Source organism: Scatophagus argus, chromosome 23, assembly GCF_020382885.2.
Source record: "Scatophagus argus isolate fScaArg1 chromosome 23, fScaArg1.pri, whole genome shotgun sequence".
Lineage (NCBI taxonomy): Eukaryota > Metazoa > Chordata > Actinopteri > Scatophagidae > Scatophagus > Scatophagus argus.
Window position 1 is genome coordinate 4,949,631 of NC_058515.1, and position 116,153 is coordinate 5,065,783.

The 116,153-nt window shown below is 40.6% G+C and overlaps 2 long non-coding RNA genes across 3 annotated transcripts; both read left to right on the forward strand.

Annotated features, from left to right (window-relative positions):
- The first annotated feature begins 11,247 nt into the window (after positions 1-11,247).
- Positions 11,248-76,756, forward strand: LOC124055055. 2 transcript variants are annotated; one of them, XR_006842528.1, is made up of 16 exons: positions 11,248-11,390; positions 13,058-13,153; positions 14,421-14,538; positions 14,718-14,785; positions 16,820-16,938; positions 17,982-18,101; positions 21,273-21,360; positions 21,581-21,664; positions 25,504-25,601; positions 29,797-29,954; positions 31,808-31,876; positions 32,274-32,428; positions 33,702-33,839; positions 41,782-41,912; positions 74,321-74,377; positions 76,398-76,756. It is a non-coding gene; the product is annotated as an uncharacterized LOC124055055 (long non-coding RNA). The 2 variants fall into 2 exon arrangements; XR_006842529.1 differs by lacking the exon at positions 21,581-21,664.
- Positions 76,757-91,162: 14,406 nt separating this feature from the next.
- LOC124054614 lies at positions 91,163-115,227 on the forward strand. The gene is made up of 5 exons (XR_006842425.1): positions 91,163-91,350; positions 97,735-97,828; positions 99,339-99,477; positions 114,552-114,706; positions 115,137-115,227. It is a non-coding gene; the product is annotated as an uncharacterized LOC124054614 (long non-coding RNA).
- Positions 115,228-116,153: the final 926 nt, after the last annotated feature.

A 116,153-nucleotide genomic window follows, 5' to 3' on the forward strand; every position in this document is an offset into this window, starting at 1 on the left:
TTGACTGAGCTATTTCGTTCCAGCTAATACCAAAGTGAGGGGAGAGAAAATAATAACCCCAGTGGTTGATAATAGCTGCAGTGATCATTCTACAGTCATTTGCCTCTGGTGCTCTGTAGCTGCAGCTGATGTTGTCTTTGTTTTGTTACTCTCCGCTACATGGAGCTACACCACTATTACAAGCTGTCCGACACCCTTCGTCTCCTCCACGTCCATCTGAGATATATTCAACACCATCTGGTTGTTTTTACGGAGAGAAAAACATGAGAGATCGGAAGAGAGGGGAGAACAAAAAGTTCAGTGGATTTATACTTTAAAAGTCAGGACTGGCCTGTTGTAATGCTTTTTGAAGCAGTCCAGATTCTGAGGAAACTGATTATACAAGAGCTTAAGGGAAAAATCTCTGGAGAGTTAAGATTCAGGGACATATGTTGTCTTCATCTCTGCCCTCCTTCCTCTCCTACCCATCCTTTTTTTTTTGTTTTGAGAGAGAGGGAGGGAGTCTGACTGAGAAGGAAAGGAGAGGGAGGAAAAAAATCATTATTAACTCATAAGCTGGTTAATGCTGTAGCACTCTCAACCTTCAGCTCAAATGAGAATTTCCGTCATTTACATATCAATTTAATTTCCTGTGTTTCCCTCTCCTCTCTCCCCCTCCTTCATTAAAAGCAGCATTTGCTTGCCACTGCAATCAGCCTGTACAACACATTTTCCTGGACGATGAGCACTCTCACACACGCAGACACTAAGGCATCCTGCACGTGTGCACACACGTACACATACATAAACAGAAAAACTCACAGGCACACACACACACACAAAAACATGTTTTGGCACAAGCAAATGCAGAGATGCACACACCTACGTTTACTGTCGCATGCACACACACAGATGTGCAAGAATACACACACTCACACACACACACACACACACTGATATAGAGGCAGTGTGTTGGAGCTCATGCAGACAGAGCAGCTCCGTGGCCCGCTGTAGCTCTGTCAGGATTAAACCAGTGATCAGAGAAATGAAAGGGAAGCTGTCATTCCACATAGGCCTCTATACACATCATCCTCAATAATTACACCCTCTCCTTCCTCCGCCTTGCTTCCTCCTCTCTTCCTACCTGTGTGTGTGTATGTGTGTGTGTGTGTGTGTCACAGACTGCATGCTTGACTGACACCCAGCACATCAAATAGGGGCTTTTATGAAATGTGCGCCTGCTTGAATTACACTCACTTTAAACCTTACCTTTTTTTTCCTCTGTGTTTTAAAGCCACACCTGTACATGTGAGTGTCTGTGTGTGTCTGAGATCTGTGTTTTTATGTGATATGCACGCGTATGTGTGTGCGTGCGTGGCCACATGAGCACGCATGTGTGAGCGTCCCCTTTTGAATCAATACAGATGTGCCTAACCCTGCTTGGCTCACATCTGGTGGTTAGACTGAACCTGCAGGGGATATATGCAGCTAACTACTTCAATCTGGAGTTTTAAGCTTATGAATGTGATCACATATTCAGTTCAAGCAAAGTGTTACACAGCAAGGCCTCAAGTGTAAAGTAAGTTTAAGGTCTGTCAATTTAAGTCAATCCCACATGTGACCTTTGGTGTGAAAGTCGAGAGGTACCACATCCAAGCTGTCATAGAGTGATCCCTTTCAGTTTTTCAGACTATTTTTATAGAATTTACATTTTCAGTGGAATTACAGAGAATACACAGAGGCTGAAGGCTGGATTAGACCTATGTCACATCTCAAACATGGTTCCATGACTCTTCCAGCCAGCAGTGAGAATTATTTGATTTCATTTATTTGTTTTTTTATTTTATTCAGATGTTTGTTTTTAATTTTCACTAGATAGAGGAGACTTAATTTAATTATCTTTCATGTGCCCCGTGGAGTTTTGTTGTACACAAAAGAAGAGTTGCATTTTCATTCAAAGTTTCTCTCCGAAATGCTTTGTGTGTAACTCTGAGGCATGAGAAACGGGTTTATTGCATTTCCTTCATTATAAAACATTTGCACAGCCAACCTTTGGAAGAATTTGAAACCTTAATTGTTTACCTCTGTGTTTCCTAGCTTGCAGAGTTTTTCTGTCCAGCCCTTGATAGCATATTGCTACCTTTCTTTGCGCTTTAGCTTCAATAATCGATCATGAAATAGCATGATACTTTCATCAGAAGTGTGTATTGTGTGCTTGTGTGTCTTTTTGCGGGTCTCTAGATACAAACACAACTGTGAGCCACTCATAAACACAATAATAACATTGTGTATCCATACCTACTGGTGATGAGAAACTTCACGGGGCAATCTTCAAGTTAATTATTCGTTTTTATTTTGGTTTGCCTTTCATATGTTAGTTTTAGTCATTGTAGCAACATTTAGGAACTCTAATCACTTATGAAGTAAACTGAGCCTCTCAGTGGACCCAACTGGACCCAGACCCCAAATTCACACCGATCCAATCCACTCCAACCAGTATAATATTTCTGTCTCTTTAGCCGAGCTTTATAAAAACCAAATGTGTGCTCTGGAGTGAGTAATGAATAAGCTAATACCTTGGTTTTGCTTGCTCTTTGTCCCCTTTTTGTGGTTAATGACTTTGTACTGTAAGAAGACTTTGTATCCAGGGTTTTGTATAACAGTGACTTGTTATTATAGCTCAGCACTTGAGCGTGTAATAAATGTAAATCTCAGTGTCTGTAACTTGGTCCCCCGAAGCTCATTATTTGTGACAAGTGTGTGAGACAGTGTTTGTTTTCTGCTGCGTTGCAGATGAGTAATGAGATCATTCGCCTGTGCTTCCAAAGCATCTCTCTGGACAAGATCTTTAAGGACTATGTGTTATTCAGCAAGCAGAGCTCCAGCGACTGTATCCAGTGCTGCTTGGCCTGGAAAGAAATTGACCTGCATGCCTCTCATATACACCAAAAGTAAGAAGAATCTCCCATGTAGGGACTTAATGCACTGAGAGTCCTTTAAAAGTCTGTAAAATGTAATTAAACTACATGCATTTAAAGCCATATAGAAATAATAAGTAATTAGAGGTCTTAATTTTTCACTGTGCAGATTTATCTTTAATTAAAATTAATTTTCAGATAACTGTAAAATTAAATAGATAGTCGAGGCAGAGTTGGGAATAAGCCAAAAATAAACTCAGTTAAAGCCATGGTAAATCAATTGGACTGACTGTAGTGTGGATTTATTATTATCTTATCGTCTAGTACAGTTTATTAGGCTGGAAATACACAAGAAAACCTAATCAAAACCCTAATCAACTGTGAGCATCACTTTTGCTGACTGACCTTTGCAAATTTTAGTCGTGGTCAAACAGATTTCCGAACAAATTACACAGTCACATCCAAATAGTCTATTTTCAGCTAATTAAAATCTAAAACTTTTTTTGTTTATGTATGAAGACTTAGACTGATTTGATCCTGAGTTTATATCAGAAGCTGTTCATCAGCAGCAGCATGTAGACTGTCCATCTAATTCATTTAGACTCTGACAAAGTTATGAGTTACGATGCTACCTGAATTCCAGTAGCCTTTATTTAGAAGTAACGCTCTTTGCAGTCTTGGAAATATCAAAAGTAGGCTTATCAGTGGATTCTTGTCAGAGTAAAGAGTAAAATGGTCCTCTACTGAAGGATGAGGTGAGTCATAATGAATTATTCCAGTTGTACAAATGAAAGCGTATCCACTCATGGGATAGACCTCTACAACGCTTCAATAAATTGGGATGGGGGCGTTGGGGGTGGTGGACCTCATTTGGAAGGTTTCCCTAAGGAGATTTGTCAGAGTTAATGTGTGCCGACTGTCCTTGGCCCTGTTTTTAATAGTGTGTCCCCAGCTGCACTGCATTTTCAGTTCTTCGTGTTAAGTTTTACATGCTCCTCCAGTACACAAGACCAGTATAATCTCAGATCAGTTCAGACAGGTCAAATGCCATGTGCAGAACTAGTTTTGTACATGCTGTACAATACTATCATCAAATGTGGGGGGGGGGGGGGATTTCCTAAGTAATTTGATTTTGCTGGATTTCTTTTTTTTTTGTTGTTGTTGTTGTTGTTATATTCTCTAAAAATTTGGAACCAATCAGATCACCCACAAGATCAGTTTGCCATTAGTACACAAGGTGCCACAGGGAGTGAACTTGTGTGTCGGATTAGCCTGCTTCAGTTGGTTCTCTAGTTTTAATTGAATTTTCTTCATGAGACACAGTCATGTTTTCCTTATTTTGGAAAAAAATACTTTGCCTGTCCTGGTAAGCTTTGTTACAACAAGCTTGTGTCAGCAACATGTGTCAGTCAAAACACTGGGTCTTTAATCTGCCTTTAAAAATGATGAGGAATGCTGCAGCCTCAGAATAATTACTGAGTGAGCCACTTTCATTACAAGTGCTTAATACAAAAGCAGATGCGATTGCTCTTGTTTCCTTGTTACGTTGTTAACTACATCACCTCTGTGGAAAATGTGAAGGCTGTGCTGATGCTATTGATAGTAATGACACATTCTTCTCACTCAGTGATGGCATAATAGAACATTTGTGTATAATGACAAAAGAAGCGAGTCTCTGCTTACTTCAAAGAGATGATGATGTACTGCATTGACAGCAGATCACTGCAAACATCTGCTTTTCCTGTCAGATAGTTGTCTTCCTCCCTCTGTCTTTGTATGAATTTACATGCACCCACTATTAGTGCTCAAAGTGTATACCTAAAAACTAAGATTTATTTTTTATTTTTACCGAGCAGAGCAAGAAACTACTTCAAGTTGTTTCCTTCAGTTGTCAGTTAATCAGTGGGTCAATGGTTTTCTGAACCGTAGATTTTCACTTCATTACGATGATTGCCCTGAGAGGGAGTCTGAAGGGATCCCAGTGTTTTCACTAGCTAGCCCACACACACACACACACACACACATACATATACACATAGCCCATGCTCTCTGATACCCCTTCAGGCCTCTCCCTGTCTGCACGGGCAATCGACCTCGTCCAACCAATTAAAGACGGCGCTTAGTTCCTGATCGATGGCTGAGGCTGAGGTGCGGCAGGATGAGACAGCAGGAGCGGAGGGAAGCTATTCAGAAAATCCACTTCATGACCCAGAGCTTCATCTGGGCTGGTAAGGTGGCCCAGAATTGTCAAGCCAAATGCAAAAGCCACAACAAGAATGCAAATGCTGCAACACATGATGACGTTAGTCCGATTGACAAACATTAGTTAAATCTCTAGCTTCATAACAGCGTAGTGTCAGATGCTGAGAGTACATAAACATGAACAATATTACTATTCCAGTGTGAGAATCACATAGCAATAGTAATCGTAGTTAGCCAGCGAACACCATTTTCGCTTTCTTCTCGAACAACCAGTAACTTTCCTCTCTCACGTGTGTAGGTCATTAGCATAATACATTCATGGCTAATAGTCAGCTGTGCCAACATGTATTGTTGCTCACTTCTGTTATTACATTACAGCTTTTGCGTTTGGTTTCTCACTTTTGGACCACTGCACTTCACCCTGAGATAACACCTAAGTTGCTCTCTCCAGTGGAATTCATTTAAATAATTTGAATTATCACAAAGATTATTATAATTATAATTTCAATTTATCAGACATTGTGGCACCACTTTGTTGTAGGTCCATCATGTTTGATTAAGCTGTTGGGAATTACTCCACTTGTTTAGATAATCACTAATATTCACCTTGCTAATTCACCATGCTCTGAAATGCTTTTGTAATAACATATTTTTTTCCAATGCATAAACATGCAATACTACAGCTCTGACTGAACTAAGTTGTCTAAAGTGTTTGAGTTATTGAACTCAACTTAATGTAAATGTGTTGCTGAGTAAGAGTGACCGAGGTTAGGTTTTTTTGTACTTGTATGCAGAGGAAAGAGAGTAGATCATCCTATATCACTGTCTTTGGTTTGAAAGAAGGAGAAAAAGTCGCAATTTCCAAACATTCAGAAACTGAATTATTTCCTTTTCCGTCACTTTACTTTATTTATGGAATTTCCAAGAGACCTTGAACTCAAAAAGACCTTTGAAGAAAGATAGCTACCTTTTGAAAAATAAATGAATAACAGTTCCTGCTACGGTATCTCTAGTCATCCTTTCTTCATCAGCAGCTGGCGAAGGAGGGAGGGTGTTAAGTAAAGAGACGCTGATCTGTTTTCCTCCCCTTCAGATATCACACCAGCGAGCCTGTCACCCACACAACCAATATCACAGTCAGTCCACACACTGGGTTCAGTCACAGGGCAGGGAAGAGAAAGCAGAAGGGAGGGAGGATAAAATGAGGATGAAGAAGGGAGAAGTCAACAAGGGTAAAAATGTGACTGTGGCATATCCTGGTGGCTCAGAGCAACAGGGCACATGCCATATGCTTACAATGTAGTGTGTTTTTTTAGCCCCCCCTTTCACCACATATAATGTTGTAAAAGCATGTACAGTAAATAAATGGAGAAAAGTATTTCACACCAAGCTGCCAACAGAACAGCGTAAAGAGTTATGAGATACAAAAGAGAGGAGTGACATAAAAAAGGAAGCGAGATGAAAAGGACCAGTAGAGTAGTGTTGCATAGGCTGGAGAAGGGATGCAGTATGAATAAGCAAAGGAGGACTTTTACATCAGAATACACCTCACTAGCTTTGACACTGGTGAACTCGTACATATTTGCGGGAGTGAAATGCACGATCCAGGGAAATTGGTGAAGTGCTGTGAGATGCAATGTCAACACAACAATACTGACAGCTTGGAAACCTATTTATTAGTCCCCCAAGGATCCTACCACCATCTCTGAATTTGTCACAGAATTAGGTATCAGCCAGGGAATGCAGCCTCTGTGGCAAATGGAATGAGCTGCAGAAGGAAGTGATAAATTGAAAGTCTACTGGCAAATTTTTACCACAGTAGCCAGACTGTAGCATTTGCGTCCTTCTCACCTTCCTGCTCTTAAAGCTCAGCTCAGACGCATACGCGCATCATTTTTCACATGGTCACTCCCACGCAGTATTAAGTGAAATGAAGTGATTCAAGGACACATTAACACCACAGACCAGGCTGTAATTGCAGTTAAGTAAATCTTTTTGATGTGTGAATGCCCATTTCTTAAGAGCTGACATTTTAAGTCACTTCAGTCAGCTTTCTTTCAGCTACTAAGCAGTCAAGAAGTTCTTGTCTGTAATCACAGTTACAATATTAAATAACTTCCAGGAAATGCACACTAATATGTGTTTTGTCCCCCCACCGTCATGTCGATGTTTCACTGTCCAGTTGGGCTCCTGTAATTCTGGCTGTCAGTGCAGCTTTCGGCCTCATCAAACAGCACCTCACCTTTTTAAGGTAATAAACCAGGGGTTGAGTCCTCCGTCTGGCTCAAACTATTCCTTCTGTTCATTTCCCCGCTCAGCCTCACTTCTGTCACTTTTTTTTTTTGTTTCATTTGCCTTCACCACCTCCTCTCCTTCACCTCCCTTCCTCTCTGCACGCTCTCCTGTCCTCTGTGTCTCACTCAGCAGCCAATTTGCGACTCGGGAGACGATGGAGTGCTGAACACAATTCACAGATTGATCAAAGTTGAAAGTTGTCGCCGTGAAAACAGCAATGAATCACAGTTTGCGTCTCCATTCTCTTGCAGCTTCTCCTTTGCTGTATGTTTGTATTAGGCTATATAGTATGTGCGTGCAGCCACACCGAACAGTTTGGTTTATGTAACCCTAAGGGGTGTTAGTTGATATGGTTTGTGTCTGTGCACTGTATGTGTGTGTATATGAGATATTGGTTCTATCTTGTATGTGAATGTAAGTGGTGTGTGAGCGTGGCGTTGTGACACATGATAAATTTGAGGTTGGCCGCAGTCTGCCCTCCATCCTCTCTGTCCTCCCGGTGGCCTCTCTGCTGCTTTCCCTTCGTTTCTCTCTCTCTCTCTGTCTTTTGTTCTCCTCATCACTGCATCTCTCATTTCCAACCTTTTTCATCACATCCCCCTCCTCTCGCTCCCCTTTCTTCACGACCACTTCCAAACACCGTCTTCTTCGCATATGCATCATTGCAAAGACGTGCACGCAAATGCAGCCCACGTGCATACACACGCACCTCCTGGTCTTTATTTAATCACTGGCTCTATTATAGGAGATATTTTCCAAAGGCGGCGAGCAAGGCAGGCCGAATAAGAGGGGGAGATCTCTCTATCCCTCATCACATGGAAGCCGCGGTACTGGCACTCCCACTGACTGAGATGAATGAATTTAATATATCTCCCTTTTTGAAGCACAGATGACCTCCCGATACGACTCTCTGTCTCTCTATCGCAGGAGGCCTCTTTATTTATTTATTTATTTCCTCTGCCCGTGCAGTCTGAAAATGCACAGGAAGACATCTGAAGGGATTCTGACAGAGACTAATTTGTTTTGTGGCCTCACATGACTTTGTCCATACAGGAGCAGACACATATTTTCCCACCACCACTTTTATGATCATGAGATAGCTCTTATCATAGCAGTTTATGTTTACGTGCAGCTTTAGCTGTTTGTAACGGGAGCAACAAGCTGTGCTTTTATGTCTATGGGAAATAATGTATTAAAGGCAGTTTAATAGCTGCTGTAACTTTGATGTAATAATGTTGGGTGATATAAAAGTGAGAGGGATGGTGTGTTTCTCAACATAAAAGAACATATATTTTTTTGATCTTTTAATTCTTAAAGGGGATATTATAATATCATCTTCTATGAAAGGTTAAGGGCCAGCAAGCTGTGGTGATGCCTTAAGAGTGGGTCAAAAAACACTGAGTGCACTTTTAACCCTGCACCTTTGACCCACTCCAAGATCTGTCAGCATTTCTCTTTCATTTGCCATATGGCATCATGTCTGGCTTTGTGCTAGAGCGTGTCCACGCTTTACTGTATGTGTGTATGTTTGCATCAGTCTATTCTGATGATGTGATTCCATCCTAAAGTAAGCCACAGTGACCCCTCTTTTATTTCCATCCTTATTGGATCTGGAGCTCTCCTGAGACAGCAGAGACGTCTATGCCTCCGGTCATTTTTCTGTCTCTTATAACCGACTGTCCCAGTGTGCTATGTAAGTCCCACTTAATTAGACCCCAAATTGGATGGATTTACGCTTATCCAGACACCAGAATGTCTTTTACTGGGTATTTATCCCATGAGGTTAGGGCCACACTGATCAAATTACACTGATTCAGACTTCAGCGTGGCCTACTACTCTGCTAAGTACTGTGTGTTCTACATGCATGGGCGAATTCATAGTGCGCACACACACACACACACACTGATCATAAATACTGACCCCACACTGGCCTGTCATTTGGTAGAAATGGAAATATGTTATTTAATTCTTAAACAAGAGTAATGACCCTAAAATGTCCATAGAGACCCCTAGAGGCTGGAACCTAAACTGTAGTTTGTTTTTCTTTTGCTACTTTTATCTTGCATATGATGGTTAAAGTGTAACCGAAGATAAACTGAATTCCCAGTTTATTTATTTTTTTAATTTTTCCCTGCAGTTTCCCTCCTGCTCACAAAGACAAGTCAAGATTTAGACCCTTATGATCAAAGTTCTGGTAAGGAAGATTAACATTTTTCACAAGCATCATCTGTCATTTAAATTATAATCAACCTGGTAAATGAATGATTCATCACAATGTTTTAATGGCATAATTTAATAGTCTCAAACTCCTCCGGTGAATGAGTCTGATGAGTTAAAAGAGGCCACAGTTTAAAAAAAGCATTGTGTGTGGGGAAAAAAGTTATCAAAGCATTGAAAAACAAACCCTTTACATACCCAAAACACCTGCATGTCTTTGTAGAGCAGAAATGGGGATTTGTCTGTGCACATGTGTATATGTGTGTAAGTGTGAGCAAGCAGGATTTGCGCACACACAGGGCACCGGAGTGCTGTTAATTTCCGCCTGAGCAGCGGAACGGCCACTAAAAGTATCATTGAAGTGATGAATGTGCTGCAAGGCACAGGCATCAGTGTTTAATCTGAGTCATTGGAGAAATAGCACCACATCAACTTCAAACGACTTCCTTTCATCTGCAGTTAGAGACGGATAGTCACAGATGTGGACCCTCTCCCCTTCTCCTTGTTTCATTTCTCCTGCACATTTTTTGAATACTTCATGTATTCCATATTGCTAAAATGAATGTAAAACCCCATCACTCATACCTGGACCTTAAATATGCGCAGCACACCGAGTATGTGCCCACACGTCTGTGTGTGTGTCAGTATATACTGTAAGGAATGGACTAGTATGAAATTTCTATCATTTCTTTGTGAATAAAATGCTTCAGTAGGAATACCACTCTTTAGTTAATCTAAAGTGAATCATACAACGCTGCTGTGCAAGTTAAACATAACAGCTTAAATTGCCTGTTTTATTACACTTATTGATTATATTACTGAAGTCATCTGTTTCTTGCTGGTAGATGTATGGTGTTTTAGTGTAGCATCCACTGCGAGTCAACAATGTGTATGTTGTAGTTCTTGTTTTATTTTCCTTTTTAACATAAGCATTTACTAAACAAAATTAAGATTAATTAGTAGAATCATCCAATAGGAAGCCGCATGGGAAAACACTAGCTGTTGGGCTGCCTGTGCACAAGTCATTGCACACATCGCATATGTACCCTACCTAGTCCAAATGCCCATCCACTACAGCACCGCAAACACAGCACATCACATATGGCAACTTTGATATATTCTGCCAATACACTCTGAAAAAAACTGCAAATGCATTCCAGTCTGGCTCCAAACTGCTGTCTGTCAGGTTGTGGTCATTTCATTAAAATCAAATTTATTTAGGAGTATGCAGGGATAGATTTAGATTTATATGTGGCTGGTAGCTATTAATTTGATTTCCCTTGTACTTTTGTGCTAGGCCTTTCCACATTTAGATGTGCTTTATTGCTCTTTTTCTTTTTTTTCATGAAGGTCAAAGAGAGAAAATAATTTAGTTATACCTGAGCACAAGTAGACAGCTCCACCCCTCAGCAGTAATTGCTTATTAGAAGAGAGCGTGTAGAACAGTGAGATAGACACGAGAGAATCAGCCAGTGGACTGTGGCGACTCCCCTCCATGTAGGCGATTAATGGAAAAGATCCCAACAATAATGAAGAGGATGGCAACCAAACACTATAAATAAAGGATGAGAAAGAGGGAATGCACGCACGACATACAAGGTGGGAAAGGAAGGAGTAGTCACATGACCACAGCAGTCTCAGAGGCGGGAAGTGTTGTGATGACAGGATTGCCAGAATAGCAATATGTCAATATGCTTTTCAACAGCTAATGGGGACCGATGACCTGCCAAATGGACCAGGCAAGCGTGACGCTAAGGAGACCACTGTGACGCAACGAGGTGTGTTAAGGCGTTTCTAAATGATGTTATGTACTTGAGATTTTCAGAACAGTTGGCATGTGCATTGGTGACCCTCTCAGGTCCCCTCATATCGTTGTTCAGTGGTGGAGCAGTAGTGGAGAAGCAACTTCGCAATCTGTGTGGTGGAATTTTAACACCAGGAACAGAGTTAAACAATCTGCTCTAGTCTTTGTAAACTTTGGTTTTGGGGACATTTTAACCTCTGTGTTATCGCTATAAACTTATTTTATTTCCTGCTCTTAGATCTGTGAATTTTTGTTTTGTTATTTTTTTGGTTCTGTTGTTTTAAATACCTTATTTTGCCTCCAAACCCACAGAATTTCTTTTTAGCCATAGAAAACTTGTTATGCATTAACAGTATTTTAAAAGAACCTACACAAGGACAATGACTTTGAATAAGCAAAACATCAATCAAGGTAATGTGGATCTTTAAAGTAGATATGTACACAGGACCACAGAAGTTTAGAATTAATAAAACTGTCATAAATCAATTAGCACAGATTAAAATTGTGTGCTTTTGCAGCCCCTTGCAGGTTGTGGCAGTTTGCTGCTTTACAGTTTTGGCTATCCAGTCTCGCTAGCAAATTCAGTACATGCTGTATATGTGTCATATGTATGCTGAGCCTTGTGGCTATACATATTGGTACAATCATGAAACAGCATGTCTTTACTTTAGTCAGCCTTAGAATATGGTGTTTCTCCCTTGGTGTGGAGTTAAAACACAGGAGTTTATGGACGCTGGGCTGCCAGGCATTTTGGGGTTCTTGTGTTTTATGCAAAGACAGAATAGTGAAGAGATGCCCTCTTTCCTTGTATGCCATCTTGTTTTGCTTGGAGTAGCTGCTGTCGAGCTACAAAGGAACTTTAAAATCTGGGCTCATGTCTCCCAGGTTGAACACATAACATAAAAGATGTCATGAATTCTTCACTATTGGCTACACAAGCACTCCGGGCTTGTTAAGAGAAAGTATGGGAGCAAAAGGTCATCGTCGAGATTGCATTTCCAATGTTTCAGCACATTGTTTGGTTGCATGAGTTACTGTAAGCTTGGCTTCTTTTTTCCTGATGTATTTGGCAAGTCACATCTTTGAGTATTAACTTACTGGGGTCACATGCCCATGCCAGTCTACCTGGTGTCACCTCATTCCACCTGAAGTCCATCTCTCCCTCTTTCCCACCTTCCCCATTTCCCCTGTGAGCAGCAAATATAAACTTTTTGTCTTCAGGTCTACCTTTCTATCAAGAGAAGAATGAAGTGTGAAAAGCAATCTGAGAAACGCCACGCCACCGATGCACAACTTCAGCGGATGCAATTATGCCAATGACAGATCATTTCCTGACCTTTATCCCTCAGCCTGTATGGATGGCGGTGTGCCACTGTGACAGGCTGCTTTTTGTTTTCGTGCACTTTACAGTTTTGTGACAGCTGGAGAACCAGCTCTAAAATGCTGAGGTGCTCATCTGTTTGAAAGACAGCTTGACTTTTTGCGCTGCTCTTTCTCCCTCACTCTCTATTTACTTTTGTTGTGTATGTCCCCGTCAGTGTAACATTCTCATTATTTCTTTATCGTTTCTCAGCTCCCACGTCCCTTCTCTCTCCTCCCTCTTCATCTTTTGTTCTCTCTCACTCTCTCTGTCATCTGTAGTTCCATCAAGCATTCTCCAAAGCCCTTGTCCTGGACCAAAGCAGCATTTTTGTTCTGGCTGATGCCTTCGTTCAAAGGTTCAGAGACCAGCTTGAGGTGAATTGCTCTCTCACACAACTAGAGCCCTGAATACATACACAGACACACACACCTGCACACACAGAATTGGAGTCCATATTTTCAACTGTGCTGCTGGAGAAATAGGTGTTAGACATGTCCAGTACCATCAGCTCATGTCTTCATGCTGCTGCTACTACCACTGGTGTTCCTTGTACTCCTCAATATATCTGAAACACTGTCTGAATGCTAGATGTTTCTTTCTTATCTCCTCCACAGTTTACTCATGCCCATACCTTTTTTTTTGTCATGCAACCCTTTGGCTATCTATATTTTTGTCCTCCTGCTCTCCTTTTGTTATCCATCACATTGCTATGTGGCTCTGAATGCTGTCCTGCAGTACTTCCCTTATAGGTCTTCACTGCATAAATAAGCTAAAAAAAAATAACAATATCCTTTATTTCCATAAATTTTATGGAAGCATCAAAATACATAAATGGGTGTTTGCCATGTGCAAAAAATAAATAAATAAATATAATATTTAATTTAATGTATGGTGCATCTTTATTCATCACTGCCCTCACAAACTGAATTATCTATGACCTTTTCTTGTTTTAGCTTAACCTGCGGTTGCTTTTGCCCATTTTGTTTTCCCATTCTCTTCATATAGTCCACATCTTCCTGATATCCCTGCTGTTGTTGACCAAGCCTCCCTTTGGACTTTGGCTGAAGACATTCTTGAATGCAAATATTTTCTTTCACAAATTCACGGGATGTGACCTTGAATACAGTAGCAGTCTTGAGTATTTTCTCTTCTTCTTGTGTTACATACATAAAAACATAACAAGGGCTGTGTGTTGAGAACAATCTGATAGTTGACACGATATGATTCATTCGAATTTTAAAAATCTCATAGTATAAAGAACATACTACCATATGTAGAAGTACAATCAGAATAGTGGGGTCTGCATTCGTATTAATCACAGCCCATGTAACAGCAAACATCATTTGACCAAAGGAATTAATGATTGCCAGGTAAAATAAAGCAATAAATCAGTACAGTATCATAGTACTATCTATCACAATACTCAATATATTTTTTTACAGCCCTACACAAAACACATACTCCTCCTGCAGGATGCATGTGTTCATTCCTCCCTACCCTTTTCCCTCCTCTATTTATTCTCTATAATTCACCTGCATCTATGTTACATAGCTTAAACTACATTATGCCATGCAGAGCAGCTTTTCTGCCTAACATCTTATTCATACTTGTCCTTATCTTAAACCCATCTCTTCATAACAGCTTTGCCATGTGGGATGTCATTTTCTCTTGGCCAAGTTACTGCCAGTCGCAGCTTGCCCATTGGGAGGAAGGTCAGCTGAGGGTCCTGCCGCGCTTCGGTGGGCGCCGGGGACCAGAGGTCAGCCACTGCCTGTTGGAGATACAGAGCAACTTCCACCACTGCCTACAGATTCTGAACTTTGTTGGCACAGGCATCCTGGATGTCGAAACACCACCTGGCACAATGATTACAGCAGGTAATGCTGTTTATCTTTAAAGGACAATAACATTTTTTTCCCCCCGTTTTCTCTTTTTTAGTTGTTTCCTCACATATGGGGCCCAGTGACCTTCTTGGCCCGGTGGGTGTCAGTACTATTATTAGACTGGTAAGACTTGTTTATATAGAGGTTTTTTGGATCAAAGCAATGGTATTTGATGTAATTAAAGCTAACATGTGACACTAATACTTTTCTGCTGGAGCCAATGCTAATGTAATTGCATGTGTGAGTGGAGTCGTGACGTGTCTTCAGGAGAGTGAGACTGGTTTCTTTACAGACTAATGCAGCTGAAGCTATTTATGCATTACAGCATAAATAGCATACAGGCAGTTGCACTCATGTACTATAGTTGCTGTGTGTCTAGATGTTACTGACTTGTAAAGGATATATGTTTATTATTGTAAGCATATGCTTACAATATGGTGTGATCTCTTAAAAGTACAAGGTCAGTTTGTTAGATTGCCAAATATCATTACAAGATTTGTAATGTAAGGAGCCGTAGTGTTGTTGTTTCTTTGTGTCGTTTTAAATAGAAGTGAGCTGGACGGTCTCAGAGTAATCTGACATTGGTGACTGTTTCAAACACAGAGGTATAGTTGTAGTCCTTCAGAAGGTCACAGTGTTAGATGAAACTGAGACTGGCTTCAGTGGGATTTATTGAGGCCTAGTTCAAAACCACCCTCTTGTTAAGTGCTTGATTTTTGAGGTTTTCAGTCTGAGGTGTTCAGGTGTTCAGTCATTGAGAATACTAAGCTCAAGTGGAACGGGACTTGAACTCACATCGCTACTAAATTTCTGAGTAAATAAGGCCGTCTCACTCTCAATTTCAAAAGAGCAGCTTGGAAGACCATCTTCTCATTTCTGTTTATTCTGCTGAAAAAAATAACCAACTTTGAGCAAAAAGAGCATTCAACATTTGATATGAGAGGATCATGCTGATAACTGGTATAAAATGCCTGGGCTGTCATCAGTAGAATTTAGATGCCTGGTGTTGCTGGAAATAATGGAGATAAATGTGCCGTGGCTGAGAATCTATCTTGTTTCTTCCCTCTGAGTCAGTGCCTTGTCCTGTGAGCCGGGATAAAATATCTCCTCCATTATGCTAGTTCACACACACATATCCAGACAAGGGTGTTTTGTCATCTTTTTGTAATTTTTCAACTAATAATGGGAGGCTGTACACAGAAACCAGCTTCCTACCCTTTCAGGTATGCACATGCACATCCCACCCACCAGATTTCAGTTACAGCAGTGTTGTCCATTATCATTTTGTTCACATAAAATTAAAATTGATTGTGCATAAATTGGTTTAAATTAATTGCTTTCATAGATCTGCAGCCATTTCTCATGTACGCTGCAGCGTCTAAATTTGTTGTCAAATTATAGTTAGCACAGTTAATTCAAGAAGGCTAGAAAACATAGCAAACGTGAGTATGTGTTTTTCATTGTTAAAAAGAGTAGAACAAAGTGTCTTGAAATTGCGAACACAAGTATCAGTCTATGAGAACATTGTTAATAAGCTGCAAAACATTCCCCAAGCCCTACACAGCACACACATAATTCATGCTGCACACAATCACGTAGCACAGAAATGTTTCAGTCCAGAGCTTCTCCATCTGAACTAATGGCTGCTGTCCATAGCTTGAAACTAAAGTGCGCCGAATTTCTGTTGTGTCTAGACAGCCTGTCCTTGCAGATGTGTGTGTTCATAAATTTGACATTAAATGCATAGTTATTAGGTGTCTGCCAGATAAATGAGCATGCAGTGCTGTGTGTGTGCCTTACACATTACATTACATATGTGTGTATGTGCACTTTCACGCGAGCGTGCACACACACACATATGTAATTTATCTGTGCTGGGGCTTTTGCTCTTGCAATGACACGCAACTGAGACGCCCCTTCATTGTCATTCAGTGCAGAAAGGGGCAGCAGGTCATTTCACATCCTGTCTGAATAACATGATCAGAGGTGGATGCCTGTGTGACATGCATGTGTGTGGATCTGCTATGTGTGTTTGTGTGTATATTTTCAGACATGTGTCTCCCTTATGTTTCGGTACATACAGTATGTGTGGATGTATACATATGCATTCAGTATATGATTATAACTGTGTGTGTGTGTGTGTGCGTACTTTTCCAGAATTAAAGCCATGAAGGTGAAGACCCAACCCTCCAGGGACTCAAGCTCACACTGTCCCTCTCCCGCTCATCTGACACATCACTAAGGGTCTTGGGAAAACGGGTCTGCTGGCAGCATGTGTATGTATGTGTGTGTGTGTTTTGTGCTTGTGTGAGGGCAATGTGGATGATGGATTGGGGTCATGGGGGGTTGCAGGGTTGCAATGTTGTTGCCAAGACAAACAGCTGCGCTTGTGTGTGGGGCAGGTGTTTCATAGCGACTCAGCACATTGAAATTAGTCAAATCAATACGACCCTTTCACTTTTTTTGCATATGTGTGCGTGTGTGTGTGTGTGTGGATGTAATTGTGGCGAGACAAAAGTGTGTTTACAAGTCCCCACAATGTAAATCATTAAATATTAGGGTGAAGAGTTGCTGTAAGGTTAGGTTGAGTTCAGGGTTTGGTTAAGGTAAGGGTTGGGATTAGGCAACTAATGTTTATTGTTATGATTAGGTGGTTAAACCTCTAGGAAATTGATGCAAGTCTGTGTAATGTCCCCAGAAGTGATGGAAGCAAGACTGTGTGTGCGCATTTCTGTTTTAAGTGTCGTATTGATCTATTTAATCACTTCCTCTGTTCAGCTAATCACTGCGTGTCTTTTTCTATGGATGTATGTGGGTTTTGTGAATTACTAAAAGGTTTGGAGATGTTTTTATACTTGCATCACTTACAGCTACTCTCCCCTTATTGTTATATTGTATTTACAGTTACCTGTCTGTAAACTGCAGACAGCCTATTGCCTCTGTAGTTGGCTGCTTCCCACACCCACCAAAGTCCATTTTCCTTCCCTAAATGGACCATAGAGAACTGCCCATTCTATCACTTTAATACACAGAGAGCAAAGGCACATTTCCCACAATAGTCTTGGTGTGTAGATTATCCACCCTCTGTTGATTTCTGAGCTTTCTGAGAGCCCTGGGGTCTGTCTCAGCTTCCCAGTGTGTAGCGCGTTCACTGCAAGCTTCTTTCTCACGCTCAGCCAACTTTATGTATTCACCCATAGATATAAACACCACTCCAATACTCTTTTTCCATTGTTTTGCTCCTTTTCCACTGCGTTGCTCCTTTTTCTCTCTGTTTTTCCTTAGCCAACACTCTCTCATACTCCTCTCTTATTTTCAGATTTTTGTCCTAGACTTTTGTGTGTATTGGAGGGAGAGATCTTCAGGTTCGAGATAAGAGGTCCACTGTCCACTGGTTAGGGCCTTTAGACATTGTTTGGAATAGGAGAGAACCATGAAGGTGAGGTCTGTACAGTAATCTGATCTTCTTTTTCTCACCACTTTTTTTATGCCAACATCACAACAGTAGTCTGGTAACTGCTGATTTGCATCCTCACTGCTTGCGATGTCAGGTCTGCTGGAGACAGTGTTTTGTGTAATCAAGCTAAAGTGACTGACATGAAGTTTAGTATTTTTAGACCTTTCCGCAAATCTCCTTTTTACACTTGTGTATTTTTCTGCCAACCGAAAGTACTCCACTAACGCAATCAGCGACAATATCTGTATTATGTGATTGCCTATTGAAAAAACAAATTAAACTGTCACAGAAGCTATCAGAGTGGACAGACAGATGGTTTCATAGCCTGCCAAGAGCAAACAGAAGTACTCCAGCCACATTTGTATCTGCCTCACGTCTGAATGTAAATGGAGCAAATTTATGACAGAAGACAAAAGGGCACAGGTTAGTAATCTGTTCATAAACTTTCCAGAGCTACAGTAGATGTGCATCAAATCGCAAATTATCACAGTTTATCCTGGCTTTGTTGTCACAGATGTTAACAGAGGAATTCCTCAGACATAAGCAGAATTCCAAATGAACTTTGTATATTTATGAACTTTAACCAAATTATACATCACAGACATGTCCACATTGTAATTAGCATATCTGTCTGTCCAAAGATATATTTTTTTAAAATTAAAGTTGTTCAGTCAATTCACAAATAATTTGGAAAAATGTATTCAGTTGCAGAAAAGTTCAACAATTGAATAATGTTTTTTTTTGTTTGTTTGTTTTGGTATGCAGTTGTGGCTGAAATGTGCACTGCATATAAATATTGTTTTTCCTCCTTGCTGTGAATAACTTCTTTGGTATTTTCACGGTGAAATCCATTCATATTAACATGTTTCTCCTTCAATATTCTTTGCACTTCTCAGCACTACCTAGAGGTCAACAAGTCACTTTGTCTCAACTCTAACAAGCTAATTAGACTAATTACCTGTCAGTCATGCATTAAAGACGTAACACAGGATAGACCGCTAATTCACGCTTTGAAGATTTTCTGTCTGTGACGAAACAATTCAGAACTCTTCAAAATCCAGTGTTTGAACCAGGGAATGGGGATCATAAAATACAAGTAATAAACAGCTATCACAATGATATTAGTTACACACTCACAATTTTGGAGTTTCCTGTACCTTTAAATCGTTCATTGCTTGTTGGTGCTTAGAGCTTTGTCTTTAAAACAAGAAATATAACGGGCAAAGAAAACAACAAAACTCTAGCACTGCAGTCTTCTCTTGAACCAAAACTGGAAAAAATCATAATGGACTCCTGCCCAAAAGTTAAAACTGGTGGATGCACATGCACTCTGCTCCTCACCCTTCCCTTCCTTCCCTCTGTTCTCCTTGTCTCTCTCTCACATGCTGACTGTTGCTTGTAAACTGTTCAAATTGTGAGCAAACAGTGAGAAATATTTCATTGTAAGACAGTCACAGCCCTTTCTCCATCTCCTAAAAAATGAACTTTCAACCCGAAGAGAACATGAAAATCACATCTCCATACTTTAGAAAGGAAAGAAAAAAGCCTTTGACTCTCACATAACAGAATGCGGTTATTGTTCAGTCATTATTCAGGGGGTGGAATGCACTGGTAGTTCAAAGGTTCAAAGAGCCAATGGAGGCCAACGAAGGCCAACTCACGCTACTCCTTGTGAACCAGATCAGCACTTAGACCATCGCCCCTTTTGGGTCTGAAACATTGGGCCTGGCCTGACTTAGTAGACTTCTCGAGGCCAGACCAAACCCCCCCCCCCCCCCCCTAGCCCCCACCCCAACCAGCAAAGTTCTGTATCTGTGGCTTTGGTCCAGCTGTGGCCTTGGTGGCTCGGTCACTATTAAACACAGCTGTTGCTGCTTGCCTCTGGAAATATGCACACAAATGTACTTGAGTCTAAAAGCAGTGAGAGCTTAGACTCTGTGTAACATTATTATCTCCATCCAGATTCACAAAGAATAAAAATTAACAGTGGTAGGGGAGCTTTAATTGCACTCAGATTTGGTTGTGTTTCCCTTCATTTTACTCATAAATCCTCTTTGGAATAAGGCATTCTTCTATTAAGGTTGAAATATGAGACAGGAGTGCAATACAATCCTCGCAACAGTCTCCTGTGAACAATGAAATAGATAATATATGTGCACTGCTGTGTCTGTGAATCTAGAATGCACTACATTTTCTTGTGCTCTGGTGAGGGGGGTAACCTAAAACTACCTTCTTTATGATTAAGAGATAAAACACCAGGTACTGATCCTCTCTGGTGTGGTACTGTACAACTCTGAAGGTGATGATACTATATTTAGTAGGTAGCATTTTAAAGGCAGAATGAGTTAGATTTGTTGTAGCTTGAAAACACAACATTCAAAGCAGACCCCTCATCCCCTTTTCATTGTCTCCTCTTGGATGCGTACTTGCAATCTGGCACCTGTGTAGCCTGCGGGCATTAACACCTTGCCTCCATCGGTGGCTGCAGGCTACACATCTACTGCCCAACGGTTGAAACCCAGAACATGTCCCGAACTTGGCAAAATAAGAAAAATAATAAAATAGAGGCAGAGGGCAGGGTCCTTGCAGATACAGACACTGTCACTCACTTTTTTTTTAAGCACATGTTTGTAAATGGAGCTTTTGACAAGTCACAGAAATTAACATTTTGATAAACAGCATGTCACACATAGTGCTCGGAAGGCCAGGCTGGCAGATTGATGATGTTATTGCAGGGCCTCGTTTCATGTGCTCCTATTTAGGGAAGAAAGAATAACGCGAATCCAAACTAGATCAAGCCTGTGGCATTTATACTAAGATGGAGTCCAGTCATGCATGTACTCTTGGCATTGGGTCAGGCCCAATCAGTTGTTGGCTACAAATCAAAGCTCTGGTGTGCCCTGCTAAAACGATAAACTAAACTTGAAAGCACCGTGTTCCGCTCAAAAAGAAGCCAGGCAGTGTTTGTTCTGAAATTCTGCTTTTCATTTGCTTTGTGGCTTCTTCTGTGTTTACTTTGATGTAATAGACAACAGTTTTATGAAAACATGATACTGTGAACTTGCTTTGTTGGAACAGTTGCTGTGTGTGGTATGCTTATGGCTTAGCTGTATCCCTCCTTCCTTTGACCTCCGCTCTTTCCTTGTCCTCCAGGTGCTACAGAAGCTTCATTTCGTTCCTGAGACATACAACATGGAACATCCTCCGGCAGTCAGAGAGAAAGTGCTGCTACTGCTAACAGGTCTGACACATACCCTTGTGACACTGAACTGAATATCATTGTAATACTTCAGAATTATATTATCAGTCCAGAGAATATTTGTGATATTGAGTGTCGTGTCGTTTCTTTTTAGGCATCAGAATTAGCAGCATCAGTTGCATTATCACTAAAGCCATACAAGCATTAATATCACTTGAGCAATTCATATGATCTGAAAACTTCATCCTTTGTTGGCTTGCAGTGAAGGTATCACAAAGGATGCTGTGGAAGACTGCATGCACACTGATACCCCAGCGCTTCACTCAACCCCTGTTTATAATTACAGGTATTTTATAAAGATTTGACCAAAACAAGACTGGAGAGCAGAAGAGCTCATGATAATCCTTGAGTAAACAATAAAAAAAGCAAACCCTACACATCACTAACAACCTCATCATGTGAAGGTAATAGTGTTATCTCACAGCACACAGTGCAAATGGTAGCAGAGAGCTCATATGTAATACAGAGCTGGGACTCTTCTAAGCTCTGCACACACTCATCTGAAAATTAGACCTCCATGTAGAAAGTGAACGTGCATTTCAGTATGTGTGCGAGTGAGCGAGCACAAATCTAGCAAGCCATGCATGCCGTGAATGTTCATAACCCAAAACGAGTGCCAGTCTAAGGTCAAGTAGATGCACAAACACAGCTAATGCCAGCAGGCTTTTGCATGATATTTCTCCATAAGTGAAACAGTGATAGCTTTTGAGGCATTTTTTGATTATATTTGTCCATGCAGAGGGAAAAAGGATAATCTTTTTAATGGTTTGTTGGAATTCCCGGTCTGTCAAACATTTCCCTTACATGCTATTTTTGCGAAATGAAGCCACACGTGTACACACAAATGGACAGACACAGGCACACACTTGCCGTCTCAGCAGTTATGAGATCATCTTGCCTGCTCTAATAATATAGAGGTGTCCAGTAATGCTGTCTATTGTTTTTAGTATCTTTTGCCTTTTAGATTGAGGGCTAATAAAACATATAGGTTGAGAAAAGGAATTAAATTCTTATTCCTGTGTGGTGGATCTGCTTAAGAGGACAGAAATGATGTTTGTCTGGCTGTGTTCAACAGCTGCCAGGCAAATATGTGTGCAGCAATGTCCATGTGAACAAGGTGAAAATTGAAAAAGTGGTCAAAGTTAACCTACCATAGATACATAAATTTAAAAACGAATTCTGTAAAATTGTTTTCCCTTACTCACCATAAAGAACAAGGTTTGGATAAAGTCTGCAGGCTGGTGGAAATTTACAGCGGTCTACTTAAGAAGAGCAAAACAAAGCCATGTGTGTGGCAGCGTCTGTTTGTTCTTGTCTTCGATAAACAAGTGGGACAACTTGATTAAGTCTCGTTTAGTGTGAAGACGTGGTTCTGAAGAGGGATATTGGTTTCAGTGTGCTAAACAAAAGCAATGACATTTAAAAATGGGAGCCAAGTGTTTTGTAGAAGGAAAGCTCATCAGACGACGATCACACTGAATTATACATTAAGCATCTTACATTATGTATTTATCATCTTAGTTGTCGAGTTTTGTCTTCAGGTGCTGTAAAAATGCCCATATACGAAACAGATTCAATCCCAGCAGATTGTAAAGTGGAGGATAAGGAGCTGATGAATTCAGGTCAAGTCATGCACTGAACTGTATGCAGGTTATGGATTTATCAAGAAATGTGTACAAGCCCCCTGACCTTGCCACTGTGTTTCTGAGCACAGCTGTTCCTCTGACTCTGTGGTAACATAATTAGGATAGAGTTACACTTTCCCCTCCATTACTTTATTTCATAAAATATTTCTAGCCTCCCCATATGTATTTACATTCCTGTTCTACTCTTAACATGGTCCCTTTCCCGTCTCCTCTTTTCTAATTACATCTTTCATTCAGTCAGCCACTCACCCACACACTCCTGCGTTTTTCTGGCTGCTCAGTTGTCATCATTCTGTCATCTGCATTTTCAAGCCTATGTTGGAAGTAAATGCAGCCGAGCAGCAGTGGAGGCAGACTGGCCGCAGTCCAGAACGTGATGCATAGACTGTTTGGGGGGGGGGGGGGGGGGGGGGTTGTGATGTCAGACCCTGCAAAGGTCATAACATGGAAAGACGGATGCAGTGCTGACTTGTAGCACAGCACTCAGTTATGACCACGGGGGGTGTGTGTGTGTATACAGCATGTGAATGTTTGTCTTTTCATCTGCACTTGTTTAATGGTTCATTAGGGAGCGATATGCATAACTGTGAGAATGGAAAATTTATTGAAGATAATGGACACGTAAACATATATACATACGGTACACACACACACACACACACACACACTCTGTGGGGCTTCCATACACAAGTTGGCCCACAGTTCAAAAACAATAATAAAAGCCTTGGGATGAGTTGCCAGAGGGCAGCTGGAGCGGCGGCAGGTTGAGCATGCCTAATGAAAACTTAATGCTCATTGGCAGGGATTGCCACTGCGCTCCTCTCCGAGGATTTAAGATCAGGCCCGACATCAAGCCAATGTCAAGATCTGTGAAGCCCAAAGTCAGAAGCCTGGCAGCCTGTCTGTGCATTTCTAGGTACGCAGACAGAGAGCGTGAGAGGGACGAGGAATCTGCAGAAAAGATCTAAACTCGCTCAGAATAGCCCCCCTCCTTCCCTACCAGCAAAATTCCTCTCAGAGGCTTATTCTGCACGCCGTGCCTTATCCCCATGCAAGCCATAAAATCCGGAGATTGGTGCTTGGATCTGGAATTTTGAGTGAGAGCAAAATTACTCTCCTTAGGAATTAGTCCAGCAGTGCAGTCAGCAAGTCAGAGAGAGCGAGGGGCGATACGTACTGTTTAAAGACAAACGCATACAGGAAGAGTCGGGAATCTCGGTGGGAACATGCTCTCTGCTCCCCCAGTTTGAATGAGAAAGTGTTTGATGTAATGTTGGCCTGATGCGGTCTGGATAAGGCCTGTCTTCAGTAATTCAAACCAGAGAGTGAGCGAGAGTACATGAGGCACTGTTCTGTATTTGAGACGTTAGAGCCATGATATCCCCATGTAATGAGCTCCCTTCTGATCTGTAGAGCTGCAGAAAGAGCCAGGGAGGAAAGGAATGAGGGACTGGGAAAGGGATATTGGAAGAATGGGAACTAGGCCTTTGAGGGATGGAAGAAAAGATGCAGCGCTGTCACAGTCAGTGGAATTCTCAATATCTCCCTTCCCTGTATTTCACACACATTGTTACAGTAGGTTCCTTTGGTGAATGTCTATCCCTTACTTACTGATGTGATGTCCTTCTCACCATGCCTAAAATGGCAAATAGACCAAATAAATACCCTTTGTGATTATGTCGGTTTTATATTTTGTCTTATAGTTTTTATCTTTTATCTTTTAAATCATTTATTTAAATTTAAATATGGTTTATGCAATTTTGCATACTTTTGCAAAGGTGTGTATCAAAGTGAAGTGGTTACCAAACAGGTACGAGTAACACAAGATTTTTAAGAAAATGCTTTATTTTTTGAAGTGCTTGGTATATTGAATTAAACAGTCGAGCAGTTTTTTCTTCACCTGTGTGGCTTTCTCTTCTTGTCTATTTATCTTGCTTTCTTGCAGTTTTGTTTTGAGAGGTTGCATCATGGGATTTTTTTTTTCCTGTTGGTATTCCAGGGGAGATGGAGCTTGAAGACCACCAAGAGGCTTGCCAACAGAACGGTTTCCAAACAGTGTGCTCAGCATTGTTGTTGTTGTTGCTCTGACAACAACAGTGCTTCCTTCTTGCCCTGCTGCCTGTGAAACTTTTACAGCAAACACTGTTCTCTCTGTGTGTGTGTGCATGTGTGTGTGTGTGTTCCTGTGTGTATATGGTAGATATAACAGTTAGACTCTGCAGAACAATCTGACTGTTCTGAAGAATGATATAGTAGAGCTGTGCCACACATGTATGCCAACAGCAAGGTCTCTACCAGCTGTTTAGAGTCCCGTCCAAAAAAAACAAGATAATGCCGATAATACGTTTTCCTTGTATCATTAAGGTTTGTGCGTCCTTTCTCTGCCAGTCCAAGAAGACTGTAAGAGGTTTAGCCAGCTAAGTCTGTGGCTGTATCTAATGAGTTGGCGCTCTCTCCATTCCCTCCCTCTGTGTCTAAGCTCCAGGAGCAGTGGGTGAGCGTCACAGAGACAGTGGACTGCGTGTCTTTAGGGTCCTTGTAGAACTGCAACAGAGAGTCCCCCAGACCCCAGCAAAGGTAACTCTCTTTGCAGCTGGAACACACTGGTTTAGTATGCAGAAGCAACATATTAAATGTGTTGTTTACACAATGAGTTGCAGAGACACGCAGCCCACATGAGCAGCGTTTTTCACAGGAGCCTGCAGCAGCAACTTGTTTTTTTTTCCACACCATGACAAGTATGACAAATTTTATACAGGCACTAGACAGGACTACTTTCACAAACTCCAAGTGGTGCAGAATTACTCCTGTTTGTATTATTATTATTATTGTTATTATCATTATTATCATTATTATTATTATTAGTCGTAGTAGTATTATGCACCTAGATTGTCGGGTCTTGTCATCATGTGCATGGTTCTCAGCAAAAATAGACAATGAAAATGGGCTGTTTGAACGTCTGTAGATGTAGAACATGTTACAGACATGACCATGTAGACAGATAGGGCTGACAGTAAACATGCCAAAGCAGCAACACACTGTCTGTGAGTCCTGGGCATAAGCCAACTTAACAGAAACAGTATGTAGTAGTAGTACACACAGTATGTTTCGCAATCACTCTTTTCATCTACCTCCTCCTACTACTTTGTGTTTTCAAATGACTTGTTTTGTTGTTGTCAGCAGTGATTTGTCTGCCCATCATGAAATATTACTTTTTCTACCTTTCTGTTATTTGTCAAAAAGTAATTTTCCAAAGCAGCAGTTTCTCATCCGACACATTGCTTCACTATATTAACTTGATGAAAGCATTATAGCGTTTGGAAAATGCAGAATAATGTGAACTTGGCCTAAGACACACAAATCTGTCCACAGACCAAGGTTCATTAAGCAGTAACCCATAATAAGCATTGCTCTCTATTGATTCTGGAACAGTTAAGATAAGCAGCGTTGTAAACCTTACTAGGTCCTAGAATTGCTCTATAGCTTTATTAGCTTTGACACATGGCCTTGCATTTGATAAGATTATACAGCTGTTGAATGAGTCTCATTTAACTGATAATTGGATGTTATTTTCCACAAAAAAGGCCACGCATTAATGAGACATTTCATCTCCCCAGACATCAGTTTGGACTATCTTTCCTCCAGGAAACGTTTTGAGTCAAAGAAAATATTAGACCCTTTGGTTCTAGCTTTGTCAGATCATAGTATAGACAGACATGTTAGAGGGCATACGCATGTAGAGAAGCTTATACAACCCGCGCAGTGTTGTACTGTGGAGAGAAAATATGATGCCAGGACATGCTGACACATTATCATACACATAGTCCCCGCAGCAGGAAAGTTTTGCATAAGGAATGCAAAATAACAATAGGCAATAACGGCATGTGGAGAGATCTTTATTTATCTTGCTCTGACATTTACTTCAGACGTGGGAGTTCTACCAATATTATTCTTTCTCAGACTCAAATACGCACACATATGCAAAGGGAAGATTTTCATATTTTGGGGCTGAACAAAGTCATCCGTCTTCCCTGTGTGATGCCCTAGCTTTGTTGCAGTTCCAAGGTCTAAGTCACATTGAGAATCCCGTGCAGACAGGGTAACACCTTGTAGACACCATGATAGGATGGGGGAATAGTCATTTGTCCTTGTCAAACAGCTTAGAACACACACAGACCATGCTAGCATTCATATGGAAAATATCTAGTAAGTAAACATGCAGACAGTCACCCACACAGTAATACAAAGTGAGGCAGCATTATAGATCACAGAAGACACTCATGTCTAAGCCGCTGTTGTGTATAAATTAGGAGTGACATGTGAGTCTTGCCTTATGCATGTTGTTTGACTGTAAACTGCATTAACGAGACAAGCCATAGCACATATCACAACATATTAGCTCAGCCTGGTGTTCAGCGTTTTGGACAGTTTGGAGCTGATAGAACAATACTGGCTAAGAAAAAAATCTTTATGTCACAAAAATCAATGATATTGTCAGAGATAGGAGCCAGACTTTGGATTTGAATTTTCCTTTTATGTTCTCTCACATAGAGAAAAGGAAGCAGGCTTGATCGACTAGTCCTGCCTCAAGGCTGAAAATATTGATCCCATGGAAGTTAATATTAATACGGATGGGTCAGGTCGGGTAGTTGTGTTTGATAGATAACAGTATGGGTACAGATGTGTTTGCTTGTCCATACGTTCAGTTCTGCTTCAACATGCCGGCTCATCTTCTCACACACCTTTTTCCAGAGAGAAGTGGCGTGCAGGCTCTTCTGGCAGGGATCTGGTTAAAAACAGACGCACGGAAGCTTGAATGGCAAAAATGAATTTGCAAATATGTTTATTTTGATTGCAATCAACACACGAAGATGGTTTTCTACTGATTCGAAACTCATTTTTACTCTGGTGTTAAAAACTAACTCACAGTCATAAAAAAATGGCTTTCATATGGAGATCTGCATGGTCTGCATTTAAAAACCTCAGAGCTGTCAGGACCGTTCTTCCTAAAATGACTTGGGGATCTGTTAACATTCTTTCTAAACATTTGAATTTAATCCAAAAAGAGAACAGGCAGTTTGTTTTATTATACCAATTGCTTTATACAACCACTTCCAAAATGGGTTTTGTTAGGAGTGAGATTTTTTTTTTTCAATGAGACAACAACAACAACAAGACAAACAAGCAAAGAAGAAAAAAAACAGGAGAAAAATGAATAATTGCCAAATGTAGTCAGCATTAAAGAAATGTGTGGAGCACATACTTGACCAATCATTCACTGTAATCCCTTTTCCAGTGGCCAAACTGTTTCTCCTGTTCCATTTCATCACTCCCCAGAGTGCCCTTAACGCTCCTTTTCACATTTTCCATATCATTCTTTCTTTATTTTGTTTTCTGTATATTTAACAGATTCTTTCAATGACCTTTTCTCAAAGAGCCAGTGAATGTTCTGTTTAGTTCACCTAATTTTTCAAATCCCAGCCTCTATGAAAATAACTTCTTTTTTTTTATTTCTGGTTAAACAGCCCTTCTGTCCACATCTTCACTCCGTCAAGTATCTCTGTCCTCCTCATCTTTTGCTCTTTCAAACTATCCCTCCTCATTGCCATTCAGCCTTTTTTATCCTTTTAATACAGGAAAATTTCAGAATAACACCTGAGTGACTGTAAAATTTATTTTATACAAGCTGCGTTCTACATTTACTGGGTAAAAAGTACTTAAAATGAAGTAAAATTTAACGAAGGTTAAAGTCATTCTGTTTCAGTGGAACATTGGTATTCCTTCTACATCTGCTGCTGACATCAATTATTTATATTGCACTTGTGCTTGTCCACTTTAGCTCATTTATTTATTTATTTATTTTTAACTACACACATTTAAGTTAAACAATTATTTTCTACTGTCACAGAATAGGAATCGAGTTTAAATCATGTCTTATTTAATATCCGGTGAATATAAGAGAGCGTGCAAATGCTCCAGACACAGAAATCACAAAGTTAGAATGAGTGAAGTACAAATTCATGAGGCTTCATAGATCCAGACGCTCTCATCTTAAGCCTCTTCAGTCAGTTCTCCTTCCCCTGTCCTCCAAAAAGTTTCACTCAGTGACCTCTGTGACCTCATCTGGATGTTTTTTTCTCCCCTTGATCCACTTCTCTTTATCTCCCTCATCTTAAAACTCGGGCTTTACCCCCTTCTCCGTGCCTCTTTTCTCATTTCTGTTCTGTCCAGCCACTTGTCCTCCTTAACCAGGGCAACACATGTGTCTGACAAGGTGTCTGACTTTGTGTGAGAGTGGATGCGTATATCATCTTGCACAATTCTACTTAGTGAAACTGGGAGATGTTTGAGCTGCAAGTGGCTTAAACTGCCTATTTTGTGTTGATATCCACTTAATTTTCAGTTGTTTAAAAGTATATAAGATAAACACGTTCTTATGAATGTGGCCTGGGTTCTTAGCACTCTACCTGTTTTCTCAAGGTTGCATCCTCAGGGCGCTCTGAAGTCTTTCCAGTGTCCAAAGTTAAAGCGAGTGGCCGATTACACTGAAAGAAGACGTGTGATTGCTATGCTCTTGTATCATTGAGCTTCTGATCAGCTGGCAGTATATGCCATATATCCTGTTACATTACAGAGCCACAATGGCTTTAAAACTGCAAAATGAGTTATAAGCATTGCATTTATGTTCTCTTCTGGCATGTTGTTTCTCTCTGTGCTTCCATTTTATAACTTTTTGAACCTGTTTTCACCCCATTCCACTTTAATCCTTCAGAGCAAGATGAGGAGATGAAAGTCTGCAGTAGCCACAGGGGTGACAGCCAGTGCTGGATACTCGCAGGTATAACTGAAGACCTAAGATCCTGGCTGGGAAAAGACGTGGGAGATCAACAAGCACCCCTCTTTTTCATCCACTGGTGCATGTATACACAGGTAACTTGTGATAAATATTATCTGACATTCATTCTTCCTGTCATTTTTTTTGGAGAAAAGGTTAGACAAGAGCATTCATCGGTTAGATGTTGAAGATGGGATTTTGTAACAACTTGGGAGAAAATTCCTTTAGGCTTCCGTTGAATGGAGTGTCAACTAAATAAGAAAGTGTTGGGGTAAGTTATCTGATGGTATCACAAGCACAAAGTCATCAAAGGTGACTGATGATCAGACGGCATTGGTTTAGCATTAATACACCAGCTGTTGTTTCCCAGATGTAACAATACTGACGGGGTAGGGAAGGCAACAGCATTAGCCTGTTCCTTAAGTGGTCTAATTTTTAGACTAAACATGTCATAAGAGGATAAAGATCTGTCCTTCTTCACCCCCCCACACACACACGAAATCCAAGTAATTGTAATTGTGTTCGGATGATCCTTGTCAGGTTGTGCTATCATGTGTCAATGTGTATTATTTCAGATGGTCATCGATCTCTGGTAGAAATATCACATGTGCTAAACCAATGAAAAAGCAACTAAAGGGTGTGAATAATGTGTGGGTGTACAGTACTTTCCAGATGTCAATCGTGAGTCAAAGTAAGATATTAAAGTCTCAGTCCATGTATCTTCAAACCTGTCTTGCTTTACAACTGATATTTAAACTTCATCTATTTGAGGGTGACTTTCAAACTAAAAAATTAAAAAATTTTTGACTTCAGAAGTTAGAAATGGGGCACACTGTTAATTTTGGGCTTTCTGAAGCTAGAGAATGATCTTCCTGGTGGAGGACACGTCTGGGTTTCAGGTCCTCGGGGGCACATTGTTCTAGACCACTTTGGAGCATCCAACCCCTGAGATGGGACACATTTTATGAGTTCCAAAATGAAGGAACAAGAAACTATAAACACTGGTTCAGAAATGTTTTATATTCATTTAATCCTATTAATTTTTTGCTTAAATATTTTTCATACCTCTGTACTATTTTGTGCAAAAACAAAAGTATATTTGAGTTAGTCATTATAGTCAGTTCCACCATCGTCCTTTCAGTACTTCCTGCTGTGTGATGAACACCTGCAGTATGAGTTTATATTTCAAAAGGTAGAGACTGTTGCAAAATCGAATGAAAAAGAACACTCGCAGTGTCTGTGCGCAGAACGGAAAGCAGTTGAGCAGTCAGAAAGAATGAAGAAGTGTAGTCAGTGGGTGAAGAATGAGCAGAGTGGTATTTGAGAGCACTTAAAGCTTTGCCAGTATTCACCCTAGAGCACTCCTGGCCAGTCTCAGCTGTGGTGAGTTGTTGCACATCCCGCAACAGCAGTTTCAGAACACTAAAAAAAAGTGTTTGGGACTCCGTGGGTCAACTATCAGGGAGCTTTCCAGCGCTGCATTTTTTTTTATTTTTTCAAACACTTTGAAGCGGCTCAGAGAAGAGACAGTGAGGCGAAACCAAAGAACATTGTTCTTCTGACCTTGGTGGGATCTTTACGCTGAGGTCCAGTCACACAGTCAGCGCAAACCCACACATGCACATACTGTACACCCACAGTGCAAGTAGGCATTATTGCCTTATGGATTCGTCAAAGACGTTGGTATGTAAATAGCTGGAGTGTCAACAGTGCTCTGCGTGTGTACACACACTAACCTGCCTCAGCACTTTGGCTTTTACACTCAGGTCGATGACACTCTCTGCATCAATAAAACTAATCCGATTTCTTTCATTACACAAATCAAGTTTGCATTGTATTGCTGCTTGTTGTGGTTGTGCTATAGATGCTATTAACCATGATTGCAGGATAATACAAGATTCTGTTTATTACTCGGTTCCTTTTAAATTAATTTTCTTTTTTTTTTCAGTTTCCATTTACAAAATCTCTTATGAAATCAGTGAGTGTTTTGACGCAGTGTGCACTGATGTCTGAACAAGTAAGTAAAAATTTGTTTTTCTTTTTTTTTTGCACCACTACAGACTGTATCAGGCACTGATAAAGTCACAGCATGTACACTCAGAATGTTTAAAATGCTTAAAGGGTCAAGATGTTTTACAAAGGGCGCTGGCTCATAATCTTCAGAAAAAAATCAAAATCAAAAAATCCAAACCTCACTGAAACAGTTCCATTAATCTTCATGAAGGTTAACAGTTATTGTTGGGATGTATTAGACTTTTTTAGATTTAGACAGATGTCTTCATAGACAAACAAGTGCGTGTATGTTCTTGAAATTTCACGAGTGTTTCTTTCAGGTGTTCTTTTGTTTATTTTGTGATTAAAACACATTGATCTGACTCTTATGCATTTCTATTTCTTTCTCTTGTTTACCCCAGGTACACACAGAAAAGGCCAGCAGTGTTATCCAGTTTGTCATGCTGGACTGCTCACCACTCATTTCATCCTTGGTGCAGCACTGCAATGACTGGCAGCACAAGTTCACTCAGCTGCCAACACCTGCCTCAAAGAACTTAGAAGACATTGCCAACAGGTGAGGAGTGAAGGGAAATTACCCATGTACCCAGCATGTAATGTCAATTACTGACTAACCTAGGTGTACAGGTGTGATAGAACTTAAATGACAACTGGCAGCTCTTTTGAGAAGTTGAGCTTTTGCTGGTGACGTGTTTGAATCTGAATCTGAATATGCACGTACCTATTTATAAAGGTTGTGCTTAATTCTCTCACTACTTGTGAGTTTTCTTAATATTACCTTACAGTGTGCTCTTCAAAAGACACTTTATGTCGAGCAGTTTCTTTCCAGGCGGCTTGGTGATGTGGTGGACAAGCTCTGATGTTAAAGATCGTCTCTCATCTTATCATTTTTTTTTTGTATGTGATGTTAATTGCTTGTTAAAATTCCAGTTGTATTTAGAAGGTAACTCAATAAGGAGTTGGCCAGCATCCTATTTATTTAGATCAAAAATATTCCGAATCTAGCTCATATTTTCAGCCATTTCTGGAAATATCTCCAGTGATCAAACTGAAGAGTGAAATGGAGAGTGTCACTGTCTCTGGGCCATGTTATATCTTAAAAAGCTTAGCTGTCTGATGCAGACAGGCAAGCCACTCCATGTTAGTTCAGCGCAAGTGTGAGCCACCCCTTCAAACACTGGTGGAGCTTGGTGAGAGCCTGAAGCTCTTGGAGACTCTGCAGGGCGATTTGGCCAACACAGAAGTTCAGAATCCTCTCATCCATGAACAGATTGCTATCCCGGGCAAATATGAGGTCTTAGTGGAACAGGATGTAAGCAGTGCACTGGTTAATAAAAACATGCACACACATAAAGCAAACGGTGCATAGGAGGCTTTTTATATAGGTTATGCATTGAATATTGACTGCATTTTCTGTTAACATCCTCTAACCATTCTGAACAGACGGCGCCTTCCATCACTATTTAATATTATTTACAGAGTGTAAATTAAAATGCCTGTCATACTTTGTGTTGCTGATGGTTGTAATTGTATAGGGATGCCGGGAGGAAAATTACTCATTTGCTCCTTGATAGAAAGAAAGATGTGACCCAATAACAACAACGTGTTGTTTAAATATCATCCCGCCTCCATGTTAATCAGGCACCAGCTTCTGAAGGACTTTTTGACCCCTCCGAAGTAAAATAATGAAATCTGTGTAGACACACTTTTGATGCATCCAACCATTGACATCAGTGTAAGTCATTGGTACAAAATATATTATTATTTAGGAAAACATTCTCATCATCATTCTCATCAAGTCTTCTATCCTGCAAATGGTTTTCCCACAGGAGCAGGACATATGAAGTGCTGAATCAGGAGTAAGCCTGGCTCTCCGTCAGATCTTGATTGACAGCTGCCTCATACACATAGGAAAGTTCAAACAGAGTGTCATCCTCTCCTCTTCAAAAAGAAGATCCAGACCACAGGTCAGACACTATTTCACACCCTTCCTCTCTCTCTCTCTCTACTTCCCACACAAACATCCATCCATTTTCTATACCGCTTATCCGTCAGGGTCGCACACAAACACACAATGACAAACAACCACACACTCTCACACTCACAACTAGGGGCAATTTAGAGTAGCCAATTAACCTAATGTGCATGTTTTTGGTATTGTGGGAGGAAGCCGGAGAACCCGGAGAAAACCCACGCAGGCACAGGGAGAACATGCAAACTCCACATAGAAGGGCCCAGACGTCGTAGAGAAACGTCAGTCGTAGAGAAATATTGGGCCTCCAGAGGAGCTTCCGTGGTCCTTGCCATTGATACACTGGAACATTACTGAAGGAACGAATAGCATTCCTCCAAAACATAATTCCTTATTTGGTGTGTAGTTGATATTACTGGAGAGCACATCAGTTAATCTCTTGTAGGTGTTAAATTGGGTTCATATCTTGTGACTGAAGGCAGTGTAGCACATGACTGACATTTTCATACTCCGTTCATTTTATTGGGTTTTTCTTTTAGTTTTTTACCTGTTTATGCTACCGTTAAAATCTTTGTGCATTTTTTGAATTTCGGATTGCTTGATACAGTATATAGACAAAGGTATTGGGATAAGGCTGTTTAAAGATTAAAGTGACATATCTTGTCATTGGAGGGAACTCACTCCAACGAAATTTGTTCTCTGCATTTAACCCACCCAAGTGACGTGCACACACACACAGCAAACCCGGGGGAATTGGGCGACCGCGTGCAGCGCCCGGGGAGCAGTGGGGGTTAGGTACCTTGCTCAAGGGTACCTCAGCCATGGACACCGGGACGGGGAATCGAACCAGCGATCCACCGGTTACGGGTCCGACACCCTAACCGCTGATCCACGACTGCCCACAGCATTAGCAGAGGACAGTTTGGATCCATTGGCCTCTGGGTTATGGGCTCAGCATGTTTCCACTGCACCACTCTGCTGTGAGTTTATCAGGGGTTGGGCCAGGATCCTTATTCGCAGTGAAGGGAAATCTTCGTGCTTCAGCGTACCAAGACATTTTGGACAATGCTGTGCTTCCAACTTTGTGTCAACAGTTTGGGGAAGGCCGTTTTCTGTTTTTTGTGTCTGTGTGTATGTCCATTTTGTATTTGCATTTGTATTAATCTGTCACGGGCAGTGCACATCAATCATCATATTAATTGTATGTCGGAACATTACATTTACATTATACATGGAAAAAGTGGCATTAAAGGGATTAAAGAAAATTCTTTCCAACAAAGAAGCTGAAAAGCCTTCATTAAAAGCGCCCAGGACCGTCTCTGTGTGTGCTGTCATTGCTCTTGCACAAACGTGATCACACAGATATTTTTTTCATCTTTTGTGAAGCCTGGCTTTAAGTCACGCACATATCTGTGTGTGCACTTGCACATTTGTATCTGTCCATCCATCCCATCCCCCAAAGACCAGATGACTCAGCTGGGTGTCTATCTGCATGTCTGACATGATGCAAGGCCTTAGCCTTGACAGGCCCGGTGGGTGGTCATGTCTCCACATGGCAGAGCAGCAGGCTGAGGCATCTCTCTCCGCCTCCGACCCGCCACGCATCCAATCCCTTTTCCTTTATCTCCTCTTACTGTCCCCCAGTTTTTATCCTACTGTCGAGTGGACTGACAGGGAAAGGTGGAATTATCAAGTATTACACATATGGTGAAATACTATCAGTGTATTCATTGTATTTATGTGATGTGTCCCACGTGACGAGCAAATTATGTTCTTCATCGAACTGAACAAACTTATTTGACAGGGACAGCGTATCATAAACATAAATTTCAATACCTGAAATCTGATGCATGCATGCATGCAATCTACTTTGGTGAAAAAGTGCTACCAGTACTGAAAGCCAGTGCTTTATTTCTTCTCTCTTTACCTCTGCCCTTACTGAGCCATTACTGATCTATACGAGGCCTCATCAGAACCAATAGCCTGTATCTAATCTGTTCCTGCTCCTGGTAATTTCTGACTGCTCCTTTCCACAGTGTAAGCGACGACTCTGATGGGAAGACACACCATGAGCCCCCAGCTCCCCCACCACCACCACCACCCTGCCCCACCTGGTCCCTTTCTGCTCCTCTCCCTTCGTTTCTGTTTCTGGACACTCACATTCCCTTCCACTCACCTCCTCCGAGCTACTTTTGTCCTCCTCGCTGCTCACCTCAGTCACCCCCACCCCTCTACCTCGTGTCTTCTGTCTCTGCCTCCTTTATTCTCATACCCACCTTGTTTTGTGAGTAGCTGAATGTTTACTTCGTGTCAGCCTCATCATCCATTCTGACTGGGCCTCTGCTGGGAGGATTTGCTCTTCTCCTTCGCATTTTATTTGTTCCCCTATCTGCTGTTTCCATTAAAGATGAAATTGAAATCTCCCGTGCTAACACACACACAAAAGCGCATACAAACGTGCACGCACACTCTGCCACACGCGTCGACTAACAAAACAACGACGTGCTGTGCCAAGGCATATGAAAGAGCGCAAACCTCTCGTCCTACTTTTGCTTTACCTTCTTCTCATCCTTTCGCTCCACTTCCTCACTCTCGGTCCTCGCCTCCACCTCCTCTCCTTCCTCTTCAGTTGTTGCAAGTGTGATGGGATACAGTGTTTTGTATATGTGTTATATTTTGTTTTATTTTGCTTTCCCCTTCATCGAAAAATAACTCATTTCCCCCCTTTCTCCATCTGGCACTTTTCAACACATTTAAAAACCTCTTTACCAAAGTTTTTCACATATTCAACACCTTTAACTTCACTGCTCAGTTTCCTCTTTCTCATTCTTCCTTTTTTTGTGGCAGCATTTAGCACTAAGGAGACAAACAAAATATTCCACTTACATGATGTGTTGTTTTCTCAACACGCTTTGTGCTGGTCCTGCTTATGCTGCCATTACTGAGCTTCTTGAAGGCTGCCTCCTCTCCGTCCATGGTGTGGCTTCCGAAAAGCCCCTTCGGACAGGATATAGGAAGTGTTTGGAGCATTGCAGAGGAAAACAAAGGCGGTCTTCGGCAGGTTAATGAGGCCATGAGGCAGCTTTGTGCCGAGCTTCATCAGTATTCAACAGAGGCCTTGCTCACTCACTCTCCCAATAATATCCCAGTCATTTGGGTCAGCCACATCAGTGTGCCTCTGTGAAGGGCGCACACACGCACTCACAGAAAAAGAGAAAATTCTTAGACAGTTTAATAGAAATACAGCCTCATCAAATGTTCACCTACTCATGTTCTAATCATTAGCTGTGTCCTACACTGTCTCTCTTTCTTTTTCCATTTTTCTCACTCCATCCATCTTTCACCCTGCCCCTCCCTCCTCTCTTTGATTCTTCGCTACTCTTCCTCTCTTTGTGCCCCTACATATACAGCTCCATCAATTAAGATAAAGTGGCTAATCATATATGAAATACATTAGCATCACTAATAGCTAGAGCGAGTTGTTGGTTCCTCATTAGGACCCCACTCACTTCAGCGTAAACGCCAGCTTTCAACAGCACTAAGAACAGCAAAGTGCTATAAAGGGCTAAGTGAAAGCAGATACAAGCTGCAGATGTGTGTGTGTGTGTGTGTGTGTGTGTATGTGTATGTGTCTCTGTTTCACCGGGGCCTATGAGCTGGGACCTTGCCACCAAGCCAAGTGTAGCTACAGTGACTGTGGGTCCAGGCTAGTAGATGGGAGCAGAGAGAAAACTGTGAAGATCAAATATCCTGTAAATCAAAGCTGTCACACAAGTGAGCAGTGCCGTGGGAGCCCTCAGAGTGTGTGTGTATGGGGCTCCTGGCCTGAGCAAGGGGCCAAAGAGGATACCAGGGCCTTGAGCCAGCTCCTACTGTCCCACATGTCTCTCCTCTCAGTTCTTTTTTAAATTCCTTTTATTTTCCCCACATCTCCTCACATAATTTCACCACTGACCTTTTCCCTTTACATCCTTGCCTTCCTTTGCCCTTCCTACTGTGCCCTCACAACTTGCACACTTTCCACCATGTTCGATTTCCACCATTTCCGCTTCATCCCTCACTCTCCTTCCTCACACCAAATAGCTAACTCTCCTTCATTCTTTTTCTCTCGTCACCCCCCAAACCCCACACGTCCACGCACACACACACACACAGAACAACATGTCAGGCGTTAACACTAAGCATCACATAGATAACCATCTCAACTCATAATGTCCCAGCTCCTCCACTGTCTAATTATGTCACAGCCGTCACGGAGCACGTTGTCACAGAGGTCTTAAATTAGCGGCTCGGCTTAATGTCGCAGGCACATGTAATGTGTCAGATCAGTTGGTGTGTGTGTCTGTGTGCATGAAGTGGGGGTGTGACTTCATTAAGATGAGTTATGATATTCGACTCTGTTAATTTGTGCGCCCGTTCAGATGTTGTTGCACATGCACAAGTATGTGTCTGTTTCTGCAGACTCTTTTAGATACTGTAGGCATTCCGTTATTTTTACACCACATCTGCGTTTCTATGTGTATGCACCTGTTTATCATGTGTTGCATGTGTAGGTCTTTTCAACAGTGTGCTGAAAAGACTTTATGCAGATAGTGGGGCTCTGCAGCAAACCTGTGTCTCAAACTGAACTGCTCCAACTGAAAAACCAATTTCGGTGCTATGAAAGGTGTGTTTTACCACAGAGCTTGTAATCCTAGCACTTGTTGTCCTGACATGATCTGACCTTAGTCTCACTCTGTCAGAGCCCCAATGTAACAAGGGGTCAATCCACAAACGGAAAACTGTCCCTAATGTAACTGTCCCCTTCAGCTCTACACGTACAAACAGAACTGTTTTCATGAAAATATCTATGATTATTTTTTGCATTGAGGAGAGTTCTGATAACAATGAAACTTCTGCTGGTTTTCTTTCCAGAAAGTGAAGATAGAAGCGTATAGGATGGCTGGCTTTGAAAAAAAATGATACAATACACTCTACAGTCTTTTTTGCTGTTTACAAATTAGGATGTACCTTTAATTGTCAAAATGTTGTAATACTCCCCAAACCATAGCAGTTTCAATCAAGTTACATTTTCCCCTTTTTTACAATAGGAAAACAGTAAGCATACGTAATGAATTGTAGCCTGCATCATTTGAACTGGCTGCATTGTGTGTAACCCTCTTTATGCTATTATGTTATGCAGAATACACCAGAAGATGAAGTTTGCCCTAGTTTAAAAGCTTAGCTAACTTTCCATTTATTGTGTAGCATTGCATAGCAGCAAGTTTGTATTTTAACAATGGCTAAAGGAATGTATGAGGCATGTTTATAGAAAGAACGGTGGTGTGAATACCGGACTTGTAACGGTCCTCCCTGTATTGAACAAAGCACCAAAGCATGTTGCCATTGAGCTTTTATATGTGTTTGGTATGTACAAGTACAGCACAAGAGTGCCAGCTGGAACAGAGGGAAAGCGTGGAAAGTACAACACAAGACATGTTCAAAAAACTCCACAAACTCCAGAGGGAACTAAAGGTCACTTCTGGCGCAGGGAGTTCATTAAACAGCTGCAAATTTTGGCCTCCTGCTACAGTATTACAGTCAAGGCTTGGCTGTATTACATTACCTGGGTCAGCTTAAGTTTTGTTTTATGCAAATAAAACATAAATGCCAAAAGAATTAATTTGCTCTGTACAGTACAATCTTAAATCTTGTACTTTGATCGTGGTCTCTGTAGAAAGAACCGAGAATTCCGCTTTGTGTTTTTAATGGATACAAAGTTTGCAGACTCTTTTGGGACATCATTAGAATTATTTTTAGCTTTAGACCCACAAACTGTGCCTAAAGTGCATTTTACAGTGACAGTTAAAATTTTCTGTGGCGTTCCCTTAGGATGCACAACCTTTGGTGCTAATATCACAAAATGCAGACCTCAACAGATCCAACAGGAGCATGGCACAATAGTGAGGACCTGATCTTTGTCTGCATGCAAAATAAGGAGCGGAACACTTCCATCTCTTACATGCTGTACAGTGTCTCAGATGTACTGTAAATCTCTTCACTTTTTTATATTCTGGGTTTGGTTCTCCTGCACAGAGCCATGCCATAAATGTTGAGGGATAATGATGATCTGGCAAATGACCAAGTCCCGTAGAGTAACCTCATTACTGTGGTGAGTTGAGTCTGCTCTTCCTCCCTGAAGTTTGTTCTTCTCAGTCTCGTTTCCCCTCATCAGTGTCTGTAGCTTAATTCCCAGAGGGCCATCAGGACCTTTGCTGCTCTTTTTCCTCACTCTGGAAAAGTGGTGTAACATTGGAATGCCCTGTGCAGACTTTTTTTTTTTTTTAGCACCAACACCCCTGTCCTGAATCATCATCCTTTTTGTCAGAACTGGCAATAGCATTTCCAAAAATACAGATGGGTCAAACTCCACACAACTTCTTTTTCACCAAAGGCAACCAAATATTAGTGGTCGACAGCGATGGATCTTGTTGTCAGTGATGTAACTGTTTGAAAGAGCCTAAGATTGCTGCTCATGGAATAAATTAAAATAAACAGAGGATTAGATATTAATCTGCACCACAAAACGTAAAAAAAAAAAAAATAATAATAAAAAAAGAAAGCAAAAGAGAGAGAGATGGAAAAATACATATTGCTTTTGCTCGGTGCGTCCTCTGGTTGTTATGGTAGTCAGTGAGGGTAATGAAAGGGAAAAAAACACACTGAGAAGGATGGCAAAGAAACTTGTCTGTATTAAACATGGTTGTATTCGCCTTGTGGTTAATGTCAAGTGTGGCTAAGGTACCTGGGTCTCTAAGGGCTTGCCGAGTGAGAGCACTGTGGCTGTGATTAAAATGGTGGAGAACAGCCAGAGGGTGATAGTTGGCACAGATTCTGCTCGGTCTCCTCCCCCTCTATTTCACCCTGCATCCCTCTCCTCTCAGTGCTAGCTGTCAGTTATGTCAGTCAGTGTGCTAATGATGCTCCCTTACAGAGCTCAGAGCACGGTGTTACATCTGTCATGCACAGATACATCTCTATTCATATGCAAGCATTCCACAAATGGCCTAGTTTTGTATACTTTGGTTTTCACGCATGGTAAGCATTTCCTGATCCATAGACATTCACTTTTTAGCACTTTACAGTTGCCTCTGTGCTGTGGTCTTAAATACCACTTTGATACAGACCACCCTATCTGACGCAGGATGACAAACCAGTGTTCACCCACATTTGACCCATTCCTGTCACACTGCTGACACAGGTGAATCCTGGAGTGTTGCTCTCCAAACAAGACGCAGATCTGCTATTTCAGTTTCAAATACATACTCATACCGCAACTGTGAGGTCACTAAATGTGGTTTCTGCAACATTTGCACTTGCCACAACATGTCAAACAGTCTATCACCTGTCTGTTAATCTTCCTTTCTTGTTATCAAACCTGTGAAATGTGCAAATAATGTCTGTCTGTACTTGAGCTGTGTTTGCTGAACAAAGCAGTTCGAAGTGGTGAAATCTTCAACATCACACTTCACCTGCAAGTTTTCACAGCAGTCTTCCAGCAGCGTTGTTATCCCCTTTTTTTGTATGCAAGTTACACTGTGTCAGAGAGAGTATATCAAGATTATTTCTCTTTGAATATTTTAAATGATCGTATGTAAATATTATGGTGTAACATTCTCAAACTGCTCTGAAACTGTAGCTGTAATTGTTACATGTTTGTTGTCTTAAAGTCAGCTGGGAGATGCTAACATTAACTCGCAAAATCAAGCAACATTGTTACTAAAATAAATTTTAGGAGTGCTACTCAGAACCAGAGTCAGAGTCACTCAGATATGTAATGAACAGTCGTTAATAGCCTGAATTTGGAAAGGCGAGGCTGCACTAATGAAATCTCATTTGAGGTAAATAGTTTTAGTTTTTATGTTTAGTTTGTTTCTCAGTTCCACTTCTTCTTTTAGGACCTGGATGCAGATCTGCTGCGAGCTGCGTCCCTGCTCTTTTGACCAAACCAGTGCTGAATTACATCATCTCATCTGGGACAAGCTTGCTGACAGGATCTGTGACATCTCTGGAGTGCTTCATAGAACAGGTCCAGTCTCTTCTTCTACACTGACTCTCACCTGGCTTTGTCTTCCTATGCAGACAAATGTTGTAATGCAGTAAGTGCAAATGTGGATAAGTGATAATAAATATAGATGCTTTTTCTTTCAGATTTTTGAAGCTTGTGTCTTTACACTGGCTTACAGATTAACTTACTTCTCTCATACATTTTCCCACATCTTCTTTCCCCATTTGTCTTCATTCCTCACCTCACTGCCTTCAAAAGGTCACCAGCATTAGTGTTTGAATTCTCCATGGCTAAGTTATTCATTTGACCTAGTAGTACAGCCCTGCTCTCCAGGTTTAACCACATGAGACTCTTGTTATGGTTCCAGGGGTCAAAGAGCAAAATGGATATTATCTTGCCCCCAAAACCCTGAATTTTTCTTGCGTATATGTGTATGTGAGTACTATGACTCTTTCATACGCTATTAGAGGCATATCAGGGTATCAAAGGCTGCAGTGCTGCTGGGAATGATGAATGGCTGCCAGGTGCTGAGGTCCGTGAGGTGATCACCTCAGGTAAGGGCTTTGAGCCCTGCTGCCAGGGGACCAGAAAGGGTTAAGTGACTATGGCGTCTCATTGCTCCAGCTTCGTAGCCCTCCATAGCCCCTGGCAGCCACTCATCAGCTTATTCCTCAACATCTCCAAGGGCCCGTGTGGGTGAGGTCTTTAGCTCATGCAGACAAGCACTGGGGGAAATGGAGACAAAGCCTAATTTCCTCCAGACCAGGAGTGGGAGGAGAGGGAGAAGGGGCTCCTCGGCTTCCTTCCTCTCTACCTCCAGCCCTGCTGTCCTGGGCCAGCAGAACCAGCTTGAAGAGCAGTCTGTCAGCCTGTGTCAACATCAGTGCTTTCCCTTCTCCCCTTCCCCGCCATGCATCCCAGCACTCACAGGGGTTACATGAGTGCAGATTTAACGTGTGAGTAACCTTGGCCTAGGGAGGTGTCAAAGGTGTCTAATTCAGACCTCCCGGTAACCCCCTCTGGCTCCCGCTAGTCTCAATGCAGTTCAGTGGCAAGTCATGTTATGTAGAGGCATGGGAGATAGAGAGGAGAAGGAAAACTTAAAAGAGATACCGTTACATGCTGTCATCATCATGCCTGTTTCTAAAAGGTTCTCAGTCTCTGATGTGTGCAAGCTGTAGTGCTCAATGGCTGTGAAGATCTGTGGTTTCCTGCCTGTGGTGCTGCCTCATATCATTCTAAAAAGTTACTGTTGGTCTAGTGGAAAAGAAAAAACAGAGAGCTCTCTCCTTTCGCATTCCCTGTTGACTGTTTTCACCCCAAATGTTTCTGTCTGTTGGTATTAAACTTTGACTTTGGTATTGGAGCATTTTGAAAGAATCAGAAAGAAATTGAAACATTTTAGGACATGACACCTTCAGGGTCACAGCTGGATGAGGTGAGAAACGAGCCTTGAAGGCACACGGTTGTGTGGAGGTCCAGGGGGTCAAAGGGCAGTCAGCTTTAAAGGTCAAGTTTAATGAGAATGTGTTGAAAATCAGGTGATCAGTTTTGTGTTAATCTCGTTTCTTGGGGATTAATTGAAAATATTTGTCAGTGTGTCAATTTTTAGTGCAGTGTGGGGTAATCATCTCTTTCAAGTTTTTTTTCTTTTAAAATGAAAATCAGCTTTCTATAAATACTCCAGCCCTTTGGGGAAAAACACTGTGGTTTTGCCAGCATTGAGTTAGATGAAAATCAGACACTCTGCACCATACAACATACAAGCTTCTTCTTCTCCTATATTCAGACTGACACGGTGTCTATAAATAGTCTCGAAAACAGATACACTATTTGTTTCTCTCTCTTTTCTCTCTCTCTCCGTCTCTCATTCTCTGTCTCCTGCTTCCTCATGTGGCCAGGTTTGGGTTTGGTCCCTACAAAATTCAATTTGCAGTCTAATTTCGTATCAAAAACGTGGTCAAAGCTCTGTGTTTGTTGAGCTCAACACAAACAAGCAAGGACACAGTCTCAGCGTGGCTCCTCCCGCAACCTCATTATAGCTGTGCCCTCAAGTAACAGATTTGTCCTTAATTGGTGAGTTGTCCTAATTGACTTCATCTAATTTATGGATTAGATTATTTTTACCCTCTTTCCTAATTGAACCATAACTTTCATGTGTTTCCCTGGCCGGCCGGGTCGTAGGTAATTGGTGCTGAGCACTGTAAGTTGTGCACGTCTTTGCGGAAGCTGCAGGTTTTACACCATCACAATCACTTATTTGCAGCATCCATATAGAAAATGAATCCAATAAATGCAGTGTGGATGAAAAAACACAATAGCAATACCTGAGCAGGGGTAAACAGCAGGAGAGTCCATTTCTCAGGTTGATGGAGTGTAGCGCCTCGGGGTGCTCGTCCATTTAGAGACGTGTTGGCTCTTGCAGTGTTTATATTGGTGCCATTGCTGTATTAGCGTAGCCCACTGGCCCTGAGGTAGTGGGGAAGTGAAAGGGAGCGCAAGGGGGACTAAAAAAAAGTGACAGCCAGGAGTTTTAAAATCAGTTCATCAACTACAACTTGGAAGAGGCTTAGAGACAAACATGTTCAAAAGGAGATTCATGATGGTTTGATGTTTGTTTTCAAGGATTCAAGGATTCAAGGAATTTTATTGTCATACCAGCTCACATTCACATGTTTATGGTACGAAATTAGGACTCAGGTCCCGGGAGCAGTAAGTGACTATAAAATATAAAAATATAAAGTACGAATAGAACATAAGCTAAACAGAAAATAGAATATAAAAGAATATAAAACTAAACATTTAAATAAGCTAAACCTTAAATAAGAAGCCGGTTTTAACATATAGCGCTACATAAGTGAAATTCTTTTTTTTTTTTTTTCCCCCACAGACTCTCTCCTCCAGTGCTTAAACCCAGCCTGATGCATGGCTGCTACTGTTGTTCTATACAACTACCTATCTTTTATGAGTTAATTATGTCCAACTAAACCAAAAATGCTCTCTGGATATTCTTTTGGTGCGGTGGGAATGGCTAAGTTGTAGGAGGTGTTGCATATATTATCTTACAGACATCTGTCTTCTAATTACAGTTATTTTTTTCTTTTGATTTATTTCTTATCATTCATTTTGTGGGTTAATGTGTAGCAGCAGATGTAGAATAATGAACTATGCTAAATGAAAATACCTTGTTGGCTTGTCTGTTTCCTTCTGCTGTTTTCTGTCACTTTCTTCTGAGTGCACTGTATATGCATGCTATTTTGTGTGTGTGTGTGTGTGTGTGTGTGTGTGTGTGTGTGTGTCAGTGTCTAAAAGTTCATGATGGTGAGGAGAGGAGGTTGAGATGTGTCAGGGATGAAAGTGCTGCATTTCTCCTTGGGGCTGTCAGCCTGTTACCAGGTGTCACTTAACTCCTCTCGCCCACCTGCCTTCCAGCCTCCGCCAGACCGCTGCCACACACACACACACAGCACACACACACACACGCAACTTGCAGACAAGAAATAGAAGATGTTGATCATACAGATACTATACCAAAAGTTCACCAATGAAAGCCAGTACTTAAATGATGGCTTAAATGCTATGCACCCTTTTATGGCATTAATCATCAGTACCACATAGTCATATAGCTCTGAGTTTCCCTCTATAATAGAAATGCTTATGTTTAGTTTGTTTCTCATATTATTATTATTATATTATATTGTATTATTATAGATTATTATACGGTTACCCTCTGTAAAGCCACTGTATATCAAACTTAACATATTCTAGATGTTTCACAATAAAAGCCAGCTGGCCAAAGTAAGGATTTTTCTCTCTGATGTGCTGAAAGGACTGTAATGTCAAACAGAGAGAGCAAGTGTTGAATTAACAGCAAATAGCAGCAACAATAAATTATTGTGGCATCCAGCGTGAGGGAGGCTTCTTACATAAGCATGATCAAATTTACAAGAATTAGGTATAAAGCCCTGTTTGTCTCCTCTGTTGGGGAAAATAAAGGATAATAGTCAGGCAGTACTTCTGTTCTGTCTCATGCCTGCTACCTTTGTAGGATCATCTTTTCTCACAATTTGAGTCTGCTCATGCTAAATACAGGAGATGTTGAGTTTACAAAACTTGCAGCAGGCAGCTAAAATCCAAATAGATGTTGAGGTTTTGATTCCACAGCAAACTAAAAATACTCCAGTTTGAAAGGGAACATTCAAGAGAGACACAAGGGTTTACCACAGTTGCGTTTTATGCATTTGTGGAACAGAGAAGGGGGCTGAGCGAGGCAGTGGTGGATGACAGCAGCAGAGAGAAGCTGAGAGGGAAGAGTTTGATATCGAGAGTCAATTCACATTTGGGAGTGATAACCAAATAATTAGAATTGGAATTGATAATGGTAGCTCAAATTGACAGGCATCAATAGCTTCACAAATATTGCTGCTGTCATACCGCTCATTTCCACAAAACTTTGTTGTAAACAAATCAAACTGTAAATGCTAAAGCTGAACCATATGCTTGCCATAAAATAACAAATGGATAATTGCTTTTTTTTTTTTCCTTCAAATTTTCCCAAAATTGCCAAGTGATTCAAATCAAAGGGGGTGTGTTGAGAAGAAAGCGGAAGGAAGAACGAGACAGAACAGAGCTTTGAGAGGGTCTCCCAACCCTCGTACATCAATCTTCTCCCTATTTATAGAGGCTTAGTAGTCTTGATCTTCAGTTTGGAACTCTCGCTCTCTCTCTCAGTCTCTCTTCAACTATCTCTCAAGGTTTCTGTCACTGTCTCTCTCACACTCCCGCCCCTAAATCTGTATCCTTGTTAACACAAGGGGTTTTATGTAGGAGGGGAGAGATTCCGTCCATCAGTTTTTCTCCTCTATCCTCCTTCTCCTTCACTTCCAAGCTGACTCACAAACAAGTAAATGAACAGTTTCCCTACATTCTCGCCTGTTAGTTGTTTTGTCGACAATAAGAGGAGGACAGAAATAGACAGTAAGAGAAGGAGAGACACGTCTCACAACTCTTTGCACAATTGTCGAGCTTCAAATGCCGACAGCCCTTTATCATTAGCTTTCATTCTTCTGTCTTGCCAAAGGAGCATTTTATATTCTGAGCCAGTCTCTCTGTGTGTGAGGGGGGACTAAATCAATTCCAAATTATTGCACCTCTCAATAACTGATGACCATGTCTGGGTGCAGGAGAAATGATTAATGATGATACTATGGACAATGTGAGTAAGACACACACTGAGACATTATCGCCTGCGTGCCGACAGACACACACACTGAAGATAAAACTGCTTGTGTGCCTGTAGTAGGTGGTGGTGATCACTGAGGGGAAAGAGACATCACTGCTTTTCTTGTGCTAAAGAGAAGAAAGTTCAATGTGTGTGTCTGCATATGTGAGACTATCAAACAGAATTACAAACAGGTTACACCTCATAACAGTAATGCCATAACAATGCCAGTCCCACACAGTGCATTGTAATACATCAAAGGCCCATCATGTGTGACTGAAGTACATAACATAAAGTAACCTTAGGAGTTTTCAGAAAGAATTTTTAATTTTCATGAGCAGTTTATTGTTCCAGTTGTGTCTCATCTCAAAATTTATGTTTTTGTTTATTTATTTATTTTTTGTTTGTTTGTTTGTTTTTGTTTTTGTTTTTTTAACATTTCTGTCTGGGTAAATGTAAATAATGGCAACAAGCTGGCGATGACAACATGGTTGGCTGGCTTTGAACATTCTTTGGACTGTGCAACAGCTGGACTGTTGTGGAGGAGACAGTTCTCTGTAAAGGTGGAAGCACAGCAGTCTATGATTTTCCACTGCTTGACCAGTCCCGTTGCAATCATTTAATTTTCCTGTGAGCGGATATCAGCCAGAGGGGAATAATATGAAGCAAGATTAGTGGGTTAGAAATGTATGATGAGCCCACAGCTCGGATTTTCAATGTCACAAAGGTGACTCTCTTTTAACCTGGTTAGATCACAGTGGTAATTTATGCTGCACATCTAACCTACTGTTAACAGCACTGTCCGTCACTTGTTTTTTTTTTTTTTCCTGAAGATATTTTCTATGAGTGATATAGGTTCTCAGTTAAATTGCAGTTCTCAGTTATTGCACTATATATATAGTTGCTGAGCCATACGTTAAGAATGTCACCAAACTAAGCTGTATAACCACAGCAGAGCGGCACAAACTGTACGCATACAACTGACCATTCAATATTCAGAAAATTTGTAAGATTAACACTTTAAATTGCCAGCCCAGGCGCTGGTGGCCTAGAGATTAACACACTGACTATTAGTAGTCACTAGTTTGCATCCAGCCAAGGACTCTTGTTGCACATCATTCCCCGTCTCTCTCACCTCATTTCCTGTTGTCTCTTCTAACGTAAGCATTCAAACGTTTGCAAAATGTAATGGTTATGATAATGCGATGATAATGACCTCATTGTTTGGCATGTTAGCTATCTAGTGGCTGCTAACTTTGCTACTCAGCATTAACGCCCAGGAAGATTCTTACTTGTGCTGGTATTTGACTTGATGATGGTTCTTTTCAGCCTCTGGAGAATATTCACAAATGTGCCACATTTTAATGACAAACCATCCAGTGTGTGCCATGTGTGCCTCTCATCTATTCTCATTCCAGTCACAGAGCCAAGCATCCGTTTCTCTGAAAATACGCCAGGCTTTGTACAAAGTACCCAGAAGGTCGTTTCACAACACTTTCTGCAGTTCTGAAGGTATTTTCAAAATTGTAAGACTCTTTTAACTGTCTGGATAAAAAACTAATTTAGTAACGAGTTTCCCAAGGTGCGACTCTTGGACAGGTAAACTCAAAGACATGCTGACCTCTGTGACTGGAATGTAAATACCTCAGAGACAAATACTAAAGTCTCTCCGAGAAAATGCCCGTAATATTGCAACCAACCATTATGTTTATTCACGCTATTGTGAAGTTATTCCAGTTTCACAGAAGTGAAGACAAAGTAAGCGTAGCCTAGTGGCTTTAAGACAGATACACAGAAACAGGCACTAGGAAAGCCCTCATTTACTTCACACAACAGTTAAAGTAAAGAAAAAAGCTAAGCCAAAGCCTAATCCAGCAGCAGAATCATTCCAGAAGAGCACAAGTTTCCCAATATCAAAAGATGCATTTGAGAAACAGTTACTGGCATAAGTGAATCAGTAACATACTGCACGAGAATATTCTGGAGCGAGTTGCTGTTTCAGGTTTTTAGATCTAGTGTCTGTTTGTACGTAGTTCTGCAGATGATGCTGTCCTGTATTAGTGTGTCTGAAATAAGAGAAAGACAGGATACACCATGCACTTCCCAGATCACCTGCAATTACCACCCACTGTCTCATTTATCTCTGACTTCTCCTAGACCGACGTGCAAACGCACAGAACATCCAAAGAGACGCATCTAAATAACTACTTGCGCTCATACATTTGGGCAAAAATGTATAACCACACTTGCTTACAAATCTAAGATCTTTGTACAAAGAGCTACTGTCATGCCCACAACCCAAATGGCTGTTTTGTGTTGTCAGTCATTTACTCTCAAAACATACACTTACCCGCCCTGGCAAAGAGTTCCATCTTTTATTATCTTGCCGCACAACAAAGCCCAAATTCATGTGTGCTTTCTATCTTACTCATAATCTTCCTCACAGCACTCAGGCTGCACTCTGGGGAGTCATCTCAAAACAGTAAGCACAGCCCCATGCGAGCATAAAGTGCGCTGCGTTTGCTCGTGCACACACATACGCACACCATTACGCGCACTCTGATGCCTCGTCCCTGGTGCACTTGATAGCTGGTGATGGTAGCCATTGTGAGAAGTAATGTTCCCCGTCTCTGTGTTGTGCTGTTATTACATTAGCAGCCCTGATTTTATCCTCGTCTCTCTTTCTTCAGTTCTCCACCTCTCGGCTTTGTATCGCTTCTTTTTCTTCCTCTTTCTATCTACCTCCCTCTGTTCCTCCTTCCTTTCCGCTCTGTCTGCTGTGATTTAGTTCTTACAGTGTTTACTCTCGAATGCAACACCTGAAACCGGGGAAATTATAACTCTGACCCAGGCTGAGTCTCTCTCCAAATTATGACCATTGATTTGTGTCTTTATCATGTCTTCAGTGGAACCTTGTTCACCAGCATCACCAGATCTTAGCACTTAGTGCAGCTCAATACTGCCATCCAGTGATGGTTTAATCCACTAATGCTTGCTAAAGGGAGTGGAGGCAGATTATTTGCTGTCTATGTGTGTATTCTTGTTTAGATAGTGACTGAGTTGCGTGGTTTTGTCTGGGTGTCTGTTTATATAGGATGCTAAATATATATAACAGAGAGCATACAAGTGTGAGAATGATTTGAATATTAACCGTTGTGTGTTTTTGATATCTCAGTTGCAGTTAACTCAGTGAAGGCAGTTGAGGAAAAAGTCCGAGACCATGTGCATTTTTGTGCAACCTCAAGGTGACAGAGTTACGGGTGACTCGCTCTTTCTGTCTCTCTCCCTCCCTCTCTCCATGGTGGTTTACATTACCCTGGGCAAAGCAGGGTGGAACAGTGGCGGCCCGCGGCTGGCTCAATGTAGGAATGCCCCGGCCATCTGCTGCACATTAGAATTAGACCTCCAGCCCAATTCAATTAGCAGCCCAAGCCAGTGCCACTGATTGGGCAGAGGGCGGAAAGCTACAGTCAACCACTGGCCCACAGTAAACATGATGGAGGGAGACGGGGAGGGTGAAAGAGGCAGAGGGGTCTTGGAAGAAAAAGCGTATGAAGAAAAGAAACAGAAAATGAAACGAAGCGTTTTTAAATGAATACTAACCATGGGTGGAAAATATTTGAAATGTAAATAGAAACAGGCAAAAAATGAAACGCGATTAACTGCTGGTCATGTCATGTGTTTGATCGGCACTTTATCACCTGCTGGCAAAGCCCGCCAGCTATCATGATAAAATAAAACAGTCCCGAATTGTCAGGGGGTTGAAAGCACATCATCTTTTGGACTTGCAAATCATGCCAATACGGATTCACAACAGTGGTGAAAGAAGAAACCCAAAGCCTCCTAAAACAAGACTTATGCCAACATTAGAGCAAAATAAGAGGAAATAGACAAAGCTTATTGAATAAAAGAAAAAAGGCTCTCTGCAGATAGGCATCTTGTTTGCCTTCATAATATTTGGACTAAAACAGATGGAAACAAACCTGTCATTGTCCAAAGCAAAACTTGAGTGGTGCAACCACTTTCCTGACTTTGATGAGCAAATGAAACATCTGAAACACACTAAAATGCAGGATACATGTCAGAATATGTCAGCGTAAATAGCTATACGCCCATAAACCCTTTGTTTTTTTTTTGTTTTTTTTAAGTCAGCCAAACTACTTTCTAATGATTCAAAATCCTCTCCTGTTGTAATTATTGTTTCATAGGTCAGCAGTGGTTTTAATCAAAAGCAGAAGGTCCAAAGAGTCCAGAAGTCCTTCATGCAGTTATTTCTTTTATTTGTTTGACCTTATCCTCCAACAACAAATGATTGCATGGGTATCCTCTCTGGAATTACAGTGATTGGAAAGAGGAGTGTGTGCCTTCATGTGCGTGTGTGTTGTGTGAAAAGTCTACTGGCACAAACCTCGGTCTAAGTAGAAAACAGGCCTGGGCTTGTACAAGATTTTTGCAGCACAGTGAGACAGACGCACACGCCTACATGGTGATAACTGTGGCTTTCTCAGGCCAAAACATACACATAGTTATACACAGACCTACCTGCATAATCTGCTTAATCTCCAGAATGTACACACACTACATATCCACGTACACATATTGACTTGGTGGCAGCAGGACGCACACACCCAGTGAAGCATACTTTCTCATATGTTCTAGATGCTGTCAAATATGCTCAGAGGCCTTGGAGACATAATGCACAAAAACATTGGCTCATATAAACAGTGTGCTGTGTGGATATGTTCCCAATTATCTGCTGCATATTTCTCTGATTTTTAACTCATGCCAGACTGGCATCTTTGGAAAACGGAGACTTTCAAACAATTGCGGGATTGTGTATTTTGCTCGAGTGAGTGTTTGACACAGCAGCATTTTTTTTTTTTTTTTTTTTTTTTTTTTTTTGTCGTGCTAGAATAGCGAAATATGTTGAATGGTATTTGCTGCGATTCGTTTTCCCTCCCTCTTACACTGGTGTGAATGTCTGTGTGTGTATCACGATGTGATTCTGTTGTGTGTTAGTGCAAGGAGGGCATCTTGTCAACTCCCCTTTCTCATCTCTCACCTGTTCCTCACACCACAAAACCCTGCAGTCGATCAGCATGTCGTGCTGTGCAAACATGCCCTCAGGCAAGTGCCACACACACACAAATACAAACTCACATATAACAAATTTTCAGAAGTAACAAATACACACTGGGCGGGAAATCTATCTAAATATATCATTGCTCCTTAAAAACATTAAAGATCCCGAAAAACCAACCAGAGGAACATGAAGCCAGAGAAACATGCAGGCACAGAAACATTTGCCTCAGTGCGCAACAGACATACTCATCAACAAAAGACATTCAGAAGAAAATGCTACAGTACTCGTGAAGCACTTCAAGCCTTTGTGTGATGGAAAATGCGCACACAGACGCAGCAGGCTGAACAGCATGGCAGTAATGACTGTTTCTCATTGGACATCTGCGTGTGTGTGTGTGTGTAAAACCTCCATCTCCCCACTGCTTTCCCCGTTGGCCAAATTCAACCACGAAGCCAATATTACGGGCCAACAGGCTAAACCTTGGCCTGGTGTGCTTAAGTATCCAGATCGATAAGTGTATTACGCTACATGTGGTCCTCGTGTGTCTGGGTAAGTGTGTGAGTTTAAAGCAGGGCGGATCAAGCTACTCACATGTACGGAGATGGGGGTTCTGGGTCAGTAAGTTTGTGGTCTGCGTGTAGCAGTACAGTCGTCACATGTTGCTCAGGGTACTTTCTGTCTCTCAACCTCTGACAGATATAAATACCCGAGGATATTGTACATCATTATGAATTGCTCTGTTCATTAGCGTTAATGTGTGCACACAGATTGAGATTGCATGCTCATAATTTGGGTCATACTTTATCACTGTGTGTACAGTAGATGTAGTGGGTCACTGCTTCAAGTCAGTATAGCATCTCATTGCTGCAACTCTGACAGTGTGCCTCGTGTGTGTGTCAGGCTGGGTAATTGGGTTCTGTTTTCAGGCCTGTATTCATTCCTAAGGTCAGAGCCATATGTTTCAGATTCAGAACATACAGTGCTATGTGTTAGAGTGTATGGCATAATGTGAATATTGTCAATATCTGAGCTTGAGTGCTTTCTGTTTAAATACAATGCAGTTCTCGTGTTTGCAATTTTAGCCATCATTTCTACTGGTTATGTTTTTGTGTGTGTGTGTGTGTGTGTGTGTGTGCTTAGCCAGGAACACAGTGAAATAGCTACAGTGAAGAAGAGGAAAAGAAAAAATCAAAATGAGCACTGGAAAAGAAAAATACTTTGTGCATACATAACTTTGGATGGATGTTGGAACAGTTTGCGTAGCAATTTTCCAGTTTGAATTTCTCTTCCAAATGGGATTTGGTGATATGACAATATGCACTGTAACACTATAAATTTGTTAATCATCACATATTTTGCCATGCTGTAGTTCACCCTTTAATACCTCTGGGTAGTTTATGCCGGTTAATTTATCTTTATGTTTCATTTTTCATTATGGGTTCCATACACTCTCTGTAATAAAACACCTAAAAACAATATTATTATCAGTTGCGACAAAGTCTTTGTGTCAGTTTAATGTGGAAAAAGTTGAAGTTGAAGTTGAAAAGCTTGAGAACCTCTGGTTTAGACCATATCCAGAATATTGGATTTTTATTTTATTTTTCCATCAATGTGATGAACTATGTTGATTTGTTAGGAATCTGAATTAGCCAAAAATCCACCAAACACTCTAGATAAACACTTCAGACGTATCGCTGGATTCACTCTATTCAGCTGATTGACAGTTTGTGGCAAGAAACGTAGCAGTGCACCAACAAAAACAGAAAAGATGAATACTGCAGGAAGCAAACACTGATGTAAGCATAAGAGCATATGTGGCTGGCTGAATGAACATAGCAGCCTACAGGCAGATAAAGAAAGGGATATTTCACTCTCTTCCCTTCATGCTAAGCACACACTAGAGGTCAAGTACTACATTTCTCAACCTCAATCTCACTCAAGGGCTCTCTCTTTTTTTCTTCCCTTGCTCTCTTTTTTCCCTTTCTTCAGCTGCCTTTTATGCCTCCTTTCTTCTCTATCAGATGTAGACAGCAGATATTCAGTGCCATGGCAAAGCTGGGTTACCTACACTGCTCTGACCACTATCTTTTTCTTCGCACATACTGTACGCAAAGCCTTTTTTCTTTTCCACACGTTTTATAGCACACATAGGGCAATAATAGGCTATCATTCACCCTGGAACACATACACATACACGCGCTCACCGAGCCTTAGCTCTGTGTCCTCTTTGCCCTGTCTGAAATGTATTGTTTAGGTAAATGAGTCTGTGCACCCAGCGGGAGAATCAGCATGAATAAGAACCTGAATGCATTACCCCATTACTCTTCCCTCTCTCTCACTTTCTCTATCTCTCTTGCTCTTTCTCTCTGTGTGGCCTCTGCTTTGCTCAGCACCCACAGTCCTTGAGAGCTCAAATTGACATTGGAGACCTGGTTATTAATATGTGGGTAGTGGATGTGGGTTTTTTTTATTTGTGAGCCTGTGTGTGCATGCGCATGAGTGATGGAGTGCTCATGTCATTTGTGTGTGTGTGATTTGTGTTGAGCAAAAGATAAAGATGTGTTTGGGAGTGTGTGTGTGTGTGTGTGTGCGTGCGCACGTGCCCCCATGCAGACAGCCAGACTCGGGCAGGCTCTCTAATTAGATAGACAGAGTGGAGCGCACAGACTCAGAACAGGAGGAGAGGGATAAAAGAAAGGTTGGCTTTCTATACACCTGCTGGAAGCATTACACTAAGAGCACATGTGTCTGCGTGTTTGTGTGTGGCATCACATTGTGCATCACTGTGTGTATTTGTGCATGTATGTCCCGCTGCCTGTTGTGTTCATATGTACATGCTCTTGTGCTCATGTCACCATGTATTTTTTTTACCCATCTGTATGAAGCTGCATGCTTTTCTTTGTTCCCCTTTCAGTGGCTTCCAGCTTGTGTGTATGAGTGTGTGAGTATATATACTTGTGTGTGTGCGCACGCACATTCGTCAGGTGTCACCCAACAAGTCTGATTCCCAAGGAAAGCTGCTGCCGCTGTTGGCATGGTGACGGCTGCAGTACCGTGAGACACTGCTGCCATGGTTTCCAGGCACGCCAAGCAAGGGAGAGAGGACCAGTGCTGCATCACTATGTCCTCCTTCCTCTTTCTGTGTATGGGTGAGTGTGTGTGGGAGAGAGAGAGAGAGAAATCCCCTCTTTATAGCCCACATTCCCTCCCCACAGAATGTCACAGACCTCTTTGTTAGGATGTGATGTTGTATAGTGTTTATGTATCTGAAGGTGTGTATATGTATTAGTTTATTTTGTCGGGCCTCTGTTGCAAGGCACACACTATGTGTATGTATGTGTGTGTGTCTGTAGCTGAAACTTCTGTGTAGAAGGACATCTGTAGTGTTGAGTGTGTGTGTGAGCGAGAAAGTGTATGAAAGCGTCTCTTTGCATATGTGTATTATTTATTCTGTCTGAAATATTCCTTAATCGTACACTTGAGTCTGATCCTGCAGGGTATTTATTTTTTTCTGCTGTTAATAGGGCAATACAGCACTCTTTTTAAAACTCTTTTTTCATAATCAATAACAGGCTTAATTATTTCCAGAGATTCAGAGAGAAATGCTTCTTTACAAGCCACTGAGTGCACAGGCAGACTCAATAGCCTATGCAAAATGTCTTCGCTCTTCTGATTGTTTTTCTGTTGTTGATATTCTTGTTTAGGGATGTTCCAATCACCTTTAATTTTGGGTATCTGATGATACGGAGTCAGATACTTCTATTTATTTACACATTGCACTGCTGGAGCCTACTTAATATGACACACATTATTTTTCATGAGCTACTTGTTCCAAATACCGGAGGTCCTGGTCCCTAAATATTATGTTCATATGCTTGAATGATTGATGCAATATGAGTAAAAGTGAAACGAACGGTTCACCCACAAGTGAAATTTCAGTCATTATCTACTCAACCCTATGGTGATGGAGAGTGGGGTGAAGTTACTTCGTCCACAAAACATTTATGGTGCTTCACAGCAAAACAGCAGAATTTTCCAAAACAAATGATGAAGCTGGGAGATATTTTAAAATGTTAAAACAAAACAAAAAGAGATCCCAGAACTCTGAACTCAGAGTCAAGTAAAATACTCTCCAATCAGCCATGACATCTTTATTACTGTGATGTCTTGTCGTCCCTTGTGCCTTTTTTAATTAACCTCCAGTTATGGTGACTCATAGGTCAGTCATGCTTTCCTCTTTAATTAGAAGTCAGCCTAACTATGAACATCAACAAATGGCATTCAGATGTTGCTTGTAAATGTAATGTAGAGCAACAGTCTTGTCCTTGAGTTATCAGGCATTTTGAATGAGAATTTAAATGAGAATTTTGAACTGACTAGACGTGACAGAAGTGTTGTAGAAGCCAGCGTCGAAAACAAAAGACATTTCCAAAGGAGCTCCGTCTCCACACCAGCAAGGAGCGGCCTGTGCTCATGGGGAGGTGAGAGCCCCTGCCTGAAGCTATGGCAGCTGGCGTGAGGGTGTCTGAGCATGCCCGCTACCGCAGTGTCTGATGAATTTGCCTGTCATTCTGTCTGGTTTGCTCTCACTTTGTCACTTGCCCACTCCCCACTTCTGTCCTTTATTTTACTATGTATTTATACTTCTGTTTTTTTTACAGATGGAGTGTGTCCGTAGCTATTACACTTTTATATTTTAGTTTAACCTATACTCTGATCAGATACAGCCTTAACAGTAACTCACCACACATACTGTCACACATACTGTACTGTACATTCATATTGCGATTAAGATTTTAGGCAGTTTATGGAGGACACTTTTATTCCTTGTTTTCTTTTTCTGTCCCTTCTTCTGTTTTTCTCCTCTGCTGCATCTAAATTGGGTACTACTTATAAAATCAACATGTTAAAATCTGCTCATCAGTTCCCCTTTTCTACCACAGTGCTTCCAGTCCCTGCTCACCCATCCCAGGTCATGCAATGTCCTTTAAGTCCCCAGACCTGTCATCCTCTAGCTGTCCCAAAGATGTCCTTGGACCCTTCTTTCCACATCACCTGCCTGCCCTACCCGTCCACTTTTTAGCAGTATTGAAGTCACCTGAGCTCCCCCGATCCATCTCCCCTCCTGCACCACCTTCCCTTATCAGCCTTCAGTATACCAGTCCACGTCCTTTGTTTCTTGCTCAATGGTTTTATCACCTAAGCATGTCTTGGCTCTCTAGTTTCTAGTACTATGCTGTTACCTGTGTCTGCTGCCTGACCTGCCTGCTTTCGCTTTTTGCCTGTTGATTGAATTTTGGATTCATGCCAGCTCCTTGTTGGATTGCTGCCTTGCGGTTTTGACCTCACTATCCAATAAGCCTTTTGTACCTTGAGTTTTGCTTAAAAAACCATTGAAGTGCACCAGTTCAGCCTCAGCAGTGTGCATTTTAGGTCCTAAAAGTAATAGGTGTTGGTGATATTGATGCTGTGGAAAAGGAATGGGTGAAATTGATGTTATTTTGTTCAGAGAAAGTTAATGTAACATTATGAATCAGCAGACTGTGATATGTTCAGGGAGCTGGAATCTGACTTTGCATTTAAATGAAATCATAAAAAAGGATATGTAAATAGTAGCTCATTAATAACTGATTAGATTTAGCCTGAAAGTGATTTTCTTCACTCCTGTCACAATTTTACATAGTAATGGGCGAGTGAAGCTGACTGACCAAAATTTACGTCTCAATAAGGACAAAGCCTTGGTGGACATGCTGCTCTAAGATGGGATGTCATTATACTGAGACAGTTAATTTTAATCATTAGCATGTGGATTGTTGGGGGTGAATGAAGTAATCCGTAGAAAGTGTCACTGCACCCAACATTGTACAAAATATTTACACATTTTGCAAACAAGCAGACTCAGTTAATCCCCTGAACATGCTGTTAGCCCCTCTGTAATCTGCCCAGCAGTGTCCTAAAGCACATTTGTTCACTCTGTTTCTGATGAATGAACAGGACATTGATCTGAAGTGTTGCACAAACCTTGTGTATGCTTCATTTGCGAAACACCAGCGCACATTAAACTCCGGTTTTACAGTCTTATGTCTGTGACAGCCTCCTGGTTTTCGTTTTCTTACCTTCATTTTCTTCCAGTTATCCTTTTTACTATTTAGATTCCTATTTCTTTCTGTCTTTATTTCCATTACCCCACCTCAGTCTCTACCCGCCATTTGTCTTCCCTCTTTCTTCTTCATCCTTCCACAACATTATTCAAGGAAAGGACAAGTGGGAGCAGTTGCTCATGAGATAAGACTGTGATAACTTTACCTTTGCTTGGAAGGACACTGACTATTCTGAAGTCTTCAGAAGTGAAAACACAAGAGTTGAAGAAGATACTTAAATTGAATTGTTGCATATTTTTAAAAAAAATGCCAATGCCAAAAGTGCATAGTTCAGTTTTCAATGGGTTCATTTGGATTTGAAATAAATCAAATTATGCTAAAAACTAAATGACATTTATTACTTGATTTAAGAAAAACCATCCTTTCATAAACCTTGTGCGACATGACACATGGTATGAAAATCTTATATGCCAGGATTTATCTGATTTTCCACCTGAAGGCTACATTTATTGAGTGTGCCTGAGGATCAGGACTGCTGATCTAGCCCCATTTCAGCATTTTACAACATGATGAACCAGATGCTCAGGATGAACTGGCCTATAATACTAGACTAGCAGGAGGGCTGGAGGTACATAAGTACATAATATTCACCTCGTGGATGCCATTTATTAAGATTTAATCAAGTATCTCAGAAGAGGACATTTCATTCGCTAGCACAGACGGATCAAAAGTAGAACCTTTGGGTCAAATATAACCCTTGTTGAACCCACATCCAACCACCTTCTGCTTATCAACAAAATGCCCTGATAATAGACTGCTGCCTTTATCTACTGCATACATATTTAAATCATCAATCATTTGATGATGTATTTCTAATGTGATCATGAAACGAAGATGGAGATGGGCCAGAAAATAAAGATCAGCTGTGCTTTATCTATTAAAGGCCTGAACTAAATGGGACAAAAGACAAAAATGCCAATGAATGCGTACCCAACGCTGATGACACTGATAAGGGACAATGATGTTATGATGATACATCTAAGTATAATCATGATGACATTGATGGTAATGAACAAAATAAAGATGTGATGGTGAATGTGAGCGCGATTTTGCTTTGTGTAAGTGTGGGCTTTGCTGCATGGAGTTCAGAAGATCATGTCTGAACGATATACACTATTTAGTCTGAAGACAAAGACAGGACAAAGCATCAGAGATTGGAAAGGTATATTTTTTTCTTCCCTTTTTTCTTCCCTTTCTAATCTCCCATTCTGCTTCTGCATTTTTGACATTTTGACTATACGGACTGAGACTGACACAATGACACGCTGGTCTTCCTGTCTCTGAAGGTCATACAAAATAAGCTGCATTTTAAAGCAATTCGAATGGATTTTCACATTTTGAAACCAATTTGATGACCAATTTGATTGCCAGTATTTTTCATCCTTGCTCTTTTCTTCTTGAATAGCCCATTATATTATCCACAATGTTATATTACGAATCTGCCTGAACTAGATATTACGCCTCTCCATCTCCACTAAGTGTTGATTTGTCATCACTGACAGATATGAAGTACTTTGCAATGTAAAGAAAAAGGGGAAGTCTAAAATAATGGCAACTACCAATACATTCTGTGACAAAGATAAACTTTTCTAATTAAGACACTGCTCGGTTTGGAATATACAGTATGGAAGTATAAGATACTGCTGAGAGAGTAGTCAACTAATGGCACACATCTGGATGTGGAATGAGGACCAAAAAAGTTGTATATCCCGATGCACTCCTTAACTTTGTTGCAGTGGATGGAAACTCACATTAGTTAATATTTTCTTTTGCAGATTTTCTGGGATTTCTGTGAAAGTTAGCATTACATTTGAATGGAAACATGGCTGGTTCCTGCTCAACCTAACTTGTGTGTTTTGCCTCTGGCAGACATTTGAGTGCTTCACAGTTTGTGTTTGGGATGTCAGTGGAAGCTGGCCAAGGTAGGTTGTAGTGATGTCAGTATCTGTGAGAATGAGAAGGTGGCAGTATATTGGGAAAATGGAGAAAAGATTAAAGAAGAAAATTAAATTTAAAAAAAACATGAAGTAAATAGAACACTCAAGAAAATGCAGAATGATCTCTGCTGGTAGTGTCTTGGGTGTATGTTGGTGGAGAACAGGGAGTACAGAGCAGGCTGTGTGTCCAGTGTGGTGCAAATTTCCACAAAAGAATTCAGTAGCGTGACCGGAACCAGCGTTGCCCCTGGTGACAACAAGGTTTCAAACTGAGGCAGCTGATGATTACTTACTGCCCCTAGCTGCCTAGTTAAGAGGGGTGAGGAGTTAATAGTCAGTGGTGGTATGAAACAGAGCAGCCAATAAAATAGGGTTTTCAAAAACTGCAAATGACCACAACCGTGAAAGGCTTTCAATCAGGCAGGAATCAGGAATGTTCGCCAAAAATGTCCAGTAGTATGCGTGATTAGCTGCAGGCACATAAACACATGCACACATGTGACCAAATGCATAGAGGGGATAGTAACAAATGTTGAAGCAGAGCAGGAAGAAAAGTAGAATCTCGAAAACAGTCACTTACAATTGATACCTGGTTCTTAAAGTTAATTTAGAGGTTTGTTCAGTAGGACAACGCCTGTAAGCCATGCAGCGGATCACTTGCCCCGTACTTCTGTGTAATGAAATTTAAAATCCAAAATCAATGGTGTGATAAAAGAGGAGGGTGTAGATTAATAATGTTGTTTCACACATTCAGCAGCTTAAGTTTCTCTGGCCCTGATCCTGTTCAGAGACCTTCAAATTTCAGTATCTGCTGATGTAGAGTCAAATACTTTTATTTATTTACATATTGAACAGCTGGAGCTTCTTTCCGTAAAGATAATTATAGTGAATGTGGTGAATATGAACACCATTTTGTTTTGTGTGTGTGTAGCTTTGGTTGTCTGGTGTTGAGACGACTTCATTTGAATGAAAGATGAAGTTTTATGGGGTTTTTTTTTCCTCTGAAGACAGGAGGACAAGAAAACATCCACTCAGCTTGTTCCTTTTCTTTTTTGTTTGTTCTTCCAACAGATGGAGTGGGGGTTTGTTAGACTGCTTTTCCATTTCATTGGCACTCTATATATTCAGTCTGACATTGCCCTTTTGTTGGTGTTAGCGGTTTTCTTTTTTGGAGGGATGAGGATCAGATTTTTCCCCAAGCTGTTACTAACAATGACCAGTGTGTAAACTGAGCATAGTGAAATTTGCATTCGGTAACACAAAGTTAGCATGATTAAAGCTTTAAGATCCAAGTGACATCCAAAGATAATTTGCAGGTTAAATAAATGAGTTTAAAATAATAATACTGTATTTGGGGCAAGACTAAAGATTTTCAATATGTAAAATCAGAGCTTCTTCTTTCCTTCCCCCTGATGGTTTCATTTATAACATGAATGGTTATTTCCATCCACCTAATGCATGCTTTCAGTTTGCACAGAAAAAAAACATGAGTGGAAATACCAGGGAAAAGGCTAACAAAAAAGTCTTTAGACTTGAAATGAGTTGGTGTATTAATTGAAGCAAAATGAAACAAAGTGCAAAGGAAACAGGCTTGGTGAATAAATCATGACATACATGAAGCGTGTGACATTCTTCAAGTGCAGTGACATCCAGCGATGAAATTAAGGGACGCTCCTAACAACTGATTTCTCTGAATGTTTAAATAGGAAGTTTAAACTAAGATTAGCTGACAAGTCTTAAAGTAAGAAAACACTCAGAAACAAAGCAAAACTAAAACTGAGCCCAATTTAGTCTGTAAAGATAAACATGGCCAAAAAATATTACATATATCATAGGAGCCATTTGAAGTCATTAATCACATTCTTCAAAAAGCCTCAGACACAACAGTTAGTTGTCGTTGTTAACATCCCCTGCGTGAAAGTAGTGCATACTCCAGATGACCTGAAGCACAAGGGTGACACCTACTGGACCAAAGTGGTGCCCTGTCGACTAGCAAGGGTATTAATGTTAAATGGAATAGTTGATTAATGGCACACATTTGGATGTACAATGAGGACCAAAAGATGTTCATCTCGATGCGCTCCTTGTATTCCTGGTAGTGCATGGAAACGCACATTAGTTAACATTTTACAGATTTGGGGCGATTTCTATGAAAGTTAGCGTTACCTGTGGATGGGAATCTGGCTGGTGCCCGTTCAACCTAACATGTGTGTTTAGCCCTCTGGCAGACAGGATTTGGCCTACTGGCTGTATTCGCAACATTTGACATTTATATAACTTTCCTCAAGCATAGAAAGCTATTTATGTACATTAAGTCATTTCAGTGTGAAGTCTATGGACCAAGCAGGTGGGGCCAGTGAAGGAGACACTAATGCATGTTTTATGGACTGGGAAACACAGACATGTGGGTTAAGTGAGCAGCTTACATAGGAATAAATGTGGGCTATCTTTAAACAATATATCCTGCTCTGTTCATACATCCATGAAACTGACAGACCAACACTTACTTTACATATGGCTACAATTACCTGGGAAACTCTGGACAGCTTGTCTCTGCTCTAATTACTAAAAGATGTCAGTATGACATTCAGTCAATCAGTGCCACAAGCAAACACATCAATCAGTCTGTCACATATCAGTCAATCAATAACCCCACTTGTTTGTGTCAATACAGTTTGTCAGGAAAATAGATGGTGTCAGGTACTATTACAACTTTCTGTTTAAGTGTTGCATATTAAACAGTCTTATACTTCCACTATAGATTTGCACTGTGAGCTGACAGAAACTAGCATAATCTTTGTAGGCATAATCACCAGTCAACCTCTGCTTTGTGTGCGTTCACTGTCTGAAGGAGCAGTGCAGTTATTAGGTAGATTAGTTGATGATTTCAGTACAGTAGGAAAAGCAACAAACAATATCTGTTCACACAGGAGAGTGCACCAAAATGCACTTATTGAGGTGTTGAGGATAGGAAGGAGGATAAGAATGACAATATAGATGACAGGGAAAATGATTGATTATGAAAGTTATTGATGAGATAGTGATTGATGAAAATTAAAGATAAAATTATACCAGTGCTAATATAGTGGAAATCTAAATGATGTACACCTAAAAGAGCTAAATAGTCATGCTTGTTGTCTTAAGTGAGGGGAAACTTATTACTTATTACTTATACTGGTCAGAATACAGTGAGGATGTTCCTGAATTTAGAATGAACCCATGCTACGCTGTACTGTATTTGTTATTGTCCAGTTTGTTTTGCCTATTTTAAGGAACAAAATGGCTACATTCAATAAAAATTGCTTTTGTTTTTCCTTAAAATATGAAATGACCATATTGTTGTAGATAGTTGGACTGACCCCTCTAAGCATCCACTGATTTGTGTTTGTTTTAGAACAAGATGGAAATCAGTGAGCGGAGACTTGAATCTTGTTCAGACTGCGTATTCCAATTCCATGAAACTTGCCCAAGTCACCTTTTAAGCTAACACATTTAAAAGTGTAGAATCATTCTAAATGTCTGCTACTGACTGTTCATTGTTTGTGTGCTCAGTGCCTTCTGAAACCATTGTGGTTCCATCACAAGTTGTTGGACAAACACAAGCATGGTGCCACGGCAATCCTGTGCAACAAAAACCTGATTTGGCTCCTCGTTCACTTTGCTAGGATCGTGCAGGGAGAGGATAGACTTGTTTAGCCAGGACTGTTCTGCTGGTTGTGGGCCAGCAACAAAGCATTGTCACTTATTGAGAAATACAGAAAGATACCTCATTTCAACTGCATCTGTCTCACTTCTCAGTAACGAGGCCTTGTCTTTATAGTGGATGTATCTGTTAAATGAATTCAGTCTGGCTGCTATTTTTAGCCTGTACACAGTTCTGAATATGCACTGATTTCTAAAGTATATCTTGTTGAATGATCACAGCCTTAATGAAACATCCCCGCTTCTTTTATGTGAAGAGCTCAGGCAATCAGCAGATTGAGATTGAGTTCTTCTACACTGATAGAGATGCAATATCATCAAATCAATCTGATGGATTCAATTAAAAATATCCTGCTTGCCTTTTCATGTCAGAGTTACAGAGACTTTCTGATTGATTTGCATACTTTTTTAATAGATTTCTGACAGGGTTTTTAAAAGACAAATGTCTACACTGTCATTGTCCCAACTGAAATCACTGCCATTAAAGTGATTCTGAACAGGAAATGTGCCCTTCCATTATTTGGAGTGGTTGAAGCCTCAGCTGAACATAGATCAGTGGTGGCTGTTGATCCATCTGTTTTCTCACTGATTTCTCGCTCCTTTAAGTAGTAAGCACTGGTCTGGGATCAGTGTCAGTGTAGGGTTTGGTGCAGGGCCAAGGTGTGAGGGGATTAATGTTTGTGAGTGTGTATGTATGTATGTGTGATGATTACCACAAACGCATGAGCCGTAGCAGGATTACTGCTGACTCACTAGGGAGCTCTCACTGCTTTGTGTGTGTGTGTGTGCACGTGTGTGAGTTTCAAAGCAAGACATAGTGCGCCTTAGTGTGCAGTTTGTATTTGCTTGCCAAGGAGTGATGAGAAGAGATGATGGTGGTGTGTGTATCTCCTAACCAACATGTGTTTAACAAGATCCCAATTCTGTCTTGCACCTGAACATGAACACCTATTTTGCTCCCTGGAAACGTTAGCAAAACCCACCACTCCCTCCCACACAGACAAACCCGCATTCCTTCTCCAACTTTTGCAAAAACTTCGAATAACAGCAATCTCTCTCTATTACTCACAGATACATTCATATGTATCCACACAAAAACACACACACACATACACACACGCACACATATAACAGGCTGAATGCTAGCATGGCACCAGTCTTGCCATGTTGGATCCTGTTGGGAGCTGTAATTATGTGCCAGCTAGAGAATTAGGAGTGTTAACCAAGCAGCAGTGCAAACAGCAACAGATTAAGAGTGAAACAACACAGCCACTCATTACTCGATGTTAGCTCAATACTGTGGTGTGTGAGCTTGATTATTTTATGGGCTAGTCCAAAAAGGCTACCAATCTTTCATCCACTGGCCCACAAATTAATCCTCACCTCTGCATGCCAAGCCATTACCTGAAGCTCAATCTCATCTCAGTTTTAACCTCAGCCATAAACCCATGTTTCTATTTAAATCTAAATTACACAAATCATAATTTTAACCTCCAAAGTTCTTTTTCTAAAAAATGATGGTGTTGTTTAAATGCTCCAGCTTTAATATCAGTCTTTCACCGGTTAAGCTCAAAACATAAACTCTCATGTATGCTATAATACACACAGACACACACACATCAATAACTAGTTATCAGGTGCTGACAAGACTGGGACTTCGTCCTTGTTAGTAGAAAAAGAAACATCCTGGCACTGCAGAAGACTTTGGTCACAGGACTGGCCTACTTCAGTTTGCTTTGGCCTGGTTTGGAAGCTCTTCGTTTACTCTTAGAGCAGGAACAGAACGGAGGTGGATTTGCCTCCCACAAGCCCATCATCTGTGCCGCCTAGTATGACAGCCGTGCCGTGTATGTCTGCGTGCCTAGCTGTGTCTCATGAGCTGCGTGGAGCAGGTTTTGATGAGAACAAACTGACATGGTGGCCCAGGAGTCCTGCACAGTGATTGAAATATTTGTGAGAGAGGTTTCTTTTTCAGGCACAAATACAATACAGCTGCCTGTCTCCCTTTTGCCCTGCCCTTAGGTAGGGGAGACCGTGGACAGTTGTAACACTTTTTGCGTTATTCCCAATAAATCGAAAAACATTTCCCCTAGAATAACCAATTTGCTGTATTATAAACTTCAGTGTGTCAACAAATGATATGATATATTGAAGTGATTTTGTGAGATATAAACCATCCTACTACACAGTAATGGTTATACCTCATGCCAGGTGGAATAGTAACGTCAAAACTAAACATACTTTATCACTGAAATACTCAAAAACAAAAAATATTATTCATCATTCACTTTATTGTGACTATTTTATATCATTTTTTAAAAAGTACTTTTACAAAAAAGCTGTCAAATTATAATGCATACGTTGTTTGACATGAAAGTAGCCATGTTTTCACATCATATGGACTAACCTGACCTGACTGCTGGTTTGACATGTTATTCATTTCTATTTTTCCTCCCAAAACAATGATTCTAATGTGACTTGTTGGGATTCCTAGACACAGGACAATAATCTAAAAATGCATATAACAGAAAGGTTTCATTTTTATATCTTGTAGAAACAATCCTTGGTCATTTTCTCTAGGAGTTTCAAATGTGGCTTTTTAAAGGCAAAAGACAGTCTAACAGAGCATGTGCAGAGTGAATGTAATTACTATTACTCTGGCTGTATTTTTTAGCTGGAGGAATTCTAGGTGATACTATGGCCTTGTGTTACAGCCGTCCCTGGTCTCCTCCACACACACAAATAAACTGTTTACATAAACAAAATATGTAGTGATAGTTTAAGATTTAATGAGTGTGAAAATAGTGTTTGTAAAATCTTGATTTTCTGTGACCATTAGCTGTTTGTATTCCCTTCCTCCTTGTCTCACAGGGTTTTGATGCTCTATAACTACCTAATGATTTAAGTGTGAGGAATATTATATTTGTAGGGGGCCTCTACATGCTTATATTACCACAGGCATGTAGACTCTCAAACTGCCAAAGCAGAATTTCCACAACTACAACAGACTGGGACATCCTAAGTGGATGTCTGCACAGCCACACTTCACATGCTCAGCTCACATTATACGCTTCGCGCTGCAATGCAAGCTGGCTGTATGGTTGAATGGATGTATGATTTGAGACCTGTCTTTGAAGTCCACTGAGGCAGGGGATGGGAATTGATGGATTTATGTTTCATGACATGCTTTACTGGCACACTGCCCTTCTCAGTCACCATGGCTCATCTCTGGTTCATACTGCAAATTTTAATCCTATTTATCCAAAGCTGACAGCCTTGTATAATTCACCCTTCTCCTTCTTCTTTGTCTTTCTTGATTTTTCTTTTTCCGTCTCTGTTTGTATGTTTCGTTATACCTCTCTTCTTTACTCCTCTGTCTCCCTGCTTGTCTTCATCCCTTTCTCATCCTCTCTCCACCTGTCTCTCTGCTCCTTGCTCTGTTATGCTGGAACCAAACTGTGCTCTTTCCTCGGTGCTCCTTATGAAGGGGTTTCTGTTCTACATGTAATGGAGGTTTGAACACTTGCTACAGGCACATTACTACCTTTATCAATATGCACAAGGTTCACAAAAGGTTCACAAACTCTAAGAAAGGAATCTACATAGTAAATGAAAATATAGCGAACTGTTTAATACTCCTGTTTGTGATATGAGAACACACTGACAAAGGCCAGCCTTCAATAGGCTGGGCAGTTTTCCCTCACCAGTACCAACTTCTTTGTTCCAATTCAGGCTCTCTGTATTATTTCAATTAAAAAGCTTATTTTTGTTTTATAGAAGGTGGGAGGGCAGCACTCCACTGCAAAGGATTCACCTCATGTGTTGATCTTTTATTGTTTACATACAGAGCAGCAGACCAATTCCCTAATGTGTCCAGCATGTTACTTAAAGACAGTTTTCCCCAGCGGTTCAATTCTCAAGACTCTCTAAACCTCCAAAAAAGCATTGCTACCCCTCCTCATTCCAGCAAAACATACCCTTGACTGACCCCAATCTTAGACAGAAGTGAAAGTTGAAGAGATTTTTGAAGGAGATTTGTGCTACTCAGTTGAAAGCTTGTAGGCAATGTCCAACACAGTTTAATCATAAAAGATTCCTAAAATCTACAGTTGGGACATTTCTTACCGGATGGAGAAGACAACACTCAATAGACTGAAGCTGATGCTTGTGTTGTGCTAAGAACTTTGGCTGGGCCATTGTGCAATGCAGCAACAGCACATTCGACTTTGATTCGACTTTGCATAGTTCTGTCTGTGTTAGAGATATTACGTGGCAACATTTTGCCCTGAAGGGTATGCCCAGATATACTGCAAAGGAAATTAATTACTCCCGCTTTTATCCATGAGCTTATTCTTTTGGTCACTACCCAAATTGTGTTGCCAGAGGTGAGCTCCTCCTTCACCAGGACAGCATCTGCATGACTGCAGGTAATGCAAAATAGTGATCTCACTGTGTTGTGAGCAAATCCACAAAATATGTTAACTTTGGCAAACCCTCACTTCTAACCAAAAAAGACCATTTTTAGATAAAATATTATATGCTTGGTCATCCCATCTGCTTCATATTCAACTGCAAGCTGTTCTACGGCACACCCGTGGTCACGGCCTGACAAATCCAGGAGGACCGAGCCATCAGCAAGGGTCAGTGATGCAGTACTGAGGTCACAAACCGGACACACCACTTCTCTGCAATGCACTAAACTCAGAACAGAATTGTTGAAAAGGCATCACCATGACAGAACCCATTTGGCCCTTGAGAATGCGCTCGACCTACTGCTGAGGACACAGCTTCCCCTCCAGTTACACAAGGACCAGATGTCTTGGAGTACAGCCCCATAACCTCATACTTCCTCATCCACAAAATCTACGCCACTGGAAAGGTTTGACTCCTCACAGCAGTTGAAACACTGAATGTCCATAGCATATGAGTCAACTAGTGGACCAATGTGCCCTGGCTAACTCAATATAAAGGAAGCTTCTCATAAACACCAAAAACACAGAGAAACATTCAGAAGTTCATTACCCAGCTCTTATTGTGGCTCTGCCATTCTGCTTGAGTGGTACAGAATTAGTAGTTAGCAGTGCAGATTAGAATGCAGCGTGCATTCCATACTAATCTCTAACATACAAATGCAAATGATCGTACTCACTCGAACTGAGAGTTTATGAGACAGTGACTGTAGATGAAGGCTTGACACCAGGAAAATGTGTGTCTAACGCCCCACAGGGGATCTGCCTGTGATCAAAAATGTATCAAAGAGAGGATAAAACTTGAAACAGCAAACGTGAAAAGGCCTCATCAGTTTGTACCTGATCGGAAAATCTTTTCTTCAGGTTTTTTGGAGCCAATGCAAGGCAATCATTCACCACAAACAATCACAGATTGTCATAGTTCTCAGTTTTTAACCCAAAATGTTGCCATTGTTTAAAAGCCTATTAGCTTGCATTTCAAAGCAGTATTAGTCATGCAAGCGGCTGTCAACTTTCTCTCTGTGGGGTTGCCCTGATGGCTGATGGGTCTAGGACAAATTTACTTGGGAATAGCAGACAGTTGTTATGACTGCATTAGCTTGGATCTGAACCCAAGCTGTGCTGTCATCTCTTTTTTAGTGTCCTGTCTGTCTGCACTGCCAAATGCAAATGTAGGTGAACCAGCACCTTTAAACCCACAATAGCTGCACTAACCTTTCTCTTAGTCTTCCAGATGAAGCAAGCTGTGGCCAAACAACAGGGAGTGAAATGTTTAATTCTGTGTCCTCAGATCCTGAAGGATGTTAACATTACACGAACAGCTAAACTGGCCTCAGCTGACCTTCCTCTCTCTAAAGACTTTTTGCCCACTGTGGAACCACACATTATAGATCATGGCAAGGTAAATTGACTATATGTTTTATTTCCTCTCTGACTGCAAAACACCAAGACGGTGTTTGCTTCTCAGAGCAAGTAGATGCAAAATGAACACAGTTCAGATGTAGTTCATGTGCCCCAGAGTGGGTTCTGGGAGCTGTCAGCTCTTCATTGTAGCACTAAAATATACATAAACACCCCTTTCCAATACTTAAACTGGAATGCCCAGTAGAGTTAGACAATATTTAGACAGCACCGCTTTCACTGCAGCTGCTAACGTTCGTCCTTGTCTCTTTGCCTGTCTGTCTGCATGGGCGTTTCTTTAGCCTTCAGAGGGTTGTGTGTGCCAGAGCGTGTCTATAAAAACAGGTGATAACACATAGATGGCTGAATAGCTGTGCATTGTCACATGCAGAGCACACACAGGCAAAATTATTTATGCAGCTGTGATATTGTGTTTTTTCATATCTACTTGATTTTTCATCTCTTCGTGCTGTGAAAGGCAGATGGCATATTTTGAGGTGGCAGTCATGTGTGCAGAAGAATGTTAGATGGATGGGATGTTCTCTCAGTCCACACATTTTTGCCTTTTTCTTTCTCTCTCCCCAAGTTTTTCCCCTCCCTGCAAACATCACACTACTGTTGTATGTGTGTTGGCGTGCACTCCTTGGAGGATGTAAAGGGGCCATGCAGGGTTTTTTTTGTGTATGTTGTGTGTCATGTCTGTGTGTATGTGTGTGTTTGTGCATCCCGAGTCCACACAAAGACCCAGCCAGAGTCCATTGGCTGGGTCTTTGCGCGTGCAGCGTAGTAATGAGGGCGTCATTAGTTTGGCTGGGAGGCTCCTCCACTATTAGCTAATGGATTCTCAGCCATCTGCTCTGACAGGCTCCACTGGTTACTCATTTCCACCTCGTGCTACTGGAGACGTCTTTCCTGTCTCTGTGTGGAGGCTCTGGGAGTGGTTGAACCCCTCCTGCTGTGTGGTTCAACTCCTCATGTCTGTTTAGCTGGCTGACTGTCAGGTAGCCACCATTCTGTCTCTGTGCTTGTTTTTGTACCTCAGTCAACATCTGCAGTATTTATTTTTCACACAGTCACATGTGTGAAAAAGAACTCTTTGTTTCTCCCTCTTTAGTTTGCTTGACTGAAGATTCCCCTCTCAACTTTTCTACAGTATAAATACTTGTGTCACTGTTTCTGGTCTTTACAGCCAAAGCATAATTTACAGCATAATTTTTTATATCATACTTGGTTTTTCTTTCTCAAGGTATGACCTTGACAATATCCCTCAAGGTATGCCTTGACAAAGACCAAGTGTGTTTGAAATGCCATACTGAAGTCATTGAGTGGAGCTCTGTGTTTGGTCACCTTCTTTGCTGCTGTCTCCAATTTACCGGGTCATGGTAAAGTGCATCAGAGGAAGTTAAAAAGCACAGAAATAGGCAATAGGCCAGTGTTAAGTATAGTGTGGTGGCCAAATAATTATCGTCATCCTCAAAAATGCATGTTAAAAGGAAAGATTTCTGAAAGATTTCCTGGGGGGAAAACAACAGGTTCTTGGAAAAGACAATGTGTGACCTATCTTGTCAGCTTCACTGGGAGCTGACCTCTTTCTTCCACTCGGGCTGGATCCAGAAATAGTTTGTGGGCCTATTGCCGGTGGGTCTCCACAGGACCTTAGCTGTGATAGATTTTAAACAGACTGGCTCCCTGAGCTAAAGAAAAAAAAACTTGCCTCTGGGAATCCTTTTGGAAAATATGTATGACAACCTGTTCTATTTACCTGCTGCGTGCACTGATGAAATGGAACTGAGGACATTTACTCAAGTACTGTACTTGAGTACAAATTTAATATACTTGAACATTGCTTGAGTGTTTTCTTATCAGTTCTACTGCACTTTGTTTGAGAAGGAGATATTTCTTTTATTTCACTACATTTGAGAGCTGTAGTCATATCAAGATTCAGAAAGAGTTTATAATATTGCAGTGCATTGTTGCAAATTAAACTAATGTAGGCACAATATAGCTGTATAGAAGTAGAGTTGAAACTGTTGAATGATAACTGTTTTGGTAATGATTTAAAATGTTGTCAGCTGTCACCGCACAATTAGTTACTGAACCAGAAACTGATCATCAAGTGAATGCATAAGGAAAATAGTTGCACTCCTGTATGAAATACTTAAAAGTCAGCTCCACCTCCACTAACTATAGCAAGAAAACGCTGCTCAGACACTGATGCATCAGTTATGATGATCTAATGATATAAAAGTTGGTAGACAGAATGGACATTTTTGCTTTCTTCAATGCAGGACTTTTACTATATTGTACTTCTGCATTTTTACTGTCTTGTATTTGTGCTTTTATTTAAGTAAAGGATTTTACAATTCATTCATTCTCTCTCTCTCTCTCTCTCTCTCTCTCTCTCTCTCTCTCTCTCTCTCTCTCTCTGCCTCTGTGCTTTCAGTCACTTGTCAAGTGGTTTTATGTGTGGTTTTTGAAATGCCACAAAACATAAAATGCCAATCATTTGGGTTGAACTGAATTAATCATCTTCCTGAATAGAACCATACCACCATATTATAACATCCTGTACATACTATGTGCATACATGTTTTAAAATGTGGTGAAATGTGGTCATTGGGACATCACATTGACAGCTGAACACAATAACATACGTATGATATATAATACATAATATAATACATATGATTATACAACATACATACACATTCAGCAGCCACTCTACCATGCAGATTGGCTGTAGCACCTTTCTATCTGTTTGACTACAAGTCTATTTGTTTTTATCAGCCTGTATTCCCAATGGCCCCATGATCCTCTGTCTTCTTCTGTCTCTCTGTCCATCTATTTCTCATTTGCTATGAATATCACAACATCTGTCCCCGAGGGGCCCTTCCAAGAAATTACACACCCTTCACTTTGACACAGACGTGTTGGAGCATTTATCACACCTATCAGGATGCGTCGTCAACATATGATCACATCCGCTCTCTCTGGGGAGAGGCTGTAGCTCATCCAGCACACACACATACACACACTACACACATAACACACATTATACAGAGACTGCCAAACATTCAGATGTGTATGTCAGCTCTGTGATGCTCATATCTCTTTGTCCCCCCCCCCCCCACACACACACACAGCACACAGACATAGACATCCACACATAAACTACAGATATTACAAATCTTCTCTCTCATGGTTTTCTCTTCCTACTGGTTTAGCATGGCTCCCTTGGGCACAGTAGAAGCCTATCCTGTTTAATTGAGTGTATCTCATCATCTGCAATGGGCCTTCCCTCCACTAATGAGTTTTAAGAGCTCCTTTGCTTTCTACCACCCTTTGCTCTTCAAGGGAGCACTGTGTGTGTGTGTATTTGTGACTGTTTGAAAATGATCAGGTGGGCTAAGTGAGGATGGATTAAAGCACCATGCAAATCATTGTGTTGACACGCTGCCTAAGAAAGTCTTGAGTGAGAGAGACAGATGAGGAAGTGGCACACCCTGACGCGCAGTGAGTGACTAAACTCGAGACGGAAATGCTCCTCCAAGTGTCATGATAAACACTGCGCAATGTAGAGGATGGTAGGTTAAAGCCTACATCTATATAAACATCACTTTTTCAGAAGATCTAAGTTGTTTTGTGTTGGAGGAACATGCTCAAATACAGCTGACAGGCTTGTACTGTACACCTGTTTTGTCACTTTTGTCTCTTACTGCTTATAATGTCATGCTTTCTTTCACTTCCCCCCCTTGTCTTCTTGTTCTTCACTGTGATGATAGTCACATATGCTAATCCAGCTTTATCTGGATGTTTTGTCTCTTTGGGCCCCAAGCTAATCAAGTCACACACAGATACACTTGACTGGCTGATGGTAATGCCTTGCAGTGTTTTAAATGGCCCCCAGAGATATTGCACAAGCAGTCACAATTTAGCAATCGTCATATGCATATACAGATACAAACACATGTACATGTACAGGCACATGTAATTTGAACCGTGAGTATACATAGATTACATAGATGCTTCCACACTGGTATGAATATATAAACGCTAACACACTTCAGTGTACTGGGACACATACCTAGCAGTCCTCATATGGTTTGCAAATTTCTCTCCCCTCTTGTACTCACTGTTTCACAGTCACACATCCATTTCTGTATTAACTGAAAGTTGTCACTCACACACACTCAAAACCTCACACTGCTGTGGCCAGTGCAACATCCTGTAATAGGCAGAAAAGGCACTTCTAATTGCAGATACTTACCAGTGCTTTCTAGTGACAATGTGATTTTGTCAGTGCATCAGACTGAACTATGCTGCTTGCTGTTGCCTCAGACGGCTGATGGTACAGGGCTGATGCCTGTCTATAGCATGAACACACAAGCTGTCAAACTCTTCCTCATCCTTCTCTGGCCATCATCACTGTCTCGCTTCTCTGTGTCACTTTTGTAGCAACTCCAGCTGCTGGTACAAGTGAGGAGGAAGGAAGGATGATGAGAAATAAGAAAGGTAAGATCAATCTCCTTTTTAAAAATGTGGTTTTATGTGTTTATATACGTCTCGCCAAGCTACGTGCTCATCTCTCCCATGTTAAGTTTCACCTGCTTAACTTCCACCTCCGTCTTTGTGTCTTCTTATTCCGTCCTTTTATTTTTGAGCCTTTCATAAGTAGTCTTTGCCCTTGCTTTCTCATTCCACACTTGAGAAGTGCATCGCTACATCACGTATGCAATGGGATTGTGCTCCCTGTGGTTCCTGCTGTAATTCTGTATGCTTTCAGCTTGTTCTGGGTTCCCAGTGTGACTCAGCCTCACATGTCTATTTGTGTCTCTCTCACCCTCTCTCTCTGTCTTTTTACTCTCTACATCTTGCTCTTAGTAACTCTTCCTTGCTTTCATCCTCTATAAATTTCTCCTGCATTCTTTCTGTCTCTCTCTCCCCTCTCTCTCTGTCTCTCTCTCCCTCTCCCTCCTTCTTAATCTTTTTTCACACTCTTCTCCTGCCTCCCTCTGTCCCTCCATCTTTCTTAGGAATGTTTCACTCCTCCTCTCACTTTCTCCCTACTTCCACTCTCCTCTCTCGCCCCTCCTCCTTCCATGCCTGCCATCTCTTCTTTCATTTTCTGACTCAACACCTTGCTCTTTGCATGTCTATTTCTGGTCTCTATCTTCCTCTCCCCATGCCAGCATCACCTCCCCCAGGTTCTCATTATCTGTCTCCCTCTCTTCCTCTCTCCTGTCTCCGTCTGTGCTTAGATACCTTCTATTCCCGAACCTGTCCCACCCACATGTGCATGTGTGCACACGTGCACCCACGCAGACATACACACCTGCATCAACATGCACGCACACATTCACATTTTTAAAGGCTCTGCATCCTCGGACCAGTCATTTTCCTCTGTATTCATTTTTTTTTTTTTTTTTTGCTGCTGGCAATATGAGAAATATGCTAGTTACAAAAAAGTAACTGCAATATCAAGACAAGTCTCATCAAAGATTGGCTTCCTTCCTCACTTAGACTCATTTCTAGGATTTCACTGGATAGAGCTGAAGACTGTCAGCTTATAAAATACACCAAGCACCAAAACATTTTTTTGAAACTCACATGTTAAATTTCTAAAGCAGCAGGTTGCATTTCCATTCTTTGGTAATTCACATCATCTGTGTACCATAAGTACCATGCAGTGCCCTTGACTGCAGTGTTATCTACTCCAGCGACTGCAGATCTATTTAAAAAATCATCTTACAGGAGCAGACGGCAACTTGCCAATAGAGTAAAGCATCTGTTCCTGATTTTTTTCTTTCTTTTTCTTCATTTGAAGCAAGTAATCAGAGATGATCTGACAAAGACAATGTGTTATTATAAATGTGGCAGAGCCTTTAATATGTTTCTCTCTTGCTGCCCTCTGTTCTGCCTTTTTTTTTTTTTTTTTTATCATGAACTCATGTTTTTGTCACTAATGATCGCCATTCACTGCTACTCGCAGACAAAGCAGAGCAGATGTTGCTCAGATAGTTGCTGTTCAAATTATAGCGCATTATATTTTTTGTCATTCAAACCGTTGGTAGCTAACAAACAAGCCAGTCTTCAGTGTTACGATCAGACTGCAACAAACATTTGTGGAAGTGTCTGTACAACTTTTCTCTGTCTCTGTTTGCGCTGCTTTTGTTTGGCACATTGTTACCGTGCCCTCATTTCTTTGTCACTTATGCAGTGTTAACACGCACACCCCCTGCTACACTCTGATAAAATGGAGCAGATGTTCATTAAAAAGCAACTGTGGAATTATGATTTTTTATTTATTTTATTTTTTTTGTCACGCAAACCTTTATAACTGACAAACAAGAAAGACATTTGTGATATCATCTGCCAATTACTAGAATTTGTTTGATTATATCCACAATTGCAATTTACTCATTGTCTGTTCTTGACTGTTGTCAGTATTTTATCTCTATGCCCTCCCTCCTGTCGACGCTTTTTCATCCCGCGCTTATTGTTTTTTCCTTTTCATCTTTGCCTACATCCCCAGAGGGGCAATGGAAGTATCCTCTGAACTCCATGACAATGAGTCTGGGAAAGCTGTATGAAGAAAACGACCTCTCCACCAGCGAGTGAACTGAGTGTTTTCTTCCCTCGTGAGACTAGTGTGCACAGGTACCGAAATACACAGGCACAATTCACACCACAGTACATGTATTCAGACTGAAACACACTAGTCACTTGCTGGTGACAAGACCCAACGTGCATTTATAAAACCGACCCAAGCTTCTATTTCGTACTTTGTTTTCCTAAAGCAGTGAGTAATAGTAGTAGTAGTAGTAGAAGAGAGTGAAAGCAGGCAGGCACCTTATGCTCACACACATCTACATGTGGTTATTACTGCACACATCATCCACAGCCTTCCACTGTGTAATCAGTGCATCTAAAATTATCGCCAGCAAAACCTAATTTTCTTTGTTTCTATGCACACTGGGATAACTTTTTTTTTTTTGGCACTAGAACCACAGGGCTGTTGTTGTTCATGACTATTATGATTACATTCAGAATCTGAGCAGGGGAAAAAAAAAAAAAAGCAAAAAAAGTCAGCTACTAGTTCAGCTCCTGGCTCGTAAGGCTTTGCTAGTAAAGCTGCTGTGAAAATGGATTGATTTGATCCTGCACGCAATATTGTAGCCCCAGTATGTTCTTTACACTGTGTAAGTTGACCATTCAATACATACACTGCTCCACATAAAAAAAGAAATGGTGTTCATTTTTATGCTTGCTTGTAGACGCCTCTACATCTGCTGTAGAGGCTTAGAAATGAAGGGATTTTCAGAAGGTCTGTGCTGAAGTGTGCATGTGTGAAATGCCTGGGGTACAGTGGTAGCCCTTATAGGCCGGTTGAGATGTTGCTTCTAAGAAATTAAGTGCGCTGGTCCAGATGTCAGTTGTAAAGAATGACGACCTCAATTCTAAGTAATGCACACAGTAGTAATGACTTCTCACCTACATGAACGTCAAAATAGCTGTGGCTGTCAGCTGTTTTCAGCAGAAAAAAATCTGGGATAAACTCGCATCGCACTGTCTCTAGAGCTGAGCTGACAAAAGTTCGCAATAATATAGTGAAAAGTGGAGCATTTAGCAGTTAAAGAATCAGATATTTCCCTCAGGAACTGCCGGAGACCAAAACAGACCTAACAGAGAGTGACTGCTGGACATTAACACATCTACTGCATGTGTTAACAGTCAACTGTTGTCTAACAACTGCTGTAACAACTTTTATGAGGTGATAATACATCATGGTTATGTTCACGGCCTGTTGTGTTGCCCCCATGTGACCAACCAGGAGCCCAGAACCAAGCCCAGAACCAAGCGCTGGCTCTAGAAGGGCTTTTCGCGTGTTCAATGGCCAACACGGGAGGGCGTGATGACGGGTGTTCTGTTGGTCTCAGTGTGCAACCACTCTGCTACATGCCACTAAATGCTACAAACTCGTCCTTAATTTCACAGTTAATCATGTTGCGGGATATCACATATTTTGAGGTGACTGTTTTAACACTCACTGCTGGAAAACATAAAACTAAGTTCAAGATAGTTTTCACTTGTGCAAAGTTCTTGCTTACTTATGGATTTATTTATCTGGTGCCCACAGGTTGCAGTGAAAAACTAATTTCCAAATAAAAACAAAAAAAATGCTGACACTTGTATTTCTGAAACTTGTCTGGTACACCCCGATGTTTGATAAATGGATATACACTGCAGTGCTGGAAAATGGACACAGTGTTCTTTCTGTCTGTGGAGGACAACTACCTTAAAAAAATAACAAAACAATCGTTCCAAGTCTTGACCCGAGAGCCTCTTTCTGAATAGAAAGATGTCACAGGCTGCAGTGTGTTGGAGAGGAGAGCAGAGTTCAAACAGCGATATGTTCATACAGGTTTATTGTGAACCCTTATTATAGAGTGACATTTGAGGAAGAGAGAGAGAGAGAGAAGACGCAGGAGCTCTTCTGAAAAGATTAAAAGATTTCGAGAAAGATGGAAAGAGGCAGACGGAGATAGATTGAGATAGAAGTGGCATGTCGACTGAAATTGGAAGTGAAGTACCTTAGACACACACATGCACACACGGTTACCATTTGACAGTGAGGTGGAGAGTGTGTGGAGGGAAGAGATTTTTATACAGTTGTGTCCAGTTGCCCACGATACCACGTACAAGACCCCTCCCACTCTCCCTCTCTCTAAAATTGTGCCTCCGTTTAGCCCTCACACATCATTAGCTGGAAACCCCATTGCTTTCTCCTGAGTCCTTTCTTTTTTAACAGCCTCTCTTTCTGCCCAAACTCATCCCCCCTGCTGGACAGAGAGGGGGAGAGAGAAGTAGGAAGTTGGTGAGTCAGAGGCAGGTGTCTGACAGCCAGCCAGTTAGCGAGCCAGCTCAAGAAATTTCTCATCCACTACCTCCTGCATTTTCTTTCCCATCCACTTCTCTCTCTGTGCTCTGTTGAGGCCTGGTGCTGCTCACTGGAGATACCAAAACCCACAGGCGAGGGCCAAATCCCCCTTGTGCTCTTTCTATCATTATTCTTCTTTTCTTTTTTTCTCTCTGCTCTCATTCTCCATGATCCCAAACATTTTCTCCTTATGCACCTGAACGTTTCGCTCACCTTTCCTTTCCTCTGTCATTGAGTCTAAACTCTCTCCCAGGCAGCGTTTCCACTGCAGGCCTTTGTCAAGACTTCTCTACCACCACCATGCTGGAACACACCACTCTTCTGCTGGGACATCATATGGCACTATGGCCAAATATTCACTCACACACTCATAAATCTATATACAGAAACACATGGACTCTAAAATGCACACCGAACCGAGAGGCCACCGAGAAAAAGCTGTTTGTCTGTGTGCCTTTCTCTTGTTTCATATGTGTTTTTCTTTCATCCTGTCTAGTTCACCTGTGGGACGGCAGTTCAGATCTCTCTGTTCCCTCTTGTTTCACTTTGTTTGGTAGAGATTGTTTGAGCTGCTATCAGATTGGTTTGTTGTTGCTCCCCTTTTACCTTCTGTTCACTCAGCCCACACTCACCTTGATGCACAGCCACAATCAGACAGTGCATGTGTAACACTTGCTGTGCAGTTGGGTTCAGTGTTTCTGTGAATATAGATCTGTTTTAAGCCTTGCCTCGTATCTCTTCAAGGTCTACATCCATCCTTGCACGCATCTACAAAAGATCAGTGTCTTGTTAAAATATTATCCTGCTCTACACAATATTCATTCCCCCAGTTTTGTGTCATCCTGCCTTTTAGAGTTTTGTAAACATCACCAGTGCCCTCCTGTGATATTTGTTACTTGTTATCATATTCATCATCATTTTTATCGTGTTCTTTTAGCTGTACAGTTGATACTTATTCTGAAATGTCCAAACCCTTCCACCTAACCCCGCTGCTCCCCTAACACTGAAGAAGACATTTACTAAATGACACTTGTTAGCAGAATAGCAAGTTCTGCCATAGCAAGACACATAGTGATGAGGCTTCATTCATCCTGGTCTGTGAACGACTGAGCCTTTTGAGGATGAGGATTTTCATACCCAATCATGATATTATCACCTGTTTCCAATTAATCTGTTTACCCGTGGAATGTAAAAACATAACATGCTGTTGTTCCTTTGGGTTCATGTCAGCTTCCAGGAACACATCATGGGTTTGGGCAGCCAGGGCAAAGCAGCATTCTGAGTAAGATATTAATAAGTAAGAGAAACATTTGGTGCAATAGTCCTTTCTCTGTTTCTCAACCGCACATCATTTGTTTGTGTATGTTAGATAGAGAAAGAGAGAAAAAAGAGAAAGAGACAGTCTGCGTCTTATATAAAGGGTTGGTTGTTTTACAATAAAGATCAAGAATTTGTCTGGGTTTTTTTTTTTTTTTTAGCTTACATCATCCCACTACTGTGCACAGGGGAGGAAGAGAAAGAGAGCACTCTGGACTACCCCGCTGCTCTCAGCAGCAGGATCTCTGTACTTGACTCAATCCTCATTCCTGACAAATGTGCTAATGTAATGCATGAAGTTGCCAGTTTGTGGTTCCTTTCAGGTTTGTGATGTTGATTAGCACATTTTTTATTTTATTTTTAGGTCTGTTAGTGCAAAATGGCTTTCATAACCGGTCAGGAGAAGCTTTTAAAACACCCAAACCAGAGCTTCACTATTTGCCAGTCTTTTGTTATTCCCGCTGTTGCTAGTATCACTTTCAGAATAAGCACATATTTACAAAATGAGGGAAAGGATCAATTACATTATCATAGTACTATTTGTAATTTAGTATATGTCAAAAAGGATTAGCAAATTATCATATTGTGCTTTATTTGTTTTACACAGGGTCCCAACTTTTTTTAGAATGGGGGTTTTGCTGAAGATGACAACTTTTACTCTTCCTGTGCTGCTTGTTAATAACAAGAAAACGACAGAAAGCGTCCCTCACCACTGATGCACATAACACTCCATCTGTTGTGTTTTCCCCTTCAAATTCATTGTTATAAAAGGCAAGTCAGAATGTATAAGTCAATAGAGAGTTACAGCAGGGGACCCATCCAGCTGCTTTTCTATGGTCCAACAAGTGGAATCTTGTAACTAAACATTCTGAGTGTGTTTATTAATGTTTGCCCTATTATGTCTCTGCACAGGCGATAGCATTGAATGCAATATCTCCACTTTGTGGAAATTTCTTCAAGGACTCAAGGATAAAAACATGGTGGTCAAAGGTTTCTGTGACCTGTGGACATAAGTCAATGCTAATTGAAAATTGCTAATTAAAATTTCACACAAATGTTCAATAAGATGAAATGATGAAGTGATGACATTTTAGATGGAAAAGGTTAAATTCAGCTTCACCATGACATCATAATGTTCTGCTAAAACAGTTTGCTGGCCTTTATTTAACAGCATAACTTAGACAGAGGCTGTGATTGTGACCATATTTCACATTTGGTCAGGTACTCAGTTGGTTACAATTGTATGGAACTTCTTCGTTGCTGGGTTGAAGGTGTTTTGTCGTGTTTCTCTCTGTGAACTTACACACTAACAGCAGACATCTGACCGTGACAACCACAGGAGCTTTAATAACATTGCATTCTAAATATACACAAGCTTTGCAGCTGTAACTGCTTCCGTTCTTCTGGGCAGGCTTTCCACAAGATTTTGGAGTGTTTCTGTGGGGATTTTTGCCCATTCATGTGATAGATCCAGTTCATCCCAAAAGTGTTGGATGGGGTTGAGGTCAGGACTCTGTGTGGGCCAGACAAGTTCTTCAGCACCAAACTCATCAAACCATGTCTTTATGGACTTTGCTTTGTGCGCTTTGGGCACAGTCATGCTGGAATAGAAAAAGGACCTTCCCCAAACTGTTGACGCAAAGTTGGAAGCATAGCATTGTCCAAAATGAGATTAGATAAGATTTCCCTTCACTGAAAGTAAGGGGCTGAGCCCAACCCCTGAGAGACAGCCCCGTCCCAGTATTGTTGACCATATAGTGTAACATGTTACTTTCATGGAACATTATTTTCATGACTGATTCCACACAGTGCAGTCAGGTATACTGTGCCTACTGGAGTGAGCTCTGCCAGACCTTTGGTGTAACAATGTGTATATGTGCAAACACACAACTCAACACTGACAGTAACCATTACACTGGAGAAAATAAAAACACACTGTAGCGTTCTTGCTCACTTACACACTCACACATACACAGAGCTACCCATTTACACTGCATCCATTCATCGCATTCATCCCCGTAACGCCCCTTACTTCCTCCCTCCTATCCTCTGTTCCATTTCCCTTCCTCTAATTGCTCTGCCAGTTTCTCTTCCTTCAAATTCATTGCTTTTCATGCCTTCCACCTCTTATCAGAGTGTCTTGATATTTATCTCTGCACTGTTCTCGCTCTGATCACCTGTTCCCCTCCGCCTGCTCCCAGCTGTGTTTGTGCATTGCAGTCCATGGCACTGAGATGAGATAGCTCTAACAGCTGAGACACAACCACCAATCTATCTATAAATCAATCAGTGCTATCACCTGCGGGTACTTCTGTGTGTGCGTGTGTGTGTACAAATGCATTCATGGGCACGCCTTTCATTTGCCTCCATTTTTCCTCAATATCTTCTTTTTTTCCCCTTTTATTGAAGTCTGACTTCGTTAGGCTTTGTGGAGTAGTTTGGTCTCCTTAGTGTACCATCTGCTTTGTTGTTGCATCTGTCCTTCTGTGAACATGTGTGCAGGTGCATCAGTAGACACATGAGTGTGTATGAGCATATATGTGTGTGTGTATGTGTGCACACGCGTATGTGTGATTGCGTATGTCTACTTGAGCGCTTGACTGCTCCTCCTTTCAGCTTGACTTGTTTATCTTTCTCTCTTACCTTTCTTTGCCAAAAGGCTCAATCCCAGAAGGGTTGTGGCAGTTTTACTTGTCAAACGTGTGTTTGCAATTCCTCCTCCGAATGTCTGTCTGTCTGTCTGTCTCGCCCTGTTGTTTTATTCTCACTCACATTTAAAGTTACTGTGACTTGTCTTTCTCGTTGGCTTGGATTGGAACAAACTGGAAACACCATTGTGAAAGGACTAATAAACAAACATCAAGTGAAATAACATGACAAAAATATTAAGTAGTGGGACAAAAATTGTTCTTTTAGTTAAGGATACTGGCCAACAATGTTTTGGTCCTGTTTTGCGTGACAGTAAAATATGGAAATATCGTGCCATGTTTGAACAAAGAGTTAGCATTTGTGCATTTGTTGGAGTCAGTAGTGTGACGGTGATGGAAAAAAAAATTGAAGAAAGCACCGAAGAGTAACTTCTCCCACAGGACAGACAGAAATACAATAGGTGTTGTCACTGGGAGACTGCAGCATTTCAACCAACCAGGGGTACAAGGGTCATACTGCAACATACTCTCCGCTCAGGAAAAAAAGTAAAAATTTACATATATAAGATAGAAGATAGAAGAAGTATACGGCAAATTAGAATGTGCCTTTGTGTGGGACAACGTTGCAGGGTAGTCCTGCAGTCTTTTATAATTGCTTGCACAAAGTATGTTGTGTACATCATTTCTTTTGCCGCCCACACTCTGCTTCTCCTATTCATGCTGTAGATGAAGAAACAGATGAGAAGTGGATTGTGTTTGACAGAGCTGTCAACACACAATGGATATGACAACAGCAGCAAAGTTCCCACACTCAACAGAGGCAAAATATCCTTGCCTTAACAGGTGAGAATGGAAACTTGACCAGCATGTACAGTGTCACCACACAGTGCATTTCCAGATAGAAAATACAGTTTGTCAAAGCTGAGTATATGCCTAGACTACTAGAAGTTGTTTTTTTCTGGGCAGCAAATAAAGTTCTCTTTAAGAAATAAACTGAAGCAGTCTTGGTTTCTGTCTTGCAAATCCTGCAAGGCAGAGGCACAAAGACAGGCCAGGATTAATAGTCCAAAAGGGAAAAGGAGCCACAATATCCAAGTGGCTTGATCCATTGAGCTGACAGTCTGGCTCATATTAGAAATGGAATGAAGTGACAGCCAACAAATCACCACCATGTTTGTGTGTTTTACGTGATTAAATGATGGAGGAAGTATTAAATCAAACTTAGACCGCCTTCCAAACTCATTGGATTAAAGATGCTCCTTGCTCAATGCAATAACAATTTCTCCACATGAGTGAGCATCCATTGTTCGAAATACAGATTCATTCTTCGTTGACCACATGTGGTGTTCATAAACTGGCAGTTTCTTTGAAAGTGATCTCAGCTTCCTAAGCTGTGTAGTTAAACAGATGCTCCTCTCTTTTGTTTGAAAATCATATATACTGTGCCGGCATGTTTATATCATCAGCACCGCAATTAGTCTTGCACTCATGCTATTATGTAATCATTTAGTTCTACATATCAGATAGCCAGGATAATCACATTATTCCCAGTTGATGATATAATTATACATCATCAATATTATATTATATTATATTATACATAATATGTATAGTCACCTCATTGTCTCCTGCCCAAAAAATGAAGGTAAAAATGTTACTTTGTCACCATAACCTGGTCCGTTTACTGTAACAAAGGCTCTTTAAAACTATAAAAAACATACCTTTGCATCAGAGTTAAACCTGTTATTAAATAAGCAAAAAGATTTAGAGAACATTATGTTGCTATCATGGGGGGATGATAGGGATAGTGGTTCACATTTGTCTCACACGGTTCAGAGACGTGAGACAAATAAGAAACATCTACATGTTGTACAACAGTCTTCCTGAGAATTATTTTGTGTAGTCCAGTCCATAATAAAAATGCATACCACATACCATATGTATACCACAATAGGCATGTATACTGATCCATTCCAGTGTATTATGTTTCTGCTCTTTTTTTTTTGTTTTCCTTTCTGCCCTCCTTTCTATCAGTTACGCTCTCTGATACTCTCCATACTGTCTGAAGTTGGCCGTGTAAAATACCTCTGCCTGCTACCTAGATTTCATTTCGTTGAACTGAATCGGGAACATTTTGCGGCCGACTCCATCCCACTTCACCCCATTACTTTATCATTTACATCATGTTGAATACCTTTTCCTTGTTCTGTCTATCTAGTTTAGATAACATGAACATGAAATGTTTATAGTCCACCTTTTGTGCTATTATTATCATCACAGTCTGCTTTCTGTAGTTGGAAACTAGGAGAGAAGTTTAACTTGTTTTGTGGTTGAGATAAGGAGATACTTTTTTGCTTCACAAGCATGCATTTCTTTGTTTCCCTGTGTTGTGTGTCTGTCTTTGATCCCATCAGTGGGTTCGTAGAAGTCTTCGCGCTTTGGCAGTTCAACAAAGACATGTTGGAACTCTTGAACTTTTTAAGTTTTCATTTTTCTCCCTACATGGGGTGCTGTATTTGCATAGCTCTGGCGATATGATTTATATTGCAGAAATACTGCAAACAATTCTTAAAACTGCACTGAGCTTAATTTTAATTCTCCACGTCGTAATAACACCACATCGTCTCGATCAACCGTTTGAAAAGGTGTGCTGGCATCAGTGATGTGGCACTGGATTGGTTCATCTCCTCTCTGTCAACCAGGACCTTTTCTCTAATGCTTGGAGATGCTTGTGCTCTTGTGCTCCTTTATTTTGTGGAGTTCCTAAGGGATCTATCTTGGGTCTATCTTGCATGTTCTGGTGTATTATTTCTAGTCTCATTAAAATGACGGGGAAAAAGGGTGTCCAGAAACTATCTACAGCTGAATGATTCCAAATCAGAAGAGTTTATAAGTACCCCCTGTAGCCCCAGTACTGGCAGCAATAACAGTTTGTCCTCCTGTCTGGGTGTCTTATCCTACAATGGTCAAAAAGAGCCCTGCATCTTTGGTGCTATCTTTCACTCAAAACTGTCCTTTGATGCTCGGCTGACTAAAGTGGTGCAATCCTGCTTTGCACAACTGAGACATTTAACCAAGATCAGGTTTTACTTTTACTCTGCAGCCTTAGAAAAGGTCATCCATGCTTTTATCTCATCCGGAGTCGACTTTTGCAGTGCACTTAATTCTGCAATTAGCAGGCGTAATATCCACAAGCTGCGGTTGATATGAAATGCTGCTGCCATGCTTTTAACACGTGCTAAGAAAAGTGACCACATTACACCAATCCTTTTGCCTTTCCCTGGTTACCTGTGAGTTTTAGAATTGATTTTATAATTTTACCGCTTGTTTTTCAAGCTCTAAATAGTCAGGCTCCTGCCTCTATCTGTGATTTGCTGTAATTTGCTCCTCTGAGTCTGATTGCTGTGATGGGCCCCACTTATGGTTCCTCAATCTAAACCTGTCACTAAAGGTGAAGGGGCTTTCGCTGTCTAGGTACAGTGAAACTTCCTGCCTGGGCTCTCATTCATGCCAACTCATTGTCCTCTTTTAAATCTTCCTTTAAAACTCACTTTCTCCATCACATATGTTTTGCTGGTTATTCTGGATTACATTTCTATGAATGTTTGCACTTTCCTTCCCGTTAATAAAGAACAAAAGTTCACTGATAGCGCATGTAAACACACCACAAGTTCAGAATAATATATAACTTCCTGCTCCCTATTTGTCCAACACACTGAAATCCCTTTCTTGGCAGGCATCAGCATTGTCTGAACTTTTGTGCATTGTAGCTCCTTCATTTCAGGATGCTGTTTTACCTACACTATGTGGACACCAAGAATAAAACCTGGTCTTCTTTTAAAGATAAGCTGCCAAAGGGCTGGTGCTGTGCTGCCAAGTGAGTAACCGTCTGGCCTTGTGAACCTGACCCCAGGTGGCGTGCACATATGTGTGGTTCTGTGTGTATATGAGCACCCCACTCTATATATAACCTGCCAGCCACCTGCTTCCAGGTTTTCTCGCCCACAGTCAGCAACTTCACCCCGATAAACAGAAACAGTTTTTGTGTGTGTGCTTTATGTAGAAGCTCATCTAATTGCTGTTTTAGTATAATTTATTATGTAACACCGAGATTTTGGTCAGTTTAACTACAGCGTGTTCCATGAGGACTATAAGATTACACTTCACTTTCACTTTTAAGACTTCACTTTTACATAGTTTTTATATAGATATGTAGAGTGTACACAGTTTGTTCTATTCTAATCCCCTGCTCTTTTCCTCTACCCTTTTCACCCCCAGTTCACTCATTCAACTCTCATCCCCATGTGCATCATGCTCCTTTCCCTTCCTTTTTCTGTCTACCCTCCCATTCTCTTTTGCGTTTTTCTCATTCCACCTTACCTCTCTCACTTAATCATGTCGTCCCTGTTACCCCCCTCATGCTTTCATCTGTCTCTCTCTATTCTTACCCTTCATCCCTTATCTCTTCTGTCTTTCTCTCTCCTGTCATGCTTTCATCCCTCCCCTCTTATCCTTCCTGTCTCATCTCATCTCATCCCACTTCCTGCTTATCCTTTCATCCATTTCCCCGTCAGTTATTTTGCTGACTGCTTATCATAGACAGTTTTGCCTAAACAGTGTACAAAATGTCACTCTCAAAAAACAACATGCACCAGTTCGTGCAGTGAAACCACATTGAGTTTGAAATGGAAGGTGTATACATGGTGTGATACCATCTAATCACTAATATCTACACCTATGATACACCCACACATCATTTATTTGTAATGATTAGACCTCAGGTCTGTGTGGGAGTGCACAAATGTGATTGTCATGTCTGCCATTGTCCGGTTACCTTTATTGCATTGGGACAAACTACAAGTTTATTGAGGTTTTTGCCCAAGTAGCACTATGAGCCAGTGTTTCATGCCTTTGCCGACTGTCAGTTGGATGACAATAACATGCCAGCACCTATATTCATGTGGCAACAAAGGCAGTGCAAAAGAAGTACTAGGAAGCAAACATGGATAGAAACAATGCAAGGTTTATAATGTTACAATGTATGGTACATGCTTTATGGGGACAGAAAAGCACTCAACATGTTTGTTTGACCTCAAGGTCCTCACCAAAACACACTGAACATAAACAGAACTCTGTAAGCCACCTTGAAGGTGTAACTTGATGATGTCATCAGGTTTATTTCAATTAGTTACTGAGATATGAATTGGGGAACAGGATTTGAAAAACATGAGCATTTACCATACAGCGAGGCTCAAATGAAATTGTGCTATTGGATCATTTTACAGCATTTTGTTCTCCAACCATTTTATTTGTCTTTAATCCGTAAATAATATACTGTAACGTGCTCTCTTTGGAAACCTCTACCTTTTCCTTCAGGATTTAAAAATTATTATCTTATCTTATCTCATTATGAGACATGTATGATTCATTGCCTTTAGAGCTACAATAACTTGGGATTAAAAATTAGGATGTCTTGACTCCTTTTGCTTCTATTTTATTTCTGTTTCATTAATTTGCATTCTGTGATGTGTAATACTAAATTACTAGTAACACTTTGGATAAGATGTGTGCTTTTTCAAGTTTTTCAAGTCTGACATTGTCAAATGTTAAATTAGCTCTTAGCACCCTCAGTCACAGCATGAGATGCAGCCATCCAAAGGTAAATGAGTACAGGTTTCGGGGGTTCATGCGCTACTCCTTTATGTGTGTGAAAGAGCTTCTAACTCCATCCAGCCATGTGGCGACTCTTAATAGCCTCCATCTCAGCTTCATTACAATTAGAGTAAACATGACGCATTGCTCCAAGGCGCTGCAATTAGGCTGAGTCACGTCAGTGCTGGACAGCTCTGATGAAGGGCTATTAGAGAGCCAGGGATGATGGAGGCTCTCATCACCCCCCCACCACCACCACCTTTACCACCATCACCATCATCACCATCCGTCACCACAACCCCCACCGCATGGCCCCCCACCCTCCCATCCAACATCCATCACCATTACCACCAAACTTTCCCAGGCAACTACTCTGAGCGAGAGTCATTCTAACCTGGCAACTATCTCCCCACCATTTTTCCCTCCTCTCTTTTCTGCATCTGTCTCATTTCCTGCAACGGATTCATATATATTTTGGGATAAGTGCTCTCCATGAATCTTACACCTGCTTTCTCTCTCTCTCTCTCTCTATCTGTCTTTTCCAACTTTCTATCTCTCATCCTCTCTCTTTCCTTCTGTTCATCTGCACATCTATTCATCTTTCTCTAGCCTTGGTGAGTGCTTCACTCTCTCTCTCTTCCTTCCATCTTCTTCCTCAGAGTCGTGCACCTTTTTTAATAGCTCAATTTTTCTTATTCTCTCCTTATCTTGGCCAATTTGATGCATTTCACCTGGCTTGAATCATTTTCCTCGTATCAATCCATCTCTTCCCTCACTCTTACTCTCACACCTATTTTAATATCTTACTCCAAAGCTTCTATTTGTCTCTGAAAATGAATATTTTGTGTGGCTTATAGGAACTCTGACTCCAAAAAGTATTATTTTAAATAGAGAGTTTGGAAGTATTGTATGGTCTATATTGATTTTCTTTCTAAATCGTGTTAGCCCTGTGGGGAAAAAAAAAAAATCAATCTTTTGGTTATTTACTGTAGCGGATCTAACAAATTACTTTCATTCAGTGACATTTTAGTGGAACTAAACAATTTAACACCTCATAGATTAAATGCTGTTTGACTCTTTTTAATATTTGTTTGGATTCAGTTAATTTTAGCTCAAGTAGTTCACTGTTGTTATCCTGATTTGGTAATATGTTTAGAAATATTGGCTTTAAAAGAGAATTTTACTGGCTTAATTGTTTGATATTTGTGGTGTTACAAATGTAATGCTAAAAAAGAACAAGTCTGTTTTAGGAACATGTGCAGAGGGGTTTGGTGAATGCAAACTATAAAGCCACTTCAGCATTAATTAACAAACATTTTTAAGCAAATCAGCTATATGGTGTCCCACTTGCACATGTCAAAATGTGTCATGAATTAGATCAGGCAAATACTTCCCTGGGGAGTAGGTTGTACACACTGACATGCTGCATACAACAAGAGTATCAGAGTTATTTATACTATATTTCTTCAAGTAGTGACCTTGATTTACCTCAGCTGCAGAAGGTACCAGCCAGGCACATATTCTCAACACCTCCTGTGTCCTAACACTAATCCAAACATTGCAACACCTGCTAACCACTTCTACTCACTCACTAAAGAGAAGATCTCCAATGCTGTATTTTTTATCATTTTTCCTGATAGTCAGTTATGTTTGTCCTGGATTGAGTACTGGTAAATCCAGTGTGAAAGCCTCGACTCTAGCTCCAAGCTACCCAACTTATCATTGCTAGCTTGACTCTTTTTCCATTAATTTTTTCCAATTCTTGTTAGGTCAGTATCAAAATGCCTCATGGCTTTCTTTTCTAAGCTTTCCTTCACATACCGATACCTCAAAACTGTCTTTGAATTTGAATGGGACCCCTAAGGTTAATTCAATTAAAGCTAATGCCATCTGTAGTTAGTTTCAAAGTTGCAGTCCAAGAAATCAGGGTGCACAATCAGTAAGTCATTTAAAGTGCAAATCAGCCACTAAGAAACATTTTACCTGCCTAAAATCATAAAATAAACATCATTAACAGAACAATCAACATCAAAGCAGCATCAAAATGATTACAGAAATGAGACAAGAAGCACAATAATTTTAACTGCCAATCCACTGCTAAAGGTAGGAAGTGTTTTTTAGCAATGTTTCAAGGTATTTTGTGCAGGTCAGAATTATAGAGAAATACTACCGAATGACAGCCACCCAATTTAGCTCTTCTCTTCCCTGTGAGCTGGGCAGTCAGTGTGTTATTTTCACAGTGAAGTCTTTGTATTATGCAGCAGTCACAACTAATAGCTGGTAGGTGTTAATATTTAGGAACAGCTAAGCTCTAAGACTAGTTTTTTCAGTTGATTCAGTGATATATACACCTGCTTAATATTTTGTAGGTCCCCTTTGTGCTGAAAAGAAAGCTCTGACCTCTCAGGGGAAGGGACACAGGACTTGTGTAGGCCCCTTTGGGATCCCTGCTTTGAAGGTGGGGCCTCCAGGTGGGATTTGGTCTGCAGTGTTCAGGTGGGTGGTTTGTGTCAGAACAACCATGGCAGAACCCAAGATTTCCCCACACAACTTTGCATTGTAAACAGATGATCAATGTTATTCACTTCGCCTGTTGGTGGTTTTAAATCTCATCTTATTAAGTACTTACCATAGATAAAGTTTAAACAGCTGGTGCAAACGGCTGCTTGGTCACACAGTGAAAAACACTCTATGTCTTTCTTTCCCTTTGTGTCTCCGTCAATGTCCAGACCACCCCTAATAACTTCCAGGCCATACTGGAGCGCCACACAAAAAAGAGAACCAAAGGTGTGTTTGTGCCAGCAGGCGGAAAACACCTGCTGTGCCTCCTGGATGACCTTCACATGCCAGCACCTGACAACTTTGGCTCTCGGCCACCGTTGGACCACAGCTTCTGGTGTAACCACCATAAACAGACCCTTACGTTTGAGGTGTGTGTGATATTCCTGTTGTAAGATATTATCACTTTTCTGCTTTCTTGGTGTTTTCCCATGATTACCTCTTAATCACCCATCTTTTCCAGTGGTTGAGATTGATGGTGTACAAAAACCCTCTATGGTGACTTCCTTTGATATATATGTGTATGTGTGTGTGTGTGTGTCGGGCGGGGGGGGGGGGGGGGTCTGTCTGAACTGTTAGGACATGTTCTTGCTAGCATTGTACCTCAGTACTCACCTTCACTTAAATTTCCACTTTTCTTATTTAACCTATTTTACTGCAGCCATAATTGAATCTGTGAATTTCTGTAAGTATTGCACTCCGTGATTCATCACATTACATATAAAGTCGTCGTCTTGAAAATTCTCCAATACTGTTTGTTAGAGAAGTGCATTGCTGAAACAGTCTCTTAGATGAATATTTTCACAGCGAATCTGATCTTCATATTCATATAATCCTTTATTTAAGATAGTATCTGGCTTTACATTTCAGTGTCAGTAGTAGTATTTAAACAAAATACAGCCACAGTTTTACAATCTGGGTAATAAAAGTGTTGTTTCAGCAGGGTCACTGAACTGAAAGGGTTTCAGACCTCCTTCTCTACTACAGCCTACCAAAAATCCTGATTATATTATTATTTCATTACATCGCCATTACTTTGTTGTGCCCCTGAAAACATGATTGTTATCAGTGCAGGCTTTGTAAACCTGTTAAATGTGTGTCTGATTTAATTAAAAGAGCGTCATGCTCATTCAGGCAATCTGTCTGTTTTTTACACATTCCGTCCTTCTTTCACTCTCATCCACTTACTGTATCTCGGTCTCTGCACATTTCACCATGGTTACACCTGGTAATGTCCTTGTTCCTCCTATCTGACATTTTATCCTCCTCCATCACCCTTTGCCATCCGCCTTTCCATCTCCCCACACTGGAATTACCCTGATTATGATTATAGCCGTGATCATAATGATAACCACTGCAAAATTGCACTCTCTCTCCCATACCCAACACCCAGGAGATTATGATTGACTGAAAGGCTGCCTGCAAATGTTTCCCTCATCTCATTTTTCAGCTTGGCTCGATCTCTCTTTGTTTCTTCCTTCTTTTTTTTTCTTCTTTTTTTTTGATTTATTTGGCTTTGTCATACTTTCTTTGCTCTCTCCACTCATTGCTCATTGCTCTCCACTACCTCTCCAGCTCACCTCTTGTCTCTTTTCAGTCTTTTTCAATTTTATAGCAGTCTTTCATCTCTGTTGTTGTGTTCCTTTCAACCTTTCCTGGTCCATCTTACCTCCGCCACTTGTCTCTGGCTCTCTCCTTTCTCACTCCGGGTTTTCAGACCCTTATTTGTTCTCTTATCCCTCTCTCCGCTCTTCTCCTCTCGTGCCTGCTTATTCAACTGCTACAAAGAAACAAGATAAATTTGCTTTTTAGCCATATTGCATTCAGGAAATAATTATAGAGTTGCTTTGCCTATTGACTATGTGAAGTGGACAACATGAAATGGTTTTGTTGCTCTCCTTCATCTTTCTTTGATCTATCCATTTTCCTTTTCCATTTCCTGTTCTTTCTTTCTTTCTCTTGACCCAACCCTGTCTCCCAGAGACCTAGAAATTACGTTTATATATAACCGATATGCAACAATATAAATATATAAAAAAGAGAAACATAATTGCTTCTTGGATTATGTTAAGGCATAATGTTTACTTGACTGCATGCATGAAACACCAAATTTATATACCGCACCAAAGCTAGGAGGTGGTTTGGGTGGGGGGTTTACCAAAGGACAGTAACATCAGAAAACATGGTTTGAGTTTAGGCAACCAAAGCACTTTGCTATGGTTGGGGAAGCATTGTCTGCTTCCCCTACTAACATGGCTGTATCGTTCACGTGGTGTGCAAAACCTGCACAGACCTGTCTCCTCTGCATGCAGCAATCCCAGACCAGACAGATCTATAGTACTATGATTAACCTTAAACTACAGGGATTAAAGGTGAAAGGAGAAAGTGAGGGAGTGAGAAGTGAAACGTACTGGAGAGATTCTGACTCAGGTCACCTTAGAACTGTATTATGCTGTTTCAGCTTGTTTTCTTTCCACTCCAGGCAAGATACATTACCTCTTCAACTGCAAAGGGTTTATTATCTCACACAATAACACGTTATGATGGGTTATATGTTGGTGCGATCAAATGAGGGCTGAGTTTGAAGATGGATGTGGTCTGACCCATGAATACTGAGTTCTCATGTAATAATGTAGTAATGACTGAGGTATTATAGCTATTGTGATCTCATCAAAAGATGATCGCTAGTTCTCCTTATTTTGCAGTGTCAGATTCACCAAATTTTAGTTCATTTTCTTAGGCTTGAACTATTCAAAATGTTAGTGCTGCCATAGACCGAGGAAGCACTTCCCACTTTGCTTCTACCTCTTCAAAATTCATGATTATAAGTTCATCATGTGGTTTTGTTTTGGGTAATTATCCTACTATAATTTTTCAGACAGCAACCCAGGATTTTTATGAACTTGTTTTCATAAATTTTTGTTCTACTACCTCATGAGTCAAAGAGCTAAATTAATTATAATTCTGTATTAGGTTGGCAAATGCAAACCTGAGTTGAAAATAGTCTGATAGATGAGGCAAACTACCCTTGAACCTTTTTTAAAACTGTTCCTGACACAGAGTCTGCAGGTCTCCGGTCTTACAACCAAGTCTCAATAGCAAAGCCAGAACCAGTGTTTTTACCAGCTATTGTGAATCTGTGTAACAACTGGAAGGTTTTCACTCTGTTATAGCCTACCAACAGTTCTTATATTGTTCTTTCATTATGCTGTCATTGTCATGTTACCAACACAGGCATCAACACCATCACTGCTCAGGAGCCATTTGTGCTTTAGCTAACCAGCATCTCTGCCTCTCTCTTTTTTGTGTATTTTTTTTTTCTTCTGTCCCTCAGTCAAAAGTTGTCTTACTGTTTCCTTCCACCTGATTGCCCCTCTAGACTCGGTAATATTATCAGCTGGATATTTGAATATAAATACTTTGTGAGCACTGCGGTACCATTTGTCTTGTGTAATATCCTGGTTATTATCTCCTCTATAAGTGCACAATACAAACAGTTTCTTCCACTACAATAAGACCTAAATAGATCCTGATATTCACAGGAGGGTTTCCATGCATAATAGTATTATTGATCAACATGCAAAGAATACATCAGAACTGGGTTGACATTTTTATGGAAAATCTGTTGACAAAACCGTATAACTCAAGTAAAATCCATTGCAGAGTATAACATTTTTCACATAATTGTCATGCTCAAGTGAATGATATTAAGAGATGTAGTAATTGATTTGAAATAATATTCATCTGCTATTTTAATTTATTTCAAGCACTACTAATTAGATTTAAGGGGAAAAAATGTATCTCAAAGTGGTCCATGTAGCACTAGCAAGCCCAATGGATTCAATGGATGTTAACCTGTCTGTAGCTCAGTCTCTTCCAGGTCCAGTGTCCTGGTCTTGTGACCAGAGAGATCATTGGTCATTTTTAACTGCCAAACTCCTGCTGCCGTAATAATTGTGCTGCACTGTGATATTTTTGCTCTATTAAAATACAGGTTTCAAATGTTCTCGCACAGACAATAAGGTGTCTGAGAGTAGCTGCTTGTTATCAGCTAGAAAGATGATTATGATTCTTTGTAAATGTCAGAATGTTTTTCATGCGGGGATATAAATTTTCTTTGCTCGAGTGTGTTATTCTAGTTTATTGAGATTTCAGATCATCAGATTATTAAAGCATTTGCTGTGCTGTTCTGCAACCAGACAAATTGTTGAAAGGTTGCAAACTTGCAAAGTTTGAAAACTTGCAATATCACAGTGTCAGTGGTCATATTTAGTGATATCCAAGAAATTACAATTTCTTTGCGGATTTTTGGATGCTGTTGATATTCTATCTTGTTTTTTGATTGTCATATGGTTTTGGTTGTCTTGATAGTAGTAATATAGCATTTCATTTTCCTTTGTTGTTGTTTGTGTTGGGGGGACATAAGCCTCTTATGTATTTTTTATCTTAGCAGCATATTATTGATTGTCTTTTTTTTTATCATTCTACTTAAGTGCTAGTGTTGTGCAAATAAACTTTAAGCTGCACTTGGAAAGATCTTAATGCAAAAATAAACCCACTTTACCTGCTTAAATCAGGAACAGTGTTGCAACAGAGAAAAGCATGTCGTTCTCTAATTGAAATGCTCTGTATTCACCCTGATAGCCCAGATGAAATTCTGCCATCAGCTTTTTTGTTTAGTGTAGGTGCAAAAGATTTTTGTTGGTCATGAACATTGTGTACCAAGCAATGAATGATCAATTAGTTGATAAAAATAAGTTTACTGTGAGTAGTTTACTGATGTTTTGTTTCATGATTTTTTTATACTGTTAAATAATCCACATACCCCTTGTTGCCATTTGCAACCACCACTTTCAAAAGTTGCTGAGGTGTCTCCTCAGAAGCAGGATGGCATAGTTCAAGGGCTTTATCCTGACACATAACAAATCTGAATATTGTGCGACATTTGACATATTTATGTCTTGTAACATTTGAAATCTTTACCAAGGACATTGCTTGTAATGACTGTTTGCTAATAGAATGAAGAGAATATATTGAGCTGTTGAGGATTTCCTAGCCTATTTTTCATTAGTAAATAAAAAAAGATGGAATAAAAATGAAAAAGTAATCACTCATGTTTTTAGGAAAATGACAGTAAGTTTCCAAAGTTGGGACCTTTTGGCTTTGCATCAGTTTTAAAAATATGTTTACAGTCATAATTTAACAGGATCATCTTTTTTATGTGGTCGATTCCAAGACTTTTCTCCCACTGGCTTGGAGATCACAATAACATGGAGGACTTGGTTAATTTGCTGGGGGAGAAAATGCGCTCAGCTTTTGATGTTTCACGGCATCTGCCCAAACAAACAACCAATGTTTTGGCACATTTATTGAATGTGAACACAGTGTATCATAGTGTAAAGATGGCCTCACAGATAAGATGATGGATTGGAGGATGCACTGTGGTTTTATTGTTTGAAGAATCGATGAATTGTATTATCTTAGCTGACAGATTGATGAATACAGCAGGAGATATGAATGTTCATGTCTGTTTGTTTCTCTGTGTGGACCTGCTTGACATAAAGGATCTCAAGAAGCTGGAGGCCTACAGCATGATACCTGATGTAGTTCCCATGAGCCTCATGCCCTTTTCCAAGACATCATCAAACACAACATTTATGAGAACACAGTACATACAATACATACACACTCTCATACACGTTTAAATGGACGCGCAATGCAGAAAATTCCCCTGATGCATCAGCCCACAGCGACAACTCCACCCATCACACTCTCTCCAGTCAATCTAGTACTTTACCACAATCAATATAAGACGTCCTCATCTGCTGGGCTCTGGTGTGTCACTGTTTGGCAGTTTTATGATTCAAGCCCAGTTTGAAACTCCTTTGAAAAAAACAGCATGAGGCACAGCTAAAAGCTCCCCTTTAGCTGAAAGAGAGAAGACCTCTCAGCATCAGGCTCTGCTCTCTGCACACACACCATACCACATGCCACTGCAAATCAATAGCAGTACATTACTACAGAAACAACATGGATCAACACTCTGCTGATGGCCTTTGTGTACCGTACATTTGTGTTGTAGCCCATTTAGTTTGTACATTGCTTGTTGTGTTGGTTTGTTGTGCTTGTTTTGTGGGTTTGCCTGTTATTTTCCATTAACACTGATGACACTTCTAAAAAATAAGAAATCTGGACTGTTTTTGAAGCCAAGATTGAAATACTGGTAATAATTAATCAAACCATTCTGTTTTATTATGTTGTCCATGTACAAGGGCTGAAGATAAGTTACAATATTATTTCAGATTCTGTGAGATAGAATATGCAACCTTTCCGCCTTAAAATGTCTAAAAGATACAAGACATTTGTTATATTTTAAATTACTTGAGTTTTGTACTTACATCATACCAAAAATTTTAAACAGTGTTCAAGCCCAGCAAAATCTGCAGTTTCATTCAGGGTAACGGCGCCTTTCATTTGTTTTCCATACCTTCCAGGGGGCAGTCAGAGAGTGACGAAAGAAGTTGGCGAACTTGACCACGCACTACTTTTTGTTCTTTTTTTTTTTTTTGAGAGAGACCTTAGTAGCAGAAGCTACATACTGTGCATTTTTTAAGTCTTAGTATTCAGTCTCCAACTGTCACATTGAAAGGCAATGGGAAAATGTCTTGCAAAATAATTCTGGGCTTGAACATGACTCTGTAAATGTTTCTTCATGCATGCATTATCTGTGTGTTCTGTGTGTGTTCTCCCATCAGTTGGGCAGATGTCAAAGATGGCAGCTTTTATCTGAGTACCAGGTAATCCAGTTGGAAGTCATTAAGGAGCTTGGCAAGAAAGAGTTCAAACAAGGTGAGATCACACCCACACACATTGGTACTACATCAATGTTGTACATTCACTGATGTTTGAGAAAGAACATGGCTTTATCTCACGTCTTCTACTGAGGAAATCGCCCTAACCTCTGAGAAATTAAAACAAGGAAAACTGGAACCAAAGACGGAAATGAAACAAGATTAGATCAAACCATGGGCTCATATAGCCTCCATCAGTCTTCTGTAACAGATCATGGCTCCACTTACACGTTCTTCATGCTGCTGCTGCTTCACTATATATTGAACTGCAAAAGTTTCAAAAACACTTTCAAAAAAACTTTCAAAAGAGTGGATATCATCAAAATCACAATATAGCAGAGGGAGATTGTTGTACCTCAGATTGTTTAAGAGAAGTTCATTTGTGCATAATTGTAGTGAATTGTATTGCAGAGGCTGTCTGAACATTAAATATTAATTGTCTCAGACTGCCGCCCTTATGTTACTGATCTCACTAAATGGAACACTTTACACAGATGCCATTTGTCACAGTTATTTGCTGTCATCTCATATTTGGCTCTGCTAAAAGTAGCTCCCGTCTAACTGCATTGTTGTTCAGCATTCCAGTATCAACAAAGTGGCATTTTGAATGTGAAGGCAGAGGTAATTCTTATTTATTAATCTATTTGAAATAATCAGGCTTTCTGTTTTCCTTCAACTTTTATCCATTAAATGTTGAGGGAGTACGCTCCTGCTGTACAGCATTAAGTGGCTGCACTTCCAAACTCTTCATAAACTCTTCAAAGCAGAGAAGTACTGTACAAATAGTAAATGGACTTGGATTTATGTATCACCTTCTTGGTCTACCAACTTCTCAAGTGTTTTACAACACTTGCCATATTCACCCGCCGGCACACACATCATAGACCCATGGCAGAAGCTACCGACCTCATCAGGAGAGATACAGCGCTTCCTATCATCTCAGCCATTCACACATGCTCTCACACAATGATGGAAAAACCATCGGGAGCAATTTGGATTTCAGTGTCTTGCCCAACCTTCACCCAGTCTTCAGCATGCAGCCGGAGCCAGGAATAAAAACCACTGATCTCCCAATTAGCCGAAGACCTAACTCTCTAACTCCTAAATCACAGCCACCCCACAACCTACCACTTCTATTGTACGTGACAAGCTCCACTATAGCAATTAGAAGCTGAGCGGAAGAGAATCTTGTTCTGATTTTCCCAGCTGGTTCAAGGTGTGGACAATCTAATCCAGAGCCCATAAATACATTTTTTTACTCCTATCTCAAAGATCCCGACCTGCTCTCTAGACAATGGACACAATTTGTAGTTAATGGCTTCTTTAATTATTTGGTGAAAATGGGATAAAGAAGTTTGCCTCCTGACTTAATGACCTGAGTTACCATTTTGATGAATGACCTTTGCCTTTGCACAGTGAGTTCCTTTCATCTTCTTCAGTCAGCTACATTACCCAGAGAAGAATGTATTAATAACTGCTTTTCTATAACATGTTTCTGTTGTTGTTAGGCATGGAGTCCTCTGTCAGAGTCCACCAGGAAAGGCAATGTGCTGGAGACTCCTGACTGTGTGTTCAGCTACCTGATCCAGTCAGAACCAACGTGCACATTACATTTCTCTGTATGAGCCCAGTGGGAGAGCCAATGAGGTAGGTCTTGTTATTGTTTCCTGCAGCACACTGTATTCTATATTGGCTGGTAAAGAGCTCGTTGGCAATGGGCCTGTGGCACATTGCGTGCCCTCCCCATAACACACCCCTAAACCTCCCAAAACTATTGTTTCAAGTGAAAATTAAAAATGAGACTGTTGCTGCATCCAGAGCACTGTTTTACGATTCACTGTTTTCACTGTTGATTGATGTGCCATCCACACATAAAGCGCAGCTGGTCCTGGGAGATTCCACACATACAACATTCAGCACACAATCACAGGAAGTGCTGAACATGCTACAACAAGCCCCATCCCCAGCAGGTGAGAAATACTATATGCTTTTAATTTTTTTGTGCCTTTACACCACACCTATCTTTGTTAGAAAATCTTTGGTGTCACTTATCACTGATGATGTCCTATAATATCACTTATAGTGTCCTGTTGTCTGAGGGCCCATTGATCTGTTGTGGCAGGAAGGTTTGGACCAGATATAGACAGCCTCTGTAGAATGAGCAAAATATAGTTCAAAGGCATCTATCAACAGCAGGATGTGATAGATAGTGGTTTTGTCCTGAGGGAGAACTCTGTACTTAACTATACTGATTTTATAATGGCATTGTGAAAGTCTTTGGTGCACAAAAATCTGATTAAAATTAAGTCTAAATGTAATGGTGGTTTTATTGGCTAAAATACTAGTGCTGAACATGCACAAATGAAGAAAATCACATTGCATTGAAAAACTGATGCATATAAAGATCCCGATGTATCAGTCACTCACAAAATTAAATCAGCTGCAGCAGTTCCTCCCTGAAGTCCATCCAAAAACATCTATGTAATGTAATATATTAAATAAAATGTAAATATCAACAACAACAACCTAGGCATCATTTCCTATTATTGTTTTTAATGATTAATAAATGCATAAAAAACAGGACTAGTTGGAACACAGTACTTTCCCGCCTCCACTCTTTTCTCCTATCTTCTCATCTCTTTGAATTCTGTCCTCTCTTGTTTCACATTGTTCTGACCTGCAGTCCTCAGTGAGTACATTCACACAGATGAATAGCCCTGCTTGTACAACCATAATTAGTGCACAAAATTTCATCCGCTAATGTGTTTGGCTAGGTACTCACTGTGCACATACACCAATTTCCAAGCCGTCGACACACAGGTTTATGAAAAGGATCACGCTATGAATCACGCTGCAGAGCTTCTAAGCTGAAGAGCCTCAGCACTTAATGGCACTCTTCAGCTTCTCTCTAGGTCTATGTGAATTGTTGCCTTAACAACAAGGGATTACATGCAGATATTGTATATTTCTGTTACATTGTGAGGCACTTTCATAATCTGGTAAAAAAAAAAAAAAGTCTACTCACATCTAAACAACTCTGCTTCACCATTGTACAGGATATAAGGGGCTGTTGGGTAAAGAAAAAATAGCACACAAAAGCACACGCTCATACAGCTCTCAGAAGGTTTTTCTCTGGTTGTAAGGAGGTTGAATGGTTGAATGCAGCCTTATATCACATCAGTATGTTTTGGTAAGGCTCTAGCTGTGAAGAGCAACAGTCAGATCTACAGTAGACATTGGAAAAACAGATAATGTAATTTCTTATATAATTCAAAAAGTCAATTTTCCCTGTTGTACGTTGAACGTAAGAAAACAAAAAGGAAAGAGTTGTGTGTTCCTGCATTAGACTGTGACTCACTATTGCTAATCTATTTAAATTTCAATAAACCAAAATAAGTTTTACTGAATTTTCATCTTAGTAACAGATGAATTTTTTTTGTTTCTTTTTTTGTCTGACCTGCAGACACTATTATGTGGGTAAAATATTTCCAACTTATTTTGGTCAGTTGCCAGTGTCATTTTGTGCATGTATTTTCTTCACTTGTAGTGGCAACATGTGGCAACAACAAAACAGAAACAGTGGATCATTGAATTCTTCACTGCATAGTATATTTTAACTTCCATTTTGCCTTTTGCAGCATTTCCTTATATAGAGCTCCGAACCTTACTGTTATTTTGCTGTTGTGTGCATTTTGTTCATTGACTTCACCGTAATAATAATACCTTTTTAATGACAAAAAGGAAAAATGATACAATTCAAATTCAAATACACTAGTGGTCTTACACTGCTCAGATGCATGTAAGTATGCACCACAGTCTCAACTGTGTGATATTACAGTGAGGACAGTGGGTTGTGTCTCACCGTGAATCAGTGTGTTAATGGCTGATTGACGCTTGCTGTCGAGCAAATGAGGTCTAGTAAGCTGGGTGACGCTGTAGCAAAGACCTGAGGCTCGCTGTAATTGGAAATGACAGGGTGGATGCTGTGGCAGAGAGGGGTCAGCTGCCTGCACGCACACACAGACGTAGCACACATGTGCGCACACATTTCTCATCCTTCATTCCCTCTCTCTTTCCCGGTGTCGCACTTTCACACACAGGCGCATACACGCGCCTGTTGTTTCTAACAGAACACCTCTTTCCCTCTGTCTTTTCTGATTCACTCAGTCACACTTGCAGCCTGGTTGTAATTAGTGGCACAGGGTAGTGGTCACACATAATACTGCTAATTGAGCTGGCAGGCCCCATTACCCAGAACTAATCACCATTCTCTGGGTGACGAGGCGTCCTGGCCCTCTGACCACTAGCTGCTAGCAGGATCCATATCACATTGCCAGAGCTGAGGGAGCTCTGCTACACCAATTATCCACTAAACTCACAGACTCACACAGTAGGTCTTAAGCATACTCTGCTTTACCTTAATATAAGGTAGGGATTTTGAATGGGGTCATGCTGTTTAAGGTTAATTCAATGTCGATCAGCACTGATCAGTTGCGTCAGACTGGTTCCGTGAGCAATCCAAAGACGTCCGCTGGTATCCTGAGGTTTCAGTGGCTATCCAGCCTTCCTCCAACACGATGAGGCCTTTAAGAGCCCTATGAAATGCATCTGGCCCCTCAGAGCCTCAGGGCTAGCCTGCCTGTGCGTTCATCAGCCTTAAAGTTTAGAAAGAGAGACAGGGGGAGAGGATTGCTGTCTGGAATGTGGGCAGTAACCTGAACATGACAGAATAGAAACAGAGAGCTTTTTTCAGCTTTCCACATTATGAGGCTTTCATTTTTTGTGCCCATTAAACACGATCTGGCTTTAATTGCATTTGCAAGCCTCTGGACCAGACCTCATTTCAAATGAGGGCTTTGTAACCTTTTTCCTCAATGCTTGGTTTAGCTTTGGCTTGTCTTGTAACGTCAGTGAGCAGTAGGTTTCTATTTTTATTTTTATATATATATAAGGGTTTATCAGAAGTGAATATATTCTTTGCAAAGAGTTAATTTGTTTTCATGTTCATTTTCTAAGAACAAGCTATGTTGTTTTTACAGTGAGTTTCAGGACTTTCCATTTGTTATTGTTACCCAAGTGGCCACCTGATTTACCTCACTTACAAGTAGTAACCGTAGCAACTATGTTTCCTGGGTCCTGTTTCCCAGCTCTGTTTCCTTTCAGTTTCAATCATTTCTGCAAGCACACATACTCATGCATTTTCACGGCAGTCATTAAAAACAGCACTGACTCGTCCTGTCCATGGTAACAGAATGATTTCGAAATGACTAGGCTTGTTTAATTGTTAACAAGTCAAGGGGGTCTCACAAGAAAAAACGAGAACATCACAAGAAAAAAATTAGACATTCTTAAACTATGTTGTTAACCTTCAGGCAAAATAGCTCCAGCAGGGTATTTTAACATGTTACAATTTTGGGAACAATTGAAAATCCTCAGGGGTTTTTTTGGATGCATTTTTGCCATTTTCACTTTTAATTGATGGTTTTTACAGTGCAGATAGAGACAGGAAACAAAGGTCCTTAGCCTGAGGACATTTCAAAGGGGGTTTAGGAGGTGTTATGTGATGGACTACTACAGGAAGACCCCAGGCAGGCCTGGGCAAGAAATATTCCCACCAATAACCCCCTGTAAAATTACAAATTGTTGTTTTCACACTTTCAGTTTGCAGAGGATTAACAAAAGATTGAATAAGTAGGTTGGTATAAGATAAAATCTCATTAATGATACTAATTTATTTAAAGCCACTGCTCTACTTCTCCATTAATGTTGTGCTACTACATGGCCAGTATGGACAGGAAAATTAAAGCATTTTAAGTAACTTGTTTTTTTGGAAACACCTTGCAAATGTAGGAAATACACAGATACAAGAATTTAATGATAAAATTGGCCTTTCAGGCTTTTAGGAAAAGAGCCCTGGGTCTTTCTTCGTCCTCTGTCATCAGTTGTAATTTGTTCTACAATGTACTTTTAAGATATATCAGTCTGGAACTTAACTGAACCCAACTTACCTGGTCAGTTCTAGTGTGGATGTTATTCATCATTTGCAGATAATGGAATGACCTTTTGTCTCTCTTTCTCTGTGACTCTGAAGGAGAAAGAATGGAGAAAAAAAATCACAGAAAATCTCTACTTTAAGTCTTGTCTCTCTGGCCTTTTTTTAGTTTTAGTTCACTCTTGAGTCACTTTATAGTCCCCACCTGTCTGACTTTTACTAATCTTCCTCTGTGGATAAATGGATCCATTCAATCCACTAAACACCTGTCTCTGTGCGGTCGCTGTGTCACTCATCTGATTTTGTGTGTGTATGTGTGAGAAAGTGAGGGGGGGAGAGAGAGAGATAGATAGAGAGAGAGAGAGTCCATCCAGGCTGTTGGCAAAGAAGTGTAGAGAATCGTAGGAACAGGAGTGCAAACTGTGTAATGGCCTTTTCAAGATCAGTCACACAGGGAGGAAGTGCAGGCCAAGAAGCAGCTGTCTGAGTTCTAGATGCGAATGATGAGTTGACAGACAGGAGAAGGTTATCCTTGGATAGTACCTCAACATGTTAAGTTTTATCAAACACACAGTCAGACATTCAGTGTACCCTGTGACCTTTGTGGCAAACGAAAGGCCTACAGAGACAAAGTTTTCTACATCCTGAAGACAGTGCTATTTCTTTACTAGCTTGTACCTAGGGTTACATTGTGACTCAAGGTTATATAACCACCGTTCCTACAGTGGCGAGTTTACATGCAATAATCAACTGTAGGCTAACCCACCACATGATCAAATGTTAGATTCATGGTTCAATCTAGAGGCAGCTTGGATCCACCAAAAGGAAGAAAGGTTTCCCCAAAGCTACTTATGTGAGAAATTTCGGGGCAGCTACAATACTTCATCCATTTTTTGTGTCACAGATTATAGATTGTATGTGGACTGTGCTGCGCGTTAAAGAGGCATGGTCGATGAGACCTGCTGGTTATAGGTCAGGCAAATTTAGAGGGGCCTTTATTAGTCACACACTGGGGAAAGTCACATTGTCAGAGCAGCACAAGGATAGTCAAATAGCCACTATGACAGGCAGCCACTTGAGCTGCGCAGTTTTAAAAGTAAAGAATTTGGATCAACTTACAAGAATACAGCTAGGTTTGGATTTCAGTTTAAGTTATTAATGACTTTCAGAGAAGGTGGAAACATTGCACACGGTGTTTCAACCTTCTCTTCTCCGTTCTCCGTAATTTTCTCCAGCTTTCAAACACACACATCATTTGTTTTTAGATACAGAGTTCATGCCTTTAATGAACAGTTACTTATTTGCTGCCATTCAACAATAAAGAGTACTATTTGAAACAATTTGTCTGTTTATTTAGCTTAGATCTTTGGTCTGTGTTGAGCAGGGAAGAAAAAAGAAAGAAGCACAGGGGTGCTCAGCAAGATCAGCATCTTGGAAAGTGCTGAGTTTTGTTTCTGTCATTCTTTCAGTCTTCAGTCCTGACATTTGTGCCAGTATATGCAGAGTTGCCGGTTTGCAGGTCTTGTTGGATTCAGGTGGTTGGTTGTCATAATGTGTTTGGGTATTAAAAAAACCTGTCCTGTGCTGTTTATGGTTCTGAAACAGAGCACAGGAGATTAGACAGAAAATGCCACTTAGTTCAGTTGCCTGTTCGATTTTCATGGTTGTAAATAGAGCATGATTGGCGTTAATGTTATTTAAATTGTAATGACAACAACAATAAGTTTTCATAGCACCTTCATCAGGCCAGAATTGTAACTTATATTATTCCAATAATAGTTGGGTTTATGATTAAAGCTAATGACATTGCTATCCGCATCAACTTATCTTTGTAATTAGTGCCAGTTAGCAAATGTTAGCATACTAACATGCTAAGCTAAACATGCTAAGCATTATACCTACTAAACAACAGTATATTTGCGTAGTCATTGTGTGTTAACATATTAACATTTTCATTTAGGTCAAAGTACTGTTGTGCCAAAGTACAGATTCGCAAAGCCGAAAGCCTCGCTATAGCCAAGTCCATCGGCTTGCTGGCATTTGTGGTCCAACCTGAAATCTGTAAACTATTGTCCCTACTTTAAAAGCACAATATAGTACAGCATCTTGCATTCTTCACCCATCCTGCATCATCAGCTCAAGGTGGCATAGTCACTCAAGTTGAAAAGCTCTAAAAAAATTTGTATTCACATTCAGTGTGGGCAAGTACTGGCATGTTTTTTCTTTGACTTAGTTAGCAAGGGCAAGGGAAATCTGAGTCTTTGTCACATTCTGAAGGAGAATTCTTTCAGCGTTCAGAAAGATAAGTCTTACAATCACAAATGACAAAGGGATTTCCCTGCAATTGGCAAGTGGATGTCCTATTTAGAGGTCAAAAAGCCAAAATGTTAAGAGCAGTGAGCAGAATTCATTCATTCAAGAGTTCATGAAAATAGTGGCCCTCATTTTACCAAAAAGAAGTACATGAATTAAATGTGACTCACAAAGAAATATACCCTATCATCATCCAGCCACCTATTTTCTGTCTCTGAATAACATAAACATGACAAAGATCAAGTCCCATAGCTACCCCCCAGGACTGGTGTAGACAGTGATGCAGGCCATCATGATCCTCCGGGGCAAAGAGCCCACCTGGGTAGAGGCCAAGAGCCAGCTGGGACAGAGACAGCAGCAGGATGAAGGGATGAATAAGGGAAGGAAATTGAAAGGAGAGATGCAGAGCCATTTGGGCCTGACAGAGAGGAGATTGGGAGTGCTGCAAAGAAACACAGAGAAAATGGGAGGACAAGAGTCCCCTAAAAATTAGTGCAGTAAATCCTGACAAGTACAGATTGTGTACTTGTACCATGTATAGAGAAAAGTAGGACATAACGGTAGGATCAATTGTAGTATTTTCAACCTGGAGATACTTTTGGCTATGTTTGTTATATTATTATTATTATTATTTGCATATCATGGACAAATTGTTGAATTGAGGCCATTATCTTTGGAGGAGTAGAAAAATGTCAGCTGCCTGGCTAAAATTAGGATTGCAATTTGTTGACATGAAAGGTTCAAGAGTTCCACATCAGAATGTGAGTTGAGTTTTGAAGCATTGCTGTTGTAGAATAAACTGGGCAACCACATTTCTGTGAGTTTATCAGTGTGCCAATTTTCATTCAAAAGAAGACAGGCAGCAAATAAAACAGAAACTAAAAATGTATCTGAGTGCCACAATGTTTTATGACTAACCCTCCAGTCACTCTTAATGTTGCAACGTTCTCTGTACACACCACCCATAGAACTGACATATTTGTCTTGTGTTTGACACCTAACGGCTTTGAATCTTTAACATGCTCCTTTCCTTCCCCTTCCCTGTGGATTGGAACCACAATTTATTTTTATTTGGATATATATTTATATTTTTTGTCTTCTCAAAGCGGATTACAGGAGGTGAAAATTCACTGAAAAGACGTTGAAATTCAAAGACGTTCACAGTATCACCTGAAGTTCATTTTTAATTAGATGCTGATTAAAAAGGAAAAGATGTGATTTATGGAAAAATATAATTTTCTCAAGTGCTGCGAAGTATAATGAAGTTTGCTAGCGCACAGGTGAAATGTCTCCCCTCTGACTCAGTGAGCTGAATTTTCATCTTGATGATCACAGTCCCGTAACGGTAGAGCCTTTTGAAAAAAAACACATAAAATACAAAGCAGCATGGTGATTGTGGAGATCACAAGGAAGGTCGCAAAACAAGAAAACATTTGTCTCCTCATGAGAACAACTCAGTTTAGGAAATTAATCAAACTGATAGTTACAAAAGAAAGTCACAGAGAAAGTATTTCCACTGTTCCCTGGCCAGTGTGCCCTTGAGGTGAGGTAAACTTCATCAAAATGTTAATAAACTCTGACAAGGACAATATGTTGGACCATGTGCTAAAGATGATCAGCCAGAATTATTTGATTTTTTTGTGCACACACTGTGCAACTGCCTCACCCCTCCAAAAAAACAAAAACTCTGTCCTCTTCTCAGGTATGGGGTTTTGGGTTTCGTTAAGGCACTGGAGCATTCAGGATCTGCCAACTGAGGCACTGATCAGTACATTGACATGCAATTTTTACTGAAGGTCTTTTGGCTACTATTAGCTGTTGTCCATGCGTCACTGATTATGATGTCAGTTATGAAATCACAAACACAGGTACAGGTAAACAGGGGAGAGGACGTAAACAAAACTAATGACTGTGTGTGTGTGTGTGTGTGTTATGTTGCTTTTGTCTCTTTGTCAAGAGGGACACTTTGAGGCCAAGCTCTGTAGTTACAGTAAATCAGTAAGTGCTCAATAGGCCAGCCAAGAGAACACTATTATTTGCTATTATAACAAGGAGCTGAAACATCGAGTTTGACAGCAGAGCACTGCTTGAGATTTCATCAGAGGGGTGTATGGTGAGCTTGATTCTCTACTTCCCAATCACTACTGCAACGGCTTTGGCTCCAAATGATGTCACCAGTACAACATGGCAACACGTGTATCCATTATATTTTGGCTTCATTTTTGTGCAGTGGAAGTTGAAAAAAATTGTGATTTGCGGGACTATTTATTTTTTAAATCTTTTAAATGTGCCTACCCTTCTGCCCCCACTGCAGCTTCAGTCCATTTGTTCACCACACTTTCCACTTTCTGTCTTTAAAGGAGTTTAGCCCCAAACATCAACAGGTTGACGAAAGCAAACAGCATATGAAAATACAGGAACAACAGCACAGGCACAGGTACAGACACCTAGAATGGAAAACAGATTTTCTTAAAGTGTTATCAACTGAGGCATTGCATTATGGTCATATTTTAGGAAGGCCCCTGGTATTTGAAGGAATTCACTTTGACTGGATATCAGATAAGCCATAGTAGAAAGCTACAAAGAAAGTTTACAAGACTTATATATCCTTCCTGTTTTCCAGGACTACTGTGACTTCTGCTTTTCTTTCTTTTTGAACTCTTTCTAAAGTTAACTCTTTTCATGTGCTTGCGTGGTCTGTGGAATTTTTGTGCTCTCTCTTGTAGCAATTGCTTTATGGATTTCACAATTTGTGTAACAAATGAAATAAAAGTAAAAAAAATAAATAAATAATAATGATTAGGCCCTTGATTTATTTTTTATTTTATTTTTTTTTTATCATCATCTCTATTCTTTAGCAGCAAGAAGCCATTTAGAGTAATTTAATTTTGGAAGAAGAAATGGCTTGTGTCACTGTAGTGTATGTTCCAACAAAGTGACTGCGTCTTCTGAGAGCGAGGCAGCTGCAAAGGTTTATGTACTATCAAAGATAGAGAGAGTGAGAGGGTCGGACAAAAGAGAATTACTGAATAAGTCACCTCACTATTTTTCCATCCCAATCTTTAGGTCATCGTTGATCTCATCTTTCTCCCTCTTTTCAAAATGTCCTTCATCCCTGCAGAACCTCTCCTTTCTCCCTCCTTTCTTTTCTCTGGCCAATTTCTTCCCAGCGTGTGCCATTCAGATACTTTCTTCCTAGTTCGCCTTTCTGACCTTTCATTCTCTCTCTCTCTCTCTCTCTCTCTCTCTCTCTCTCTCTCTCTCTCTCTCTCTCTCTCTCTCTCTATCTATCTCTAGGTCTTTACTCCGCTTCACTGCTCCCACTTCATTCAGCTGCCAGTTCACAATGTAGCCACAGCGTGACATTTAGGGACAATTGAGTTGTGGCAGTTATAGATTGCGACTGCAGTGTTTCAGAATGATGTATTTGTCTAATAGCAGAGTCTTTCTGTTCTTTCTGACTTGCCAATAATCAATAACCTTCTCTGCTCCTTTGCTCATCCATGTAAGAGTAGTAGTCAAAGTGTCCTTCTACTCCAGCTCATCTGATTATATAAAATAAGACACCCTATCAGTGATAGAAAGTAACTAAATACATGTGCTCAAGTACCATACTTTACAATTTTGAGGTCCATGTACTTTACCTGAATATTTCAAAAGTTTCAGAGAGAACAAGAAGAGGCAAAAAACAGATTGAATGGAGGCGAGAAATCTGCAAAAATCTGTTGATAAAAGTGAAAATAGAAGCTGGAGAAGGAAATGAGGTGGAGGAATTAATAAAAAATGTCAAGTTAGTGGATAACCTGAGGGGAAAGTTAAATGAAATACAAGTGACTGGGCAGGATATTATCCAGTCGTTAAAAAAACTATGTGTGGATGACTTACCTGGATAGTAAAATTCTTGTAAAATGTTCTTTTTTTGTTTTCTTTTTTTGGTCATTTCAGTATTAAATTAATTTGTACATATGATTTGATTACATGCAGTGCTGGTCTGAAACAACTTAGTATGTTCAAGAGCATATGCTGCCAATAAAGTGCTAACTGTGATATCAACTTTAAAGTATTTAAGTGTTGAGTGGATGCAGAAAACATTAAAAATGTTCTTTGAAATGATATATTAAATATTTTGGAACAAACGATTGCACAAGTGGATTTTGCATTTTACATGCAGAAAAGGGTCACTTGTAATGGTGGTTGCACAGAGAATTCTGAATAGAGTGGAGCATTTTGTGTTGAAGAGCCAGAAGAAGAGCTTGTATTAGATTTCATTTAATTTACTTCACAATTATCTGGTTGACACAAACATAACTTCACATGAATTACTATCTGCTGGACATATAAATCAGCAACTGTTGTTAACTTTAAGATAATATGTCATTGTTGTTATAGCTTGTTTTTTCTGCCCCAATTGATGATATCACGATGATAGATATGGGTAGAAGACAGGAAAAGATGAAGAGGTAATTAACAAGAGAGGGCCTGTGCTGACTGAGGGGTGACCATGTCAGGAGTGTGAGAGAGGAAGAGAAATAAGGTAAGGGAGGATGGAGAAAGAAGACAAACAAGTAAAGCAAGACAGACGGTGAGGGATGGTAAGGAGCCTCAGCAGGAGGATGTGCTGGGAAGGAAGAAAAGAAAAGGTGGGGACTGATTGAAGATGAAAAGTAGTGCTGAGGTCAGCAGAAAAATTGTTTAAAAAAGTTAAGGACACAGAGAAGGAGGAAGGGGAGAGCTTAGGGAGGATCAGTAAACATTGGGTAATAAATTTCTAAGACATTAAATATAAATCTTGAGAAAAATGAAGTTTGTACTCACACGGCACTCTGTTATAATGGTACATTGTACTGTTTTTATAGACTGTTCAACATAGTTACATTTTCCAAATTCACCAAATAATAACAGTATTTCTTTTGTGAACACTGATAACCCCCCCTCACACACACACACACACACACACACACACACACACATACACACATCAAACCTGTAGGAACTATTGACATGAAATGAAAAAGACATGCAAAAACTACAATTCAAGAATACAGACCAAAGACTGAGAATTGAATGACTATTTAACAGAAGTGGGTATTGTAGAGGTGCACTGTGCAGGTGGAGAGTCGACTAGAGCAAGACTAATTTCCACTGCAGCATTGCTGACGGATGGACTAAAGGAACCTTATTTTACCCTATAAATTTTTTATTCCTAGATCCTCCAAACTATTAGCTGCTTCCCCTTTGTTCCTTTCCTCTGCCTCTCTACCTTTCTTTCTTTCCCCTCGCTCAACCTCTCCTAAGCTCTCTTCAGGGATCAAACTTTTTAGAATAGCACTGACTTTGTTCTGAGTCAGCTTGTTCTTAAAATTACATGAAGAGCTTTGGCACTGCCAGTGTGAATCTGCACCCATAAAGTGTACCATGATTACCCTTGGTCAATAATAGTAACCCACCTGCATGTACACTGCATTTACATGCATGCACTGCATGTTGCACTACACTACACCATCAGACAACATGTCTGGGGACAGTTACAATATCAAATGGCAAAAAGGCCATTGGACTTGGATTTGGTTTGGTTTTGGCTAATTGATTTGCTTGTTATTGAGGATTGTTGATCTTTTAATTTAGGTTACCTCTTATTTGGACTAGCTTGTATTGCACTGGTTTATGTCACTGGGTTCAGTTTGGTTGATTTAGCTTTAGGTTTGGTCTTGATGAGATTCTTTTCAGAAAAATGCGGTTTTATTAGCAGTCATCTTTCAAAACTTCATTGCTAAAGATCGTTCAAAATGCTATGTGTTCTGAGACAAAGAGCGGCCTCATGTTCATCCTGATCATGCAGCAAGATTGTGTCTATGGTGAAGTTTTACATGAATCATGACTTAACTGTGGAGAGAAAAGGAACCATATGAAATAAATATGCAACCTGAGATGCAACCTCAGGGTTGTGGAGCATAACTTGTATCCTTTGATCTTGGAAACACAGTGTGGCTTTACAGGTATAGAACCTTCAGTGTATGTTTGGAGCTATAGACTCAGTAAAATACATTCTAAGACACTGAATTCCACATTTTATTTGCCTGTGACCCCTTAAAATGAAGAAATGTTTGCTTGGGACCCCTCATTATTGGTTGCATATCTCAATCAGCTATAAGTCTACTAAAGATTGATTTTTTTTGTTGCTTGTTTCTTTCTGTTGTTTGAATAATTTTTCGAGCCCCAGGGATGTAAAATTATCCCATTATTCATGTGGGGAAACACGCAAAGATGAGAACACTTAACAGAATGATGTTTTTTTTTTCTATTTTTTCATATGCTATTTAACATTTCTTGTCTGCTCAGATTCATGTTCCAGGTTGGGAAGATGGTCCTTGGAGACTTAGTGATTCTTTGGCATTACTCTAACTGTGTGTATTCATCTTCTGCAGCTACGTGGTCTGTTTGAGGTCCATAAGCTGTTTTTCAGCTTCCAGACGTGTGCCAACTCAACACAGTACATCTTCTCCCTCCGAGGAGGACTCGTCTTGTTTGATTGGAGATAATCCAGTAGAACAAACCTTTCTTTTCAAAGGCTTGGAACACACCTAATGCCCCAAAAGGCATGCCATTGTGAATTCAAATGTAGAACTGTGTAGAAGTTATGTTTCCCCTCAGAGACAATTCCTTCCTTTCACACTTTTAGAAGATAACTTTTAAGTAAATACCCTTGGACAAGAGAAGTTCAGAGCAACTAATGGATGGATCATTGAAATCATTTAGGGCAAAATGTATTCTTCAGTCAGGTACTTACTTACAGGTACTTGTAAGGTGTCTTATTTATCAAGCATCTATATCATGTCTCATGAAACATGAAGTGTAGGTAGTAATTGTTCATGGGAGTATCACCTATTGTGCACTACTCATGTGTGAAAGTGTGCGCTTTTGTGAAGTTTTTGGATTATTGTGATCACCTGCTGCTTGATACGGCAGTTTAGATGCATCTGAGTTGGGACAATTCCATAGACCTGGATAAGATGGGCTACTTAGACATTTCCATCCCCTTCTTTCAGACAGAACCCTTGAGATTGGAATTTTTTGCTTTGCCACAAGGTTTGTATGTGTTGTTAGAGGTTTTCATAGTTTTGCTCTGGCAGCAAGGATATTCATCGCATTAGCCAGTTGAAGTAAATTCAGGCTTGAGTGCAGTGTTTGAGAAATGCAGTTTGTATGTGTGTGTTAGTGTTTTCATCATGCTTTCTTCCTGCTGTGTCCTGAAAAGTTTTTGGGTCTACTTTTTTATGACACTGACAATGGAAAACAATCATATGCTTTTTGTATTTGATTAACAAAACAGTCCCCTGCAGTTTCTCTCTGACATCCGAGGATCTATTCATGGCTGTTCGACTGAAGAGACAGGAGAGCAAGAGAGTGTGTGGGTTTGTGGATATGTGTCACTCACTTTCATTGCTTTATTCCATCAGTGGGAATTAAATTTGACAAAGTTGAGCTCAATATTAATGTGATCACAGGAGGATTTTGCTGCTGCCAAGATTTCCTCTCCCTTCAGCTTTGAGTAGAGTGTAGTGTTTGTCTAGCTAAGTTAATGATGTAGGGCCATGATTCCTGATTCATATTAACTGAGCTAGTTGGAGGAAAGTTTCACTGTTACATATTCTTAATGAAAACTTATAATAAACCCTGCTTTCTTACCCATTTCTCTTCCACCATACCCGCTTTATAATACTTATTCTTTGCCTTTTTCCACACAGTTTCTTCTCAGCAGTTCCTCACGTGCCCTCACTCGCTTTACATCACGTGAACCCTCCATTTTTCCCTCTTATTTCCCAGCTGCCCTCAGTCACCCCTGAATTCCCTGGTCTCACCCTCTCTCTTCTCGGTCATTGGGAGGATAACTGTAATGAGGTGCAGAATGTCATGATGTTTGTGAGCTGTCTGCATCAGAATCTCATCTCCTCCTCGTCACCTCCGCTCTTTGCCTTTTCCTCCTGCTCTTTTTATCTCTTCAGTCTGTGAGTGTCAGCTGTTATCCCATTACCCTTGTTGTCTTTTCTGTCTTGTTCCTCTTCTGTCCATGTGGCTCTCGCTCTCTCTCTCTCTCTCTCTCTCTCGCTCGCTCTCTCCCTCCCTCCCTCTGTTCTGGCTGTCTGACTGAGCCCTTCCTCCCACCCACCCACACTCCAGCAAAACCCCTCTTTGATTGACTGTGATGGCTAAAATGGCCACCAGAGACGAAGGCAATCCCACAACGGTGCTGAAATTCTCAGTTGAGTTTAAACTGAGGACTGTATGAAGTTGAAATTAAACAAACGTTTCATGCTTCAGTTGTCTAATTCTGTTAGACAAAATCCCATCACAGGGTTTCTGTTACGTGTCAAATAAGTTACACTGTGTTGGCTCACTTTCTCTGCCCTCTCCCCAGGTTGTGGAGGAATACACAATCCTCTGATCTTCATACTATTTCCTGAGGTGGACCCCACAGGAGCCCTGCTGCAGCCAGCTGAGGCCTCTGGCAAAATCAACCACTTCCATGGTCTCTCTCTCTCTGGGCCATGATACAGGAGGACATCAAGAATGGTACAACACCATCTTCACATCTTCGTCTTCCAGCTCTTCTGCTCCTAATTTGTTCTTTTGCTTAGCAGTTTTTCTCCCATAAGTGTTTCTTTTAGGCTCAAGTGTTGTTTGTGCTTGACAAAGTGCACAAAATACTTGATGAATATTTGATTGATTTGGCTTATTCAAATGAATCTTTCATTCTGTGTATCGACCCACTGTTCCCCAGCTCTCTCTTTCTCATCAGCATGATTTGCAGCTATTTATTATACCAGTGGAGGCCTGACTGTCAGTTTCTATGGTTTGTTGCTTTTCAGACACGCTTCTCTGTAACTAGGGAAATGTCACTGTTATACATCAAGCAATTTGTTTGTTTGGGGAAGTCGATTTTTATTGTCTTTCCTTTGATTCATTTTCACACTTCCATGTCCTCCCTCTTCTTTGCCTTCAGTGCGCAACAGCCAGACTATCCTGGGTAGGATGCGACCAAGTGGTACTACCACAGAAGTATCAAATCATCCATCGTTTCCAGAACAGTGAGTCTAAATAAGTGGCTTTATACTGATTGAGTGAAAGATGCTTGCCAACTTTGACCAAGTTGGAGTTTGATCATCATACTAAAACCACACATAAGTCCAGCCAAGAACCACTTCTTAGCTGCTTGGTGCCAGTATAGATGGAACAAGTCATGACATGTGCGGTATTTCTAAGCAAACTGCTACAATCTTTAATGTACTTAAATTTATGATAAAGCATCTTAGGTTTTTAAAGAAACCTAAGATGTATGCATGAAAATAGGCAGGTGTTGTGGCCCGGTGGTTTAGTCTTATACCTTATCAAAGCAACATGTGGTTTGATCCTGGTTGGGGACATTGGTCACATGTCATATCTCTCTCTTGATCCCCATGTATCCTGTCTGTGCTTTCTATATCAATCGAAACATAAATTTATGTAAGACAGAAAGCAATTTAAAACAAAGTTCTCTCCACAGCGTTAGTGAACAAGACTGTCTCCTTGTGTTTTTGTATCCCTCAGCACTGGCAAAAGCCATGGTAGGAACCCTGATGTTTTCGAGTTTTCTGTTCTGCCTTATCTTGTGATTGCGATAACTCAGGAAGGTCTTGAGGGAATATCTTAAAACTTTGCAAAATGTCAACTTGGACTCAAGAGTAAATTGATTAGAATTTGGTGGTCAAAGGTCACTGTGACCTCACAAAGTACATTTTTAGCCATAAGTCAAGAATTCATGTGCTAATTATGACAAAATATCACAGGTGATTGATAGGATTAAGTGATGAAGTGATGTTTTTATATCAAAATGTCAATGGTTAACTTCATTATGAGATCATACTATTATACTGTCCTTGTAATAAGTGCCTGTATTCAAAGCTAGACACTTAGCTAACAGCGTCCTCCATTTAACACAAGGTCCAACTTTTTTAGATTTTGTTAAGCTAAATATGACAGT